General features: G+C 46.4%; 8 protein-coding genes across 27 annotated transcripts in view; 7 read left to right on the plus strand and 1 right to left on the minus strand.

Annotated features, from left to right (window-relative positions):
- The window catches only part of LOC118282680 (diacylglycerol kinase beta), a 68,381-nt gene extending 45,643 nt beyond the window's left edge, over positions 1-22,738 (plus strand). For 6 of the 7 annotated variants that reach the window (XM_035603969.2, XM_035603973.2, XM_047337492.1 and 3 more), the window contains 5 exons: positions 3,319-3,409; positions 4,843-5,044; positions 17,446-17,566; positions 19,088-19,148; positions 20,478-22,738. In XM_035603969.2, the coding sequence (XP_035459862.2) occupies positions 3,319-3,409; positions 4,843-5,044; positions 17,446-17,566; positions 19,088-19,148; positions 20,478-20,576 (574 nt within the window). In that variant the 3' untranslated portion in view covers positions 20,577-22,738. Of the gene's footprint in view, positions 1-3,318; positions 3,410-4,842; positions 5,045-17,445; positions 17,567-18,601; positions 18,898-19,087; positions 19,149-20,477 lie in introns of those variants that run through there. The other variant, XM_035603972.2, reaches the window with a different exon arrangement.
- A 7,144-nt stretch (positions 22,739-29,882) lies between these two features.
- On the plus strand, positions 29,883-40,057 carry etv5a (ETS variant transcription factor 5a). 4 transcript variants are annotated; one of them, XM_035604261.2, is made up of 13 exons: positions 29,884-30,065; positions 31,809-31,966; positions 32,068-32,161; positions 32,254-32,301; positions 32,659-32,709; positions 34,442-34,565; positions 34,651-34,905; positions 34,988-35,316; positions 36,872-36,934; positions 37,295-37,363; positions 37,482-37,654; positions 37,758-37,865; positions 38,174-40,057. In XM_035604261.2, exons 2-13 carry the CDS (start codon positions 31,919-31,921, stop codon positions 38,402-38,404), a joined length of 1,593 nt encoding a protein of 530 aa, XP_035460154.1. In that variant the 5' UTR covers positions 29,884-30,065; positions 31,809-31,918; the 3' UTR covers positions 38,405-40,057. The 4 variants fall into 4 exon arrangements, with proteins under 4 accessions (XP_035460157.1, XP_035460154.1, XP_035460158.1 ...); XM_035604263.2 differs by having other exon boundaries at positions 29,886-30,065; positions 37,758-37,859; XM_035604264.2 differs by lacking the exon at positions 36,872-36,934 and having other exon boundaries at positions 29,883-30,065.
- A 4,965-nt stretch (positions 40,058-45,022) lies between these two features.
- On the plus strand, positions 45,023-52,281 carry rbm44 (RNA binding motif protein 44). Of its 5 annotated transcripts, XM_035603593.2 has the most exons (20): positions 45,023-45,175; positions 45,243-45,263; positions 45,685-45,944; positions 46,093-46,120; positions 46,505-46,611; positions 47,042-47,116; positions 47,191-47,304; positions 47,841-47,926; positions 48,006-48,178; positions 48,327-48,618; positions 48,760-48,812; positions 48,921-49,067; positions 49,679-49,844; positions 49,928-50,041; positions 50,147-50,255; positions 50,337-50,438; positions 50,526-50,593; positions 50,750-50,823; positions 50,980-51,223; positions 51,853-52,281. In XM_035603593.2, the coding sequence occupies exons 3-20, from the start codon at positions 45,734-45,736 to the stop codon at positions 52,150-52,152; spliced, it is 2,463 nt and encodes an 820-aa protein (XP_035459486.2). In that variant the 5' UTR covers positions 45,023-45,175; positions 45,243-45,263; positions 45,685-45,733; the 3' UTR covers positions 52,153-52,281. The 5 variants fall into 5 exon arrangements, with proteins under 5 accessions (XP_035459486.2, XP_035459485.2, XP_035459487.2 ...); XM_035603592.2 differs by lacking the exon at positions 45,023-45,175 and having other exon boundaries at positions 45,237-45,317; XM_035603594.2 differs by lacking the exons at positions 45,023-45,175; positions 45,243-45,263 and having other exon boundaries at positions 45,347-45,944; positions 47,847-47,926.
- Positions 52,282-53,554: 1,273 nt separating this feature from the next.
- On the plus strand, positions 53,555-80,756 carry itgb5 (integrin, beta 5). The gene is made up of 16 exons (XM_035603597.2): positions 53,555-54,285; positions 55,939-56,024; positions 56,137-56,344; positions 56,445-56,694; positions 57,490-57,658; positions 58,750-58,911; positions 60,813-60,908; positions 61,009-61,098; positions 62,584-62,718; positions 65,292-65,466; positions 65,550-65,804; positions 75,505-75,727; positions 76,803-76,903; positions 78,373-78,492; positions 78,564-78,730; positions 78,811-80,756. The coding sequence occupies exons 1-16, from the start codon at positions 54,207-54,209 to the stop codon at positions 78,904-78,906; spliced, it is 2,412 nt and encodes an 803-aa protein (XP_035459490.2). The 5' UTR covers positions 53,555-54,206; the 3' UTR covers positions 78,907-80,756.
- Positions 80,757-86,339: 5,583 nt separating this feature from the next.
- On the plus strand, positions 86,340-91,662 carry tnfaip6 (tumor necrosis factor, alpha-induced protein 6). The gene is made up of 6 exons (XM_035604906.2): positions 86,340-86,533; positions 87,256-87,393; positions 88,328-88,489; positions 89,919-90,147; positions 90,950-90,990; positions 91,084-91,662. Exons 1-6 carry the CDS (start codon positions 86,434-86,436, stop codon positions 91,185-91,187), a joined length of 774 nt encoding a protein of 257 aa, XP_035460799.1. The 5' UTR covers positions 86,340-86,433; the 3' UTR covers positions 91,188-91,662.
- Positions 91,663-92,606: 944 nt separating this feature from the next.
- Positions 92,607-109,325, plus strand: rif1 (replication timing regulatory factor 1). Of its 4 annotated transcripts, none has more exons than XM_047337235.1 (36): positions 92,607-93,147; positions 93,590-93,638; positions 93,834-93,980; positions 94,081-94,159; positions 94,252-94,348; positions 94,467-94,597; positions 94,704-94,798; positions 95,231-95,420; positions 95,510-95,602; positions 96,252-96,390; positions 96,479-96,630; positions 96,712-96,826; positions 96,917-97,093; positions 97,178-97,288; positions 97,441-97,503; positions 97,921-98,027; positions 98,617-98,703; positions 98,808-98,881; positions 99,599-99,779; positions 99,885-99,992; positions 100,090-100,239; positions 100,705-100,804; positions 100,901-101,193; positions 101,277-101,479; positions 101,593-101,686; positions 101,789-101,920; positions 102,013-102,155; positions 102,256-102,345; positions 102,436-102,490; positions 102,584-106,057; positions 106,173-106,301; positions 106,386-106,472; positions 107,145-107,260; positions 107,344-107,494; positions 107,579-107,708; positions 108,355-109,325. In XM_047337235.1, exons 3-36 carry the CDS (start codon positions 93,856-93,858, stop codon positions 108,660-108,662), a joined length of 7,779 nt encoding a protein of 2,592 aa, XP_047193191.1. In that variant the 5' UTR covers positions 92,607-93,147; positions 93,590-93,638; positions 93,834-93,855; the 3' UTR covers positions 108,663-109,325. The 4 variants fall into 4 exon arrangements, with proteins under 4 accessions (XP_047193191.1, XP_047193190.1, XP_035459893.2 ...); XM_047337234.1 differs by having other exon boundaries at positions 92,607-93,136; XM_035604000.2 differs by having other exon boundaries at positions 92,607-92,954.
- Positions 109,326-110,868: 1,543 nt separating this feature from the next.
- Positions 110,869-115,545, plus strand: LOC118282640 (acetylcholinesterase collagenic tail peptide-like). Of its 2 annotated transcripts, XM_035603909.2 has the most exons (15): positions 110,869-110,932; positions 111,764-111,847; positions 112,002-112,102; positions 112,183-112,224; positions 112,399-112,425; positions 112,545-112,616; positions 112,719-112,784; positions 113,055-113,081; positions 113,161-113,205; positions 113,302-113,337; positions 113,427-113,507; positions 113,770-113,866; positions 114,563-114,672; positions 114,913-115,032; positions 115,213-115,545. In XM_035603909.2, the coding sequence occupies exons 2-15, from the start codon at positions 111,775-111,777 to the stop codon at positions 115,228-115,230; spliced, it is 915 nt and encodes a 304-aa protein (XP_035459802.1). In that variant the 5' UTR covers positions 110,869-110,932; positions 111,764-111,774; the 3' UTR covers positions 115,231-115,545. The 2 variants fall into 2 exon arrangements, with proteins under 2 accessions (XP_035459802.1, XP_035459803.1); XM_035603910.2 differs by lacking the exon at positions 110,869-110,932 and having other exon boundaries at positions 111,734-111,847.
- A 2,977-nt stretch (positions 115,546-118,522) lies between these two features.
- The window catches only part of raph1a (Ras association (RalGDS/AF-6) and pleckstrin homology domains 1a), a 50,980-nt gene continuing 39,502 nt past the window's right edge, over positions 118,523-130,000 (minus strand). For 2 of the 3 annotated variants that reach the window (XM_047337229.1, XM_035603929.2), the window contains 11 exons: positions 128,923-129,000; positions 126,572-126,646; positions 126,011-126,095; positions 124,796-124,917; positions 124,511-124,576; positions 124,235-124,378; positions 124,033-124,143; positions 123,596-123,694; positions 123,357-123,477; positions 122,775-122,905; positions 118,523-121,352 (listed from right to left, as the gene is read on the minus strand). In XM_047337229.1, coding sequence (XP_047193185.1) covers positions 118,974-121,352; positions 122,775-122,905; positions 123,357-123,477; positions 123,596-123,694; positions 124,033-124,143; positions 124,235-124,378; positions 124,511-124,576; positions 124,796-124,917; positions 126,011-126,095; positions 126,572-126,646; positions 128,923-129,000 — 3,411 coding nt within the window. In that variant the 3' untranslated portion in view covers positions 118,523-118,973. The other variant, XM_047337230.1, reaches the window with a different exon arrangement.

Consider the following 130,000-nt stretch of genomic DNA (forward strand, 5'->3'; position numbering starts at 1 on the left):
GCCAAAATCTATTTCCACACAAACTATTTTTCAGTTGATGTAGAAGACAAACCAATAACGGCTACATGTGTTATTCATGTTTTGATCCCTGGCGTGCGTGCGTGCGTGCGTGCGTGCGTGCGTGCGTGTGTGTGTGTGTGTGTGCGTGCGTGCGTGTGTGTGTGTGTGTGTGTGTGTGTGTGTGTGTGTGTGTGTGTGTGTGTGTGTGTGTGTGTGTGTGTGTGTGTGTGTGTGTGTGTGTGCACGTGCGTGCTCTTAGCTGCTCTGTGAATCCTGGAGAGTGGGTCACTGAAACCGATCACCTGATTGGATTAGCAGAGATAAGATGTCAGCACCTTTTCTGACCTCTGCTCCAAAAACACTGTGGCCTCTGTTGTTTTCCCCTTTTAGCCGCTCTGCTGATCGAGTCTGAGGATTCTTTGTCCGTTCACTCCTCAATACTTGAATTCACTCCCAAACACAACAGCTGCTCCTGCTCACTTCCTGTATCTCCCCCTCAGAAGGACCCGTTGTTCCCAACTGGAGGAAAACAAACGCGAAAGTTAAGACAATCTGATAGGAAATGATTTTATAATGTTTCCTGTAAATTAATCAATATTAAAAACAGAAGACAATCAATTTTTGTTAAGCCCATAACAAGAGATTTCCTATGGGCACATCTTTCCACACAGGCATGAATCAGAGGTTCTCAAAATTAAAAATGATTTGTCAGAATGACTGCGAATCAAATAATACACCACATAACTGCCTAATGCTTCTATGTATGAAAGTGAAACTCTGTTTCCTCCCAAACTGTTTCGTGAGAGTCGTCCACAGGTGGAGGAGGAGGTGGAGGAGGAGGGGGGAGGTGGAGGAGGTGGAGGTGGAGGATGAGGAGGAGGTGGAGGAGGAGGAGGAGGTGGAGGTGGAGGATGAGGAGGAGGAGGAGGAGGTGGAGGAGGAGGAGGAGGAGGGGGGGAGGAGGTGGAGGAGGTGGAGGTGGAGGATGAGGAGGAGGAGGAGGAGGAGGAGGAGGAGGGGGGGGGAGGAGTTGGAGGAGGAGGTGGAGGAGGTGGAGGTGGAGGATGAGGAGGAGGAGGAGGTGGAGGAGGAGGAGGGGGGGAGGAGGAGGAGGTGGAGGATGAGGAGGAGGAGGAGGAGGAGGAGGGGGGGAGGAGGAGGAGTTGGAGGAGGAGGAGGAGGAGGAGGAGGAAGAGGTGGGGGGTGGAGGAGGAGGGGGGGAGGAGGAGGAGGTGGAGGTGGAGGAGGAGGTGGAGGAGGAGGAGGTTGAGGTGGAGGAGGAGGTGGGGGGGACGAGGAGGAGGAGGAGGAGGTGGAGGAGGAGGGGGGAGGACGAGGAGGAGGAGGAGGAGGGGGAGGGTCGCGAGGTCGCGAGGTCACTGCTCACACTGGGGGATTAGAGGAGATGCTTATCTGTAGCGAGGGGGGAGCAAGGCACCGGGGACGGGTCGGCCACATGTACAGCTGGAGAGATTTGAACCCCCGAGCTCTGCTGAAGCATGTGAGCCGTGTTTTTATCTTCCACGTCTCAATTAGTCGCTAAAAAAACATCCAAGTTACGCAAAATAGCCGAATAGCAACTTGTGATGACGGTTGTCGCGGGCAACGTGTCCTCTTTCCTCCGTCGTTTTGATAGACGTCAGTTGACCTTTCTGGTACTTGCCTGAGACTCGTCTCTCCCCTCTGACCTGGTCTTTGACCTCTCTCTGATATATTACAGTTTGAAAGAGTTACGTTATCTTAACATGATTAATGTGGAGCATTGAGCACTAACCCCATGAGCATCTCCTGACCAGTCGAAGCCCCGGGGCTCAGCACATCCAGCCCTACGAGCTGAAGACAGAGTCCAGGTTTGGACAACGACCACCTCATCCCCCCTTTTAGATCCTCCTTGTTCTGGTCTCTAATCGTTTGTTTTGGTGCAGAAACACGGGAATAATGGAAGGAAAGGCTTATGGACGTGGTGCGTCTCCCTGTTGCACTCTGTGTTCAGAAGAGAGGGAGAAAAAAAAAAACCCGAGTTAATTGCATTTTTTACAGAGCGTCTCAAGTGGAGGCGGTTTAATGAGGTGAGGCCGCTCGCCTCGCTGAGCATCGCAACTGTTCCTAATTGTGATCTCAAATATGCTCGTAATCCCCTGATTTGACGGCAGCAGAGGCTTCGGGGAGGCATTAAGGTGAAGGGCAGCGAGCGAGGGACAGACAGACAATTAGCGCGGAGGAAAACATGTCAACAGGTACGGCGGCTTAAGGCATTTCATGCCCACGCCAAGTGAAAATGAGCGGTTATTAGAAGTCTGGAACGCCTCGTTGCAAAGGGTTTACGTTATTTCATCGAGCCCGAGTGAGGTCGAGGTCGTTTTCTGTTTCCGCGCTTGATGTCCTCTTCCTTTCCTCAGAGCCGCGGTGGCTCACAGCCTCCGTACCGCTGTTCCCTCATCACACAGAGCTGTTGAGTCAATAGCTGTGTTGTCACTATCAGCAGCGTTTATCCTCATGCCAATGAACCTGCTGTTACACTATGAAATACTGTAACGCAAGGTGATCATAGAAAAACTACAGGTTTCTAATGAAATCAAGGGGCGTGACCCAAGGAGGAACTCCTTCTATTTGAGATAAACGGGTGGATTGAATGAAAAACAAAGATGACCCTACGTCAACGTGACGAGATATGGCGTCAGCCTTGGCGGAGGCATCAGTCGTACCTGTTCCTAGTCCATTTGGAGTCCTTGTGTGCAGCTTGTGTCCGTGCAGCGTAACGGCCACGTGGACCAAAGCAAACGGGAGAGTTCATGGACGCGAACCCTCACGTACTGCCACAGTAGGTTTACAGTGACAGGGATCACACTCTTTCTGTAACTGACCTTCCACAGTTAGTTCCATTTTCTCTCCCTCTCCAGTTCTCAAACCTCAGCAAACGCCATGAGGATGTCGACAACACGGCGTCCATCAGGTCACCTCTGACAAATGCCTCTGTGGGCGTTTCCAACGCATTTGATGAAAGACCCAAAAAAGAAAAAAGCAGCCTGTGTGATAGATGATGGGCGCCAAAGTTCTGTGGTTCAGCTTCTCGGGTTTTTTTTGAAAGCTTCGGGCAGCGTTGGAGCTTTGGCCTCTGTGTTCACATGGCCGCTATCTGTCCCGAGCTGTCAGTCTCAAAATGAGAGATGACCGACGGCACCGGACAGCTTCAATATGTATCCGCTGCGCCCACGGCAACATCAGGCCTCAGGCTCACGGCGCGGTACGAGCGAGGACTGGGAATGTGTTTCTGGGATGTTTGTAAAAACAACACGAATGTCCTCTGTCTCCACGCAGAATGAAGAACAAGCTCTGGTACTTTGAGTTCGGCACCACTGAGACCATATCGGCCACCTGCAAGAAGCTGAACGAGTGCATAGAGGTCGAGGTGAGTCTCGTCGACACCGCGGACACGGGTGGACGTTGTGTTGCTGAGGAAAATATCCATAAATACTCACGATGTACAGTACAGTATCGGATGAAAGAGGAAACGTCTTGTGAACACTTCCTGTCAACAAGTTTGCTTTGCTGTCTTTTCTCTCCCGCTGACAGACGTTCAAAGTTCTGTATGTCTTCTCATGTTTTTCTAAAAGATGTGGCAGAAAATTTGTAGCGTTTGCCATATTTCTGAGGCGAGCTATTCATAGCACGTCATCAGATTAACGCTCCATAAAGTCACTGATTGCCTCGTTCTGTCGTGCGTCGCTGCGTTATCTGTCTGTTTGACACGAGTTGCTATTTGTGTCGTGACCGAGTGGAGAAGGAGAAGGATTGACAGGAAGTGAGCGAGGAAGTTGGACACTGACTTTAGACGTGAGCAGGTAGAACAACCCTATTACTCTTAGACAGAAACATGAATGACGTCATTATTCATGTGAGTAATATTCCTGGTTCACAAAGGCCTGAAAAGTGTAAATAACACATCTCGTAGTTACCGATCATTTTGTCCAATGAGTCAATGAGGAGTTCTATTAGATTATTAAAGGTTAAGCAGGATGTTCCTCTTAAAAACAACACGTTTTGGTCTTCTTGTGGAGCCGTGAAACATTTCTGTAACTACAGAAGAAGAAGTGATCCGAGCACAGCTGTGATGTCGTGCGTCTCCGCTCGTTCATCTGTGTGCTTGCGGCTGTTCCCATGTGCACGTGCGTATGTTTGCAGTATGTATCATACTCGAGGTGTCGCATAGTGTTTCACAAAAACACTCCACTCCTCCGTGGTTTATGTGCACATCGTGGTCCAGCAGCATCTCTGTGTTTGCTGTGACTCAGCTCTCCTCACACTGAGTCACAGCAGTGTGCGTGTGTGTGTGTGTGTGTGTGCGTGCGTGCGTGCGTGCGTGCGTGCGTGCGTGTCGTTGAGTTATTTCTTAGAATCCAAATGAGGCTATTGACACAATGTAATTCAGAGATAGGCCAGGAGTGGCAGATGGTGTTGCTTTATATCTGTAAATTAGTTTTATACACCAACGTGTAGATATCAGCCAACTTACTGTGTTTTTTTATGGCTGTTCATAAAGACGGAGCTGCACACTTGGCTTCCGTACAAGTAATGCATCAGGACGGAATAAATCTTGAAGTCATAAACAAACCAGCGCTGCACAAAGAAAAGGCTCCTGGTGTGGAGCACTTTTACTCTGATGCAGCAACGCTGCAACGCTGCAGCCTGTTCTCCAAACCTTTGACTACGTCATCTTACGTAAACGGTGCATGTACATCTTGCGTTAATTATACTGCTTTCAATAAAACACACAAGAGAACCCTTCATCCCAAACGTCAATAAACCCTCCCGTACTGTCTCCTCTCCTGACTTTCCGCGCAGTGCGACGGCATCATCTTGGACCTCAGCAACACCTCCCTGGAGGGCATCGCCGTGCTCAACATTCCCAGCATGCACGGCGGCTCCCACCTGTGGGGCGAGACCAAGAAGAGGCGGAACTACAACCGCATGAGCAAGAAGGCTCCTGAGCGGATGCCGGCCTGCACCGTCACGGACGCCAAAGAGCTCAAGTTTTGCGTGCAAGGTGAGTCGGTGCGGGACGAGTAGAACGCGCTGTGGAGTCATGATTTGAATCATTCAAATATATGCAGGGTTTCCGTGTACGAATCAGAGACTCACTCATCTACAGTCAAAAGTCATTATGAGTGAAAACCCTGCGGAGAAGTCGATCTACAGACACGTTAATGGAACGACCTGAATAAATGAGCGGGCAAACACAACCAATGCAGATGCTTCCACACAAGGTGCTGTGAAGCAGCTGACGTCATGGTCACAGGAAGAGGGCTCCTTGTTGGCTCGTGTGTTGCAGGAGCACCTGGTGTTTCAATGGGAATCTGCTTTTAGATCTATGGTAAAAGAAACAGGATCGGAATCAGCAACCTGGGAACGAGGGGAACCGTCATCCTGGCGAAAGCCACTTAGCGTTGGGATTCTTCCTTTGACGCTTGTCGTCAGATTCGTATGAAACTTCGCTTTGTGTTTGGTGTGAACACATTTCTCCCCGATTGGCCGCTGGATCATTTATATCTATTTGCGAAAAAACAAAGCCCAGATGACGTCCGCCCGCTCCCTGGCGGACGTCAGCGGCGTCGGAGGATCTCGACGCGTCACGCAAATATTTCGTTAGAGTTCACAAATGACGCGTTTGCGTCGCGTTTCGTGTGAAACGCACCTAAAGAGGGACGTGTCACTGCACATCAACACGAGTGATTGACAGTGATCACCTTCATCCTGATGGGACTGGTCTCTTCCAGGACCTCGTGTCCTGACCCAGCTGCGACCGACTGGCTCCATCCAGTTTATTCGGAGGTCTAATAGTGATTCTCAAGATGAATCTCATGACCCCTCAGATTTGACCTGGGACCTGTGAGCATCATATTTAACAAGTGAGCGTTCTGTCGACACCTTGAAACCACCTCCAGGTACAGAGACAGTCGGGATGGGAGTATTGAGTGATCGAGCGAGCACATGCAATGTGGCCTTTAATCTATTGAAGCAGCAGGTGGCAGAGTGGATAAAGACCTTTTTCCAGCCGAGAAGTGTTCAATGTCTCAGTCGGCTGCAAGTGTGAAAGAAAAAGCGATTATTGAGAGAGAAGGAGCTGGCGGGAGTCAGACGTTGAACAGTCTGGTGCTTTGTGCTGTTCTCTACTCGTCCCTGGGGACAGGAAGTGCTGGCAGGTCTGGTATCTTCAGGACAATGATAACCGCCGAACATCTGTTTCAGATGAGAGCCTTGAAATGACCTCCAGATGTTGGAGAGGAGACGGTGAGCAGATAAATGAAGAGGCTGTGTGTCAGATACTGAGCTTGTCCAGTGCTCAGATCCGTATGTGTGTAAATGTAGCGAGGCTCAGTGGGGCAATCACCGTACCGCCTCTTTAATAATATAATATTTGTGTAATAACATTAATAATGTTCAGTCATGTGATATTAAATCCAGATTAGATCATCTCTTTACTGTTCTCTAAAAAGCAAAATTGTCCTAAGAACTTTAAAGATAAAGAAAGTTAAGGTTCCTGATAATGAAAAGGTTGTTGTCACCAGAGGAGAGCAACCTTCCACTGGATGTAGTTTCTGAAAAGGCGTAAATACAAAAACCCAGACGACAGCAAGTTTGTATTTCCATTAAGGTTTTGTCTGTTTACATCTGTGATGTGATGAATCATTCATTTAATATACTCTACAGGGTGTGTATGTTTTTCATCTTTCAAGTCCAAAGTTACTGTGGTGAGAGTTCCAATCAGTCAAACAAACAAAAACACATTGACATGTAAAAGTTGATCCATATTTATAATGTGTTACTTTTTTAAAAACAGCTGATTCCACCTGTGCAACTTGTAGTCACACACATGGTCCACACGTCACCCGGCTCTCGCCAAGGTTTCTTCTTAATTTGACCCCCGATCCCGTCTCGTCAGCGTCGCTCCGTCTCTGCTGGACTGAACCTTGTTTCCATGGAGACCTCGGGGCTTTGCTGTGGCAGAGACGTGGAGAGGAGAAAGACGCAGGAGGCGGACGACGCGGTGGAAAAGAAATAAGACTGCAGGAATGACGGCGACGACTCATCACAACGAGAACCCGTGCGTTTGTAGCGTTAGAAGAAGATGTGAACCCGACCTCCGTCACCATGGTAACACAAAACTCAACTGATTAGGTTGAGCAAAAAAAGATCGGTGCTCGGCTTGACACGAGCACATCTTTGAGTTTCGAGGCCCTTCGTCGCCATGGCTACTATAATACACACAGGCGGAACAGTCATGGGTACATGAAACAACGTCCTTGGGTTTTGTCGACCCGTCCGTCCGTTGAGTCGACAAAACATCCGGACCACCCACCATTTCCTGATTCCAACAAACACTCAACATTCACTGTGTCTACTGTACATGCATGACAATGAATGTTCCACTAATATTTCCTGTTTACGTTCAGCCGTGCAAACTCAGATTAATGTAAAACGTCGCCGTGACGTTCGTCCAGCACGAATCCGAATACCGGTCGATATCCACGTCTTTCCACAGAGTTTAAAAATATGATTCTACTTCCATCCAGAAATGAGGCCTCTTCTTTTGGGAATAGTTTCTTTCTCAGATCTGCAAACTGTTGTCCGGTTGCTTTTGTGTATGACACACGGAGCTCCCCCTCGACAAGAAGTGGTGTTTTGCAAACTGCTGTAAAAAGCTCAAATTCAAATCCAGAAGAATGAAGCCAGATTCTGAATTTCCAAACCAAATGTGCCGTTTACATCTCCTGTGTCCCAGTCCTGATATTTACATTCTAAATAACGGTGGAATATCGATAAACTGACTGATTCTAATAGTTTAGAACGTTGCTACATGTTGGAAGGTGTGTTATGGAATGTTTTGCTCTCCAAAGATTCGTTCCCTCGGGATTTAACCCTTATTAAATTAGCTTCTCCTGCTAATGCTATTTGGAAAACAGGACTCGGAGAGACGAGTGCTCCAGTTTCAGTTGTGCCAGGTCTGCATCTGTGTGTGTGTGTGTGTGTGTGTGTGTGTGTGTGTGTGTGTGTGTGTGTGTGTGTGTGTGTGTGTGTGTGTGTGTGTGTGTGTGTGTGTGTGTGTGTGTGTGTGTCTGTGTGTGTGTGTCTGTGTGTGTGTGCATGTTTATCACACAACTAATTGTTTGTGGCAGTTTGTTTCTCTGGCACAATGAACTAAAGCTTTTAAATCCATTTGCGGCAGATAATGCAATGATCCAGGTTTACCCAGAGAGAGAGGGAGAGAGTGAAGGAGCCTCGGGCTCCTCTGACCTCAGCGCCGAAGCTTCGCTCCTCTGAGTCGCTGTGGCTCTGCTCTGCTTTTCGTTCTGCACGGACACAAATGACAACTGACACGGACGCACCGAGTCAATTTCAACTTCTAACTCTAATAGAATCACTAGTGTCAGTGCAGTTTAAACATGACATCCTCTACCTGATGTAAAACACTGAGCAGTCCATGTCTATTCACCCTGCACCACACTGTCTGTCCAAAGCAACTCACAATAACCGGTTTTCTTTTATTTCCTGTGTCGGTCATATCAGAGGAGGGCAGGTCGCAATAAGGGAATCGAACCCTCAACCTTCTAACCTTTAAAAGAGGGGGGTCCCCATGCAGTATGGAAACGTGTGTGTGTGTGTGTGTGTGTGTGCGTGTGTGTGTGCGTGCGTGGGTCACAAAAACATTAACATTTATAAAATGTTGAAATCATTGCTTCTTCAGTAATGTAGTTGTAAACAGATGTGTGTTTATTAATGTTCAGTATTTTCTATTCATCATCTGTTTTCTGATCACCCACCAGCCAGTAATAGTTGTAGACTGATGCGCTGATTAACACTAATATCTCACTACGTCATAGTGTTCTATTCGTGCAGTCGTGGAGACATTTAAAAGACGTCGCCCCGTCGTTTCAGGGGTTCCTTTGGGGGAAGCTCACCACCGACTCTGTCGGATAAATGGAATTAAACATCTCCAAAGATACAACGCGCCATGAAAATTCCGCCTCAGGTCAAGTACCACCCCCCTGCTGTAATATCAAGCGGCGGCGATAAAATACGAGCCAAGTAAAAATCTTTTAACATCAAACTCATCCGTATGGAGGGAAGCAGCCGACCCGCCGCAATGAAACGCAGCAGCGAGTCGTCAGTCAGAGGAAACCACAGCGAGGGAACGAGGCCGCCGACAGGAACAGGATTGTCAGCCCCGTCCCACCACCCTGCTCCTACTCTACTTTTATCTCTGGACCATCGCGCCCCTCCCATGTTTATTTCCTCCCTGCTCCTGGATCAGATTTCCTCCTCTTCCTCTGGTGGATGTCGCTGGAGAGGATGCACACAGGCAATTATCACTATTAAATCACCCGCAAATGGTCATAACACTGTTTTTGACCGCGTTAAAATTAAATAAAATTTGATAATTTGTATGATGCTATAAAAACAGGGTGAAACGTCCTGATTGGCAGCTGAGTCTTGACTCGCGATTGGTCGAGTGCGTGTACCAAACCATCACTACTGCGCAGACTCCAGATGACGTCACCAGAGACGTGTCGGCCATCTTTATATACAGCCATTAAGTAACAAGCCTGTTTAAATTCCAGTAATTATAATTGAAGTCAACTTTATTTATTATATTTTTAAAATAAATAGTTACTTTGCTTTTGGCGTTACAGAAACTCTCGACACACGGAAAATAAATAATCGCTTTGCTGCAGTCGTGTTCTTCATGAAGCGAACCAGTGGCTAGCAGGCCAGTTATACGAACACACAGCATGTACGCAGACGACACTGTCTTATATTCCTCTTCTAGAAATAAAACCAGCTGCTTCTCTGCATTTGTACAGTGCATGCTCCTTTGAGAACATGTCCAGACAACAATGAAATTATCTCTCCATCTAACCCCCAAAAATGTTTTTATCTGGTGGAGAGATTGAAGACCGTCCACTCCTTGTCCCTGTGTGAAGTTATAAAGTCAACAGTGGCGTGTTGAGCTACTGTAGCAGCGTAGCTCAGTAAACCCCTACAAACCGCGGATGGTCTTTATTTGCAAAGTGCTTTTGTCAGGACTCGTTACTCGTCCTGACCGGTGGTTGGTGAAGTCCATGTTTTATTGAGTTTCAAACAAGTTGCATAAGAACTGGCAGGACATTTAGAAACCTGCCACCTCAGGTTCCTTGTGTCCGCCCCTTCGTGACTCAGTTGTTTCCCTGCTTGTCCGACGCTCCGTGCACCTCCCTCCACCCGTTACACCCCCCTCCCCTCGCATCACCCCCCCCTCCTCCCAAGGCCCCACAAACCCCCTGCCCACCCTCCAATGTGACACCAATGAGGAGGTTATTTATAGTGCAATCACACACAGAGTCTTTCATATTGTTTTCGTCTCATACAACAGAAAACAGGCGCCTGTAAATATTTTGATTCACCCTCCACCACCACCTTCACCCCCCCCTTCCACCACCACCTTCACCCCCCCCACCACCACCTTCACCCCCCCTCCACCCCTCCACCCCTCCACTACCACCTTCACCCCCCCTCCACCACCACCTCCACCCCTTCCACCACCACCTTCACCCCCCCCACCACCACCTTCACCCCCCCTCCACCACCTCCACCCCTCCACTACCACCTTCACCCCCCCTCCACCACCTTCACCCCTCCACCACCACCTTCATCCCCCCTCTACCACCTTCAGCCCCCCCCCCCCCCCTCCTCCTCCACCACCCCCCTCCTCCTCCACCCCCCCCCTGCGAGGCTGTACATAGAGTCCTGGTCTGAGGCCGCTGACACATTTACTCAGTTAATGAATGGCAGCTCGTCAAGAGGCCGGTCACTTACTAACCGGATGGGAATGGAAAACGATGACAGGAGCATTATTCTTTAATCATCTTCATATGTTTCGTTCCCACGATTGTTTCCTCCCATCTGGAGAAAACACAACAAAATCATATTCCGAGTTCCGAGCTGGAGTTGGCATGTGGAGCCTGGGGCATTTCTTTTTTTTCCTTTTTTGGTACTGTATCATAGTAACACAGTGTTCTTTGTCAAAGGGCCAAGTGCTCTCCCCCGTAACTTCACCTCCGTTGTGAGCTGCAGTTCCTCTTGACCATCTGCCACGACTCTTACCACCCTGCGACAATAACAGGCCGGCTTTTTGGGGAGGGAGGAGGAAGAGTGGGCGGAGGAAGGATGCACAAATATGCCTGCTGATAATTATAGCCCCGACACCTCGAGCTGATGCACAATGAGAAGCTGCAGCTTTGTTCCTCGGGGAGATTCATAATTCATCTTTCAGTTTCTAATTGAAGCGTTTGTTATAAATAACTCAGCACTGAATTTTAAACTGAAGGATTAAAGATAACTTTTATTAGAGAGTCAACTATTGTCATCCTCCTGGAGCTCCGTCGTCAGGCTCGTCTCACTGTGTATTCAGGGTGAGCACAAACAACAATGACTGAACTAACTATTACATTTCTTGTCCATTTATCAGCCAGTTATTAGTGAAATAGTGAAAAGATATTGATCCCAGTCAATAAAGTTCTTGTTCTGTCTCGACCAACAGTCCAGAACCTCAGTGAGAAGGAAGATATCGTTGCATTCGAGAAGCTGACAACAGCATTTTTTCCTCAAACTTACAATGAATCAATTGTTAAAGTAATTGATTCTTGTTTATAATCATTAAACCAGGTATTTGTGGCAATTATATCTGAATGGGTTTGAGACTACAGTCAGAAATACAACCAACTTTAATCTTTGATTTATTTCCATCTCACTTTTGATCATTTTTGTTTCACACTTTGATATAAATGTGTATTTTCATCTTTATTTGTTATATATAGTATATTGGTGTATGTCTGTGTTATGGAAACTGAGCCTGTGTCACGTGTTTACAAGTCACCAAAAAGTACAGTTGCAGCGGTCAAACTTTCCAATAGATTTCACTTTAGTTCAGATTAAATTATTATTTTTCAAAGTCTGTCTCCAGCAAAAGAATCTTTCCGTCCTTTTCTCCCGAGCTCCGCAAATAAAATCTGCTACAAAACAAAAACCCCGTCCCTCCCTGAAGCACAACTCAAGTGTTCCATAACCACTGAGCCAGAGGAAATTAAAATGAATACAAAGATTCTTCCCTCGTGTCGTCGCAGGCAGGACGGTGGAGTTTACACAACAAACAGTCGCCCGTCCTGCTGAGCTCTCGGGCACAAGGTGCTTTCGCCTGAATGTGACCGATGAGGTCGTCTTTGTCTTCTGCTGACACGAGACCTCGGCTCAGCTTCTTCTTCATGAGACGTTTTATCAAAAGACACTTTTTCTCCACACATGAGAACCACTTGACCCCTAATCTTCTGTTGAGGGTTGTTCTGGGAAATAGATGGCATGTCATTCAATAGATCCAGGATTTCAAGGATAAGAGATGAGATGAGTTAAGGTATGAGAAAATAGATGAGATGAGATGAGATAATAGATGTGATGAGATAATAGATGTGATGAGATAATAGATGTGATGAGATAATAGATGAGATGAGATAAGAGATGAGATGAGTTAAGGTATGAGAAAATAGATGAGATGAGATGAGATAATAGATGAGATGAGATGAGATAAGATAATAGATGAGATGAGATGAGATAATAGATGAGATGAGATAATAGATGAGATGAGATGAGATAAGAGATGAGATGAGATAATAGATGAGATGAGATAATAGATGAGATGTGATGAGATAATAGATGAGATGAGATGAGATGTGATGAGATAATAGATGAGATGAGATAAGAGATGAGATGAGATGAGATAATAGATGAGATGAGATGAGATGTGATGAGATAATAGATGAGATGAGATAATAGATGAGATGAGATGAGATAATAGATGAGATGTGATGAGATAATAGATGAGATGAGATAATAGATGAGATGAGATGAGATAATAGATGAGATGAGATGAGATAATAGATGAGATGTGATGAGATAATAGATGAGATGAGATAATAGATGAGATGAGATAATAGATGAGATGAGATGAGATAATAGATGAGATGTGATGAGATAATAGATGAGATTAGATAATAGATGAGATGAGATAATAGATGAGATGAGATAATAGATGAGATGAGATAATAGATGAGATGAGCTAATAGAGGAGATGAGATAATAGATGAGATTAGATGAGATGAGATAATAGATGAGATGAGATGAGATAATAGATGAGATGTGATGAGATAATAGATGAGATGAGATAATAGATGAGATGAGATGAGATAATAGATGAGATGAGATGAGATAATAGATGAGATGAGATAATAGATGAGATGAGTTAAGGTATGAGATAATAGATGAGATGAGATGAGATAATAGATGAGAAGAGATAATAGATGAGATGAGATAATAGATGAGATGAGATAATAGATGCGATGAGATAATAGATGAGATGAGATAATAGATGAGATGAGATAATAGATGCGATGAGATAATAGATGAGATAAGAGATGAGATGTGATGAGATAATAGATGAGATGAGATAATAGATGAGATAATAGATGAGATGAGATGAGATAATAGATGAGATGAGTTAAGGTATGAGATAATAGATGAGATGAGATAATAGATGAGATGAGATAATAGATGCGATGAGATAATAGATGAGATAAGAGATGAGATGTGATGAGATAATAGATGAGATGAGATAATAGATGAGATAATAGATGAGATGAGATGAGATAATAGATGAGATGAGTTAAGGTATGAGATAATAGATGAGATGAGATAATAGATGAGATGAGTTAAGGTATGAGATAATAGATGAGATGAGATGAGATAATAGATGAGATGAGATGAGATAATAGATGAGATGAGTTAAGGTATGAGATAATAGATGAGATGAGATGAGATAATAGATGAGATGAGTTAAGGTATGAGATAATAGATGAGATGAGATAATAGATGAGATGAGTTAAGGTATGAGATAATAGATGAGATGAGATAATAGATGAGATGAGATGAGATAATAGATGAGATGAGTTAAGGTATGAGATAATAGATGAGATGAGATGAGATAATAGATGAGACTTTATTAATCCCACATCGGAAAAGTTCACTTGTTACAGCAGCAGCAAGAGTCAAAGGCGTCAAGGAACAGAAGAGAAGGAAAATCATGAATAAACGCTTATATACACAATATAATAATGTTTTACATACAGGCAGGAAATGATGAGATAGTTTGAGAACAGAGATAATGAGGATGATATAAGTAAATGAATAAAAGCACATTGTAGATATCTTGTCCTCCAATAAAAATTCTGAATATACAAATATCAGTTTAACGAGGCGAGGCAACTTTATTTGTATAGAGTACAGTAAATTATTAACAATATGCAATTAAAGTGCAAAGTACAGACAAGATGTTCACAATATTAAAACAGAAGAAAGAATCTGTATATATATATAAAATATAATAAAATGACAGTGGAAGGGAATGAGAACAGTTATAAGATATCAACAAATAAATAAACAGTAAAAAGAAATGAGTGTTAAAAAGGTATTGAGAAATATTCACTACATTCTAAGCGTGTTGTCGTTAGATAATAATAAATTCTCCAGTTTTCCTCTGCACCGCAGACAAAGTAGTGCAGCGCAGGCGGCCTAAGCGCCTCTCGCTCGGTGAAGCAATGCCATCCCGTCCCAGAATGCACCGCGGCCCGCGTTACGCAAGAGGCTGTTCTATTCTATTCTTAGCTCTACCTCGCTGAGGACGAACAGCGGCGGTTGCCTGAGAGTCAGAAAAGCGCAGGGATCTGATGAGGTGGGAAACCGGCGCAGTGGGCTCCTCGCTCTGCCATCAGGCTCCCACGCGGGGCAGGACGCCCTGCCCATATTTGGTGCAGGGAGGAAGTCGGGGTGGAGGGGGCGGGAGAGCGAAGGAGGCAGGGGGGTGATGTACTTGATATTACAAGAAGAAAAAGAAACGTACAGTGTGAATTGTGCTGCTTTAAAAGTCCTCACATAGGACCAGTGAGCACATCTTCACATCCAGCCTCTGGTTTTCCCTCCGTCATGTGTCGCGTCCGTCGTGTCGCCTCGATCACGAGTCTCTTCCTCTCTTTGACCTGATTGCTGCCCGATCCCATCTCGATTATTTCCTGGAAAGCTCTGCAGAGACAGAAACATGCAGGACACGGGAGGAAAAGCCCGCGGCTGACGCACGACAACGCTCATGTGAGCAGATCGCGGCGGCTTCCATGTAGGACACGGAGATCAAGGCCTTTAGTCTTTATTTATTTATTTAGATTCATTTCTGGAATTCTGTAAATCTACGCCGGAACACGGTGGGAATTAATTCTACATTCCACATTTGACAGATGGATTCCAGTGTTTAGTTTTATCCACGGAGGATTATCACCTGACTGCATGTTCATCGTCCGGGTTCCTTGTTCTTCTCTCATACAGATAAATGAAAGAACATATTTTTCTATGTTTTTTCCGTGGTGGAGACCAAAATCAGAGCTTCATCTGGGGAACTTTTCAAAAGAATATTCATGCTCTTTTCCCTCGATGTCATTCACTCAAACTTCAGTTCAACGTATAAAACAATAACACTGTCAAATAAAATCAAGCTTGAAACATTCTTTATGTTAACGCCCACACTTCTCCTGTAATGAAGAAGAGAGGAGGAGCTCACGGACTCTGAGCTGAGTCATTTCAAAGTGTTGGTTCTTCACTTGAAGTCTGAAATACTGAAGACAGCCGGTGACTCGCAGCCACAGAGTTGTTCTCTCGTAGTTGTTGTTGCCTCACATGCAGACACGCACAAGAAGCCTCCGATGACCTCGCTTTCATCCCCAGTCGTTTGTCCAAGTTGCATCATTAGTGTGTCAGAAACTGTGTCACGTTGGTTGAATACCTTTGTTCTTCATCACCTCCTCTGAACCTGAAGGGCCGTGAGTCATCGTGAGCCTCGAAACACAACACTGAACTGTTCAGGCTCGGAACCAGGCAGACAGACAGAGAGATGGACAGACAGGCAGAGAGACAGACAGAGAGAGAGAGAGACAGGCAGAGAGACAGACAGACAGAGAGACAGACAGAGAGACAGGCAGACAGAGAGACAGAGAGAGAGGCAGAGAGACAGGCAGACAGAGAGAGAGACAGACAGAGAGACAGGCAGGCAGAGAGACAGACAGACAGAGAGACAGGCAGGCAGAGAGACAGACAGACAGAGAGAGAGAGAGAGAGACAGGCAGACAGAGAGACAGAGAGAGAGGCAGAGAGACAGGCAGACAGAGAGAGAGACAGACAGAGAGACAGGCAGGCAGAGAGACAGACAGACAGACAGAGAGACAGGCAGACAGACAGAGAGATGGACAGACAGGCAGAGAGACAGACAGAGAGAGAGAGAGAGACAGGCAGAGAGACAGGCAGACAGAGAGACAGGCAGACAGAGAGAGAGACAGGCAGACAGACAGACAGACAGACAGACAGACAGACAGGCAGACAGACAGACAGACAGACAGAGAGACAGACAGAGAGATGGACAGACAGACTGACAGACAGACAGACAGACAGAGAGAGAGACAGACAGACAGAGAGAGAGATGGACAGACAGACAGACAGACAGAGAGGCAGAGAGACAGACAGGCAGAGAGACAGACAGGCAGACAGACAGACAGACAGACAGACAGAGAGACAGACAGGCAGACAGAGAGAGAGACAGAGAGGCATACAGAGAGACAGACAGAGAGACAGACAGAGTGGCAGGCAGACAGACAGAGAGACAGACAGACAGACAGAGAGACGGACAGACAGACTGACAGACGGACAGACAGACAGACAGACAGACAGACAGACAGGCAGGGAGACAGAGAGACGGACAGACAGAGAGACAGACAGGCAGGGAGACAGACAGACAGACAGACAGACAGACAGACAGGCAGACAGACAGGCAGACAGGCAGCGCTGCCCGTCGCAGCTTGTCTGGGGGCGTGGCGGTGGACCGGGACCCTCGGGGGACGGTTTGACCGGTTCTCTCTCAAATATTCCTTCTCTTTCTGCTGCTGATGCACAACAGGATCGTCTGCAGCCGCCAGTCAATCAAGTAGATTCTTCACATTCATCTAGATTCTCTGTGGGAACATGATATCACGAGAAACTTTCATCTTTGCGGTTCAGATCTTCACTGTTCTGTTTTTTGTTTCCACTGCCTCCAAAATCACTTATCGCACAAGAGATTCACATCCAGAAGTAGAAATTCCCTCCCTTTGAAATGCTTCCACAACAGATCACTCCCTACTTGAATATCACGGTGCGTCGTGTTTTCCGTGCTGGACACATGCTGATTATTATTAATACAAATGGGGATTTGTAACTGAACCTGCCGCGTCTCCCTGTGATTCACTGTCTCCGACTCAAGCTCTCTCCGTAACCCTTCTCCATCTCCAGACTTCAGCGACCAGCTGCTGGAGGTCGTGGGCCTGGAGGGGGCGATCGAGATGGGACAGATCTACACCGGACTGAAGAGCGCCGGACGCCGACTGGCTCAGTGCACCAGCGTCACCATCAGGTCAGGGCGTCCCGCCTCTTCATCCCTTCACCGTCGTTGTCTCTTCCCTCTGCTCAACCACCTGGAAACTGCACAATATGAATCCACCTCCATTCGACACACGCGTGATCAAAAATGTATTTCCTTCTGAGTGTTCTTGTGCAGTCGAAGGATAAAATCCCTGCAGCGTCCAAACAATAACACGCATGTACCTGTTCAATTATACATTTGGTCTTCGTGCTTTTACTAAGTGGAGCAGAGAACTGACGCACGCTCGCAGGATGAGAGACGACCTGTGAAGGACATTAGAAGAAAAACATGGATTCACGAAACAAAACAAAAAATAAAATCGTCTCATATCTCCTAGATACAAAGCTTCTGGATTTCAGCTGCTGTTGTCTGTTAGAATGACGACCAGCGGTTTGATATGAATTAATCTTAAAATGGTTTTAAGCTCACTTTGTTTTAGATCATTCATTGTTGAAAGGCAAAGCTGAATTATTCATACTCCACATTTCCAAGTAAACCTATCTATCATTTTGAAAATGTCATTTTAAAATAAAGAGAAAATTCAAAGTGCTTTACAGAGGCAAAAAGAACATTGGAACAAAATAAAAGAATTAAAAAAAACATTGTGACAGAATAAAATGAGACGTTCAATAATATGAAGAAGTAAGACTTAATATGTAAGATCAAAATAAAATGCAAGTACAGTAGAAATGTGCAGTTACGGTGCAGTAATGAGAATGCGACAAAGGAAATGATGCACAGCAGAGATTTTAGTTTAGACTTGAAGGAGCCGAGTGTTGGGACACGAGGACGAGCACAGATTCACGTCGGCAGCCAGAATCACACACACACGCAAAAATATAAATATCCTTATCTACAACAAACCTCCATCTTTCCTCAAACTTAACCAAAGTGCTTTTGTTGCCTTAATGTGTGGATGTGAACCTCGGCCTCAGAAACTGTGTCGTCTCTGAATCAACGGTTAAGAACGTCCGACTGCTCCGTGGACACATTCTACACTTTACACACTTTGTCTTTATCGTTCAGATGTTTTTATTTGCTGTTGCGAGACTCGGCCCATTGATGGAGTCGCTGCAGCCGAGAAGTGACAAGTTTACAAGTTGCTCTCTCTCCCACTTGGTCGGTGAAAAAAAGAAGAAAAAACTGAGCCTCACATTTTCCTGGAGCTGAAGTCAGAGAGCATTCATCACACTCATTCTCCCATACAGTGTTTCTGCAGCCCTAAACCAACTGTGTGTGTGTGTGTGTGTGTGTGTGTGTGTGTGTGTGTGTGTGTACAGTGGATCTGTGAGTTTAAAGAGTGGGGGCCTGTCTGGGTTTGGGTCTCGTGGGAACAAAGGGTGCCCTGTCCTGGGACAATGTGTGTGTGTGTGTGTGTGTGTGTGTGTGTGTGTGTGTGTGTGTGTGTGTGTGTGTGTGTGTGTGTGAACAGGCCTCTCGTGCCTCTGAGGTGTGTGTGATCTGACCTTCACGACCTCCGACCCCACCCTGATCCTCTCTCTCTCTCTGCAGGACGTCCCGGCGGCTGCCCATGCAGATTGATGGCGAGCCCTGGATGCAGCCCCCCTGCACGGTGAGACTGAACATACACTTCTACTGTATGTGGAGACTTTTGTTTTGCCTCCCAGGTTTCAGGACAGTTGTAGCTCGGGACGCACTGATATGAAAATTGTTCGCCGAAACTGAAAATGATGGAACACTTGGCCGAATGCCGAATGCGTTTTCCACAGTTTTTCATTTATTTCTCCAAAATATTTTTTTTTCTTAATTTAAATTTTTTTTTTTAATATTTATTTGTTAATTTAAATTTTTTATATTTATTTAAAATTTTTATATTTATTTAGTTAATATACATTTTTTATAAAATAATTTAGTTAATTTAAATTTTTATACTTATTTTCGTAATTTTTTTTATTTTTTTTATTTAGTTCATTTTTATGCGTCACTCTCTGACATTTTAAAATGCTTCCACACTGCCGACATGTTTGCAGCACGCAAATCCTTCCACCGGTCGCTATTTGATCGCGTCATGTGCTTTTTTTTGCTATTTCAGCCGAATCATTTCGGTTGCCGAACATTCGCCGCGTCCCTAGTTTTAGCGAAACACAACATCTGGTCCTTGAGGCGCCACAGTGGGTTTGGTCGTTCAGGGCAGCAGCTCCTGGCTCTCTTAAGTCGTCAGCAGGACGGGTGGTGTCAGAGACGTGACCCTGCAAACACCAGCCAGACCAGGACCTGCACCTGGACCTGGACCTGCACCTGGACCTGGACCTGCACCTGCACCTGCACCTGCACCTGGACCTGCACCTGGACCTGGACCTGGACCTGCACCTGGACCTGCACCTGGACCTGCACCTGGACCTGGACCTGGACCTGGACCTGGCAGGTTTAGGGAGTTTAGGGCTCTGCTGCGTCGCCAGTCAGGAGACAGACGTCAGCTAGTGCCACTGCTCCAGTGAGTCGGACTCGCAGGAGAACTGGTGTCCAACCACCTGTAAACACGTGTCAATCTGGATCCTAACACTGATGAACTCCACCATGTGTCCGACTCAGCTTTCATCCTGCCTTGTCCTCGTTTCCCTGCTCTTTTGTTCACCGTCCTCCGCTGCAACCCCCCCCCCCCCCAGCCTCAACCTCCTACACCATCAGCCTGCCTATGTTTTTCAAATCAAATCTGTTTTTGTTTAATTATCTGTATTTATTCATCCTTCTTGAACCATTTTTCATTTTGTCGTATCAAACCTTGGCGGGGGCAGAGGATCGGAAGCCTTCTGTTCTGTTCTGTGGTTTTTCTACACAAGGTCGCAGAGACTGGTTTCATAACAGTCAGGAAGCGATGACCTGGATTTTTTCTGTAAGAATATGTAATAACTGTCATCATCCTGATTTCTGATTCTTGCAGATCCGGATCACACACAAGAACCAGGTCCCCATCTTACTGGGGCCGCCTCAGAAGACGCCCTTCTTCTTCTTCAAGAGACGCAACCAGAGCCGCGACTAGGACCCAAAACACACACACGAACCCCCAACACACACACACACGCACACAATACAGTACACACACACACACACACACACACACACACACACACACTGACAAGTGGAACATTCCTGACGTCTGGATGCCGACAGACAATTCATTCCCAAAGGACTCTGCGGGCGACAGCCTTCGAACTGACAGGACTCTCTCGGTACGACGTACCGACCTTCGACCTGTGACCATCCTCCTCCAGGCCTCAGGGTCCCAGTCATGGATTTTAATCTCACTCGCCACAGTCCAAGCAGCCCCCAGATTAAAAGAATTAGCCATACACCAGTGCTGCACTGCCTGCTACTGTACACACGACTGTGGTGCTGGGTTTCCCTCGCGTCACGAGGAGGCGACGGACGGGGTGAAGCGACGCAGGTCGTACGACGAAACTCCAAACACAGTACAAAGAGACGGAGCTTCAGTGCAGAGCGATGTGGCTGTTCACGAGTAAACAGAGTGAAAACCCACCTGTATGAATAATGCAACAGTGGTTCCTTGTAAGGGCGCTCGCACATGGGGCGTCCCGGCACAGCGACGAGGGCGACGGGGGAGGGGCCTCATCCATTATTGACTCGTTCAGTTTGTGGGCCGACGGCAGTGGAGCGTGACAGTCGTGGTCTGGACTGGGTGGAAACACACAGGGACGGGGTTTCAGCCCCCTGGCGTCACTGGCCTACAGAGAAAGACAAAATGCTCTAAACAATATTTACAGACTGTAGATGATCCGGCTCTGGACTGCAGGCGCCTGTCAGTTATGGACATATATAAATGTATTTTACTTCTTAAACTGATTTGTCCTCTGAGGTTGCACCAACTCGCCGGGACACTTGTCGGGGGTTGAAATAAATCCCGGGTGCACACGAGCCGGGGGGGGGGGTACCAGAGCATTGACAGGCGACCTAAATTTACCCCTCTCCTCCAGTGAAACCTTACGCCTGATTACCACCGTGTCAGACATCGAGTCACAATGTCAAGTGCGCTGTCGCTGGTGCACGCCCCCCCCCCCCCCCCCCCCCCCCCCCCCCCCACAGGAGCAGAACTTGTGTTTCCATCACAGAATGTGGAGCATGTGTCATTTTATAAGGAATGGATCCATGTTACTGTCCCCGCAAAACATATTCTGCAGTATGTGTGCAGACAAGAGTATATGTATATTTCTGGAAAATAAGAGTAGCTCACATATTCTGTACTCAGAGTTGAGTTTGTTTTTTTTGTTATACTTTTAATATACCTTTGTTATTATTGTAGAGGGGTTCAGATCAGTATTCTTCAGCGTGCGGAGCCGCAGTCGCTCTCTGACGACAGTTCTCCACTTCTGTCCGACTCACATCCGTGTGGAGCCAGGAGCAGCTGGACCCGGAGGAAGTCTCTTGAATACCTGAGACTCTGAGGTCGAACTGAAGAGGCCTCTTGGTGTGACAAGAACATCTTGTCAATGCCCGTTCACGCTGGAGCGTTTAGTTTCGTCTGAGTGAAACTACTTTAAAGACCATGTGTCGTGGTTCACGTCCCGTCGGGGATTTTCACCCGTATCGGAGGAATTTACCGATACTGCAGTCGGCACATCTCGTCATTTCGTCAATCACAATAACACTAGAGCTCGGAAAATTCACTGAAAATCAGAGTCACGCGTGATGGTGTTGAAGCTCGGATGAACTGTGCGTGTGATGTGAAGTGGACGTTAGTGGACAACTGTCCTGCATCCTGCTGCTGAGCTCTGCACATTGATGCTGCCGGGCAGATTGAGACTGAGCTCCGCTGACGGGGTCGGGCTGCGACGCCTTCACACCCTGGTTCCCTTTAAAGTCCCACGAGTCCTGTCCTCTCACGGCCGGGACGACGGGACGCATCAGACGAAGATAAACACACGTCATATCCTCCGTCGTGGACACACCCGCTGGTAGAACAGAGTGCATGTTTACAGTAGCTCTACACTTCTTGAACCGAGGGTTTGAGAGTGTGTGTATTTGTTCTGACGTTCCCTCACATCGCCGCATGCCCCAACAGTGAGGACGAGACCAATCACACATATTCATGCTTAACGATTCATATCTCAGACATTTCTTTGTTGTGGATTTTACTTTTTTATTTTATTTTATTTTGCAGGGGGGGGGGGGGGGGGGGGGGGGGCAGGTCGCATGTTTAAGAAAAAGCAGAAGAGATGCTGTGTTGTTTAAAAAAAAAAGACGGAATTCCCACATGAAGTTTTTCCAACATTGCAAAATCAATCTGAAGATTTAATGTCGGATCAAAGGGCAGCAACATGAAGGACACACACACACACACACACACACACACACACGCACACACGCACACACGCACACCCGCACTCTCTCACACACACACACACACGCACACACACACATTCTCACACACACACACACACACACACACACATGCACACACGCACACTCTCACACACACACACACACACACTCTCACACACACACACACACACACACACACACACACACACGCACACACGCACACACGCACACCCGCACTCTCTCACACACACACACACACGCACACACACACACACACACGCACGCACGCACACCCGCACACTCTCACACACACACACACACGCACACACGCACACACACACACACACATGCACACACGCACACACACACACTCTCACACACACACACACACACACACACTAACTCACACACACGCACACACACGCAAGCACGCACAAACACACACACACACACACTCTCTCACACACACACACACACACACGCACACTCACACACACACACACACACACTCACACACACACACACACTCACACACACTCTCTCAAACACACACACACACACACGTCTGAGGGAATTTCCGATTTGTGTCACCGCAGCTCGTGTCTGTTCTCGCCCTTTAAACGAATCGATGCCTTAACACAGACGAGACGCTCAGCTCACACAGGACGACCGAGGAAATCAGAATGATAAATATTTGCAGCGACAGTTACAGTTGGGATCTTTAGGCACTATAATGTATTTGAACTGATTTGCTCTAAACGCAGCGTCAGTGTCAGTTGAAGAATCACTGATCAACTGAAGTTCGTTAGAGAACTGAGGTTTAGGTTTTAATCTCCGTCCGTCTTCATCTGCATATTGAAGCAAGTTGTCTTTTACGATAAGGAAACAAAAACCAAAGCCAACGATGTGTGACTCACATTGATTTGATATAATCTCCTGAAATCCTTATTTCCTTGAATCAGCTGAGCAAACAGTTTGAACTGTTCCGTGTGCAGTCACGGTGTGGAAACACTTGTCAAGTTGAATAAAGTCAGAGAGAAGAAAAGTGAAATGTCACCAGACTTTTTATTCTGTTTTCATCCTTCTCAACCATTTCACTGAACTCAGACATCCAGAGCCGAGCTCTCAATTCTGTTCTCCTCCTCCCAGCAGGTCGGACATGTCTTGTGTTTCTGAGCAGGAGCTCTCAGTGAAAGACAAATCATAGTATTATCAGAGATACAGTTGTCGCTGCCTCTTCAGCGGACGGAGAAAAGTCCTCGTCACTCAAACCTGCTGACGGTTCATAAAGTGTCACATCTCTTGTCACGTGACATGTTGAGACCAAACTGGAAACATCTCCGAGGGACATCACGTCCAACACAAGATGGAATACGTCACCGGGTGAAAGAAGTGAATCCGGAGACGGAACCGGCTGCCCCTCAGAACAAGTTCAACATATTATCATTTCCATGTGAGGGAAAGTTTGAGGGAGAATGTTGGACGAGAAGGTCGATATCTAGATGACGGGCGTCTGTCAGAGCCAATCAAACGTTTCCTCTACATGTCCCATGTTACATTCATCAATCAATCAACTCATCACATCCCCCCCCCCCCCCGTCCCACCTCTGAGGCAAAGAACCGGTGGGATCCGGTTCTCGTCCCGGGACTGAGGAGCGGTATCGAGTGACATCAGAGGCCCGACCGCGTGTCGATACGTTAAAAATCATCAAACCGTAGAAGTCGGGTCACGAATCAGATGTCGCGCCTCAAATCACTGCAGCTTCAGGGGATGAAAACAAAGATACTGTACATGACCAAGAGGATGATCTGGTTAATGAACTGTGTGATCTGGGGGGGGGGCTCTCAGCCCACTGAGGGTCAAGGGCAGAACGACCCTCGTGTTGTCCAGGACCTGATTGGAGGGAAGAGGTCGACGAATCAATGTGTCTCTTCTGTACGCCCCCCCCTACGTGGGCTGCGTGCGTGACTCTGATTGGCTCGTGGACGTGCGTCTGACGCCGGCGCGTCGCTAAATCCGTCAGGGAGTCTTTCCTTTGCGGTTCTTTCTCCGCGACAGCTCGCCGCCTCAACTTCCTGTGATTGGTCCGAAAGTCCGAAACCATCCAAGAGATGTTTTCACTCTTCACTACTGACGAACTGAACCTTTTTATCTTTCATAAAGAAAATGTCTGCTCGGTCAACTAACACAGTGACACACTGACAGCAGACACTCTACTCTCCTTGTGATAAGTCTTCATGTGACATGATCAGGATGTGTCTGTGTGTCGCCGGATAAAGACACAGACCTCATCACTGTTTATCTTCACCGATTAAGACGCGAGTCACCGACGACTTCGGCAGCTCAGATCCAGACCTGGAGGAAACGTCAGTGAACAAACGATGCGACGACGACGGCGTGAAGACGCCCGTGTGTTTGTTTGCCCACTGGACTCCAGTTCATGTCCACAACTACAGAAGTCACCAGAGTAAACTTAACAAAGATCAATGCTGGAGGGGAAAAACTGTATTTTGATCCTTTACTTAAATAGGAAATAGCAGAACTATACTTTAAGAATACTAAGTATAAGTATCAAAGTATTTTTCGCTGAATGTCCGATGGAAAGTCTCAACAGTTGAAGAGTTCCTCCTGCAGAAGAAGGACTCTGGATCCACGTGTTGTTGCAGAGGAGCTGGAGCTTCTTTCCCACTGACTCTATCCTTCTCCTGACACTGTTCAGGGAAACGTCGTCGTTCAAAGGAATTCCTGGATCTTATCAGTTCATCTGGATCCAGAGTTTCACTGGGATCTTCTCCGGATCATTCCTAACCCCTCGGCAACAACTCCTGCAAATGCGTTTGGTGGTTGCTGTTTAGTTTTTTGCAGTAATCCCTCTGACCCCTCACGTGGCCCCCAGGCCTTTGTGCCTCTGGGGAGGTTGGGCCTCGACCAGCAGGCGGACCGCGACAGAAGACGCTGGAGACATTCTCTTCATCACCATTTGGGTTTAGAAACCTTCATTCGTCCCAGAAAGACCTGCAGGACTCTGGGCCTCCGCCGATTCGTGTCGTGCCGAAGCAGCAGAGACACGCGGGGATGAAAGAGGAAAAAGTCAGAGAAAGACGGAGCGTTGAGTGAAGAGCGCGAGCGAGAGGAGAAAGAGAAAGAGCGAGAATAAAAGGAAGCGTGGTTACGCAACGCGGAGCCTCAGAAGCGTCTGCCTGTGGCGAGGCCTGTGGAGCCCGGCTGCTAAGATAACAAGGCAGGAATTATCTTCCAAAGTGCTATTAATAGCGGGCGAGTCCCATCTTGTCCCTCAGCGAGCGAGCGTCCTGCGCCCGGAGCCACGACTTTCCCTTTTTAAACCCCGTTTGAAATGTGCATTTTTGACAAAACCTGCGAGCCGAGACCGACTCGGGGGTTTTCACAGTGAAGGAGTCTCGCTCTCACCCGCTGGTGACCAGACCAAAGGTCAAAGGTCACTGACGGGACGAAGAGAAGATGAGTGGAGTTGAATGGTCCAGTCACTAACTCGTCTGGAGGACGGTCGGTTGTTTGTGCTGAGCTGAGGTTCAAAGTTCTTTTCCTTGAAAGACGCAGTCGACAAAACAAAGTCTGTCCCGGAGCTTTCAGTCATTGATGAACCTTTGAATCAAAGTCTGTTTGAAAATGAACAAAAAGAAAAAGTCCCGCTCCTCGTCTCGTCTCCGGGCCACGTTCGTCCGTTGCCACAGACGCAACATATCCAACTCGTTGTGCATAATGCAGCCGTGTGAATCTGTGGATTATTCTCCTAAAAACCAATACATGCAAAAAATATTCCTCCATGTTATCATAATTAGTTTTCAGTTTTAGTTTTTTTACGTTTTGGACCTTTAAGTTTAAATTGATGCAAAAAAAATTGTTGTTGTAGTTTTTCTCACTCTATGGGACTATACAAATAAAATATGATTGATTGATTGATTGATTGGTGCTAATACCTGTTTTTTCAAAATAAGTATTTGAATATAATTTGTGACTTTTATACAATAAAAGTGAGTATTTTTATTACTTAAAAGGGCAGTAGGCGATTTTAATATTTAATATATTAAATATATATAATATATATATATAACAACAGTGAGTATTTACACACTGTTTTATTACTTAAAGGGGCAGCAGGCGATTTTAATATATATAAAATCTATATGTAAAATATATGTATATATTTATATATAATATTTAATTTAATATTTCCTCACGGCCCTGCGTGCTACGACCGATGCTACGACTCCGAGGTTTGTCCTCGTGGTTAGCGCGCCAATCTCCCGTACAGGAGGCTGCGGGTTTGATCCCCAAACGAAGAAAAAAAGAAATCGACAACAAACAATCTGTCCCATTAAATCACTCACTGCCCCTTTAAGTCGTTCTGGCCGAGTGAAGGCGTCCTGGTGTCGGGATTAGCCCACATGGCGCTCAGACCTGAGCCTTACATCAGTGTCACACTAACCTACTGTGGAATCCTTCAGGGGAACAGGACATTGGCGTCTTAAACCTCACGTCACACTCCCCCACAGAGAGAGAGGGAGGGAGGGAGAGTCGGCGCGTCGCCCTTTTACATATGGCACATTTATTTAAGGAAAGCAATGAGAACAGCAATGTGCTCGCTCGCTCTCCACACGCCTCCGATGACCACCCACCACATCCGCACAGACCAGGAGGTGCACCGCGCAGGCTCTGGTCTCACTGAGATTTGTTCCTAGGCTTTTTAATGCTTCACACACGTTGTACAATCAAATGTGACAGCGGCTATTTTCTGCTGCCGTCTCCCCTCCACACTTCTCCGTGACAGATCCTGAAAGACGAGCAGTTTGCCTTTGGCCTCTGACCTCTGGTGGGACGAGCAGCAGAGATAGCAGCGCCGTGTATCCTCTGTGTGTTTGTCTGTTCTTACTATTATTGCCCCGGCAGCAGGCTCATAATCTCTGCATCACGGCTGCGGGGGATTTGCCGCCGGATTATAGTTTTCATACCAGCTGCTGCTGCTGGAGTTTGTTGAAAAACGCCTGAGTGACGTTCGTGCCGACGTCGAGTTTTGATACGAGAGATTTTCCCAATTTAGTAACTGAGGTGGTAATGACAGAGGTTATTTATTCATGACCTCTGACCTTCGGGCTTCAACAGCCGCTCCGTCTCGTACATATCTGTCACGCACACATGTTGTGATATCTTACAGTCAGTATTTTAGTCAGGATCTGTTTCTGACTCAGCCAAAAGATGCTCCAACTTTCTGAATGAGATTCTTTCAAAAAATCTTGACACTTTGCCACAAAAGTGTTTTATGAGATGAACAGCGTACCAACTGTGTTGCCTTTATTTAGAGCGAGCGCCGTAAAATGTGGCGGCACTAAAATGAAAAAGGTCGCAGCCTCGATGAAATCACAACAGTTCATTCTCAGGGAAGTACAGTACGACTGCGCTCAGCAGATTCAACTGGCACAAGTTTATGACTTTATGTCTTCGGAAGCGGCGGGAGGAGGAGGATGTTTGCAGATCCTTCACTTAAATAAAAGTGCTAATACCACATTGTAAAAAAATACTGTGTTATGATTAAAAAACCTGCAATGTAGGAAAACATATTCACGTAGGTATTTTTTAATGAATACTTTGTGTAGAACTTTTCCTGATGATTATATTCTTGATTAGTCATTTTTATTGTTGGATTTCTTGCAATTCTTCAAAAAAAATTCACCCAAAGTGACATATTCAAAATTCATCCAAACCTCCAAATTATTGAAATACAGTAGAAACGATTACAATAATTTTAAATCAAAAGCAGCAAATCCTCACATTTGAGAGGCTCGAACCGTTCAACGTCCGGTTCTGGTCACTGACAAATGACTTGATAACAATTATTAAAGTTGTAGTCAGTTTTTAGTTGTTTCTTAATTTGTCATGTAACTAAATCTGTCACATGACTGTAATGGAGTAAAAAGTACAATACGACCTCTGAAAAGTTTTGCCATCAAAAGGAAATAAGTGATAAAATGTGGTACATTAATGTACATCGGTACATTCCACCAGTTCATCGTTTGATACTGGGATTGCTATAAAACTGTTTATCCTCTGGAGAAAATATTAAATAAAGATTTTTATATTTTTCGGTAGGAAAGTCAATCTTTTGCCTGATGGTGGCAAAATAAGCGTCAGGATTTACGAATACATTATTAGGAATTGAGGCTTGAAGCCATGTTCGCACAGAGTTTCAGGATTCACTCAGAAATATCACACGACTATATGAAATACATACAGTGAAACAAATTGATAAGTAAAACAAATGTTGTTGGCTTGATTTGGAGAGACTCAGTATTGAATTTGATTCATGTACAAATTTTCTAAAAAACCTTGTAAATCACTCCTCCTGTGTTACATTGATATAGTATAAACATAAAAGCATACAGTATGGATGGGCAATATATACAGTATGATATATAAATACATGTATTTACATGGTGAAAGAGGTCATGTGTGTTACATATGAACTGTATGGAAACAGTAGTAATAGAAGTTATGTAAAGATTGCAGCATTCCCTCAGAAATGTGTTGGATAATTCACATGAAATATGAGTGAATAAAAACTGTACTTGATGACAGTCTGTCTGTGTGTGTGTGTGTGTGTGTGTGTGTGTGTGTGTGTGTGTTGATGTAATCAGTTACTGGTTACTGTCAGGTGTGTGTGTGTGTGTGTGTGGACAGTGAACTGAGTTAATCCCATCTGCTCCTGCAGCGTCAGGTCGTTGGTACATTTCCACTGCTGCTGGCCCTTTAAGAGAACCCGCGTCCTGAGGAGACGACAGAAAAAAAAGTGTGAATGAAATCCAGCCATTCATAAATAAAGGTCCACTGTCGCGCTGCCATTGGCCAGCGACAGCCTCCTGAATATTCACGAGCTGCGCAGACGCCCATTGGCTGCGCTCGCTCCACGGACACGCCCGCCCGGCCAATCCGCGCGCGCCTCTCGCCTGCCGCCTGCAGTCCAGAGCGGAAGAAGAGACGAGCAGGCGACGGAACCATTGAGGAAAAGGATCAGTCGAGTTTCAGGAGTCGACGGAGCAACACCGGAGCGAGTCCGCGCGCAGAACCGACGAGCCACCGACACGTTGTGTGTGTGTGTCCGTGGATACTTCTCCCTCGTCTCTTCCACACCGAGGACGTGAACACACACTGAACCAGGTGAGCTGCCGCGATTCACTCCGCCGATAACTAGTTTTCATGACGACGTGATTTTTTTTGTTGTGCCTTATTTTTTTCCCGTTTTTTTTCCGCTGGCCGCGAACGCAACGCCATTTTCTTTAAAGATATTTACTTTGTCAACCATTTTAAGTGTGTGTGTATGTGTGTGTGTGTGTGTGTGTGTGTGTGTGTGTGTGTGTGTGTGTGTGTGTGTGTGTGTGTGATTTATCTGCGTGGATATTGACCAGGACACTGTTTGTGATTTCTTTTTTTTCTTTTTTATGAATGGACGAGGAGTCGTTTCTTTTTTCTCTCCTCCCTCTGTTTCCACACGGATCGAGTTTCACTTCATTGAGAAAAACAAGGGGAGGGAGGGGGGAAGGGGGAGGAGGGAGGGAGGGGGGCACCGCCAGGGGAGGAAAATCATCCGACCCCCCCCCCCCCCCCTCCCTCAGACTTTTGGCTGAGACACAAAAAGTTTTGCGTGAATCTGCAAATCTTGCGCCAAAAGTCGATGTTAATTATGTACAAGTAAAAAAAAAAATCCAACTACTTGTAAATCAAATCTTTTTAAAAAAGCGTTTGCACATCATCATCATCATCATCTTACCTTTAAACTTACTATTATATATACTATTATATATATATATAATATAATAACAAACTCATAAACATCATCTTCCATCTCGGATGATTAACCCCCTCGTCCCGATTTTGTGTGTGTGTGTGTGTGTGTGTGTGTGTGTGTGTGTGTGTGTGTGTGTGTGTGTGTGTGTGTGTGTGTGTGTGTGTGTGTGTGTGTGTGTGTGTGTGTGTGTGTGTGTGTGTGTGTGTGTGTCGGGGTCGATTAAAAGTGTCCACGTTAACTTTCCTCACTCCCAGATTACCGATGTATATTAAAAGACGTGCACGCTCCTGTAATAGTTCTCGTTCGTCCTCCGTCATCCATCCTTCTCCTCCTCTAGACACCAGTCAGCTCCATGACCCACCTCCATCTGCTCTGAGAGGCTCTGAGACACAAGAGAGCAGATTGTTGTACAGTAGAGTCGTAGTCCAGACGAGCAGTGAGTGAGTGTAGATTATATAAGTGAATTACGTGCTGTAATGACTGTTGTGTGTTAATGAATGTTGCCTCGTCTATCGGCTTCTTCTTCGGTGTCGGTATCAGCAATTATGTTTATATGAAATCTTTTTATTGTGCAGAAAAAAATTTACCTTTTTTTACGTCGAATAAATTCTATTGCTTTTCTTAATTTTTCACTACTAGATTAATCACCAACTATTTTGATAATCGATTAATCGGTTCAAGTAGTTTTTATGGGGAAAAAATTCAAAATTCTCTGATTTCAGCTTCTTAAATGTGAAAATATTTTCTGGTTTCATGGCTCCTCTGTGACAGTGAACTGAATATCTGACAACTAATTGACAGCCCTTTATATTTGGTCGTATTTGTGTTTTCTTTTTATTTAAAGTTATTTATGATCAAGTTTATGGTTAAACTAAAATATCAAGCCTCAATTACATTTTTTTGTCATAAAGGTTTAATAACGACATCCTAGGAATCATTCACAGATCAAAATATATACATATTTAAATATGGGTCGATGTTTCAGAAATCTCGTACTCCCTAATGTCGATATATGCATCAACCCCCAAAAACCTGGATCGGCCGGGCTTTTTTTGTGTATGAATATGATTCTCCTGACACTTGCTGAACGTTTCCTCCCGTCTCGTGTTTTCCAGTGACCCACAAAGTGACGCAGGCGCCGTCGCTTTAAAAGCGAACACCTCCCCCCTCCCCTACTACATCGACGCCCCCTCCCCCTCCCCTCCCGTCACTCAACTAGATAAACATGGACGGATTCTACGACCAGCAGGTCCCATTTATGGTCCCACCCAGCGTAAGTGGACACGTCATTCGCAACACACATCACACGACATGGATGATCCGCGTCCTCTGTCCATGTTCTGACACGCGTCTCCTCGTCTCTTCCCCCAACAGCACAAGTCTCGCGTGGACGACCAGCCGCACCACAGGCCTCTGGGCGACAGGAAGAGGAAGTTCGTGGACACGGAACTCGCCCAGGACACGGAAGGTAACGCCGCCCGCCCCAATGTGAACGAACCAGGTGTATGAATCTGTTTGTGGGGAATCATCGCTCAACGTCTCCTTGACTTTTCCCCCCAGATCTCTTCCAAGACCTCAGTCAGCTGCAGGAGATCTGGATCGCAGAAGGTGAGACCAGATGGAATTATTATTTAGACTTATTAATAACCTTCCACTACAACCAGCGGCCGGTGAACATGTTTGACTCCTAAGACCTTTTGTGATCAGTCAAGTTTTAAAGATGAACGATTAACTCGACGGGAATGTTGAAATATCGCTTATTTTTCTGTCGGCAACTGGAGCAAGAAGAGCAAAGTCCCTTCGCTGGAGACTAACTGCTGACTGAGCTCGGCCGTTGGGTTTTTTTTACCCTGAAAGTAGCTTATTTTAGTTTCTTCCTGTTTCTGTGCGATGACGCGTTAGAAAGTCCGAAACAAAAGTTGTGGTCTGATTTCTGATTTGTGCCGTTGTCCCGTCTCTTCACAGCCCAGGTGCCTGATGACGAGCAGTTTGTCCCAGATTTCCAGTCCGACAGCTGTGAGTACCCGACTTTATGTTCTTCATCTCTTGATTATTGTGAGTTTGTACATGGAAATTCAAATATCTGTCGTAAATTCAAGCGGCACCATCAGATTATTTTCACCGCCAGAAGACTTTTTAATACGCCTCTTTTCGTTTTGTGTTTACTGCCCCCGACGAGACGTTCGGGTCACCCCTGGTTTTTTCGAGGACAAACACACAAACACAACGTCCTTCGTCTTCGAAACACAGCTCTGGGAGAAGGCTGCTCTCCTTCTCCCTCCCTCTCCTCCATTTTGAGTTTAATCAGCCGATTGGCATGGGGCATCACATGAGCCAAGCTCCTTAATCTGATTTCACACTTTCTCGCACTCGGGCCCTGCTGCTGCTGCTGAAGTGGGCTGGATTCCAGCGGCTTCAGTCCCGCTTCCCCCCCAGAACTAACTAACCATCGCCCCCCAAAAAAATCTGTCTGCACCGCGTCGTCTCCCAACATGCACCACACCGCCCCCCCGCTCGCTCTGCACACACACACACACACACACATACACTCCGCCTCCAGGCTGCAGCTGCGGGGATATAGTTGAATTATGCCCAATGGAGCATTTTATGTGCTTCCTCCCCCTCCTCCTCCTCCTCCTCCTCCACTCCGTCTCTCTGAGTTTATGTTTTAGTCTGATGCGTAGGAGATGGAGACAGGGTGTGGTCGCTGCCTCTCGTCTTTTTAAATCCTGGTTTAATGTGGCTCGGCGAGCTGTTAGACTGAACGCTGGCCTGCGGCGCTCTGACATGTTGTTGAGGTTGATGCATTGACTTGAGTATGTTGTATTGGCCCCGTCCAAGGTTCTGAGCACAATGTGCTGAGCGCAGTCGGGTCACGGCGAAGTGATGTTGTGGTGAAGTGCGTGACCTTGAGTGATGAGCGGTGAGTTCGGCGGACGCCTCTCTGTCTCTTTCTCACAAAACACTTATCCACCAAAAAAACAGATCTTTCACCATGAGCCACAGCGAGTCAGAGACCACACGGCGACCCCCGGCCGACTGCAGAGTTTACATTTGGAACAGAGAGACCAAGTTGGTGTTTGTCCGTTAATCCGCCTCCTCGCATTGTGTCAGACAGAGAAAAGACGCTTGTCTTCCACCGTTATTTACTTTTCTCTGTGTTCACACCAGCTCACGTGCCCGTTGTTGTTAAGCTCTGCTCTGGTCCATCAGCACCCGCCGCGCCCGGGGTGATTTATTTATTTGTCTCTCCCCGCTCCTCGTGCGCCCAGAGGATCTGGTTTCTGCCCGGCTATTATGTGGCGCCCCGGAAACGGCCACTGATACGCAGAGAGAGAGCTGCAGCTGTAAGTGTCTAATGGTTACAGCCCCCGGGAGGAGGAGGAGGAGGAGGAGGAGGAGAAGGGAAATCATTCACCGCCATTAGATTACAGCCACACTGATTCATGGCTATTGGTATTGCCTCGGCCCCTAATGGGAATCAGACGATGAGGGTTGATGGCTTCTGTGTGTATAGTGCAGTTGGTATCATGCTTCAGAGCCTCGGCTGTTCTCCGGGCGTCATTAGGGGGCGGATGATAAATAGCTGCTAAGTGGCTCAGACACAGACGCCGTCCATGCCTCCATTTATCCATCAGTTTCAAATGTTGTTCAGATAAAACTGCTGCACTTCTGTTTACAGCTGCAATGAGGTGATATCTGCAGCTGATCTGACGCTCTCTCTGTTGTCCTGTCTCCTCCCGTCCAGTGATGTTTCATGGCCCGCCACCGGCCAAGATCAAACGCGAGCTGACTCGCTCCAACGAGCTCTCTCCCTGTCGCCAGGACAGGAGTCCCATGCCCTACGGGGAGAAGTGCCTTTACAGCTACAGGTTGGTACGAGTGCACCGGTTACCACGACGGCAACTGTCGTGTGTTGATTATGACCCTGACGCCGTCTCTTCCTCGTCCCGTCAGTGCCTGCGACAGGAAGCCCACCCCAGGGTTCAAGCCATTAACCCCGCCCTTGACGCCGGTCTCCCCCTGCGGCCCCAGCGGCACGCCGGGAGCGCCTCCGCTGAGCGCGCAGACGCCCCCTCCTCACCCCTCCCATGTAGCCAGCCCGACCGCGTCCAGCCAGCAGGCGATCCCGGGCCACAGCCACAGCCCGCCCTTCGCCGTGCCCTGCGCGCCGCTCGGCCAGGATGCCAACAGCTTTACACCTGAGCACAGGTGAGCACACGCCGCCTCCTCCTCATCACTTCAATCCGTTATCAGTGATAACGTTAATCACGTCCTCCTCCTCCGTCTCCAGGTTCCAGAGGCAGATGTCAGAGCCATGTCTACCCTTCCCCCCCTCAGAGAGTCAAGGACGCCCCCAGTACCTGCCCCAGCCTCCCAGTGGCAACAACAACCACAACAACAGCAGCAACCTGCCACGCGACGGACGGCCACCGTACCACCGCCAGATGTCCGAGCCGCTGGTGGCGGTGCCTCCGCAGGGCTTCAAGCAGGAGCTCATCGACCCGCGGTACGCCGAGCAGGGCGTCCCCGCCATGGGCCCCCCGCCGGGCCCTCAGTGCCAGGCGTCGTTCCACCCCATGGCCATCAAGCAGGAGCCGCGGGACTTCTGCTTCGACTCTGGTGAGTAGCAGCAGCAGCGCAGAGTTTGTTCGTCAAAAAAAGAAACCGTGTGAAAGTCGCCGTCCAGGGCCGAGAGCAGGAATGTGCCCGGCCATGTTTGTTCTGGGCTCTGACACTCGCCTGTGAGTTTTCGCACGCAGCAGAAAGCCTGGTCACACAGATCCTCAGTTCACACACTCGCAGGTCTTATCTGCGTTGCTCCTCCAGAGTCTCACGGCAGCAGAGTAAAAGTGGGTCCTTTAGCTCGTCGTAAGCCTCCAAGGGCAAAAAGTAAATGGGTCATCCAGCCAGGTGGAGTCAACCTCTGCGCTCAGCCGCCTATTACCTGGAACAATAGATTCAGGCCGGTGCCCTCGGGGGGGTGAGGTGACCTGGAGCCTCTCTGCTCGGTTTTTTACAGAACACACAAGAGGCCGAATGGCGGCGGCCCCTCGTCAAACAGAGACGCTGTTTACTCACATGGTGTAAACCAAACAACCCAGAGCGACGAGGCTGTGTTGTCGGAGCCCGACGCCCACACACTCGTCCAGCTGTTGTCCCGCGCTCGGGTGCATTAGCACCGTCGTATTTCCTGAAACTCCACATGTTTTTCTAGAAAATATTTTTCACTCAGCCATCCTCATTTACTCTGATTCTCTTCCTGCCTGTTGTGCGACCGACCGGCCGGCCGGCAGGGCAGTGATGTAATGACCAAATCCTCTTAGCCTTCTTATGGCCCTTTTTAAATACCTACGTCACCACGAGGCCTCGTATCTCTAGATGGAGGAAGATGAGCGCGGTTCTGTTTGCTGCAACTTGGACAGCGGAGGAGAACACGGACGACTCTTCAGCGCTGTACATTTCATACATTCGCTGCACCTCAGTAACGTTACCTACTGAGCCCGTGCGGACGTTAACCCGAGCTGACCGCCGGTGAAGTTGTATATGTGCACGATAACCCCGGTTACTGAAGGAGTTATCTAGGTCTGTTAACCGGGGTGATGTGTTCACATGGCGCTTGAGAATTGTATCGAATATAATCAGGTCATTAAACTGCATGTAGACGCACTGTATCAGTGGAAGGGGGTTTGTTGCCTCTGCAGAGACACTGCGACCGGAAGACGGGCCTCAGCCTCAACCCCCCCGGGGAGGACTGGCATAACTTGATTGTCATTGAGATTTAATACAGCCACCATGGTGCTAATCCCATTTAAGGGGCCGGGCAGGACACGCGATCTGGGCTCTGGTCCTTCTCGTTCTTGTTGTTTTCAAGCTGCTCAAGATGAACTTGGCCCCTGGTTGGACCGGAGGAAGCAGCAGCCACTGTTTCTTTTTGACCTCTTTTATTTCCGTACCATATATTTTAGTCGGTGTGACCAACGCACTAATAATAATGATGCAGCCTGAGCACAGGCTGCGAGATACAGTATCAAAGCTCTGCGCGTCCAGTGGCAGGCGTCCAAATATATCTCGCCAGCTGCCAGGTGGATCTGGACGCGTCCCGCGTTGTTTGGAATGACGGTTGAGGAACGACTGGTCTGAATTCACGCCGCCCTTCTTCTTCTTTTGTTTACAGAAGTGCCTAACTGTCAGTCATCGTTCGGCAGAGCGGGGAGCTTCTACCAAAATAACCATGAAAGTGAGTTGGAGATAATTGACTTCTAGCCCTTTGAATCAGATTCACCCGTCTAAAAAGAATACTTGAACCCTGCGCCTTAGCGAGTGTCGGGGAAAAATCTGTACCGACTTTTGGAATGTTGAGTCTAGTTGTAAGATCGGCACTTTGTCCCACATGTACGGAGACAGAGCGTTTCTATGGAGACAGACGTTTCTGTCTGTGGGCGTGTCTGTCTCTCCCAGGATAGTGTTGTCATTGAACAGAGACACCATGCACTGACCACTAGTTGATCCGTGTCTTCCTGAATCGACTGCATCAATTTTTTCTTTCTCTCTCTATCTGCTGTCATCTGATTCATTTCGGTCTCTTTTTCAATTTCAGGCTTCTCCTTCGACAGAGATCCTCAGCTCTACTTTGACGACACCTGTGTCGTCCCCGAAAGACTAGAAGGTAATATCAGAGAAAGGAGTTCCAGATTGAAGCGTCGCTTTATTCGCGCGATTAACTTCCACAATGTCTCACCACACTGGGCTGACCGACACTCTTCTTCTTCCTCTTCCCTCCTCAGGTAAAGTAAAGCAGGAGCCCTCCACCGTGTACCGCGACGGGCCTCCGTACCAGCGCCGCGGCTCCCTGCAGCTGTGGCAGTTCCTGGTCACGTTACTGGACGACCCGGCCAACGGCCACTTCATCGCCTGGACGGGTCGCGGCATGGAGTTCAAACTCATCGAGCCCGAGGAGGTTGGTGGACCGTCCTTTTATATTGTTTCCATTTGTTTTCGTACGCGACCGTTTGAAATGTTCCTGGCAGATTGGTGATCTCCTCGTTCCTCTCTCTCCTCAGGTGGCTCGTCGGTGGGGCGTCCAGAAGAACCGGCCTGCGATGAACTACGACAAGCTGAGCCGCTCGCTGCGCTACTACTACGAGAAGGGCATCATGCAGAAGGTAAAGGCACGTTCCGCCATTTCTTCTCTCCCTCCCTCCGCCCTCGTCCCACAGCAGCTGTGGGCTGTTTGTGGCGGTGGCCATGATGTAGAGTCTTGACCTCAGCTAGAAGCTAAATAGCCCGCGGGCCGACCGATCTCTTCTTCTACTATATATATTAGTCTATTTCTGTTTGCTGCCTAGTATTTCCTTCAGGGTGTTTCCTCTGTGCAAACATGACGAGGATTATTCCGTGTGAGTGATGTACTGCATGTCTTACGACGAGGATTATTCTGTGTGAGTCATATATGTCTTGTCGTCTTTCTTGTCCTCAGGTGGCCGGAGAGCGGTATGTGTACAAGTTTGTGTGCGACCCCGAGGCCCTGTTCTCCATGGCCTTCCCCGACAACCAGCGGCCCAACCTGAAGGCCGACCCCGACAGCCTGCCGGGTCCGGACGACGACACCGTGCCCCTCACGCACTACGAAGAGGCCACCCCCTACCTGCTGGACGCCGCCGAGCAGTGTGTGGCCGGCCTCTCCTTCCCCGACGGCTACGGCTACTAAGAAGAGCGGTGGCGTCCGGACGCACGGCACGCACACACGCGTTACACGCAAAACACTCCCCCAAAGTCTCTCGACGACCCGTCGAGCTGTTTGGAACGACGGACCTCGCACTCCGCTCCTTCCTGGTTCCCTCTCCTGCTCCCTGGAAAACCTTCATGTGACTCTGATCGCTCCCCAGAACGGACGAATGATTTCCTGCACCATCACACGACAGAGAGAGGATGAATTGGAACTCGGTGGCTCCGCCCACCTTACGAGCTAAAGTAAGGCAGGATGGGAGGGGGGCTGCTGTTGTTATGGAGACCAAACGAGGCGAGGCCAACAGCCCGCCGACTTCAAACTGAGCTGGCAGACCCGCGTCTCCTCCGCGCCGCTCCTTCGTACGAGACTGCAAACGTGATTTTCTGACAATCTGCTTTTCTTAAAAAAAAAAATCTAACAAGAAACAGAGTAAAAATCTAATGAGATATTTAAAAGTGCAGCATTATTCTAAAGTTGCCTTTTTGGGAACTCCTCCCCCCATTTCCATGTCATACATCTGAGGTACACAATCCGTGAAAGGGCTTTAATTTGCAAAAAAAAAAAGAAAAAAGAAACGGATTAACAAACCAAGTAAAAACGCCACAACATATTCAGAACCCACTTCTGTTCCCTAGATATTTTTATCCACTTTTGTTTTGGAGACCCAGACCTCAGGTTTCTGGGGCGCTGCTGTACTTCAGACTCGATGGTCCGGGCGGCGGCGGCGTCTCTTTCCCGTGAACTTGTTCTTGTTTCTCTTAACGGTTCTGCCCCTTGTGAACAGATTGTATCTGCAGGAGCCCACGTCAATACAGAACACTCCTCTCAGCTCTGCTCATCCCCTGCTGGGTCCTTCTTCTTCTTCTTCTTCTTGTTTTTAGAGAGGATTACCTCCTCATCGCCTCCGTTTGCAGAGGGACACATGTTCATGTACGATAAACAGTCACATCGCTGCAGGTTTCTTTTTTAGTTTGTTTGGTTGTAACTCGATGTTTCCTCGGCAGTGGACGAGTTCCTCTGATGCACCAGTATGGCCGGAGCGTCACGAGGCTGCATGCAAAAAAAAACGCAGAAAAAGAAAAGAGGGGGTGAAACTTTGCCCCCCCCCCTCCTGTTGGACGAGCTGTCGACCCTCTGCTTCTCTTTGCATGGTGTAATAATCAGTCCACTAACATATCTCGCTTTAACTGTCTCTGGACAAAGAAGATATTTGTGATAATCTCTCTGCATTTTTCTTTATTTTTTGGGGGGGTTGTGTTCATTATCTCTGTTCTCTGAACCGGGGGGCAAAGACAAACTTATATAAAGTATATATTTTTGCTATAAGGCTGCATTTTGTCTTGATTTTAATGTATAAGCTGTATAGTTCTGGCTTTTAATAATAGACATGTACCTTTTTAAAAACTCAAATCTCGGCCCCCCCTCCCTCCCCCCGTGTTGGAGAGTGGCTGAGAGGAGGTTGTTATCTCTGTACGGCCGGAGATCATGGGATCGAACCTCCGGCTCGGTGTGGGGATCGTCTGCACTTGTACCAGGGCTTCGGTCCCGCTCCCCCTCCTCACCATGTGTTTCTTACACTGCAGAGTTTCTAATAATCTGTACTGGGTACAATAAACGGTCCTCTATGCTTCACTGCCTGCAGTCCGGGTGTGTTTCTTCCCTCCCGCTCCTGTTGACAGGCGGCCGCTCGGTCGGTCAGCTGACCGGCTGCTGTGCTTCTTCTTGACCTGGCTCCTTTCGGAGTCACATGCTTCTTCTCCACTGGGTGAATGATTGTTCAACTCTTTTTAAACTTGTGTTAGAGCCGCGTCGGAGTCGAGCGAAGGAAAGAAACGCTCGTTTGTTTTTCACGTGAAATGTGTTCTTGGCACCGACACTGGTGTTGAAGATGATTTCATCAAGAGAAATAACATTTTTAAAGATAATTGTTTCTTGGTCGGTCAAGTTTTGGTTGTTTTTTTCCAAATGAATCCAGATAATGATTTAATTTACACCATGATACAAACTCTAACTGTATTTTTGGAAACCACATTAAAACCAGTTCCATTTTTTTAAATATTAATGCGGCTAAATGTGGGTATAGTAATACTTTATATATATAAATATATATATATAAATAAATCATACACCTCTATTTACTCTGGTGTTGTCAGATTGTAGATCACTGTCACTGTACAGGGGAGTGCACATATTGGATATTTCAATATTTATGACTCACTCCGAGCTCTCGGTCGAATCTAATGCTTGAGTCCATGAATAATTCTGCAAACTCAAAAAAACAAACAAAACAAGCCCCAAAGCATCGGGTGTCAGAAACGTCCTCCATGTGCTTCCTGGACCTTTTGTAAATAAATTGTGCAAACACTAAAAGTGTAATTATGCTGATCTGCAACGACGTAACAACCAGTTGCCTGTTTTCAATGCTGTGACTCATCTGTGTACATTACAAATGATTACACGTGTGTGTATATGAACCAGAGGGAGGAAGAACCGGGTTCATCTTGGGCCCAGCGGCTTGTTTTCCCCCTGCGGCTCTTTGGTGCACATGTACGTGCGAGTATGAATGAGGACGGAGAAAGAAAAGGAAGAATTCAGATCATTTACTTGAGTAAACGAAGCAAGATCAGACAAGAACAAGTCTGCAAAGAGTGAAAATACAGAATTATGAGCTGCAAAATTAAAGTTATCCTGGTGCCGAAAAACAAGTAACTATAATCAGACCAGGTTACATCTGAAAAATGTGTGTAATTGGATTATAGTTACGTTATCAAGGATTACTTGATTACATTTTGATTATGTCTTTAAAAATTATATTGATTTAATAATCAATGCTATTGACTGGTGAAGAGGCACAACAGACGTGGAGGGAATCCTATTCCCTGCTTTTTATCTACATGCTTTGTTGGTTTGTTTTGTAAATGATGAAGATGCTCAACGTTGAACTCACTCGGTTTTGTGGTTTGCCATTTCTGTCAGTATGAGGTGCGATATTTTCCATGGTTGATTTTGAAGTGATGCAGAAGTATTCCGATTAGATTACATTATTCTTGTAATCCAATGGATTACGTTACTGATTACAAAAATCGGACCCAACCCTGATTAACTGTTAAAAACAAACACACATTCCAAAATATCTTGATCTGAACAGAAACATGGGGTTGAGCCGGAGAGACACCGGGTGACTTGTTGTTGGTGTTGTTGTTGTTTGTCTGCATGTGAACTCCGAGGACGTGTGAGCCCTTTCACAACCGTCTTGTGATGTTTGGTTGCAGATTCATCTGAAGCGTCTCCCCGAGGCGTCTCAGAGGAATCTGGATGAATGAATGAACGAATGAATGACTGAATCCCAGAGGCTCGTCTCTCCTTCTTGGACTCTTATGAAACCACGGAGAGTAAACGTCTCTGGCCTCCAGTAACTCCCTCTTCCCATCGACGGAGAGGGCAGAGTGCCCGTGAAAGGCCCTTTCAGTTTGCTCATGGGAAAGTGCCCTGCCCTCATATCGTGAGTGCTGCATTCATAACAGCATCATGACAGAATGTGACGCTGCTCTTTGTGTCTTCCTCCTTCATGAAAGGCCCAGCGTTGGTTCACATCGTGCGGCGGACATTCAAGCCTTTCAGGCCACTTATCATCCACATGCCTTCAAAACCCTTCTCTTCTCCTCTGCTGATTCTTTATTGGACAATGTGAAAGTGCATATTGGAAGTTAAAATTTGAATATTCACACATTGGCTGACTGACGCCCACGCTCGTCCTGTCAGATTGAGATGGAACAAGAGATCCCAGCTGTCACAAACCCACCGTGACACTGTTCATCGTCAACCAGAGCTGCAACAGTCAACCGATTAATCCACTACTAAATTAATCGCCAACTATTTAGATGATCGATTAATCGGCTCAAATAGTTTTTATGAGAAAAAAAAGGTCAAAATTCTGTGATTTCAGCTTCTTAAATATGAATATGTTCTGTTTTTTTTGCTCCTCTGTGACAGTGAACTGAACATCTTTGGTGTGTGGACGCAACAAAACTTCGTGGTGGAGTTTTGGGAAACACGATCAACATTTTTAACCATTTCACGACATTTCCTGGACCAAAGAACTAATCGATTTATCGAGAAAACAATCGACAGATTGATCGATGATGAATATACTGACACACACACACAAGGCGAAGACGAGGCCGACTCAAGATATGGTGTCATCTTTAAATCTTCAGACCATAGCATGCTCTCACACACACACACACACACACACACACACACACACACACACACACACACACACACACACACACACACACAGCCCTCTATTCTCTTCTGGCTACGACTACTGAGAAATGTGGGTCCTGTGCCTTGAAGGAACCAGCACAAATCTTTCACATTATTTGGCCGACATGTTGTGTTTGCACGGTGCTCATCACCATGGTGACGCTTTGCTCCTAAAACTCGTTACATAACTGAATTCTCATGAACATGCACACACACACACACACACACACACACACACACTAACACACACACATAATCACACACCCACAAGCCATGGCTTACTGTATGTCAAATTTTAATGGAAGCTCTTGTTTCTTTTTCAACCTAACCATTGCTGCCCTCTAGTGCACGGACACGTGAACTACCAGGACACGAGCAGCAGCGTGTCGTGGGCTCACTGCAGAACTCTCCTTTCAAAATGCAATTCAATCTTCATTTATTGATTGATTGATTTACTTATTTTAGTAATTATTGTATATTCTCATTAAAGTTTTCATTATTTTCTTATATAAAAACGATAAAGGTGGATCTCGTGGATTGTGTCAGGGTAGTTAAGTGACTACCAGCATCTGGGTTTTGTGATTGTATTCATATGATAGAATTGATATTATTATTTTAGATTATTTCCCACTATATGTAACAGATACATAAAGGGACAAGTCTATGAACATGGCATCATTTACATTAACCAAACATGAGAACACTTAATGGTTCAAATCTTCTGGATCAGTTTAAATAGCTCTCACAATCAGAGACCATAGCTAATAAAGTAGGACACGTGATGATGGTTTAACGAAAACAGAATTGATTTACCAAAAGTGATTCTCATTGAACTAAGATGAGAAAAACAGCAAGTTCAACTGACACAACTGGATGAATAAAGAACCGAACCATCAAAAAAAGGAAGTGCTCAATTAACAATAGGAAAATCAAAAGCTGAAACAGAACTCAGTGTGTTACAGGAGAGGCAGCTGAGAAGCAGCGGCCTCCTCTTCCCTGACGGCTTCCAGCTCCGAACCTTTTTTGCAGGAGATGGACAAAGTGCTCCAGATTCTCCGGCTGCAGCTTTTCTTTTTTCGTCTGTGACTGGTGGGTGTAGTAGCGTGGGAGCTGAGATGCTGAGAAGCTTTTTGTAATATGTGTTTGGTCCTAACCGCTGCACATTCAGTTCCTCCCAACAGCACAATAAAAAAGGTGCAGCCCCAAATTAAAAACCTGCACAAAGCAAAGATTAGTATACGTATGCGTCTGGGACATGAATTATGTCCTGGTGGCACAACTGCAACACAACGTCTCTTTATTGAGTTCTCTGACTTGCTACACATGCTGACGTCAGGATTATATAATTATCTTCCTGAATGAGAGACAGAACAACAACGACAGCAGGATCCCTGAATGGTGGACATGTGTAATGGAGGCTGAAAGTGTACAACTCGCTTACTTTCCTCTGGACAGAGCTCAATATATTGACATGCTCAGTCTCAGACTACGACCAGCTCACGTTTGACACTGACTTCAAATGTTTATTGCTCCACGTACTATTCATTAAATCCATTCAATATATATCTCAATATACATTATTGTCCTTTAATAACATTATCAAGGTGAGTGGCACCACAGGTTTTCATTACTTCCCTTCTAATTACTCACTTTGGTGTATTCTAAAAACAAAAAAACTTTCTGTGTTGTGTTTGCCGGCACTAATGTTTCATAAACTTAATGCGAAATAGGAAAAAATAAGTAGTTAATGATAAACAATACATAATAGTGTAGTGAGAGGAAGACATTTGACTGAATCACAAATGTTTTATTGTTTGCAGACCGATCAGGTCGAGGACGGGGGAATTTCCCTGTAGTTGAAAACAAGGTCAGCGTTGTTGACCCGCTGTCATTTAATGTTCTGTCCAATGGCGAGTTGGTGAAGTTGGGTTTCCCCTTTTAAGTGGATAATGAGGCGGGAACCAAACAGGAAAAGAGCTCTTAGCTAAGTGGGGAGGATGAACAGGGCCGCTTCACAATAGATTGAAATATTAATGTCACAGTATTAAAATATAAAATACATTATTTTTGCTTATTTAATGACATGAATATTTAGTTAAATTTAAAATGTAACCAGTAGGAACAACATGTGATGACCGATTGACAACAGAGAAGAAATTAAATGAGAATTATCAAATGTGCCATTTCTTCTTTTTTTTAATGGCGCAGCGTTTTTACTCATTTCAAAGCCCGGGGAAAACTCACCGACCAATAGATGCACTGAAAATCATCTCGCGTGACACTACTCAGCCAATCACGACCAATGGGAGCGCAACGGTTCCCGGAAGAGAGCAGAAGAGAGCAGCAGCGAGCAGCAGCAGAATGGATCGATGGACCGTCGTGTTACACCTATGAAGATTAAGACGTTTATATAAATCAGATTGTATATTATCAGCACATCTGAATCAAATCAACATGCGCATTAAAGCATTTCAGTGGATTATTATCAGCTAATTACCAAAAAAAATCGCAGTTCTGACGCTCTAGAGTGGATTTGAATTGCGCGCCAAGAACTTCCGGGAAAATCTACGTGAGTCAAGTGACTCGACTCTCACGACGCGTCATCTGACGCTGTTCAAACGAGGTTGTTCAATATAATTTAATTTTAAAATGTGAAACCGTTAACAGGCTAAACCTTTAATCCATTTTTATAAAGTTAAAAAACGTTATTATTATTTCTTTAAAACTTTATTAGAGTACTTCCTGCATTGTTGTGTCTCTGGGATGTTAATAAAGTTGATTTAAATTCATGTTAACGCTGTAGCTAGCTACCAATTAAGCTAATTAGCAGAGTGACGTGTGCACAGTCACCGTCGTCAAACAACTATTGAATTTAATATTCATACATTATCATTTCTGTATTTTGTGAAGAAGCTCAAAATGGCAACACAACCTGTAAAACACGTTTAACAGTCAGTTCAAATGTTTGGTTGTGTTTTTCTCATGTGAAGTTGTAGTAGCATCATTCGTGCTTAGCATTAGCTAGCTAACTAGCATGCCATGGAGTCGCACCACGTTGCTAACGCCGCCGCGCAGTTTGCTGTCGGGAGGACGACGTCGTCGAAGACGGCGACTCAACCCATGGTTGTGCCCTACAACACGGTGTGGCCGTGTTTTCCACTGACGCTGCCCTACTACGAGGTGATGGTTCCCGGGCCTCCGTCCGGGGCGACACCGTGTTACTACAACGCGGTGGAGAAGCCAAGTCCAAGTGAGACCCCGGCGGGGGGGGGGACGACCATTGTTTCTGTTCCCAGTTTCTAAAATGTGTCCATGGTCTCTTGTTCTTGTTCTTCTTGTTGTTGTTGTCATTATTTCATCCATATCTCTCTGTCTGTGTGTCACTTCTCCATCAACAGCCAAGAGCAGGATGTTCTACCTGGACAGGTATACGACTGATGACCTACAGGTTGTAGAGCTGCTTCTCTGAGGGGGAAAAAGTCAACAGTCAATCGATTAATCGATTAGTAAAAATAATCACCAACTGTTTTAATAGTAGTAGTAAAAGTAGTTTTTATGAATAAAAAGTCAAGATTCTCTGATTTCAGCTTCTTAAATGTGAAGATGTTATGGTTTCTTTGCTCCTCTGTGACAGTGAACTGAAGATCTTTGGTGTGTGAACAAAACAAAACATCATCTTGGGGATTTTGGGAAACACGATCGACATTTTTCAACTAATCGATAATAGAAAATAATCCTTAGTTACAGCTGTAGACTTATGACACTGATTTGTCGACCAAGAGCTATTATCTTTGTCGCCCCACTCTGCAGGTCTGTGTTCGACTTGGTGGCTCCTCATCAGTATCTGTCGCTCACTGACCCGAAGCTGCTCAGCTGGTACCTGGGTTTGTCTGCGGAGGACAGACACATCATACAAGGTACGTTCCATAGAGCACGACTCGATATGTAAAACATGATAAAAGATATATAATACTTTATTAATCCAGAAGGAAATGTAGGTGTCTGATTTGGTTTCTTCTTCCAGTGCAAACAATAGAAGTAAGAACAACATGTCAGGTCATAAAAAGGCAAATAAAGATTTATAACAAACAGACAAAGGAGAAATGATATCAATTTTATTTTTCTTCTGTTTTTCAATGATTCCAGAGGTGTCGTTATCAAAACATTTTATGACAGAAATGTAATTGAGTCTTGATATTTTAGTTTTAACCATAAACTATCTCATAGATAACTATGAATAAAAAGAAAACACAAATATAACCAAATATGTAGAACTTGAATTAAAATGTATTTTACGTCAAATGATAGGTTTGATGTGAATTTGATGTTTTAATTTTTCTCTCCTAGATGAAGGAGGGTTTCCCCAATTCCTGCGGAGACACCCCGCCCTTGATCTGTCGGCGCATCACGTTTATGTGAAGCGTAAGTCTATCTGAGAGGCTGTAACGTTGTAATAACTGTCGCACACCTGAAGATAATCAGTTTTTAAACAACAGATGCAGATAACACAAGCTGGAGCCGTCCTGTCCTGCCCACCATCATATGCAACAAACATAAGTACGTAGCCCACAGTACGTACTGTGAAATGATGACACGCCACATCTCACAAAGTGAGTATTTAAGTGTTAATCCAGACATTTGTGCTCGTTGGATATTAACAAACATGTAAGAACAAGTGAAGTTGGTTCAACGCGTGTCGGAGACTCTGCTCCTTCATCCAATGGGCGAAACTTTGAAAGCTACAGTGTGTAATATTCAGAAGAACTTATTCACAGATATTGAATACATTGTACATAACTATGCGTTCATATATGTATAATGAGTTAAATATAGTAACATGAGGTGGACCGACCTCCGTGTGAGTCTCCATGTTTCTAAGTCGTGTTGAATACGCTTGTTGAACTAAACGCTCCAGAATACGTCGCGTTCACGTTGAATTTTCCGACGCTGTTGGAAACAGAATCAGCGGTGCGCCACCTTAAAGTGTCCCTCTGTCGGTCGCTCAGTTGGTTGCGGTTTTCAACGTTTACCACCAGATGCCGCCAGAAAATTACAAAAAATTATACACTGGGGCTCTAAGTGACCAGCTGCTACTTTCATTCTAGAAAAACTTCAACGTAATAGTCGTGTCTGTTTGTACCTTTTGTTCAAGAAATGCCCCCTGAGCATCTGGCTGCCTACAACAGCCCCGTCGCACATGAACCAGGCCACCAGGCGGCTCACCGAGAGACGGTACAAAGGTTTTGTCTGCACATTGTAGCGTTGGTGTAAGTCTCTGTAATAATACATGATTTTGTTTTTCTTTCCGAAGAGTGCACCACCAGTGTCCCGGCTGAATGTGGAGGCAGATCCAGCCGTCGTGATGAGCATCTCTCTGGACATGGAGCTGGAGCGATGCAGGAAGAGAGGGAGTCCTGAGCTCAGGGGCCACTTGTCGACGACGCCCGGCCACAGTGATCGCGTCACTGACGTCGCTCTGTTACAGTGAGTACGCATTATTTGTAAAACTCAACCATCTCCATCTCATTTTAGAGTTTTCACTGACATCTGTCCTGATGTAAAATGTCCATTTTAGTTTTTATGTTTCCTCTCACTTTCATTTTCATGTGAGCGATATCGTTTCATGTGACAGGTCTGACTGGTCAAAGGATGAAGAGACTCCGTCCAAGTTCTGCAGCTTCAACAGTGACTCAGTCGACGGTGGAGACGGTGAGCGGAGATTCATCCAGTCGGTGGAGCCCGAGTGGGTCCGCTGTCCTCTGGGCCCCGTCGAGGACATGCCCTGCGTCCCCACCTGCGACGTCATGGTCAGCACGGAGCTTCCGCCGAGCGTCTCGGCTTCCACCCAGTCGGAGAGGCCGCAAACTGCCGACAAGGATGTCATCACTGAAGTGCACATGGCAGATCTGGATTATCTCGCCGGGGTACGGTTGGATGTGTAATCCAGAATAAAAACTAAGAAACACTCGTCTGGACAGAAATCGTTTAGTTTTTTTTTAAATGAAAACCTAGCTGTGTGGATGTAGCCCAGAAAAAGTTAAAACTGCCTCTTGTCAACATTTCAGGTGTTTATAAAACTCAAGGCGGCTCAAGAGGAACGAAGAGATAAAATGAAAAGGTGAAGTATCAGATGCAGACAGTTTTTAATGTTTTCCCCTGAAGAAATGTCTTCTTCTGATTCTATCACTGATATCTTTAATTCATATTATTATTATTATTATTCCAGTGAAACGAGAAAGGAATGTGACTGTGTGCAGCGAGCTCAGCGGGCCGAGCTCCGCCTCCTGGCTCTGCAGCACGTCATGTGCAGGCAGCACTGCTGGAGACTCCACCGTGTCTCTGCTGAGGGAGACCAGGGTCCGTCAGAGTCCAGGTCAGTGTGATGGAGGCTCCAGTGTAACATCTTCTCCAGGTAGACGTTTGTGATGCAGATCATCAGTGAAACGAAGGAAAGAACAATCGACTTCATTTAAGAACATTTTCATATTCTTATCCTAAATTTCTCTTCTAAATTTTTTTTATTTATTTACATCTGTTCGCACCGTGAGATCGTACCAACAGGCCACGTAGGATTCGCAGATCGCAAATGAGCATAATCAACGCCCCCAAAAATACCATATAAGTTTTTTGCTTCTTGTCAGAAAGAGTTCATTCATGTAAAAGGCATTATAGAGAGAAAGGAAGAATTTTTACGTGATCGGAGATTGAAGTTCTGCTTTCAGAGATCAAGAAATGAAAGTTTATATTTTAGCAGCTTCAGCAGGAGTTAAGTGACGGACTAAAGCAGATCTGTTAATACGGCGTCACCTGTGACTCGCACTGTCACTGAAATAAAGTTGAAATGCATCGATATGAAAATGGCTTTAAAAAAAAAAAAACTCGCCACAGCAAGGACGATCGATGACTGTGGGGAGGTCAAGGTGACTGTGTTCTTAAAGATACTACATACAAAGTTTTCTATAATTATTATTGTGTTCTCTGTAGTCCGAAGGATCCTCCTGCAAACGTTTCAAGCGTTCTGCAGAAACTGGACTCTGACTATAAGCGGATGAGGGAGAGGATGCAGAAGGGAGTTCCTCTGGAGCAGCTGACGCCTCTGGGTGTCAACTCCGAGGAGACGAACACGGGAGCGAGTTTCATTCCTGCAAACGTAAGACTCAGAACCCAGTGATGTCGGAAAACTGTGTTTTTAACCACAGATGTGATTCCATCGCTCTTCTGTCTCTTGTTTAGATCGTCGGTGACGTGCAGGGAAATCTTCCTTCTCGGTCCATTGAATCGCAGGAGTGTAAAACGTCAGGTGAAGAAAATGGACGTCCCAGTGATCGAAGCAGCGATGGCTGCCAGGTACGATCTTTCACTGAGACGTCAAAGGAGAGAGTAGGAGGAGAGTACTACTAACGACAAATCTGTGAAACGTTGGCTTTAGTGTTCGTTCCATCTGTTTGACAGGAAAGTCAGAAACAGGGGAAAAGGGAGGAGAAGAGTAGTCCGAGGAGAGTGGTCGCTCTCGTCCCCCAGGATCGAGGTGAAGCCCACGAGCCGGAAGAGAAGCAGACAAGTGAGCAAAAAACATCTCTCACAGTTCTATATTTTTTTAAACTTAGAAGTAGCTGATTGAATCAAGTCTTTGTTTGGGCAGGAGCCGAATCGTGCAAAGAGCTCAACACCAGCGAGTCGTGGTACGACGCCAAAGAAGACCTGGAGACCACGGAGACCGGACCAGACCCAACGACCACAGAAGGTTGATGAACTCTACAGCTGTGAAATGTGGAGGATTATTAATCAAATTTTTCCTTCATCCTCTGCTGTGAATTTGTTGCAATCACAGAATCTGCCAGCGACCAGGCCGAGAGCTCGGTTCTCTGCGTCACCAACCTTCCCAGTCACGTGACGGAGGTGAGCTCACATACAAGTTTCAAAACGAATATATATATATATATATATATGTGTGTGTGTGTGTGTGTGTGTTGGAATGTCTATTAATCTGTATTGTGTGGCGCCACTGCTGCCAGCAGGGGGCGGTATAAGCTTTAAACATTTTTTTTTTGCCAGAGTGATGTGATGCTGCAGCTGGAGAAGTACGGAGCCTCTGAAGTTTGTATCTCTGTGTTAAAGAGTGATTTGAGGTGAGCTACTGTACATGAGAGCGTCTATTGTTCCTCACGACATTATCCACACGTGTTTTCAACAAGTGCTAATGTCAAAACAGAACTTTCCTTCCCAAACGTACTCATTACTGTGAGTGAAACAACCGACTGTCTCTCACTGGCTGCGTTCTCTAGAGTTGCCATAGTGATGGTAAGTGGCCTCCGATCTGCAGAGGAGGCGGCGAGAGAGCTGAATGGCTTCCGCATGGACGGTCGTACTTTGTATGTGGAGCACGTCAACAAGCCTGTCGGTGGGAACCGGAGTCGGAGCCAGAACCAGAACCAGGCATCAGGCTCCATCACTGAGCGTCAGTCCTCACAGGAAGCCTCGAAACTACAACCACCCACGACCACGACTGACATCAGTACCTACGGAAAGGTGAGAGGTCGTCTCCCATGTGGCCGATGTAAATGTTTCCAGAGAATCAGGACGGTATTCACAAGGTTCACAACACATATTAATATATAGATAACTTTATTGTCTTGTCTCCTTCGACGAGGCTCCACAATACGTACGACATTAAAACACATTTAAAAAATAATTTTTTTTGTATAGATACATATTTATATGTTTATATAAATATTTTTTTAAATATTTTTTAATTTTATATATTTATTTTATAAAATATATATATATATAATATATATTTATTTTAATATATATTTGTAATAAATATTTTTTTTTATATATATATATATATTTTGATATATATTTTTTAAGTATATATATATATATATATATATATATATATATATATACAGTATATATATTTTAATGTGTTTATGTAAAACAATGAATCAATATATCAAGAAAACAATGAGCTGATTAATCATTAACAAAGACAATAATTAATTGTGATGCGTAACTAAAATATAAAGACTTATATAAAGAGAGAGATTATTTTATTAATTTTGCATAATAATCCTTTAATAATTGCTCTGTTTTTTTATGATTTTGAATCGATTATTAAAGAAACTCCTCTGTCGTCTCTTGTGTCGCCGCCTCAGCCTCCTCTCAGCTGCAGCCTCAGGAGCAGGAAGGTCGTCTGCATCTCGCCCACGGCGAAGGCGACCTGCGTGCCACAGCACTACGGCACCATGGGAAGCTTCGACGCCCTGATGACGGAGCTGACGCGGCTCCACCCGGACGTCGACAGGCAGAGCATCATCGACGCCCTGGTGGAGCTGAGGGCCGAGCACCAGGGCGCCCTGAGCGTTCTGCCCCTCGGAAAGATCCAGGAGATGACATCCGAGCTCCTGACCAGGCCGGAGACCGAGCTCCCGACCAGGCCGGAGAGAGCCACGTAGTTGACGAGGAGGCGGGACTCTGATGCTTTTTAAAATTTTATTTTTATTAAAAGTAGCATCACAACCCTTCAAGTTTTTCTTTACAACTGAAAAAAAAGATCTAAAATACGTCAAAAGGTTGTGATTGGCTAAGTTGTTCTAAAACATTGTTACAGTTTATTTCCAGGAAGCATCAGATTGTTTTGTTGTAGCTTCAAGTTGAAGTTTTTCAGCCTAAAAAACTGTTTTCTTCATTAAAAAAAAAAAATAGTTTTGAAGAAAATAGCTTACAGTTGTTCATACAGCAGGTTTGTTTTTGTTTTACATTTCATATCAATAAAAAACAAAACAAGACGCACATTGAAATATTGTCTGCACGTCATCACTGACTGGGTGTTTCCGTAGGAATGTCGCCCCTCATGGTGCGTTTATAACGGACGCAACATGGATTATTCGGGCGATGACGCAACTAGACGGGAATTTCGCATCACTGACGTCAGGCGACTAATCTAATTAATTGAGAAAAATAATCTGAAGTTTAATCGATATTGAATATATCAGTTACTTACAGAAAACGATGGATCAACTTGAATAAGACTTCCTTCACTTTATTCGTTAAAAGGAACTTTAGTGATAAGGACAAGTCAATATTACTACAACAGTGTTTTAGGGTAATCTTAATATTTTGACTTTATCCTCATAATATAACGACTTAATTCTCCTAAATTTTACAACTTTATTCTCAATGTTCCAATTTTTTTTCTCTCAATGTGGCCCAAATACTCCGTCACATATTACTGACAAAGTTTATGGCAGAAAAAACTTTATTTTAGCAACAAACGGATCGATAAAATAATCGGCAGTTTAATCAACAATGAAAATAATCTGTTGCAGCCAGGCTAGTTAACATCGATGGATCAACTTGAATAAGATTTCTTTTACTTTATTCGTTAGAAGGAACTTTAGTATCATCATAATATTATGACTTCTCTTGCAATCTTATGACTTTATTTTCTTGTAATAGAACGACTTTATTCTCGTAATATTATGACTTTATTCTCGTAAATTCATGACTTCATTCTCATAATATTATTACTTTTTTCTTGCAATCTTATGACTTTTTTTTCTTGCAATAGTACGACTTTATACTCGTAATATTATGACTTAATTCTCATAATATTATGACTTTTCTCTTGCAATGTTATAACTGTATTGTCTTGTAATAGTACAACTTTATTCTCGTAATATTATGACTTTATTCTGATACATTTACGACTTTATTCTCAAAGTCTCCAATTTATTTTCTCTCTCGTTGTGGCCCTAATACTCCGTCGTATATTACTGACAAAGTTTCCTTTAGGAAAAACTAATTTTTCCTAAAGGAAACTTGAGTTGATGTGGACCAAAGCAAAACAAACATCATGGTCAAACTCGGCCCGCTCCCGGTGCAGTCCCTGTGTTTGACCGCTAGGTGTCCGCCCCCCGGGGAGTCACCCGCGCGGCGAACGGGTTAAAAGTTGATCCGTGTTCTGGGGCTTTGTGGGCGGAGCCTGCAGCTGGGACTCTAACCGGACCGACGGGGCGGACGACACTCGACCTGGGGAAGAAGAGTCGCGGTGCGCGGGCAGAGTTGTGCTCTACACTCACGTGTGCTTCCTTCTCCTCTCGCAGATCGACCGCACTGTGAGCCGCACCGCACCGGGCGGAGACGCGCCATGACGCGGGCGCAGGAGACGCTGCGGGGCGGCTGTCCGCGGGGCTGGAGGAAGTAGTGGAGACCACGGAGGTTGTGGGTCTAGAGGAAAAGTCCGGACGCGGATCAACAGGAGGACGCTTCGTGCACAGCCGAGGAAGGGAAGGGAAGAAAACAATGGGGGAGCGCTCGTCTGTTCGCCCGGAGTCCTCCCGGTGAGCGGAGCTTAACCGGAGCTGGAGATGATCTGGATCTGAACGCGCCCCATCACCGACGGGACTCGAACCGAGAGGTTCCGATGGGACAGTAACTCGGATCAAGTGATTCAAAAGAGAGAGAGAGAGAGAGAGAGATTGTGGATTGTGTTCCTCTCCCCGACACCATGTGCGGCGCGGGGACGTGGATGTGGCGAGCGGCGCTGTGCTGCGTGCTGCTGGGGAACCTGCTGCCCCCGGCCCGAGGTACGAGGACCGGGCTGCACGGTCCTGAGGATGTCCACACGTGTTCTCCTCCTTTATCATTTGTGTGTGTATATATACGCATATACATATATATGTATATGTGTGTGTGTGTGTGTGTGTGTGTATATATATATATATATATATATATATATATATATATATATATATATATATATATATATATATATATATATATATATATATACATGTATATGTACGGGTATATGTTAATGTATATGGTATATGCATATATATATGTATATGTACGGGTATATGTATATATATATATATATATGTGTGTGTGTTTTTGTATATATATACATACACACATACACAAGTTTGGACACGCTTTCCCATTCAAGTGAATAAGAAAGCGTTTCCAAACTTTTGACTGGTACTGTATATATATATATGTATCGTCATCTAATCTGTATCAGAAACAGCAGCAGTGACAGACCTGACAGTTTATTTGTTGTTGCCATGGAGACAGAAGACGTGGACAGACACGCTCATATTCTAATCTTCCCTCCTCACAAACTTATGTTAACATCAATATGAGTTATCACATGACACTCTTGTTTACCTCAGACACCTGATGACCACTGACCAGGAAGCTGCATCATCACCTCCCACGTGTTTTCCCTTGGGAATCTATAAAGTTTAGTTATTGTTCCGCACTAACGATTATTTCATTATCGATTAATCTCCCGATTAATCCGATTAGTTGTTTGGTCCGGTCAAATTGTAAAAAATGTAGATCGATTAGTAATCGACGACTAAATGAATTGGCAACTATTTTGATAATCGATTAATCTGTGAAAAAAAGTCAAAAATTGTTTTATTACATGTGAATATCTTCTGGTTTCTTTGCTCCTCTGTGACAGTGAACTGAAGATCTTTGGTGTGTGGACAAAACAAAACATCATCTTGGTTTGGTGAAACATGATGGACATTTTTCAGTATTTTATGAACCAAAACACTGATCGATTTATCGAGAAAATATTCAACAGATCAATCAGTTATGAAAAGAATCGTTAGTTGCAGCCCTAGAAAAATGTTGATCGTGTTTCCCCCAAAACCACAAGATGATGTTTTGTTTTGTCCACACACTGATATTCACTTCACTGTCACAGAGGAGCAAAGAAACCAGAACATATTCACATGTAAGAAGCTGAAATCAGAGAATGATGTTTTTTGTTATGTTTTCATAAAAACTATTTGAACAGATTAATCGATTATCAAATTATTGGTGATCAATATAGTTGTCGCTCACTAATCGATTAACTGCTGCAGCTCTCGTTGCCACTGTGTCACAACATTGGTGTTTCAAAAAAATATTGTGATGTGTATTAAAAACACTAGTGTCAGTCTGTAGAGTTCACGCCTCCTTCAAGGAAACACATGATTCCTGTGGTGGAAATGTTTAATGAAAAGTGGTTTGATGTATTTGAGCTCAAACATATTTAAAGAAAGTGGATTGTACAAACCCTCAAACATCTCAAACACTAAAATGATAATACAGTATTGGTTTGCGTTGCTGTTCTTTTCCTGGTCCCTAAATCTAAGTCCTGTTTTCAAATGACACTAGAGATTAATTGTTCTTGTCAGTCTCAGTATTTTAACCGTCCCTCACTGTGATTTCTTTTTCCTCAGGTCTGAACATGTGTATGAGTGGCAGCGCGACGTCCTGTGAAGAATGTCTCCTGATTCACCCCAGTTGCGCCTGGTGCGCACAAGAGGTACGACCTCACCTGCTGAGTGACCGAAGCTCTCTTGTGTGGTTACGTCTAAAGAAAAACAATCAGTTATTAAAATGAGCTTTCTTGTGCGTGTGTCTTCTCCCTCATTCAGGACTTTGGGAGGGGGCGGACTCTGACGTCGCGCTGCGACTTCAGTCAGAACCTGCAGAAGAGGGGCTGCGAGGCTCCGTTCATCGAGTACCTGGCCAGCAGCACCTCGGTTCTGGAGAACCGGCCCCTGAGCTCTAAAGGCTCCGGGTCGACCCAGTACGACGTGGTCCAGATTATGCCTCAGAAGATCTCCCTCAGTTTGAGACCAGGTAATGTCTTATGAGCACTTCACAAACATGAGAGGAGAAGGTTTTCACTTTGAAACCATTCCCTCTGCTAACTGCTCACGGTCCACCTGCCCCCGTCCAGGAGACCAGACGTGGTTCGGCGTGCAGGTGCGGCAGGTGGAGGACTACCCGGTGGACCTCTACTACCTGATGGACCTCTCGCTCTCCATGAAGGACGACCTGGACACCATCCGCAACCTGGGCACCAAGCTGGCACTGGAGATGGGGAAGCTCACCAGCAACTTCCGGCTGGGCTTCGGCTCCTTCGTGGACAAGAACATGTCGCCCTTCTCCTACACGGCGCCCAAGTACCAGGAGAACCCCTGCAGCGGGTGGGTGGTGAAGACCACAGGGATAATCCTGAAATAATAATTTCCTCTATAACTGTCTTCATGAATCATGTGCAGTTTGATAAAGCAGAGTGAAGCACTAAGTGAACAGGAGCAGAATAGATGGAGGGTAAAAAAAGCTGTGGCTCACACACAACGTTTGCCCCGGAGGTGAGACGCTAACTCGCCGCCTGCCATCGCGCATCACCTCCCATCTAGGTCATGGCCCCGGTTGTGTGTGTGTGTGTGTGTGTGTGTGTGTGTGTGTGTGTGTGTGTGTGTGTGTGTGTGTGTGTGTGTGTGTGTGTGTGTGTGTGTGTGTGTGTGTGTGTGTGTGTGTGTGTGTGTGTGTGTGTGTGTGTGTGTGTGTGTGTGTGTCAAGTGCACCAGGGGAAACGTTAAAGGGATAGATGACGATGTTTTGACCCCAAACAACTCGTCTGACTTCTGTCGTTGCTCATCCTGTTTTATAACGAAGAAGGAAACATCCTACATTTAAATCCACTGGATCAAGAATCAATAATTCCGCTGTGATTACGATAACATTAATGTACAAATCGAGTCACCACCATGTTTATTTAAAACAAATGGCACAAATAACCGTAGATGATAAAACGAGGCGCAACTTTGTTTTTTTGCTCGTTTCGTCCTGATGTGACGTCCAGAGGAAACACGCCTCATCTCATCTCATCTCATCTCTCTCTCTCTCTCTCTCTCTCTCTCTCTCTCTCTCTCTCTCTCTCTCTCTCTCTCTCTCTCTCTCTCTCTCTCTCTCTCTCTCTCTCTCTCTCTCCTCAGATACAAACTCTTCCCCAAATGCGTCCCCACCTTCGGGTTCCGCCACATCCTGTCGCTGACGGACAAAGTGGACCGCTTCAACGAGGAGGTGCAGAAGCAGATGGTGTCGCGCAACCGGGACGCGCCGGAGGGCGGATTCGACGCCATCCTGCAGGCGGCTGTTTGTAAGGTGACGAACTCAACTCAATCTAATTTCTTAACCTCGTGTTACGTGAGGAAAAAGTCCCAAGAATATTTTAATCCACTGGAAATTATCCCAGATTTTCCCCCTGCAGCAACCTGAGCAACCTGGAGGCTGTAATTCACTAATACAGCGTTGGATTAAAATAGTTTACTGCCCCTTTAATAAGATGCATTTCGCGCCCCTTTTGAGATTCAACGTATGGACCATGACTTGGCAGCACATTGTAGATGCGGGGGGGGGGTTGTCCCCGTGACAAGCGTCTGGCCTATTTACTTGTTAATTAAAAGCACCGTGGGGGTTTGACAGGAAGTTCAGTCTGGTGCAGCTGGTTAAACACGAGGACGAGTCACTCGCTCGCTCGCTCACAGGCCCGGTCGCGTCCCGTCGTCGTTTAGTTGTTTTTTTCCTTCTCCTCAGTTTAATTGTTTTGTACAGGAAGAGAATTGACTCCCGCCCCTGCGACTCGCTGCTGCCTTGTAATTTGCTCGGGTTGCTCTGTTTCAAATGCTCTGGGCGTCTCCCACAGGCCCCATGGATCATCAGACGTGGTCAGGTCCGACGTTAGATCGTTTTATCCTGAATATACGACTAAAAATAGTTTTAGTTTTCAGGGAAACGTTAGAATTTCTTTCATGGACATGATTCCATCTTCAGTTTTCTTTTGGCTGTGATTGTTTTAAACCATTTAAATCCCTTAGTGGAACTGTGGGAAAGCAGAGTTTGGACTGAACGTTAGTTTTTAAAGCTCAGTCTGGTCCCACGGTTCCTCTGACGGCAGCTCAGGACAAATGCTGGACGAAGGAATCACGAAGGCCTTCGTCATGTCGTGTGCATTAGTCACCACGTCTGTCCAACGCCTGTTGTTTCCTGGTGATAACAGACAGACTTTGTCCTCCTGTTGACGTGTGGTTGATGGATCTGAAGTTTTCAGTGAAACATCCAGGCCAATGGATTTACAGTAAATCTATTTACTAATACACACAGTAGCTGTAGTGACTGTGTCTGTAATCCCAGTGATAAAACCAGAGGAAGAGATTTTAACAAACTTCTCCGACGTGCTTCACCTCCGTCCGCAGGAGAAGATCGGCTGGAGGAAGGAGGCCTACCACCTGCTGGTGTTCGCCACGGACGACGTGCCTCACCTGGCTCTGGACGGGCGGCTGGGAGGTCTCGTGCAGCCGCATGACGGACAATGTCACCTCAACGACCTGAACGAGTACAGCGCCTCCACCAAGATGGTAAGACGAGCGGCTCACTGGTGATCGTGGACAGACAACGACGTCTCCGTTATCGTTTTCATTTTCTTTCAGTCAGGTTGTGAAACGATACTATATTTAACAACTTGACAGCAAAAGTAAAGAGTAAAGTAATGAAAATAAATAGCATATCATGAATTGCAAAATAATCAAAAATAGAAAATGTGACGTCTGGTTTCCCTCGTCGTTCACCGGCCTTAAAGGGCCAGTGAGAGATTTGGAGAGCGATTGTTTTTTGTTGTTGATTTGTTTGACTGCCGTGGTCGGGGATCGAACTCCCAGCCTCAGGTACGTGAGACGCACGCGCTGACCACGAGGCCTCTAACGACAGCTAGCGTATTAGCTGAATTTGACAAAAAGTGTATTGGATTAAAATCGCATACGGCCCCTTTAACATGAAGCTAAGAATCGTAACTGTACCTGCGAAACCTCAGGTTGCCATGGAGATCAGATCCAGCGAGTAAAGAGACATTCCAGAAAAAGTGTACAGACTTTTTATGAAATAAAACAGAGTAAAACAGGAGCAGTGTTGCGTGAGAAAAAGTCCCAAGAATATTTGGATATTTTAAATTATCCCCGATTTTGTTGCAGCCACTTCACCCTGCAGCTTTACAGTTTGTTCCCCTTCGGAAACCTGAAGCTGTAATTTACTGTAATACAGCACATTGTTCAATAAACCTCAGACTCCAGCTGAGAACGGACGTTGGAACTTCCAGTGTTTACTCAGAGAACGACTGCAAGATAAAATTCCTGACACGCTGTAGAGACGTGTGTTTTTTTTTTATAAACTTTATTGAATGCAGCTGAAGTCAAACGGCCAGTTACTGAAATTCCAACGTCATTAACGGTAAACGGCCCGTGGTGGTAATTGCGGAGGTGGGAGGGGCCAACGCACGTGTTCACACCTGGAGGCCGCCAGTAAAAACCTGAGTGGAGTCGAGTGGATCCGCAGCTCGAGAGCGTGAAGCGTGGAGGAATGTAGAAATATGTCTGGCCCGACTTTCTCCTCGGAACTCAAATAACCGACCGCTGAGTTTTCATTCCAGTTGAAAATGGGAATTTTATTTTTTCCCTTTTTTAAAAATTTAATTTGGGGGGAAAAAAATCACACACTGGAAATTTTTCTCTCATGATTCGTTCACAGACTGTCAGAAAAACAACGGACGCGTTTCAAAAGTAGATCAGTGTCATGTGGACGGTGATGTGCTTCTATTTACCAGGGAATGTTTTTCATTCCTCTAAATACAGATATTTCAAAAAACAAATGGACACGTGAGCTACAGTGTAGAAACACTTGTGGTGTCAGAAAATATGATGTTCTGTGATGCTAATCAAAACAATATTGATTTTAGATTAGTAGTCAAAGATTTGTGACAGTGTAGATTGTGTATTTAGCAGTGTTGTAATCAGATATAGATTTATCGCTTGATCGATAAAAAAATCGTTCGATATGAACTTGAATTTTACAGATTTAAGAAATGATGTGTTTATTTTTTAACATTTTAACTTAAAAAAGGGTTTATTTTCTTAATTCAAGTTATATTTTAGTTTTATTTATATTTAATTATATTAAAGTTTCATCTTCCGAAATTTGACTCTCGAACTCCTTCTTAACATGTTTTATGCAGATGATGGTGTGTTATTTATTATGTGACAGATTTCCTAATATTAATTTTTTTTAAATGCATACATTGTCTCGCTTACGTTATTGCAATATTTGGTAATATGTCGTATTTGTTAAGACCAAAGTATTGTTTAGTTGACACTGTAGCAGAAAGTTGCTCCGTGGAAACTCACAGAGTTTAGAAAACGTCAGCAGGGACGAATATCTGAAGGCTTTCCCCTAAAAAAAAGAAAACATTCCCATCTCTCTGCCTCTACAGGATTATCCTTCTCTGGCTCTTCTGGGAGAGAAACTGGCTGAAAACAACATCTTTCTCATCTTCGCTGTCACAAAGCGGCTGTACGTTATTTATAAGGTACTCTCCAGTTCTTCTTCTAAGACCACTTTCCTTTCCTGGTCCCCGTTTCCACGCTGGCGACAACTAAGGCTGTCGTCTCTATTATTTGTTTTGGAAGAATTTCACTGCACTCATCCCTGGAACGACGGTGGAGATCCTGGATCAGGACTCAAAGAACGTCATCCAGCTGATCATCGCAGCGTACAACGTGAGTGAGCGGCAGGATTTCCTGTTTGTGTTCTGTCAGAGGGATTTGGGATGAAGAAGGGGAGGACGAGGGGGGGAGGAGGAGTGAAGCTCCAGCTGACACACGGGCACAGGCTGCAGTTCTCAATGGGGCCGTAACGCTGAAGTGGCTTTAACAGCTGACTTTACTGTAGTAGTATCATCCATCTAGCTGCTTCCAGACAGTTACTGAAGTCCGGACGTTTTCCCATCCGGAAAAAGTTCAGGAAAATGCTTCTCACTTAGGAAATACACATGAAAAAATATCTAAACATCAGAGAGACTTGTTTTCAACTGTGTGTCAGAAGTGGACACACGCGCTCTTATTGGTTGAATACGTTTTTATTACATAAAAGCTTCACGATCACGGCAGAGGAAAAACACGGACAGGGAAGATGAGATGAATAAAATATCGACTAAATGACATCAACAGAATCATACGAGCAAGATTATAGAAAAGTTTTTACTTTAAATTAGATTTAAAATTATCAACGCTAATGTGGGACGGGAGGAGACGGAGAAAGCTCCGCCCCCTAAGACGATGACGACGAAGACGAACAGGGGGTTAATGTGGGGAAGAACCCACGTGACCTGTAGGCTGAATATTTGACACACACACACACACACACACACACACACACACACACACACACACACACACACACACACACTGAGGCCTGACATTCATCTGCCTGTTTAAAAAAAAAGTTTAATCAATTTGTTTTCCGGAGCTCTGCTCTTCCCGCAGTCGGGCTTTTTCCCACTAAATGTTTCCCTGTGTGGGAGGAGCCGAATGACGACGGTGTGTTTTCTCTGCGACTGAAGCTGGTGTCAGACTCGACGTGCTCGCCGTGCGTGCGGGGGAGGGAGGGAGGGAGGGAGGGAGGGCGCCTGAATGAAGAGCTTTGACTTCACGGCCCCTTTATTAACATTCCAGCTGCCACATCACATCCACCACTCTCGGGCCTGTGAGCTCCACGGGCCTTTGCCAAAACACAGCGAGGTTATGTTGTGTAACCGTTATGTTGTTTTTTTGATTCGCTGCGACTCACGTTCAGGGTCAGAAAAGTCTTGATGATGTGCGAGAGCGAGGGGAATGATCCCGTGTTTTTTATCCCTGGCACAGTGACATCGCTGTTAAATGCTCACGGAGCCAGACGCAGCTGGCAACACACACACACACACACACACACACACACACACACGACCTGCAGCCAGGCGTCGCACACATTGTGGTTGTGGTGAGATAAAACTATTAAAAAAAAAAAACAGGGCAACACATTCCCCATGTTTCTCTCTTTCACGCCGAGTTACAGGCACGAAAAAGATCCACTGAGGTGGTTTTAATATAAACGTCTTGACATGTCGCTGCGGCTTCACGTTCAGTTTGTGCCCCTTCGTCACCGCGGGGGAAACCCCTGTGAGATAAGTTCTCTCAAACCTTCTGCTGTGTTTCCCTCCTCCTCAGAACATCCGCTCCAAAGTGGAGCTGACGGTGTGGGACCACCCGGAGGACATCAGCCTGTCGTTCACCGCCACCTGCCAGGACGGGAAGCCGCTGCCGGGCCTCAGGAAGTGTGCCGACCTGAAGATAGGAGACACGGTGAGTTCCATCGTCGTACGGCTGCATGTTTTATTCATCCCGCTGCTGAGTGTTCCAGCAGCCGCCTCACCCACTGGACAGCGTTTTACTTTTTTGGGGTTATGAAAAATGCATCTGAAGCTTGAACACGGGGGATATAAAAAAAAAAAGAGTCTGTGGCTCGTTCTGCCAGACGTTTGGCAGAGTTCCTCTGTGATGAAGCCAAACTGAGGGGGAGTTGGGAGGAGGATTTATTTTCCTTCTCCCTGAAACCAAACACCTTCACCAGGCACCTGTGGAGGAAAGTCACAGCGACTCGCCGAGTTTCTGACACAGTGATATATATAAAGATTTAAGCTGCGTTCAGGAACAACAGCAGCAACTGCAACAATATTTAGTCTAATAATCATCGAGGCGCTGGAGTATAAAGTCTTCTAACTCATAGATCTGTTCCTCAGAAACTGGACTTTCTGCATATTCCCATCAGCTCCTGTAGAAACACGCAGCGGCACAGTCACACTGACTCCTCCCCCTTTTTTCTTTTGAAGCCGTTTGATTTTAAGCCCGAACACGTCCTCGGAGGAGTCGCAGCGTTTCGCATGTTCTGGCTCCGGAAGCTGAGCAGAGACTCGTCTCACGAGCCGGTTCGTTTTTAAACGAGGAGAATCTGGATCAAAACGTGTGAACAACCCCACTGTCGAACAAAAAATCTCTTGGCAGAAGTTTATCTATTTTTTTCTTTTCCACCACACGCAGTCCACATCAGAGCCCGACGGATTTTATCTGTCGGCTTTTATCGTCCCATGTGATCGTCTCGCAGACGCGTCTGTATCTGCCCACACGCAGCGATACGAAAAACTCATTTTACAAGATAAATGATGCAATAAAAATGTGCATATGTGTTTTAAAAGATTGTTTATTTTCTGCACGTGGAGTTTTGCTCATCACACCGAGTTGCCCACCAACTTGACCTTTTTTTTTGGTAAAGAAGACATAATGATTTACGACCGGTCTTAGCGAGGACGAGACCAGTTGGTGCCACAGACGTAAATCTGCATCAAGATACGACCGACCTCCCTGTCGACCAGACGTTAAGACCAGTTGGTGCAACCGCTCCCAGAAAAGGAGGTTTAACGGGTTTGTGATGCATGTGCCCTGCTCTTGGGGATAATGTAGTAAATGTCTGTTGGCATCGGTCTGAAGGTTTTTCTTTGTCACTGAACAACAGCCGAGATCAGGTACATCTTCATCCCTCCCTCTCTCTCTGGATGTTAATATTCTGCACAGGCCTCGGCTCAGAATCCTTTGGAAATGTGAGCGAGGGGCGGCTTAACACACGGGGAACCTCACCTCCCCCCTGCTCCTCTCTCAGCTGGGCGTCGGAGGAGCTGAGGGGTGAATGAAAAGGGTTTACTGGGCCTCGCTCGCGTCTTTTCATCCTGAGCGCTGAAAGGAAATGGAGGGGTCCAAAGCTTCCCAGCCTTTTGCTGAGGAGGATGTGGCCCTCGGCCCCCAGGGTGTCAGTCACCTCGTCCTGTGCGAGAGCTCGCCGCCGCATGTCAATGAAATCACACAAAGGGGGCGGGGGGGGGGGGGGGGGGGGGGGGGGGGGGGTCTGTGGGCCGTGAAAGGAGTGTGTAGATAAACCCGGGACCCTTTTCACTGTAACACTCGGAAGACGTGAATGCGACCACTGCAACATTCCACAGGTTCTTTGAATCAGTTGAATCTGATTGTGTTGTTTTTGTTCGAGCTTCTCAAGGGGTTTAGTTTTTCTGTGCCACTTAATTGAATTTTCAGTCGGTCATAAAAATTCCATCATCCCAACATGATTTGTCCGCGGAATAAAAGTTTTGTCTGTCGAGACCAACATGTCAGTGAACGCCTCGCACGCAGTTCCTCAGTGAGTCTTTAATGTGTTACTGTCTGCAGGTGAACCATTAACCCTCGTACAGTACGTGACCACGGTTCCACCCAATCTTGTTTCTGAATGATGTGACTCACCCGTCATGTGTGTTCAGGCATTTTCTCAATGGGTTTGACCTCCTCACCGTCAACCCCCCCCCTCCTCAGATAGTTGTCCTAACCAGCCACGTGATTGGACGGAAACTGGCCTCCTCCTCGCGACTCACATTTACAGTAAATTAATATAATTGTGTCTCTTCCCTCCGTTAACTATTTGTTTCCCGCGCTGAAGTGGAAAGGGGGAAGTCCGGGGGCAACATGGGACGTCGGCCTTTTTCCTGTATCCTGAGTCGACTTGTCTTGTATGTGCCACTTATGCCACGTCGGCTCCTCTCGGGGGTTAATTCAGTCCAGTGATGTTGATGAAGCGACGCGGGGTCATGTGTAGTGCAACGGCCCGCAGACCGGCCGGCTGCTGCCAAGCCCTTTGTGGGGCGGGTTGTGTTTGTTCAAATGAAAGGACGCAGGCTGGGATCAGGCCACTGAGGGATATGGAAGATAAAACTCCTTATCTGTCCGATCGTCTGAACCCCGCGTGAACCCTGCCGACGGAACAAACAGGAAGTCATTCACAGCCGCTTTGTACATTTCCTTTTTGAAAAAAAACAACTTGTGCATTCCGTCTTCAGGTTTCCTTCAACGTGAGCGTGGAGGCGAGGAGCTGCCCTGCCCGCGGCGCCGACCAGAGCTTCACCATCAAGCCGGTGGGCTTCAAAGACCGCCTGCAGTTGGCGGTGGACTATCAGTGCGACTGCGGCTGCAGTCGGACGGCGCAGACCAACAGCAGCATCTGCAGCTCCATCGGTGCGTCTGCTCCGCGAGACGAACCTTTTGAAAGAGTCATGAAGCATCGTAGATGTTAGACCAACAATTTCTGGTCCCCTCAGGTACGTATAACTGCGGGACGTGTCGCTGCGAGCCGGGCTACCTGGGCGCCCGCTGCGAATGCCAGGAGGGCGAGGCCAGCAGCACGTACCTTAGCGGCTGCCGCGAGGCCGAGGGCAAGCAGGTGTGCAGCGGCCGCGGGGAGTGCAGCTGCAACCAGTGTCTGTGCTACGAGTCGGAGTTCGGCAAGATCTACGGCGGCTTCTGCGAGTGCGACGACTTCTCCTGCGCCCGACACAAAGGCGTCCTCTGCTCTGGTAGGAACATCACCTCCTCATCCTCCTCCTCCTCCTCCCCCCTCATCCTCCTCCTCCTCCTCATCCTCCTCCTCCTCATCCTCCTCCTCATCCTCATCCTCCTCCTCCTCATCCTCCTCCTCCTCATCCTCATCCTCCCGTACACACACACACACACACACACACACTGTCAACTCCTCAGACCTGCTGCTTGTTGTGAGTTATAATTACACATGGTTCACATTCACGATGTGGAGTCGTGTCTCGTACTGAACCTGCTCCGAGTTTGTCTTTGTACTTTGGCCAATTCTTTTCGGCACAAGTACAAGTACTTACATTTAAGTACTTGTACTTGCCCCTGCTCGAAAAGAAAAAAAAACACCTTCGCATTTTGTTGGATCGCAGCTTTCATGTGTTGTTGGCATTAAATGTGACAGCTCCCGTGTTTTTGTACACCGTGCGTGTCTTTTGGCGACATGCTGATTCAGTTGTCTGGTGTTGGAGTCGTGTTTGGTTCAGGAGAAATGCTGCTCTCGGTTTATTATAACTTTATGTGATTTGTTTTGTTTCGCGCGATGGGCTGTTGTTGCTCCCGGTTACCGAGGTCACTGGGGTTTGATACCAGAGCCCGACCGACATCGGTATCAGCATTTTTTTTTGTGTGGACGATACATGGCTGTAAAGAGGGATCTGGTGCCGTCGTGTTGGAGTCATTTTCTGATTGCGAGGACCTGATGAAATAGAAGTAGAGAGGAATAACTTTCTCCGTTCATCAGTGATTCGTGCGCCGGTGCCAACACAGAGTCCTCGTCCTCTGAGCTGAAAGGTTTTGGCCTCGTTTGACCAAAGTGTTTTCCCAGAACATTCAGTCCAACATTCTGCTGCGGGACGTCCTGGCTGCAGAGGGGTCGTGGTGGGGGGAGGTTCACTGGCTCGTCCCCAGGCCAACAACTGTTCCTTCAGCCCACAGAAGGCGCTTTGTGACCGTGGGGCTCCCACAACAACAAAGCCTGCCTGTATTTATCTTCCCCCTCCAGTAGAAACAAGTCTGTGGTTGGTTCAGGACGGACTCACTGTTTGTTTGTTTGTGCCGATCATTAAATGTGAACAGTCCACTATCTTCTGCCTCTTCTCTCCTCTTCTCTCCTCCGTTGTCAGGGAGGTTGGAGCCATAATGAGTTTCCTCTAATGACACCAAACACCATGAAGCCTCCTCCTCCTCTTCCTCCTCCTCCTCCTCCTCCTCCTCATCAGCACCGTCCTCAGATTAATGAACTCAAGAAAATTATTGTCAGAAATAAAAGGTTATTAAGGTTTTTTTATTATGATAGCCAAGAGTTTTGTTTGATACAATATATTTTCTTGATTTTGTTTAAAATTGCCTTAAATCCAAATAGTTTTTTTGATACTGATATATTGATTTCAGCTTTAATTCAAGATTCTAATGAGCAGAAGTGAACGTCTCTGAGCTGATGCTCCACAGACGTTCAGCATCAACACAATACTGTCAGCTCTGTTTAGCTGAAAGCAGGAAGCTGTGAGGAGGAGGACGCATCGTATCTGGGGTCAGTCAGGCGACCTGACCTCTGCATCTGCTCTGCTGTCGCTCTCCGTGTTTATCTCTGCATCCTCACGGTGAACGACAGACAGACAGACAGACAGACACACACACACACAGACACACACACACAGACAGACAGTCCTCCTCCTCCTCCTCCTCTTCCTCCTCCTCTTCCTCCTCTTCCTCCTCCTCCTCCTTCCTCCTCTTCCTCCTCCTCTTCCTCCTCCTCCTCCTCCTCCTCTTCCTCCTCCTCCTCCTCCTCTTCCTCCCTCCCGCTCGTTGGAACTTGACTGAACTTGACGGCTGCAGACAAAAGACCCGAGGTCTGCCAGCTACGAGGCCACACCCTGATCCCATCACTTATAATCTTCCCTCGGAGACGTCGAGGTGCTTTGAGCTCTCCCGTCTTTTCCCCCTGACCTCGTACGCGGGCGAACTTGAACCCAGACTTTGGCACAGAGAGTGTTTGGGTTTCATTTTGTGGGCTCAGCGCTGGAGTCCAGGAAGCCCATGGCTCAGCTCAGAGACGATCCCCTGGCAGTCACTGTGTCAGCCTCAGTGTTTACCCACAGACAAAAGAGAGAGGAGAGGGGAGAGAATCACAGCTGCATGGAGACACACTGTGTCGTCCGCAGCGTGCCGGACCAGACTGCTGATGGGAAAATAAATCAAGGAGAGCTCCTGAATTATACTGATTACGTCACGCTGACACCCACCAGACACACAAGTGGTTTGAATCCATTTACACGACATTAAAACTTTGTAAAACCTTGAGGGGGAGAAGAAAACGGAGATAATTATCTTTCCTCTTTTTTTATCAGCGGCGCTCTCGGTGGCGTCAACAGACGAAAACGCCGACGCAGCAAAATGTGTGTGTTTAACAAGCAGCTGGAGTTCACAGAGGCGGTCGTCATTGTGTCGCCACGTCGTTGTTACGGGCTTTTGTGTTCTGCTCGCGGTGACGCCGCAGATCGCCGAGAGCAGAATCCAGAAGGTAAACACTGTTTTCACGGCCGCTGATGACTGTTGTCTGTCGAGCGCGTGATGTTGTTCACGCGGGTCCGAGAGGCCGACGCCTGTAATGTGTTCCTTTTTAGTTTTTAGTGAACTGAGAGCAGGTGGGTCATTTGAAAGTTGTTGTTTCTCTTCCGTCCGTGTCACAGAGCAGATATCGGCTGATGACGAGCGCTGGTTCAGCGTTCGAGAGCGAGCCTGTCTCGGCCTGCGGAGGTTTAACAGCCCACATATTTCAGCTGTTTTTGCCCTGAAAGGAACGAACACACACACACACACGAACACAAAGATGAGGTTGTATTATTGTTTTTACAGCCTGTTAACAGAGCCACATCAGCGAAAAAAAATGTTGTTTTGAAGTCTGTGGTGTAGCACATGGGACTGATTTCAAAAGAGAAACAGATAGTTTGGTAACAAAGTGAAGTCGGAACTCGAAGAAATAGTTTAACCATCCAAAGGAACGGGGCTGATTCGCTGTGTGACGTGACGATGGATGGATTTGACATCAACGTGTTGGTACAAACGTGGGAGATGATCACGATGGACGCTGGAGGGACGCGGCCGTCTTCACCGACCCGCTCGCCAATCGGCCCGAAAGGTCACATGTCGTGAGTAGACGCCAACTTCGTGACGAGAAGACTTGAAATTCGTGCCACTGGCCTCACTCGCTCAAGCTGAAATATTCAGCCAGTCAGCGGGACCACGAAGGATCCTTCCCGAACGCAGCATCACTCCGCTGCTCATCAACCTCCGCTGGTCGACACACGGTCCAGATCACCAACGCCTGCCTGCAGAGCGATCTCCGGGTCTGCAGGCGTCCGCTCTGCCCCGCGCTCTCTCGGTTCCTCCGAGGAACGTCGTGTGGCCACCGCCGTCCCTGAACAGGAGCCTGAGTGGCATCTGAATCCGGCCTTCTTGAATCTCACATGACCTGACTCGAGTCCTCCTAACTCACCGGCGTCGTCTTGATTCTTGAGGCGCCGTTAATCTGAGGAAGTGTCGAGTGAACAGCTTTTAACTTTCTGAGTTCGTAGAGACGGACCTCTTGTGTTTGTGTCTCCTTCTTATCAGAACACAGTGCGTCTTCCCCTTCACCCCTGAAGGAGCTTCAGGAGCCGTTCGTCATGGGCAACAGAAAGTGTTTCCACTGAACTTTTGTCATCTCAGATTTTTTTTGTTTGTTGTGGAAACAAAACGTCTCCTTTTCTCGCCTCCTCAGCAGTCTGATGCTCGCTGACTTCCCTCTTCCACAGAAGCTGCAGATATTTACTGACTCGCACGTTTTCACTTCTGTCTCCGTCTGTACTTCGGCGGCGTCCAGCTTTGCGGAGGTGTATATTTAGGGAGACTGAAATAAGAGTTGACCACAAATGGGCAGGAATCTCTCCACCAGCTGCCTGAACTCACAAAATAAGTACCTTTTTTTTATTGGACACTTTAAAAACTTAGAGTCTAAACAAAGCAGCCCCTCACGTGGTCGTGGCCTTGGAGCGAGTTTGGATCCAGAACACGACGACGGGAGCAGCTACTGTTTAAAAAAAACCAAAACTGTTTCTCTGTACGTGACACTGAATCAAAGGAAGACACTCCCAGACCCGTCTGAGCCTGTGGCCCGACTGAGTAATCCTACCCCTCAGCCTCCTGTGTAATTAAGTGTGTGTGTGTGTGTGTGTGTGTGTGTGTGTGTGTGTGTGTGTGTGTGTGTGTGTGTGTGTGTGTGTGTGTGTGTGTGTGTGTGTGTGTGTGTGTGTGTGTGTGTGTGTGTGTGTGTGTGTGTGTGTGTGTGTGTGTGTGTGTGTGTGTGTGTGTGTGTGTGTGTGTGAGTGAGTGATATTGTTCAGCCGTCAGAGCTTGTCATTTAAAGTCGTACGATCATATTCTGCATTTCTTCCCAGACGGGCCAGTCTGTGATTAGATGTGTTTAACTTTTCTTTTTTTTTTAATCCAGTCAGACAAAAGAGGGCAACGTGTGGAAAAATTAAGTGAGGAGCCGGAAGTGGCAGGTTTCAAGTTCTTCTTTTATTGTTTTATTTCGCTGTTGTGGGATTAATAAAGAATTACCTCGGCCTAGGAGTTTATTTTTTTTTCATCTGCGTTTCTTAGTTGGTTGGCAGGAATGGATCTTTTCCCTTTCTTTAAAGCCCCAGTGTGTAATATTTAGTCATTTTCTGGCACCATCCGCTGGTGAAGTTGCAAAAAACGCAACCAACTGAGCGACCGACAGGGGACACTTTATGGTGTTGCACCTCTGATTCCATGTCCTGTTTCCGTCAGCGTCTGAAAGTTCAACGGAACGCGACGTATTCTGGAGCGTTTAGTTCAACAACCGTATTCAACACGACGTAGAAACATGGAGACTCACACGGAAGTCGGTCCACCTCATGTGACTATATCTAACTCATATATGAACAGAGTTATGGACAATATATTCAACTTCTGTGAATAAGTTCTTATTAGTTCATAAGTTAAATATTAGACATTGCAGCTTGTAGCGTTAGCCTTGGCGGAGGTTATGCGCCACGGCACTTTTGTATATACACTATATATAGATTCATAATCTGAATGATGTCGAGCTTTCACTTTATATGTAAACAGGAAGTCGTCGTCTCTAGTTTCCTGCTGTTTCTGTGGAATTTTCCCCATCATGTATCATGTTTTTTTTGCTGCAACCAAATTATTTTGAAAATGATATACAGGTATTCCGATTATGTTACGGCGGGATTTCCCACAGGAAATTGTCAAGGCGCTGGAAATAAACCCTGTAATGTTTCTTCCCTCCTCCTCTCCAGGGGGCGGAGCGGCAGCAGCAGTTACCTCTTTTCCCCTAAAATGTACAAATTCCTGGTGTGACGCAGACGCACCGGGGGGAACCACAGGCATCTCAAATATTCAGTGGAGCTTCGAGTCGAGCTCAGCTGAGAGCAGAAAGTAGGGCAACGCTGCAAATGTGGGAGGTCAGAGGGCGAGTTTTCTTTTCACACACACACACACACACCCCTCTGCGTGCTACCACATCGCATCAGAGCGTTCTTCATGAAGCGACTGAGTTCAGTTCAGTGTCGGAGATGATTCCTTCAGACCAGAACTTCAAAGACTCTGATATGAAACACGATCACAGGCTCCTTCGTCGCCGTTTCAAAAGGCTTTTACATTTCTACATCTGAAAAAACTACTTCAGACGTATGGTAGATGCCCAGTGCCTTTTCTTCTTCTTTGTGTAAGCTTCTGTCACAGTAACAGATAGTGAGATTTTGACGGTGGCCCTGAAGTGCAAATCACAACGACAAATCAAAAAACATAACGACAAATCAAAAAACATGACGGCAAATCACAAAAAACATAACGGCAAATCACAAAATACATCGGCAAAACATAAAACACGTTTAGTCTTTCCTTATACCTCAGTGAAAACAGAGAGTCACATGTCTCCGACGCCCGAGGCCTGACGCGCTGCGCAGCCTCTTCCCAAACAACGAGACGAGGTCTGTAGATACTCTGACGGCTTCACATCTGCATCGCAGCAAAAGAATAAAAACCACACTCGACAGAGAACGATGTGTGGATCGCGTCTTTGTTGACGCAGGAAACGTTTGGTTCCAGATGTCACAGATCATCATCATCATCATCATCCTCTCTGTGATTTTCACAAGAGCAACAGATTCCGTCGAGCTCCCGTTTGATTTTGCTGCAACGTTATCGTACACATCTGTACGATAACGTTGCAGCAAAATATGCTTCTAAAAATAACCTGACGGCTCATTTCCTCTTCGTATAATCTCCCAACTGTTTACTTAAGCCTGTTTAAATATGATGTTGAAATCCAGTACAAAGAAAACACGGGGCTGCACTTACAGTCTGTCTCCGAGCTGTAATATACTGCTGCATATGGTTAAATGTGAAAAATATATATTCTTTGAGACCATAATTGTGTCATAACAGTCAGAAGAGCCAGTGATTCAGCTGACTACACAGTTTTCACCAACCAGAGCTGCTGTGGCGCCCCTGTGTTTGAGTCTTCACCTCTTCTACATTGAATGTTATACAACGGCAAATTGTGCCTAACTTTTACTGTACATGTGAAGAGATGGTTGTCGAAAATCAGACTACAGTAAAAGTGAGAGTACAGGTGTAAAAATGAGAAAAACGTAACTGCGTTCACTCACATTTATTTTTGGTATATTATGAAAACACAACTTTTAGCTGCGCATCGTTTCATAAAGCATCGTTCCTTTACAGAAGAGGGTCATATTTTTCTTTTAAAATGCACAAAGAATGAGTTTGTCCAGACTTTTCTCTCCACTGTTCTTCCTTGTTTTTCTCAGACTGCTCAGCAGCAGGAGTGAATGAACTCAGTGATCCGTGAGGAAGTGAGCAGGGGCTGGGAGACCCTGTTGCACCAGGCGGATTACTCTGGTTCCCTGCTCCGGTTCCCTTGTGCACTTGTCCTTCACTGATCCGATCACCGACAGCTCTGAAAGCGTCACCTGCGCCTGAAAGAGCAGGAACGGTTTGCGGGAGATGCATTAGCTCAGGACAGCGAGGCGTTTCCGTCCGAGCGCCTCGGCCTCATCTTTGGCTGCTTGTCCGGGCTGACAGAACGTCTACGGGAACGTCATGGCAGCTCTGAAGGATCTGAACTCGTTCCACGTCTCCGCCTCCTCCTCCTCTTCGGCCACAGCTGTGTTTATCGTGAGCAGCGTTTTAATCTCCCCGTTTAGCAGTGAGTCAAAAAAGTCCCGACGGTGCAGCCAGGAGAAGGAACGCCGGGAGGACGAGGAGGAGACCGCGCACTTGCTTCCAAACATCTGTTTTGAGGTCTGGACGTGGAATTTGTGGTGTGTTGACTGCTGGTGATCTCATCTGACGCGGTGCCAGTTCATCTGAAGGGGGGGTCGCGACCAAAACATAGAGAGGGACGTACCTGGCCAGAGTGTCACTGGGTGGAGACGACTCCACCGTCGAGCGCGGAGCCAATTTGGCGCGCTGCCGAAAAAGCTTGACGACACTTACTTGAAGGAATAACATGAATAAACCCAACCTGTGAATATTCACCCCCCGTTCTACCTCCCACATACTCCGGCAAACCTCCCCTGAACAAAAGTTAGACAGGAATGCCGATGGGAAAGCAACAACTCCCTCGCTCACACCCAAACTTTATGAAAAGTTGTTTCCATCGCGCATTTTGCACGTTAAAGGGAAGTGGGCAATTTTGGAGAAAGCTTGTTTCTCTTATTGTTGTTGTTGTGATTTCACTGCTCTGGCCGGCTGCTCACCCGCGACCTCAGGAGACGGATGCTCTCACCAGGAGGCCAAGACCGCAGAGATGCAGCGCCACCTGCTGGCACCGAGCCGTTTGGTTGGTTGTCGATTTACAGAGCCGGCGCACACAGAACCGACAGCTAGCGGGCCTCGAGGAAATATCTGCAGATTTTTACAAAATTGTATTGATTTAGAATCTCTTACTGCAGCTTTAACTCTTTTTTCGCAAAAAGGCAAAAGCCCACCTCAGACGAGCGTATTAATTTTTTTTGGGCGCAATTAAAGTTATTTCCTTTCTTGTGCCCGATGTTCAGCGCCCACGTCTGAGGTCATATTTCATATTTCCAGTGTCGGTACCGTGACTCAGCCACATGCCACTCGTGGTGGCGGCCGAGCTTTTGGGTGTGGCGCTCCAGACTCTGGCCCTCAAGCGAAAACCTTAAGAATACAAAGTTCTGCAACACGCTCAGGAATAATAATTTGGTGTTTACACCAAGAACAGAAGGAATGTGTTCCGTGCGTGTTCGTCCGGACAGGAAGTTGCACAACCGAGATAATGAGGCCGAATGTTTCTGTGACCTCGTTCAGGATCGTCCAATATCAGTCATTCTGCTATGAGATTCTTTGTATTAATTCACTTTATTGTCAGTTCTGCCAAACTGTATGAGCCGGATGTGGAGAGGCTCGGAAGTCAGTTTCTCCCAGACCGAGGATTTAAAAAATACTAAGAATAAAAACAAAAATACTGGGAATTTAAATATTTATAAGTCAAGCCGGGAGTCGAGGGGAACAAAAGTGACTCCCGGCTTGACTTATAAATATTTAAATTCCCAGTATTTTTGTGTGAATTGAGCTGCATTCTGTCAGAGCAGTTTTCCCGCGTCAGGATCATCACCACCTCTCGTCTTCTGGACCGTCGTCTGTCGCTCAGTGCTGCCGATGGTTTCTCCTGATCCGGAACCTGGAATCTTTGGAATCTGACCCACTGGTTCCCGCCTCCCATTCTCCTTTTCTGTCAAAACTCCTCATCACCTTCCTTGGATGTGGTCTTCGTGGTGGAACATCTGGTGTGAAATGAGCGCGTCCAGTGATGTCCCGTCCCCCCCGGTCACAGCTGCCGTCCTCCCTCCGTCAACGACGCCTCTCGTGTCGGCGTTCCCAGAAGATCAGCGTGTCGACAGAGTCCAGAGGGGAAGAGGGCCGAGTCCCTGGAGGCCGACTTCCTGTTGGATTGGTTCCAGAGCAGATAACCACTTAATGTGTGTGTGTGGTACAGAAGACGCAGTTTGCTCAGATGTGGCTGCTGGAAAATTCCAGCTGCTCCAGTTCTTTCTGTTTTTTCTTCGCTCTTGCAGCAGAAGGTCAAACAGAGGCTTGTTCAGATGATGGTGCGCACAGATACTGGAGAGATTGACATTGATTATAAATATCTAGATATTGGCAGCGGTGGTTCATGTCACTTGTTGCTCGTTAGAAGTTTCTTATCTGCCGCGTGGCCAAAAGAAAGAAATCTTGACCGTGACGCTTTACAGGACAGTGTGCTGCTGCTTGACGAGTCTGTGTCCGCTGCAGCCCCGACCTCTGACCTCAACCACCTGGAAATATTCACATTTAAGAAGCTGAAATCACAGAATTGTGACTTGAAACGATTTATCGATTATCAAAATAGTTGGCGGTTTCATTTAGTAGTGGATTACTAATCGATAAATCGATTAAGTGTTGCAGCTCCAGAGACATCTGAAGAAATCTGTTTGTTTAAGTTTATACTGCTACTTCTTTATGAATATTCACTTTAGTACTTTTGGATGTATGATATCGTACGTGATCAGATGATGATGAGCCGTGTTAACTTGCTCCTCTCTCTCTCTCTCTCTCTCTCTCGTCCAGGTCACGGCGAGTGTCACTGCGGCGAGTGCAAGTGTCACGCCGGCTACGTCGGCGACAACTGCAACTGCTCGACGGAGACGGCGTCCTGCGTCGCCGACGACGGGCAGATGTGCAGCGGCCGGGGCCACTGCGCCTGCGGCCGCTGCCAGTGCACCGAGCCGGGCGCCTTCGGGGTCACGTGCGAGAAGTGTCCCACCTGCCCCGACGCCTGCGGCACCAAGAGGTGAGCGTATTCAACGTGCGTGCGTGCGTGCGTGCGTGTGAGTAATGGACGACGACGGACAATCTCAACAACAGTTTGACCTTCGACATCTGCTGCGGTGACGAGACGCAGACGAGTTAGAGAACAGTCAAAACACAAACATAACTCACTCATTTACAGACGTAATCTGAGCGTTTATGACTCCGTCGTGAGATAAGTCTCGTCCACATCAGGCTCCGGCTCTTTGAGGTTTCAGGTTTGCGATGTCAGTCGGACGTCCAGTCAAAGAGAAAGTTCCTCGTCTGCGTCCTGTCAAACACGTGACTCTGGGTTTTCCGAGGCAAACGCGTTTTTTTTAATGGAACAACCTGTGACCTTTGACCTGACTTGAGTCAAGAGACGAGTCATCGGCGTAATTCCACAGATTTAATCGAATCTGAGAAGCAACAAATGCAAGAGAGGAAGAAAACTTCCCCATTTTTAGTTTACAAGGACAGCAGGATATGAAAAATTATAGATTTAACTGATGTTTGATGTCCTTTTTTCTTAGAGAAATATAGCAAATCTTCCATTTTTCTAGCTTCTTAAATGTCCTGATCGGATGACTGATGCTCGGACACATTAAACATTTTTTTGTACGTTCACTAAGGAGATTTTGTTTCAACCTCTGTCTTCTTGTTAGTTGCAGCAGAATTACACAGAAGCTACTGAACAGATTTCCACAAAATCATTATTTGGCATCATTTTGGCCAATAAGGAATCCATATTTTCTTCTCCCAGGGGCTGATTCATGGGTCTTGCTGATACTGATGTCTATGAGTGTGTAACTTGATTGAGTTGAAGGACGGTTGGTCGTCGGCGGAGGTTCCAGCTCTACTCACTCAGTTTGTTTGCTGAGCTGCGTCGTCTTCCGCCTCCAGATTTGTCGAGGCGAAAACGCAGCAGGACGTGTTTTTCAGCATCTGACGCTTCCACAGCAAAGATAACAAACAGAATTAAACTAATAAAACGAGTCTCCTGTACTGTAGCTCCTGAGGACTGATGATAAAAGAAGCTCAGTAATAGAAGAGAATAAACTCTGAACCCTCGTCCTCAGGGAGTGTATCGAGTGTCGGCTCTTCAACTCGGGACGACTCGCAGACAACCAGACCTGCCAGCGCCTCTGCAAGGATGAAATCATTACTGTGGAGTCCTTCAGTGAGTACACACACACACACACACACACACACACACACACACACGATCAGACCAGCTGACTGGCAGAGAAAGGAGTTCACATCTGTTCATTACAAACCTCCTCGACTGTCACTGTTCATCAGACCTGAGGCTCCAGTGACGTCAGTCACATGTTAAATATGTCACGTGATCAAGTACAAACAAACAAACTCTCACACTGCGGGGCCAAATGCCATTAATAATAAAAATAATAATATTAGGTTCATCACACGTCTGTGATGAACTCATTCGCCTCCTGGTGTTTACACCATGTTGTCAAGTGGCAGGTGTCACGACCTTCGACCCCCCACGCAGCAGAAGCCGGAGCCACGCCCCCTCGTCTGGCTCCCGTGTCCTCGCTGCTCTTCCTCCTCCTCTCTCCTCCTCTCTCCTCCTCTCTCCTCCTTCCTCTCTCCTCCTTCCTCTCTCCTCCTCCTCTCTCCTCCTTCCTCTCTCCTCCTTCCTCTCTCCTCCTCCTCCTCTCTCCTCTCCTCCTCCTCCTCCTCTCTCCTCCTCTCCTCCTTCCTCTCTCCTCCTCCTCCTCCTCCTCTCTCCTCCTCTCTCCTCCTTCCTCTCTCCTCCTCCTCCTCCTCCTCCTCCTCTCTCCTCCTTTCTCCTCCTCCTCTCTCCTCCTCCTCCTCCTCACTCCTCTCTCCTCCTTCCTCTCTCCTCCTCTCTTCCTCCTCCTCTCTTCCTCCTCCTCCTCCTCCTCCTCCTCCTCTCTCCTCCTCCTCCTCCTCGCCCGCTGAGCAAACAGGTTCCTCAGCTTCTCCTCACGTGAACGTACTGATCAGAATAACAAAGTGACCTCTGACCTCTCATGACACGGACGAGGCAGAGGAGAATGTCTGGTGTTTGTTTTGGTTCCAGAGGTTATTATAAGACTGCTCCGTGTTGGATCCCGTCCCACTGGTTTCAGAGCATCTGACTGTGGCCTTAATCGACTCCACATGTACATTCCACATACTTTGTGCATGAAACAGACGAGGAGGAGGAGGAGGATGAGGGGGGACCAGGACCAGTGACCTCACCTCCCTCCTGAGCTTTTTCAGACATTTAGGCTGATGAAGATTCCCAAAAAAAAACAAGGGCACGGGGACGTCAGTGTCTCAATCAGGGAAAGATTGTTTTGTGATTTCACAGCAAAGAAAGTGTTTGTTTTCTGAGCAGGGAGAGATTGTTCCCTGTTTTCTCTCTTTCTGAATCTAAAGCTGACGATGGATAATAACAATATTGATGATGATAATTATACTATAAAGAAAGTGAGGTTCAACACAAACGTAGATTGTTCTTTGTCCAACTCGAAGAAGTTGATAGAAGTGGATTCAAATCAGCTGAACATCGCTTGAGTTCGTTCGACTTGTTCTTTCGTTTCCTTTGTTTCATTTCGTCCGTTGCAAATGATTCATCTTCTTCTTCTTCTTCTTCTTCTTCTTCTTTCCGTCCCTCAGACGCCGACGACCCCGGCGCCGTGCTGTGTCTGTATAAAACCGACGACGACTGCGTCATGAAGTTCACGTACTCCGAACACGCCAGCGGACAATCCATCCTCACCGCGCTCCAAGAGCCAGGTCGGTGCATTTCAAACTCTTTTATACCTTTGATTGTCGTTTCCTCTGTGTAAGACTCCTCCTTCCCTCAGAGTGCGGCGGCGGACCGGACGCCATGACGGTGCTGCTGGCCGTGGTCGGCAGCATCCTGCTGGTGGGAATGGTGCTGCTCGCCGTGTGGAAGTTGGTCATCACCGTTCACGACCGGCGGGAGTTTGCGCGCTTCCAGAGCGCACGCTCACGCGCCCGCTACGAGATGGTGAGCAGGATCTTTACGGCACGTCGGGTCATAGAAACGTACGAGGGTCTAGTTAAACCTGACGTCCTCTGTTTCCTCAGGCCTCCAACCCTCTGTACAAGCAGCCGGTGTCCACGCACTTCGTGGAGACGGATTTCAACATGTACGGGAAGTCGTACAACGGAGGGGTCCACTGATGGAGGGGCGCGGCAGGACCGGTCCGGCCGACCGATCCCTGGAGGAAACGTGGGCCGGCGCTCGTCACCACCGCTCACGGGACGGAGATGAACTTGAACGTGTCCGAAGGTTTGGGAATTCGTGGCCTTTTTTTCCTTTTTTTTTTGTTTATCTTTGCACCCGCAGAGAAACGGTTTGACTTTGTTTTCTTCCTCCGTGCGCTCGGCTCGCGGCGGCGGAGCCGCGACACATGAACTCCTTCTTTTTGTTTAGCGAGCCAGAGATAAAAGAAACTCTCTCTCTCATGAAGTCCATAACTCCAACTTCACACCACCGTTCACTGTTTGTACAGATCAGACCAGACTTCCACTCATATTTGTATATTTTTATAAACACAAAATTCTCCAGATAATTTCAAATTAAAGGAAAACAAAGCACATATTTCTGACGGTGGCTCTGACGACGTCGTGGTACTACTAATATTTACTAAGCAATAGATGTCTCACCAGGAAGTGTTTGCACAGCGAAAAGATTTACATTTTCTTTAATATTTTCTGTTGGTTGTTGTTGTTGTTGTCTTTGCTCCGGTTGCACTTCGCTTCTCTTCATCTGACGCCGAGGAGACGACAGATCGCGTCCTCCAGCTCCTGAACCCTGAAGGATCCCGTCGGTGTTTCACTCTTATTTTGTCTTTTAGTCACCGAATCACAAGAAAAGACCAAAACCAGCGACGTGACTTAAAATCTCAGACTCAGGTTTAAGTGAATTTGTTCCGATATGACGACGTAAATCTCCGAAAACATGAGGAAAGTATAGATATTACAGGAGGAAACGTTGAGTTTGTTTTCAGCAGCGAATTCATACACATATGGAGCTTTGCGTGATTATTACCGCCAACAAAAAAAGCTTCAACAATTATGAATTTCGACCAACAGATAATTGATAAATAAAGTAAATTAACTTTTTTTCTTCCTCTTCCATTATTTCAAATTCCGGCATCTGGATGTAAATAGAAGTTTTTTTTTGCTCTGTTTCTTGCGACAAAACAAAAGATGAGACAGTTTTTCCATATTGTTAATATTTCACAGGCACAAACCGGTGGAACCCTGAAAGGATCCGTGAAAGGAACCGGAGCTAATTTGGTGTAAAAAGAACCGGAGTTGAGGTTTGTCTCTCCGATGTGTTTTTAAAGGTTCCTCTGTGGCTGAGAAACACAATAAACCACACACACACACACACACACGTTAACAGATGAGTTCGTCGCTGGTTTGGATGTTTTCTTCTCTTTTCTGACTGTGACTGTAAGAAAGAAAAATATATGAAATATGACCGACCCCTGAACTTCACAATCAGAAACACATGTGAACGACTCGCACGGCCTTAAAGCGTCGTCATGACATCGGGTAAAACATGTTACACCCATGATCACATCACCTCGACTGGAGCGTCGGCGGTTCGGCCCCCGGACTGGACGGGCCGGGGGTTTGAGTCTGGCTGGTGAGTCGCCCTCAGACTGTGGTGACGCTGTGTGAATGTCGTAAAGGAATCAAAGGTTGATTTGGGACTTGGGCTGCTACGTTATGAATTCTGTGTGAAGGCGAGTCCACCTTGTGTCACTGATCCCACAGGAGGAGGTGGAGTGTGAGGTGTCGCGTCAGGAGGGGGAGGGGCCTGGGTGAGGGAGGGGGCGGGGACTCGGAGTTTATGTAAATAATTTGACTCGGTGCCAAATGAAATGAAAATGTTTTGAGGTTTTGACTCAAACTCACCGGTCGCCTGCCTCCACACACACACACACACACACACACGTGTTTCTGTAACACACACACACACACACGGAGCAAGAACAATAAATCTGCTTATGTCTAAAGTCAGTGAGTTGTTGTTATTGTTGTTGTGTCTGACTCCGATTTTTTTTGGTTCTTTTTCTTGGTTCTTACATAGAAACAAAAATCTTTTTACATATGTTGACATCTTCCTTTACAGTTGTCTTACAGGTGATAATTATAATTTAAAGACAGATTCTGAACCTCACTTGTTGTGTCACTGTCTCATCTGATGTGTCGCCTGCTGCTGTGATTGACACCTTCTCTGTTCCAGACACGATGATGCAGAAGCTGCTCCACGGGACATTATCGCATCACTTTGGGGGAAATTGTATGCGAGTCTGTGCCTCGGGTTTGTGAATCCGCATCCACATCTCATGTACCAAAGGGAAACTAACTTCTCACACGTGTCTTTGTGGTGTCGACTCACTTCCAGCAGGAGGAAAGCTGCGGCTGTGAAGGGGAACAAGCCGACGTCTGTTCTGTTTTTCCTGATGGAGGTGACGTCACAGAGGTCAGGTTCAAGTCTGACAGGAAGTGGAGGCGGAAACAAACCCCCGAAACATCGACATCGACGACATCGGATCGAGATCTCACGCTCATCAACACAAATTAATGTTCTCGTTAACTGCTGCTGACGCGTCTGACTCTCGTCTGACTCTCGTCTGACTCTCGTCTGACTCTCGTCTGACTCTCGTCTGACTCTCGTCTGACTCTCGTCTGACTCTCGTCTGACTGTCTTCAGCTCCAGGCAGTGATGGGAAATTGATTTCAGAGAGTAATTGGTAACCATTGCTCAGTGCACATTTATGTGTTTAGGAAACCAGGATGTGTCAAGGTGACGGTCTGGATCGTGGAGTCTCTCTTCTATGCAGCTGGTTGAGGAAATTCTCTTATAGAAAGATTTTTGGAAATAATTGGGAAGACAAACTGTTTTGAAACCATATTTGAGTAAACAATAATTGATTTTGGCGGCAAATCCTGACAGTTACTGTACTGTTTACTGATATTTAAAGATGTTGTAAACTAGTGTGTGGTTCTATTCGCTCCTTACATTTTTCACGAGGAAGGAAAATACCCTGTAATATATTCTGGGAGCTTCGTGTTCGCAACACTTTTGAGCTAAAGTAAAATTAGTCTCAACGACTCCGAACGCTTTGAGCCGAATCCGTTCAAACTGAGTTGAGACCAAAAAATAAAATCATCTCACCATTTTGTCATTTGTTTCACCGTATGAATATTATCATAGGGACGTGTACAGTTAGTGATGAAGATAACTTCAAAGTTAGAAGGAGAGCTAACGTCACAGATCATAATTCTGGGAGGGTGAAGATGAATATGCAGTAAATTAATCTACAGTACGTGAAAGTCCAAGTGGGTTTTTTTCCCCTGTGCATGTTGACATGTGACAGACAAACTGCTGAGACTCACACTTTGCTGCTGGAGATCCTGTTTCTGACTTTAATATTTTTCGTGTGTGTGTGTGTGTGTGTGTGTACAGTACAGTACAGTACAGTACAGGCACATCAGGACAGGACTGTTGCTGCCACCTAGTGGACGAAGAGGCGTCAGTGAAGATACTAACTCCACTCACATGGAAACAAAGTGGTGAGAATGTGATTTTAAACCTCACTTTTTGTGTCACCGTCTCATCTGATGAGTCGTCTGCTGCTCGTGATCGACACCTTCTCTGTTCCAGACACGATGATGCAGAAGCTTCTGCAAAAATGTCCCTGTGATAATCCTCAGTCGCTCTCTTCGAATTCTCTACAGGGACATTATTATTGCATCACTCTGGGAAAAGCCTGTACCTAGATTTGTGAATCCATATCTCATGTAGGAAAGGGAAACTAACTGGGGAAACAAAGTTGTGAGAATCTTGTGGACGAGGAAACGTTAACTGTGACGTGTGCATCGTTCAGGTACAGTAGAGCTCCAGTACAAACCCGTCATCACTGATCCTGAATCAGTGTTTTCAGTACCAGTCAGATTATTAATTTAACCCTGACGTGTTCATCAGACACTGACACTGAGCTGCAGATCTCTGAAACAATCTGTGAATGGATCCAAGACTAAACCAGACTCTGGATTGTCAGATGGAGCCTGTGGCCACCAGGTGGCGCCAGTTGTTCTGGAAGTGGTGATGTGTCTACACACACATGAACTTGGAAGAAGTACAAGTCACTGAGTAAAGTTACTGCAGTTTTTATCTAATTTAGGTTCAAATACATGACCCCATTAATACTTCTACTACACAGCGTTTATTTGACAGCTGTAGTCACTAGTTACTTTGCAAATTCACAGTACTAATTCAAGAACAACACAAATCCTGATTTGATTTCCACAGATTTTCCTGTTATCAAACCCCATTTGTGTGAACAAACCTTTCACACAAATGCACAAGTTGTCAAAGGAACCGTTTTCAACCGTTTTTCGCATTTTGACCAGCGCCATCTTGGTTTGTTTTTATAACCACACGTAGTTATTGGACGGTACCAGCTGTCAATCACACTGTGTCCACGCTCCAACGCATCCGGTGCTTTATGGTTTGGTTGTAAAAGAACCATAATGTACAAAATGAACATCGTGTGTTGGAGAAGACTTCACGTTCTCATAGAGTCGCCCTCTGCTGGTCAGGACACAGAACGCAGGCTTCAGGCACTTCAGCGTTGGCTTCACTTTCCGGACCCGGTGGCTGTACGTCCATTTTTATCCACAGTTTGTGATAAAGAGTAAAACATTTTTCATTAAATTCCAAAAAAGGGAGATGATAGTATAAAATTATTGATATGCCTACAGTATATAGGACAGAGTATGAATTTCCCCTTTCATTTGCAGGAGGGATCGTCAACAAAAAACAGAAGATTTGTGTGTGTGTGTGTGTGTGTGTGTGTGTGTGTGTGTGTGTGTGTGTGTGTGTGTGTGTGTGTGTGTGTGTGTGTGTGTGTGTGTGTGTGTGTGTGTGTGTGTGTGTGTCATGGACCACCAGAGCGAAGTCAGTTAGTAGAACGGCCCACAAGAAACAGTTATAAAGAAACAAAGACTCTATTCTCCCTCCGTCCCTCCGTCCTCTCTCCATCTGCGTCGGCTGTACTCGACGTCCATGTGGGTCCGGTCCGACTGACCAATAAAAACCAGCTCTGCTCCAGAAACGTGTTTGACATGTGCGAGGAGGAGGAAGCGGCGTCATGTCAGGGCAGTGATTACCCTCCGGCCCCTTCGCCCCAGGACATTCTCCACAAATCTGCTGCTTCTTGCTTCAGATTTCTTCACAGCTCAAACCCACTGGGGACGATCACAAGCAGAGTCGAATAAACTACAGCCACATGTGAGCCGGCGTGGAACAGAAGAACTTAAGAGCCGCACTGACATCAACACGGCCACTTGTTGGCAACGGGAACCAGCTGGAATATCATCATCGTCATCATCATCATCATCATCATAGTGTTGACGTTCCAAAGTCGCCCCATGAACAGCAGACTGATGTGAAGAAAGATGGATGACGTCTCTCCACTTCTTCCCACGACGGTCTGCTCCGTCGCCAGCATCCTCCGCCCTCGATGCCGTTGCCCACGGTTGGAGGGTTTGTCACCGGCGCGCAATGAATCCTGGGAAAGGGGTCGGCCCGGTGAGGCTCCGCCCACCGAGGCTCCGCCCATCGGATTCATTCCTCGACCATGTTTGAAGGATCCTCTGAAACAAATCTAGCCTCTTTTCTCCAATTCTCTCTTCCTGCAGTTACGTACTTTAGGCTTTTGTAAGACTCCAGTTCCCGAAGACGAGCGAGGCGAAGAAAGGCTTTTTGGTTTTAAACCTTTTCGGGAGCGTTTCACCTATTTTGTGATCTGTCAAACACGGGTTCACCTAAAACCTTCACTCTCACAGTGAACAAGAGATGGAAACAACTCATTATGAGTCATAGGCAAATCCATTGAAATACACAAACGCTGACCTCTAGTGGCCGTGTACATGACGACCGCATACGTCGTAATGAGCTGCGTGAACAGACGACCGATGTGGTCGTTTTTTGGTGGAAGTCAGTCTCGTGAGACTGTGACTGTCTTATTCTCTGTCACTCGAACAGGCAAAGTTTCCCATTTTTGCTTTAAACATGAATAATTCAGCTATTTTATTAATAGCAGGCGTTCAGCTACACATCAATCCCAAAGCATAAATTCAGCTTTCAATGGCAGAGTTGAGTCTAAAAGTTAGTTTTGAAATGTAATTGACTCTGTGAAGTGTAATTAAATGAAACACATTCACAGGATCACATCACGTACTGTGTTTGTGTTCACTACAGACGTGATGTCAGTCGTATGGATAATTCACAAACACTTTTATAGACGTTTAATCACGACGCCGTCGACTCACTCGGAGCAGCGTTCGACCGCTGTTCCCTCCCGTCGAATCCTACGACACATGGAAACGATGACGACGATGATGAATCCTCTCGTTACGATGCCGTTGTAATTTACAGTATATGTCTGAGAAGAACTTTCCATGTGTGGGTCTGAATCAGGATCAGATCATTTCCTCCCGAGTCTGGAACCAATTCAGGACAATTTCACCCAGAAGCCCCTGGTGTGTGTGTGTGTGTGTGTGTGTGTGTGTGTGTGTGTGTGTGTGTGTGTGTGTGTGTGTGTGTGTGTGTGTGTGTGTGTGTGTGTGTGTGTGTGTGTGTGTGTGTGTGTGTGTGTGTGTGTGTGTGTGTGTGTGTCCTCTCACATTAACCTGGGAGGTATCACATTCAGATGGTTTCTCTTGATTTGAGAATAATTTGTCGTATTCATTCCCCGGACAGCCTCCGATCACGGATCCCCAGTTCTGTTTCATTTAAAGTGCAAGTGTTTCCTGAAGTGCAAAGATTCACTCGGTTGGTTGATTTTATTCGAGCTTTTGGACAAAGGACGTTGAAGGAATGTTGAGACCAAGTGTCGTGATTTTTTACATACGTCACTGAACCAGAGCACGAAGCTGAGAGATGCTAAATCGAGCAACTGCTGAAAACCCGAAGCGACTCATTTCATACGTGGACATTTCTTCCACCGCTAAGATGAATAATATAACTTATGTATTAGTATCTATTCACTATCGTCCCGCGTTTCATTCTCCAAAAGGAAAAGAGCAAACACTTTGTAAGAGGATGAAATCAGCTGTAGCTGTGCACATTTGTACAGTAGTTATATTGCTGATGTTGTAATGCTGAGAACAAAAGGTCCAGTGACTCGACAGATTCGCTGTGGGGGGCCGGTGGGGGTCTGGGGGGCAGTAACCTTGGAGATGCTGCTGAGCAACTCACCTCATCTGTTGATGAGGCTGTGGGAGACGCCAAGCATCTGGTAGAGGCCCCCCCCCCCCCCTACCACCCCCCCACGCGTAGATGATAAAGGGTTCATCAAGTATGTATTTTTTTTTTTGTAATACTTTTGATATTTTACTTTAATAGTATTCCAATACTTTTTTACTTCTCAGTGAAAGATCCACATACAAAGCAGAAAGTGGAACTAAAAGAACGTGTTGGTGGTAGTTAGTTAACATGCAGCAGCTCGGGGGGGGGGGCGTCAGAGAGAGAGAGGGGGGGGGGGAGAGAGAGGGAGAGAGGGAGAGAGAGAGAGAGAGAGAGGCTGGTATAAAGAGGCAGACGCAGCAGAGAGAGGGAGTCGGAGGGAGGGCGAGCTCCTGGAGAACATCTGCAGAGAACATCTGTCGAGCGGCTGCAGGATGCACGTCTTGGCTCTGCTCTGGACACTCGGGCTCCTGCTGAAGGAGGCGCAGGCCTGGGGCTTCAGGAACGGGATATTCCATAATTCCATATGGCTGGGTGAGAATGAAATACACAAACTTCTCTTTCTTCTTCTTCTTCTTCTTCTACTGGTTGACCAAGCATCAGGTCAGACTGTGTTTGCTTCTGATTTCCAAGTTCTTCTTTCACCAGTAGATGAATGTTTTTGGGGAAATCGTGAGGGAAACAAACAGAAGCTCATGCAGTCGTGTTGAATACGGTTGATGAACCAAACGGTTCTGAACACGTCGCGTTCACGTTGAATTTTCAGACGCTGCCGGAAAAACAGGAAATGGGAATAGGCGGTGCGCCGCCATAAAGTGTCCCCTGTCGGTCGCTCGGTTGGTTTAGCGGTTTGCAGCTTTCACCACCAGATGGCGCCAGAAAATTACAAAGATTACACACTGGGGCTTTAATGTAAAGCCAAAGCAGAAATCGGTGATCAATCAGAACAGAAATTATATGATTATGGACATTATCTGACAACTCGTTATAGGGAAAAGACTTAATGTAAGATAACGTCCATCATAATAGGATTTCGGTTCAGATTTTTTGACAGGTGTAAGAGTTTATGTCAAGAAATGTCAGAGAAATTTGCTGATCGTTGATCGCTGCTTTGACACATTAAGTCAATTAAGTGTTTTTTTCCCGTTTAGTGTTTTAAAACGTCCCGTTGCAGAAGTTCAAGCAGATTTTCCTTCAGATGTTCTTTTGTTTGAAGACCTTTTTTTCCCCCCTCTCTGTGTTTCTCTCTGCGACAGAACGAGCAGCCGGAGTTTACCACCGGGAGTCGCGCAAAGGCCGATACCAGCTGACGTTTAAAGAGGCCAAGGCCGTCTGCGAGTACGAGGGAGGGGCGCTGGCCACTTACCAACAGCTGGAGGCGGCGAGACAAATAGGTCTGTGGGAGCAGTTAAACATCACGCAGCCGTTCCACAGACCCGTTCTCCCGTTGAAGGAAATGAAACGTGACATTCTGCTGTATCAGTAGAGAGCGGAATGCTTTGGACACGCGGGGAACAGAGGTTCCTGCGTGCACGGGGGTAAAGGTCGCACTTCTTTCCGCGAGTGTCTGGCTGCTGTTGCATGACTCCACTTTTACGCGCGAACTCCCACGAGTCCTGTCGAAGCCTGTAAACACCTCGCTGGGTGGTGAACATCGCCAGAGTCCAGCCGCTCGTCTCTGACGTCACGTCCACGAGCGCAGCTGAGGTTGGTCCGCCCGGGAGGTCCCCCCCTTCAGTCTGGGCTCTTCTGGCCTGGTCTGCAGATGGTAGCTCCGCACTGAGCCCTGGAGCAACATGACATTAAAACAGCAACTACAACAACATCGTCGAGCCAGGTTCTCTTGGGAGTTGAAAGGAAGACTTTCTGAGGTTTAACCACAAAGACCCTGTGCTGTGCTTTCTTGTCTTTGACTGATGTTCAAGTCTGGAGCTCAATTAGGAGAAATTAAGATGTGTTACCCGACAAAGACAAAGTATTCTGTGTACCTCTCTGCCCCGAGCCTACTGTCTGTACTGGAGCGTGTCTTTGTTCCTTCACTTCTATGAAATTCCCCCCAACAGAATTAGACCGTATGTCCCTGACCCACCGCATACAAGGTCACAAATCCACAACATGAAATACGACAGGGGAAAGACCCCGTCTGCAGGTGCTTGACACTCCTTGGGTTTCGTGCAGCCCCCAAGGAGTCGGAGTCGCCTGAATTCAGACTCACACTCGCCGCTAACCGCTCGGCTCGCGTCTTCTCACGTCCGGACGTTTTGCGGGAAATCGACTGACCTTGTGCACTGTTGCATCAATCGGACCTTCTTTTTTCCCCCGGCTCAGGTTTCCACGTGTGCGCGGCCGGATGGTTCGACAGAGGACGCGTGGGCTACCCCATCGTCAAGGCCGGCGCCCTCTGCGGCTTCGGGAAGGTGGGCATCATCGACTACGGATACCGGCTGAACAAGAGCGAGAGATGGGACGCGTACTGCTACAACCCGGACTGTGAGTACGGGGGTTATACGTAGAGGTTTAACACTTTGACTTGAGTGCTTCAGACATTTGCCAGGGAGCATTTGTCCGTCAATGCGTCGAGCTAGCCTGGGGCCCGGAGGATGTCAGATTACCTGATAATGGGCGGGGCTTTAAACCGCGATGCAGAGAGAGGCGACTTGTGTGAACAACCAAGATGGCCGCCTGTTGGTACCTGATATCTTCACATTTCACACGTCTCCTCTCTGCTCTGGTCTGTTGTCACATGATTCGCTGCTCTCACTGGTTGTAGGTTCATCCAATTGAGGTCTGCTTCATTTGGTAACGCCTCTGGGAAATCTACAAATGAACCCAGAGATCACAGACTAATACGCAGTTGAGTAATAGTCTAGCTACGCCAGTATAACGTCTGACAGACGCAAACAGAAGTTTATTAGCTGAAATTTGGGTTGATTAGGCAATAAAACAAAATAATTTAATCCCCAAAAGAGCAAAGAAACATCCATAAAGATGTGGAGTTGGATTATTACTCTCACGAGCAACACTTTTCACGTCGTACTGACCTGTTTGATTGTGTGTTCATATTTCTGGAGCACATCTTAATAACACTATATCTGAATGTCTCCCAGCATGTTTGGTCAAATTCCAAATGCAGCACTCGTGTTCGTGGGTCTGACGACGTCCACACTTAGAGGGTTGACAGGTCTCACGTGAGGCGACCACAGTGCCAGAGACTTTCTGTGTTCACTCAGGCGTCTGTCACCCTGCGAGTTATCAGCACGTCCCCACCAGGAATAAACCCGGAGCAGGAAGCTCCGACATCAGTGTGGATAAGAGGAGCAGCAGCTGAGTGAGAGATAACTCCGAGTGAGGGGTTGCAACAAGCCCACAGCGCCCGGGTGACTCAGCACAGTCGGAGCAAATGGACAATGAATCAGGAATAATTTATAACTCATCTTAACAACAACATACCTGTGCAGAGGTAATCGTCTCGGATGTACTGTACTGTAGACGTTCTGGTCGCACGATCCACAAAATGAGAAATGATCTTCAGACCACATTAAAATGTTCATGTAGCCTCCAGGAGCGTCGGGGGGGAAAAGCTTTTGATGCCATTGTCACCGGGCCTCAACATGTGCGTTTGATTTCCTCTGCTGAGGACTTTATCCTTTGGGTTGTTCTGAATTCGGTCGGAGGCTCACACGCAAGAGACCAAACGCCCCCGAACCAAAATGCTTCCCCGGATCCGATTAAAGAGAAACATCGCGGGGAATTATTCGAGGACAAGTTGTTGCTTTTTACTGTAGTGATTCATGAAATGTGTGGGGAGGAGGTATATGGCGTACTGTGTGTATGTTGTTGCGGGCCTCCAATCGATCTTATACATCTTATCAACATGTATTCAAGAGTAAAGACACGTCTCTTGTCACGCGTCCCACAGCCAAGGAGTGCGGCGGCGTGCAGACGGACCTGCAGAAGACCATCCAGTCGCCCGGGTTCCCCGACGAGTACGAGGACGAGCAGATCTGCTCGTGGCACATCCGCGTGCCCCGGGACCAGAGGATCCACCTGCACTTCCTGGAGTTCGACGTGGAGGACGACACGTCGTGTCTGGCCGACTACCTGGAGGTGTACGACAGCTACGACGACGTCTCGGGCTTCGTGGGGAGGTGAGAGGACGTCTGACGGAAACAAACAAACCTCCCAGTGTTGTTGTCAGGCAGATGTCCCTGATTCAACTGACTAACAATGTTCCGACAATTTTTGTAATCAGTAACTTAATCCATTGGATTACAATAATAATTTCTAGTCTAATCTGATGCTTTTGGAGTACTTCAAAATCAATATTGCACCTTATACCAGAAACAAAATGGCCGCAACCACAACAACCTTTAAATCTCTTTAAACATCAAGAACATTTTCAATGTTAATAAAATGCATAAAGCTTATTCAGCATTTACAAAAACAAACAAAAAAGTCATATCATTATCTATAATCATAGAAAAAAAATTAAAAAATTGACATATTTATAAGACATCGTCAATATCTTGAGACCTTGACAATGTAATATATATATATATATATATATATATATATATATATATATATATATATATATATATTATAATATAATCTGGTTTGATTATGTCTGATAATCTGATTACATGTTTTTATATTCATCAAGTAACAATTTTGAAAATAGTGAAAATAGTCCACGGTGACATATCATTCAGATATCAAGAAATATAATTTGCAATAACATGAAATAGAAAAAAAGTAGCTAATCCTCACATTTGAGAAACTTTAAAAACATACGTGTTTGCATCTTTGTTGACATTTTTTTCCTAAAAAGGTAGAACAAATAAGATGAAGAGGAGGAGATTTTTATGAACATAGATATTAATTTTCCTGCCCTTTGTGTCTGTTTTAGCTTCATGTGAATAATGATTTTTTTAATCTGTGTCTTCTCAGGTTCTGTGGTGATTATTTACCTGATGACATCATCAGCACAGGTGAGACGCCAACGTAAAATATTACAAGGAGGAAAGATATTTTTTGTTTATGACACGCTGATGATTTATAATTTATTTTCCTCTGTTCCACAGGAAACGTGATGACGTTAAAGTTCCTCTCGGATGCTTCGGTCACGGCCGGAGGTTTCCAGTTACAGTACACGGCCTTCAACACGTCGGTGTTCTCACACAACTGACGGATGGTTTTAATACACTGATGGATCCTGTTGCTGTATTTGTGAAGTTATTGGTTACCCCGTGTTCTGTAATAAATGAGCCCTTAAGCCTCATTAAATGAATATTTCTGTCTAATAAACTGTCATTAAATTGAGCTGCAGTGAAATAACTAAATACATTTTTACAGACATTTTGTGCTGTTTAGTCTTTTAACAGCTACAAAAGCAATGAGTTTGGTATTTTGTGGAGAGAGTTTGGTTTTTCACTTTCACTTCTCTGTTTTGTTTGCTGTATTTATACAGATTTTTTATAATTCTTGCATTTTGCAGGGTTTGAATTATGTTGTTATTCACTGTTATCATAAAAAAAAACTTTATTTATGTATTTAATACAGATGACATTTAGATCCAGGGGGTAAAATAACAGGACACGTAAGAAAGAAGGCAAACCTCCCAAATAGTTACACTAAACCGTTATATTTAACATAAATCAAAATAAAAAGTTAGGGAATATTCGAAACAGACATAGAAGAGGTATTAGTACATTCTATGAAGTTGCATCAATTCATGTCATAATATGTTAAGCAAAGGTTTTGTTTTTGTGAATTTATGGATGTGGTGTTTAGCAAGTATAAAAACGACTTATATTATGTTTATTATATTTAACAAAATCATTATTATAACCAAAATGATACTTTACTTTTTTAATAATATATAATACTTATAACTTTGTATACATGATACTCTGTAAAATTTCATATTTTATGTTTGTTATCCCAAAAAATAAATCATTGTTATAACAAAACTAAAACTTTAACTTGAGGTGTTTATTGAAACTTCTGATTCAATTTAAATAATATATAATCCATTTAACTTTGTATGTATGATATTCTGTTTCCATATCATATAAGATAAGAAAATACATAGACAGATCTGAAATATATGTATTTAAATATGAGTATTTAAATATGACATTCTTACTTTCGTAAAACAGTTAGAAAAGTTAGGAAATATCTTTTATTCTTATTATCTGACTTTTACTTTACATATTCAAGACATTACTTACATGTATATATAGAACACACATGCGTATTATACATTGATATCTTGTACTATTACAATCTTGCACGTAGAAAACATTAATATACTCTTTTTTATATCTACAACACAACACATCATAATAGAATAAATTTGTAATTTTTATTTTATCATATAAATGTAGTCGATTAATCATATCAAAGAAGTACAAAGTAAAAGTACTTGAGTGAAGTACAATTTCCTCAACATTGTCACTGCAGGTGGAGTCACATGGTCAGTGGAGGATTTCGTCTTGTCATGATTATTGATTATTGCAACTTTTGCTGCTGCTGCTCCTCTCCTTATAAGGAGAAATGGGCGGAGCCGGGTGTGACGTTCGAGGGGTCAAAGGTAATTTCGTACGTCTGCGTGGTGGTTTGGCGCCAGAGGTTTCGCGGGGGAAACGGAACAGAACAGAACAAGGAGCCGCGAGACAGAAGAAGAGACAGAGAAGGAGGAGAAGAAGAAGGAGGAGAAGGAGGAGAAGAAGAAGAAGAAGAAGAAGAAGAAGAAGAAGAAAGCTCCGGATCGAAGAGTGTCGGTACCGGGACAGAGAGAAGCGCACGGCCGCTGCTACACCGCTGCTCCCGGGCTCGTCTTCCTGGAGCCTCGGTGAGAGAGAGAGAGGAAGAGAGAGGGAGGAAGAGAAGAAGAGAAGAAGAAGAGAGAGGAAGAGAGAGGAAGAAGGGGCTGCTGCTCGAGTCCCCACGAGTAAATATAACACATGAGTGTGTGTGTGTGCAAACTTTACATGCTAGATGATGCTAACTCACTGAAGCTAGTGGCCGTTAGCCGGTCCTGCTAAAGACCCGACAAGGTGCGTTCAAAGACCCGGTCCCCCTCCTCCTGCTCGAGGTGCGTTCAAAGACCCGGTCCCCCTCCTCCTGCTCAAGGTGCGTTCAAGGTGCGTTCAAAGACCCGGTCCCCCTCCTCCTGCTCGAGGTGCGTTCAAAGACCCGGTCCCCAAGGAGCTGCATCTCTTCTGTGTGTGTGTGTGTGTGTGTGTGTGTGTGTGTGTCCAACCCTCACAACTGAAAGCCTAACATTAACCCCTAACCTAGGTTATGCAGCAACCTGAGTTAGGTGTAACTTATGTTTAACTATTTATTTATTATTATGTATGGATTATTTATACACATCAAGCAGGGGGGGGTCACTTTCCTTCCTGGGATGGAGATCGTGGGAGACCCTTGATAATCAAACTCCCGCCGCTACGTCCACATGTCCTCACGACGTTACCAGAACTTGTTCTCACAACTATATGAAGACAAGTACACACACACACACGTATTGAAATGCTCACAGTTGTATTCACGCAGCTCTTCTTCTTGTCCCGTGTCTCACAGCTCCGGACTCAGTGGATGTTGAACGCAGCTCGACACAAATCTCCCTGAGGTGAGAATCCTCCGTCTGTTTTCTGCCCCTGCTCCGGTCGAGGGCAAATAGATTTTCTTAATACGATAATATGCCAAGTTATTCAAGAAGACACACTGGGCAACAGACAAAAGCATATTTTAATGAGATGTGATCAACTTTCAATAAAGCTCAAATTGAAAACTAAACATTTCCCCTTTTGTTTTATCTGTCAAGGCTTCGTGGTTGGTGAGCAGCGATGATGGCGGCGGCGGAGCCTCCGAGCGGCGGCGGCAGCTCCAGCCTCGTCCCTCTGCTGGAGTCCCTGGAGGACGGCGCTGCTGGACTGTCGGAGCACACGGACGCCTACCTCACCATCGCCAAGTGAGTCACCACCACCAGTTCGATGTAACTAGACTCATGTTAACGACGGGAACACGAGAGCGAGCAGACGACCTTGTCTCGTCTTCTTTATCTGTTGCAGTCGCCTCAGCGGAGAGGAAGGACGCCAGTTCCTCCCTGCAGTGGAAAAGCACTTTTCCCGTCTGGGCAAATCCATCTTGGTGAGTCTTTCACCACTAAAAGAAGAAGAACCTCCCATTTTGATGCTGTGGTGTTTAATATCTTCATGTTTTTATCTGTTTTTTGTTTCCAGGCTCATATAACCAGTTCCAACGCGGAGCTGAGTCAAGCTGCCCTGCAGGCCTTAGGGTTCTGTGTGTACCACTCTCACGTCGTGTCCGGAGTGCCTGGTACATATTCACATCTATATTTCATGCCTCCTCATTATTATTATTATTATTATTATTATAGACCTGCCGGGAAGTCGCCTTCTCACGATGACGCTCTCCTCCTCCTTTTATTTTCCAGAAGCCTTCGGGGCTGAAATCCTGTCAGCACTTTGCTCCCTGGTGGCGAAGTCGACGGACAAGAACACGTGCACCAGAGCATTGTGGGTCGTCTCCAAACAGAGCTTTCCTCCGGACGTGGTCGGCAAGAAGGTGAAACGTCAGCAGGGGAATTACTTCCAGGAAGAAACGAAGGGTTGTTGTTGTTCTTCTTGTTCTTGTTGTTGTGCTGATCCACGCGTCTTCTTCGTCCGCTCAGGTGTCGTCCATACTGGGAACGCTGGAGAGCGTGTGGAGCAGAGACGACGTCCAGTCCGTCGTGATGGAGCACGAAGCCGTGAACGTTATCATCAGGTAAAAAATCACATGGATGCATTTTACAGATCATAGCAAAATCTATTCCCAAAAACAAGCGAATGTGAAAATGAGTGTTGGGTTACTCGTGCGAGTTTGGCCACAGGATCATATTTGACTTATTTGTGTTTATTTTCGTGTCATTCGCACGAATAAACTCAACCAAGCGAATATTCGCCCGTTCTTCCTTCCGCCTTCTTCGACAAACCTCCTCACATGATGCCAACTGAGGCTAAAGCTAGTGTCCAACTTCCTCCTCCTCCTTTGCTCGGTCACGATACAAATGGCAACTTAGCATACACCTTTGGCGGTGCAGCAGTGAAAAGGGTCCCCCCTGCCTTCGCCACCCTTCGCCACGTTCCAACCATTAGCACCGGCATAAACACCCGTATTGTCCGTTGATATTGATCGATCAGTGTTCTGTTTCTCCAGGATGCTGGAGCAGGTGCCGGTCCAGATGGGCGACGGAGCGGTGCGGTGGGCGAAGCTGATCGTTCCTCTGGTCGTCCACTCCGCCTCCAAGGTGCGCCTGCGGGCCGCGGCTGCCATGGAGATGGGAATGCCGCTGCTGCTGGAGAAGCAGACGGAGGTCGCCGCCATCATCGAACCCATGATGTCGTCGGTGAGAAACTGAGAAGGGTTCCTGCAGGATGCAGAGATTCACTTTCTGAGATCAGGGGAGTCGAGCGAACTCGTGTCTTGTCTTCACAGAAACTGATCCCAGAGCTGCAGAAACTCTTCATGTCCAAGAACGAAGCAAACGTCCTGAAGCTCTGGCCTCTGTTCGTGAAACTGCTCGGGAAGGTAACGTGTGTTTACACATTCATTCATTCATTCATAGACTGAAGTATGATTTATTTGTTTATTCCTTTTTTAAGAACGTCTATAGAGAAAAAGCACGTTAGATTAATTAAAAACTTGAAGAGTCTCAAACTTTGTTGATGTCGATTTAATCTGTTTATATTTGAACCACGTTTTGAGCTTTCAAGAGTCAGACAAATGGAAACTTCTTTAAATTTTAACTTAGACCTCCTATGATGAAATATGTGCTGGAAATATTTAGGGCTGCAACAAGCAATTATTTTCATTATCGATTAATCTGTTGATTCCAACATGATGGGTTTTTTGTCCACACACCAAAGATATTCAGTTTAATGTCACAGAGGAGCAAAGAAACCAGAAAATATTCACATTTAAGAAGCTGAAATTAGAGAATTATGTTTTTTTTCTTCTTAAAAACTACTCAAACTGATTCATCGACTATCAAAATACTGTTGAACTGTTGCAGCTCTAGTACGAATGTAAAATCTTACTCTCAAGGCAGCAGTGTTCTTAAAGGGACATTACACGCAAATGTTGCGTCCAGTCTTTGTTGGTTAAAGGACGACCAGGACCTGAGTCTTGTAGAAGGACTAAGATCCTGAAAGTTCTTCTTCTTCTTCTTCCTCCTCAGCTGCTGCACAGAGGAGGCCCCTTCATCAACTCCCTGCTGCACCTGGAGGAGCTCGGCTTCCGCAGCTCGTCGCCCACCGTCAAGAAGATCGCCTTCATCGCCTGGAAGAGCCTCATCGACAACTTCGCCCTCAACCCCGGTGAGACTCGTCCGTCGACGGGATGAATTTCGTAGATGTTTAACTTGCCGTCGTCATGAAGTTTTTCTTTAACTTCTCACCCTGGCAGACATCCTGTCCAGCGCCAAACGGATGAAGCTCTTGATGCAGCCGCTCGCGTCCATCCACGTCCGGACGGAGGCTCTGCTGCTCACCAAGGTGGAGGTCTGGTGGTACCTGGTGGTGCAGCTGGGACCCAACCTGGCGCCCAACTTTGACCTGGTTAGACTTTCCCTCCTCTGTAACTTCTAACTCTACGTTGTCGTGCAGCAGACCGAGTGACCGGTGGTCGTCTCCCCCCAGGTTTCTGTGCCTCTGCTCCAGTGCACCATCGGATGCGACTCCCCTCCGGTCTCCGGCACTCCGTCCAGAGCCGTCGCTCAGAACGGTGCCGCTGCACCCGGCACGCCCAAAACTGGTACGTTTATGAATCCGCCTCCCTCCAACCAACCCAGACTCCCTCCCTCCCTCCATGTGACTTGTGATGCTTTCACCTCACCGATCGCAGGCAACGCGAGCTTCAACACCTCGACCAACATGCCCCGGATGAGCCTGAACTCCAGCGTCCAGGTCTCCTCCACCTTCGCCTCCATCCAGCTGCTCGGCCTGGAAATGCTGCTCCACTACATTCTGGGTCCAGAGGCCGTCGCCGCAGCGGCCAAGAGAAAACTCGCCCTGAGTCTCGGTGAGGGTCGGAGGCGCGACGTGTGCCACTCGCCCGAGAGAAACAACGGCTACAAATTGATTCAATATTGTTTTTTCCCTCCAGAGCCCCTGAACCACCCGCTGCTCTCCGGCGCCTCCTCGTTCACCAAACATGCCGCCGTCCTCATCGCCAACATCAGAGACGGATTCATCAACGTCGGCAAAGACGCTCCAGGTAAACTGAGCCCGACGCCTCCTGCTGTAATGTGCATCACTGTTCACCCCAGTTCACAAATATGGAAATTGCGCGCGACCGATTTATCGGTTTTCCGAAAAAATGAGGTCAAATGGAGACGTGCTTTTAAGTTTCTTCTTCTTCTCCTGCAGATTCTCTCCTTGGCGTTATATGGACGAGTCTCGTGCGTTTGGTCAACATGACCATAGAGTCTGGTGAGTACGTGATAGATTAACGTTATTAGCTCGGCGGTTCTGAATGAAAGAAATCAGCTTCATGTATTAAATCCCAGTTGTGGCGTCTGCTCCACACGGTGGGGCTCTTGGAGTCGTGGGTCCCACCTCTCCAGCGCCACATAAAGTATTCTGATTGGGTCCGGGCTCTTGTCGTCCGGAGCGGGACCGGCGAGCCCTCGTCCTCGTCTCCCTGCCCGACCCACTCCCATCATCATCATCTTTGTCAGTTTAAGTCTGAGCGTTCAGGTCCTGGACGTGTTGTGAAGAGAAGACTCCACTGAGGGGTTCTGTCTGTCCCCGATGATGACGATCTGCTTCTTCTTCAATCAGGCTCTTTAAGTTTTAAAGAACTTGTTCTGTGTTTGTATTGAAGTGGATGTGATCCCTGTCTGTTAGGAGGCAGCAGTAAGAAGGACCGTCAGGGCTGCGAGGTTCTCACGCTGATGCTTCAGGCTCTGCAGAGCATCGTCGCCTCGGAGGCTCTGCCTGCCGACAGAGTCCTGGTAAGACGGAGAGCAAACGGCGACTTTCTCCAGTGGCTTTCAGACACGACCTCCGGGAAAATGTCCCCAAAGTTCCGTCCGGACGTTTCACATGTGACGAACGCAGCAGGAGATTGTCTTTGTGTCAGACGCGTCCACAACAGCAGAAATATTGCCGGAACATTCAACAGATCTATTAATTCGTTAATCGAACTCAGTTCATATTTTGTTGAATGATTCATTGTGACTTTGGCGGGGGGGAACAAGTGGAATGTTCTTCTATATTACTTCTGTGTCTCTGACCTGTGACCTCAGTAAAACTTCATGTATTTTTTTTTATGATTCTTTGTGAAAAAAGTAGAATAAAACTAAACAAAATCACGGTTTTGTTCAAAAAAATACATATGTTCAGTTTAAATGATAAAACTTCAGATTCTGAGCATCAATGCATTTAATCAGTTTAACAACATGAACCTGAAATGCAGCATTTTAAAAAGGTAGAAATAATTTGTCACCGTCTCTATATGTGACTTTTTTCAAACTGATATGAATGTTTGAATCTTATTTTCCTGTTGAGTTGATGAAACGTCTGTGTGACCTGTGACCTCAGGTCCTGCTGGAGGCCACGGTGAAGGGCGTCCCCCAGAGAGTTCTCGGCTCCGCCTCCTACCAGGTCGGCAAGATGGACGTGCTGAACGTGAGTCGAGTGTGTTCGTCACAAGGAAAAACTTGTGCGGCCTTTCGTGAAGGTCTCCTCTCAGATGATCAGTCAAGCGTTGATGTTTTCCTTCTTCCCTTCAGGGAACTCCAGCTCTGTTCCTCATCCTCCTCCTCTTCGACAGCAGCCTGCTCGCCGCCTACATCGAGGACGAGAGGTGGGCCGCGAATTTATTATTCACTTGGCTAAAATGATATTTGCTTCATCTGGAGTTTGGTTCTTTAAGTCTTCAAGAGTGTTGGTCGCGGTTTCACACACTTTACATTGCTTTAAAGAAAGTCATTACAACGTTTCACCTTCACCGCTGGTGGTTGAGTCGAGACTGATAATGAACCAATCGGGAAGCGAATGCGATGGACTGCGTCATCGTTTCTAAACGTCTTTGTTTTGCCCCGTCCGCACTACAACTCGACCCCGGAGTTTTCAAACAGCGGGGCGAGCAGCGATTAAAAAAAAAAAACAACAAAAAAACTTCTCCTTCTTAGTTGCTCTGAAGCTCCGGAGTGGTGTGGACGGCAGGCGTAACCGTGGCAACATTAACATGTTTTTAAAATGAAAGTCTCGTTATGTGGATGTTGCCTGTAGGAGTTTTACTACCAGTGGTGGAAGTAGAACTCAGAACCTTGAAGTACTAATCTCATTTTGTCAAAGTCCTAAAATAATTTGTATTTTTGTATAATGAGCAAAATGTTAAAAGAAAAATACTCGATATCAAAGAATAAAAGCCTCTGTTTGTATATTATTGTATAGCATTACCTCATAATTTTATTTTATACTGAAACTAATCATTTTCCTAAAAGTGAATCTCCTGATTAAACTTCTATTCGATCCATTTTTGTGCTTTCTTATAAATCCATTGATTTTGCGTCGGCAGGTTCTTCCTGTGCCTTCAGATGCTGGTGGGCTGCGGCCTGTCGGGCCACACCTCCCCGCTGGCGTTTGCGGAGGCGGTGCTCGCCGCCATCGGAGGCAGCGCCGCGTCGCTGCAGAGCAAAGAGCAGCTGTGGAGGATGTGGAGCGCGATGGTTGGCCCACTCACCGACACCGTCACTCAGGTGGGAGGAGACGCAGGAAGGAATTTTTTGATCTCAGGACGTGGTTATGTTGTTTGTTGTTTTTATATTCCCCTCAGTAAAGTTTTTATTCCCTTTCTACTTCAGTCTAACGAAGTGAACCAAGGCGACGCTCTGGAGCACAACTTCAGTGCCATGCACTCGGCCATGATGTTCCCCGTCACTCACCTGCTGCGAGGCTCCGCGCTGCAGCAGGTCCGTTAACCGACAAACCAGCACGATCATACGTTCAATCACCGTTTGTCACCGAAGGGAGCAGCCTGATCGCGATCTCCGCATTTCTTTGACTCAGGCGTCCCAGAAGTCGATGTTGTCCACGTGGTCCAAGCTGTACAAGGTGTTCGCACGCTGCTCGGCGCTCGTGGTCACGGCCGAGGAGAACATCTGCTGCGAGGAGCTGTGTGCCAAGATGGCGGCTTCGCTGGACAGAGACGCCCTAACGGTGAGTTAGAGGAGAGGAATGTCACATGATTCATAACTTTTTTTAAAATCTATTTATTGTTCTAGAATTAGATTTTGTAAATTTTTTTTTTTTTAATTTTGAATTTCCCCCCAAAATGTTTCAAAAAATATATATATATATAAAAAAAAACTTAAAATTATTATTTCAACGTCTGGAATTTTTTTTCAAACATTTATAATTAATCAAAGATAATGATAAAATATGAAAAAATGTTTATTGAATTCATAATTGTTAACTCTATTTATACAAAGTGCTTTGCAATAAGCAAGAAAACAAAAAAATGAACTGGTAAATTTAAACAAACAAAATTCCTCAAGCAAGTCGCTCCGGATTCGGACGGTTTCCCTCCCGGTCCCTGGATCTCAAGCAACACAAAGGTTCATACAGGATTAAGAATATACTGGTTTGAAACTGGTCTGACGTTGATGTGGTCTGATCCTGCAGGTTCCTTCCACCCTGAACGCGGTCGCCGTCGTCCTCCAGGTCATGGTGGAGTGTGTGGACTTCTCGCCGTACTCGCCTAATTTTCAACAAAGGCTCAAATGTAAGAAGTTTCACTCAATCTCACTGGAAGTTTTCCAGAGATGATCTTCAATGAAAGGGAGGATTCACCGTCTCGCTCTTCTTCCTCCTCCCCCAGCTCCCCACACTCCTGTGAACTGGACGAGGAAGAGGAACAAGGCCCTGGGGAACCTGTCGGCGTTCCAGTCCCTGCTGGTCCGGTGTCTGGAGGTCTACCTGGAGGCTTCAGAGGCTTCGTCCCCCGAGGCCTCGGGAGTCGCCCTGGTCTCCGTCCTGTCGGCGCTCTTCAGCAACCTTGTACTCGCCAACGCCGTCCAGGAGGCGCTCGCGTCTCTGCTCCCACATCTCACGCTCTTCTACAAACACGCCGCCGCCGAGCCGCCCAAGTTCACCTCGCAGCTGCTGGCAAAGGTGCGTTCAGCTCTCAAACAGCATTTGACAATCACTGACGTTTACTAATCCTGTTAACAAGCAGTATGTGTTTTGTCCTGCAGCTGGAGAAGCTTCTCGCCGACGTCCTGGGCTGCGTTCAGAGCCGCTCTGCTGTGGCCTTCAACGACGAGCTGCTGGCGCTGCTCTCTCCTCTGCTGTGTGTGTTGTTTCCACACAAGAACAAGCAGCTTCGCACCTCGGTCAGCCAGTTCTGGAACGCAACCTTCGCCAACTCGGTCAGCCTCGCGTACCCCGAAGAGATCAGGTGAGAGAAGTCCTCACGTTGTTGTTCAAACTGCTGCGTTCAAGTCTTTTACCTCGAGGAAGAGGCCAAGTCGTACGAGTGTGTTTGTCAATATTGCCATTTTCCTCACACAGACCAATCCTGAGCCAAGTGAAGCAGAAGATCCCGATCATTCTTCCCGGATTTGAGGTCGTCACCGTCTCCGATGAGCTCAGTGGACAATATTCAGTGAGTTGCCACAAATAGCCGCGTCACAAGTTACAAAGTCTCTCTCCGAGTTTCTCACTGTTCTAATGTTTTTTTTTGCTGATTGTTGCTTCTCCTCTTCAGAGTGAGAGTTCCAGGCTGGAGACCAAGCTCAGCGGGATGCCGATGTCCTCTGTGGGAAAACGGGACTCGCTGCTGGGAAAGGCTGCGGAGCTGAAGGACCGGAGCGCCGCCAAGACCTCGAAGCCAGTTTCCGTAAGTCTTGACTCTTACTAGGGCCACATCCTCACTACTACGTTTTTCGTTTCATAATGCATCGTACAATGACTAACCTCCCGCCTCCGCAGATGAAGCTGGACTTCGGGTCTCCCAAGCCTCCCCGCAGAGAGGTTCTGGAGGAAGAGGCCTCCATCGACTTTGTCTTCATTCCACCCGAGACGAAGGAGAGAGTGTTGACGGAGCACCAGAAGGAAGTGAAAAGGACTAAAAGGTCAGACTTGTGCTTTTTGTCCCATCTTGATGAAAATTAATTTGAAGTTCCCGGATGTTTGTCAAGTTGTGTGAAACTAATGTTTTCCTCGATATCCCAGGATTGATATTCCGGTCATGTACAACAACCTTGATGCTTCTCTGGACACCACAGTTTTCACTCAATACACTCAGAGCCAAGAGGACAATGTGTAAGTTTTGAGCTCTAACAGAATCAAGATAAATCCCTGCTGTCTGATTAAAAAAAACTGTAATCTAATAGTGAACCATTTTTCCCACAGGGACAAACTGCCAACAGAACAAGCTGACGAGGTCACCAAAGAGTCTCCTGGCAAGGTAATGGACAAATCTCTTTTATTTTCCTTGATCTGACATCTCTCAATGTATATTTGTTGACAGATTTAGTTACTTTAATCCGGTTTCTTCCAGGTCCCTCAGGAAGATATGGAGAGTGAGGAAGACCCCGAAGTTCTAACAAAAGAAACACAAGACTATGCCAGCCCAAAGGAAGCAGATATGGAAACACGCCAGCAGGTAGAGATGATCCCAGAGTCGACAGACGTCTCCATGGAGGAAGACGCCAAGAGTGACGACAAAGCAGAAGATATGGACGTACAGGTTAATGAAGGCTCAAGTCCTAACGTCTCTGGCTCTTCAGATTTGGTCTCCGGGACTCCTCAGAAACCAAACAGTCGACGTCAGTCCTTCATCACCCTGGAGAAGTACGCTGAGGGAAAACCCGCCAGCCCCAGCAGTGCGTCCACGTTCACAGGTCCTCTCAATAAGTCCTCCAATTCCCAAGAACACTCCAACAAGACGCCCTCTTCTCAGTCTTCCCAGACTTCAGTCGGTCCAAACTCTCAGGATTCCCAATCCACTCGGACTGGAAAAGTGGACTCCCTGCATCCGGTGAACAACGCCATGGACTCCCCCCGAAGACCTAAAGACTCTGGGATTAAAAGTGAGCCTGTCAGGCTGACGGAGAGACTGCCCAGTGACACGACTGAGGACGAAGATGTTATCCCGGACACCCAAACTGAAGCGGAGGGCAAGGAGAAGGAAAAACTGGAGGAAATAGAGCCATCTAGTCAGGAAGAGGAATTGGATGATTCTCAATCACAGACTTCTCCGACTGAACCCAGACGGTCTGGGCGCCAAAAAGACCGACCCGCACTGCCTGCAGAGGACCCTGAAGAACGAGGAGATAAATACTTGCTGGTAAAACGGAAACGTTCTAGCGAGGAGGCTAAAAGTGTTTCTCCCAAGTCAATCGCAACAGAAAGCAGAGTAACCAGGAGAAGTAAGCAGATTGCAGAGGAAGACGCCAGCAGAGAAAAATTACGGACAAGGGCCCAGAAGGCTCAGATTGAGACGAGCCAAACCAACTCTCAGGGTCGAGGACACAAGAAGACCAAACTGTTCAGCAGCTCAGATGACTTCCTTGACAAACCTGAATCCAGAAGAAGCGGCAGCACCAGAGAGCAAGAGTCAAGCCAAAACAACCTACAGTCCAATTGTGAAAGCCAGTCACAAGGCGGAAGGCGTGGTCGGCGCAGTAAAGCGTCATTAGAGATTAACGAGGAGTCTGGTGTGAAGAAAACGAAAAAGGATTTGCACGAGAAAGAACAGTCGAGCCAAACTGCCGCACATGAAGTTGAGCTTGTAGAACAGACTGACAAGGACGATTCTCAGATGATCACTCCTTCCCCTCAATCTGGTGATCGGTCCAAAGAGTTTGAACATGTAGAACCAACCAAAAAGGACAATCATGAGCTTAAGAACGACTCTCCGACGATCACTCCTTACCTTCAAACTGGTGGCAGATCCCAAGAGTTGGAGCTTGTGGAACAGACCAAAAAAGATGGCGAAACGCCAAAAGACTCTCAAATCCCAACCTCTTCTCAAGCTGATGGCCAATCCGAAGAGTTTGAGCTTGTAGAAAAAGCCAAAAAAGAACAGTCTGATTCTTTGATAGGCGGTTCTTCTCCAACTAACGAGTCCCAAGACGAAGCAGACACAACAAACCAGTTGGTCAATGAATCCCAGGACAACCTCAGTCAAGGGGACTCTAACTTGATCACACCTTCATCTTCTGATAGCCAGTCTCGGCGTAGGTCCCGAAGAAGCAAGGCCTCGTCTGAGGCGGCAGCAGAGTCCGAAGACAAAAATGACAGTAAGGCGGTAGGAAGGCTGAGTCGGTCCAATTCCAAGACAACTGTATCAGCTGTCGGTCAGGCGGAGGCCGGCATCGGAGGTCGAACCAGAAGGAGTAAAGTGCAAGAGCTGTCAAAACCAAGTCCCATCTCAACACCAGAGAGCTCTCAGTCGTTAGATGTTCCCGGATCAACAGAGTCCTCCCAAGGCAGGGGCAGATACTCGAGACGGAGGTCTTCTCAAGTGTTGGTCGGCAGTTTGGAGTCGTCAGAGTCTGAATCCTCAGAGGGCAGAGAAAATCCCCCTATGCCCAAAAAGAGAGGGAGGAAACCTCGAGCGTCTCTTCCAAGTCCTCTCGCCCTCGAATCTAAAGTAGACGGAATCAAAAACGATAGTGCGAATGACATCGCTGGTAATTCTCAAGAAGCAGATACACAAAGCATAGAAGTCAAAACAGATTTAGAGAAATCCCAGGAAAGTCAAGATTTACAGGATTCAGAATCACTCCAGGTTACAGCTGATACGGCGGAAGAACGTAGCCAAGCATCACCAATGAAGGTGGAGGTTGATGCCGTCGTGACGTCGGGGTCTGAGTTTGACGTCACAAAGAGGAGCAGCGAATCGCCTCGCAAGACGGAAAATACTGCGCAAGAGAGCGACACTGACGACTTTGAAATTCTAGAACCGGTCGGGATCAGTGATGAACAGATACAGGAGGCTACGCCCATTGACCCATCTCCAGTGGACGAACTGGCACCTGAGGAAACAAGAGAGCAACCCCAGGTGTCGGAGTCTTCAGAGGACAAAGCTGAAGAAGTTTCTGAAACTGGGGACGGCGATAAAGAAAACCTAAACGCTGATTCAGACCAAGAACATCCAGTTGTTCCAGTGGAAGAGACGACTCTGGATGGAAACCAGGTCGAGTGTCCGAATGTCAAAGATGAGCTTTTGAAGGAGGACGAACCATCGGCCTCGAGCGACCATACAAACGCTGGCACCGAGGAAGAGATCACACCTGCACAGGAGAACGACAAAGACGGCAGCACCCAAACAATGGAGTGTCAGGATGAAGAAACGCAGACGTCCAACACCCAAACGATGGAGTGTCAGGATGAAGTACAAACTCTGACGTCCAACACCCAAACGATGGAGTGTCAGGATGAAGAACAAACGCTGACGTCCAACACCCAAACGACGGAGTGTCAGGATGAAGAACAAACTCTGACGTCCAACACCCAAACGACGGAGTGTCAGGATGAAGAACAAACTCTGACGTCCAACACCCAAACGACGGAGTGTCAGGATGAAGTACAAACTCTGACGTCCAACACCCAAACGACTGAGTGTCAGGATGAAGAACAAACATTGACGTCCGACACCCAAACAATGGAGTGTCAGGATGAAGAACAAACATTGACGTCCAACACCCAAACGATGGAGTGTCAGGATGAAGAACAAACGTTGACGTCAAACACGGAAAACGATGTTGTCGCAAATCTGGATGCGGCTCTGCAGGATCTTTGCGACGCTGCAGTGTCTGCGGACTCTACTGGCAAATATGTTGGTTTTCTGGATTCTCCGGCCAAGCAGAAGGATCTGGAGGCTCTCATGAACTTGGAAGTTGGCCAGAGCCCGTCCAGCGGCAGGACGAGAGGGACCTGGTCTCCTTCAGCCTCCCCGTCCACCAGTATTCTGAAGAAGGGCCAGAAGAGACCACTGGAGGACGAGACCCCCTCACCTCTCGTCAAAGTAAGATACAAAGCTTGACCCCGTCAACTTATCCACTCTGAAAACCTGAGCTTTATTTGTGGGTAATGTCGACGCAAAAGTAACTTAATTTTGTTGTCCTCCTTTAACTTTGCAGTCCAGGCGCGTGTCTTTTGCTAATCCGATCCAACGGCAGGAGACGGCAGACGACATCGATCGTCGCAGTCCGGCCGTCAGAACCAGTTCCCCCAGAAGATCCAAAGTTACTGGCATCCCACAGCCCAAAGTATGAACGAGTTCAACATTGACGCTTTCTCTGACTAATAACCTTCTTTGACTGATCATAACTATTGTCTGCTCTTTATTTCAGTACGTCACTACTCCAACTAAAGGCTTGTTGATCCTGAGCCCCAGAAATATGCGCAGTCCAGGTTCCAAGAGCTCCAAGAAAAGCCTGGTACGTACACAAACGACAAATCAACGTTCACTAATGTCATTTTTGGGGATATGGGGGGATGGCAGAATTCCAATATTTGCTCTTCTTGTGGCTCTGGTTTGGAACGTCTGGCTCTTTACCTACCGGATGTTTGACTTTCCTAAGCTATCAAAGACATAACGGATAGAAAATTGATGGAACGCATGTTTCTTCCTTCAACCGTACCGCAGCCCATCTCCGACCATACTAACGCACCTGAAAACCCCTTTCCCGTCACATTTATGTTCAGCGGTGTTGCTGGTGAAAACAGGAAGCTGGTTGTCTACTTTGACGTTGGTTGCTCAGTTTGACAAAATACTACGGAAAGTAGAACCGCAATGGCGGCAAAGTAAGAGCAGCTATGTCTTTACTCGAGGTGGAACTGATACCGAAAGTGGAGTTGTGACCGACAAGACCCAATCAGGAAGTGAACATTATCGACTAAATCATCGTTTCCACACGTCTCTGTTTGTGTCAATCCAGACTGAAACGCAACCTTGGAATTTTCAAACTAAATCGGGTCCAGCAGCGTTTCCGGATCTTAATTTCACAAAGTATCCGATCTACGTAGCCTCCAAAGCTCCATAGATGTAGAGAGTTGTTAGTTGTTGGTTCTTAGTCATAACGGTCGATTCATCCTTCGATTTTTTCTAGATTTCCGAAATGAGCCAAGAGCCCGGACCCGTCTCCAGAGACTGTATCTATCCGGCGCTGGTCGGCTGCTCCGCACCCGTCGAGGCAGTGCTGCCTCAGATCTCCTCCAACATGTGGTGAGTGAAGGATAAAACATCATTTTGTTCAGTCTGCACGAAGCCCGGATGAAAGCAAAGGTCTGTTGAATCGTCTGGTCCAGGTCTCGTGGGTTCGGGCAGCTCGTTCGAGCCAGAAACATCAAGACGGTCGGGGACCTCAGTGCGCTGACGCCCGGCGAGATCAAGACGCTGCCGATTCGCTCCCCGAAGATCTCCAACGTCAAGAAGGCACTTAAGATTTATGAACAGCAGGTACGTCGGGGATCAGACACAAGAATGTAAATCTTACTAGAAGGAGAAAAATTCTTGTATTTGAAATCGGAACTTGTCTCGTAGCGTAAAGGTCGAGTAGGCGACGAGTTGAAGAGTTTTGATGAAATGGAGATGATGACGTCGGAGCTGGAGGAGACCGGCGCTCCTCAGAACCAGGAGGAGGACGACGACAAGACCTCAGGCGAGACTCTGGGTGTGTAAACGGTTTTATTATAAATTTTATATTATATCATATTTAAAATATCGTAGAGCTTCATAAAGTCTAAATCCAAAGTCAATGTCACTGGGTTTTATTTACGAAGGTCTTCTCAAGTGTTTTATTTTCTGTGAGTCCACATTGGAAATCAATTTCTGAGATTGAAGGAATTATTTGTTAATAATTATTGTAATTGAAGCTACCGCTAGTCGTCAGTTAGCTTAGCATAAAGACTTGAAACAAGTGGTAATTAAAATCTGCCTAGTAACACCTTTAAAACTTGGTAATTAACACAAAATATCTTAATAACTATAAAAACCTGAAGCACATTGACATGTTTCTGGGTTTTGGTTCATAATCTCATGCTTAGTGGAAAAATAATATTTTTAGTTTACCAGTTTTTGGAAAGATTGGCAGGCCGTCTTAAAAACACAAACAAAAAAAATCTGGTCACGCCCATTTGTAGAAACGCTATGTTTTAGTTTATACTTGTGTCATACATCGTTGGAAAGCTACGATTCTCATGAATAAAACGATATCAACCACTTCGAGATACAACAAACAACCCAGAAAAAACCTTGCGTTGTACAGGAACATCGAGTGTTCTTTTTAAAATACATTAACAGAATATTTCTCTCTGCAGCGACGGAGCTGGTGGACGAGCTCGTCCCCGCGGACGTGACGTCGCAGCAGGACGCCTCCGGGGATCAGACGCCCGACACCCCTGCAGGAGGAGAACCGGGACCAGGACCGCTTCACCCTGACGGGCTGCTGTCCGAGGTCGACGCCCTCGCCTGCAGGATGACGCCGCCGGAGCTCGGCCTCCTCTCGCCGCAGCAGCTCGTCCGTGTACACGATCGTCTGGGCGGCCTGATGAGGCGCGTGGTCGTCGAGCTGCAGACGCGTCTCTGCCCGACTCCGTCCGGATCAGACTCGATCAGCGGAACATGAGAAACGGATGGATGGTGTTTTATCCAGCTCTACTCTGCAGACTTTACAGTTTGAACTCGGCCTTTTTGATAAAGATGTTTTTAATAAACTCCAGCAGCACATTTTTTTATCTGTAGCTCGAGCTGTCGGGTTTAGTTTATAAAAGATTTTAATAAACACTCAAGAGTAAAGTGCCAAAAGGTTTTTAATCCTTGTAGAATAGTGTTTTCCTTCTGTTGCCAGAAGACTTTGTAATAAGAAGCTGCTCCGCTGCTCCTCCTGCTGGTGACTCTGTACATAACCTCTCCCACATCACAGCCTGTTTTTTAGTTGTTTTTTTTGTCTGATCACAACCTCGACTCTTCAGCTCTTTGCATCTGCTTCTGTTTCTAAATCTCACTTTAACGTCTTATTGCATTTTTAATGTACAGAAACGAGTAGCGACACTTCGGCACTTGGCTCATTTTTAAAAACTTTAAAAGGCAAAAAACTGATAAAAGGTTTTTTTTTAAGTGTAACTTGTTTTTTGTTTTTTTTTACATTTTTTGTTTGATTTGCATTGCTGAAGGTATTTCTGTACATAAGGTGACGGCTCATTCTGACAGTTGTGCGGACGGACACTTGAATGGACATTGATGTTTGTTTGTTTTTTAAATTTTGAATAAAATGAAACTACGTAGACGATGTGCTGGACAAGTGGTGTGTTCATGGAAACGGGCTCAAAAAGTCAAATTATTATTATTTAATTTTTTTTCCTCTTAACTCAAACAAGTAAATCATTTATAATTAAACCATTTTTCCATCCTGCTTCAGGACCAGAATTTCCGAGTCTGTCTCAAAACAATCACCTGTAACTTCAGAAGATCACGAGAAATCTGGTCTAATCACAATCGGTGAGATACTGGAGATGTGATAGTTTAGATTTGTCCTGTGCTGCTTCGTTTGTGAGAACACAAATGTCTGCAAATGTGGCTTCGTAGTTTTTTCCATAATGTTTCTTTTCTGGAAAAGGAGTGAGGTGAGCCCATGTGAGAACACAACGGGACAACCTCCGGGAGATTCACAGCGAGCGAGTGGCAGCGTGTCGACGTCTGCCACAGAGCGTGAAGACGTCGACTGACTCGGGACAATTTTTCGCCAGAGATGTTTTCAGACATAAACTCCGGAAAATGTCCGGGTCTGAAAACATCTGATAGCTCGGTTAGTAACTGACTGATGACGACACACACACACACACACACACACACACACACACACACACACACACCACCCTTGGGATTCTGCCGTGGCAAAACTCCAGCAGCTATCCAATGTCCTTGTGTTAATAACTCAAGTCCTGTCACATGATGAGCACGACCTTTGACCCTCCTCTATGTGGTCTGCTCTTGGAAAATTAGTTTTTTCCTTTCTGCACCAAATGATCTGAATTATCTAAAGTTCCACGTCTTCTCCCAACGACGCTAGTTGAGTTTCCTGACTCCTACTTTGGGAACAACTGTGTGCCTAACGTTGACCTTTGACCTTTACCCATGGTGGCCCGTCAGGGGCCTCTCGTACCGCTGACCTGCTGACCTCTGTACGGTCTCTCAATCAGCAACTCTTGGATTTATGGAAGTGGAATATGCTTGTTTAGTGATTATCCCTGCGAGGAACTTGGCCCGAAGCCGGAGATGTGAGTGGAGACGCAGTGATGGTGATATAATACAAAATGACAGAACGACTCCTTCTCACCGCTGCCTCCTCCTCCTCCTCCTCCTCGTCTCATTGGCTCGGCAGCGCGTCGAGTAATTACTTGATTATTTCTGCCGACCGCTGCCAGAGGCTGCGTTGCATTTCCACCACAAGTTGGACTTTGTGTTGCAAGCGAAGCAGAATGTTCTGCAGCTCCGCTGGACGACGACCAGGAGGAGACGCTGCTGCTGCTGCTCCACTGCAGGACCACACACACACACACACACACACACACACACACACACACTCACACACACTCCGAGCTGGGCTGAGGTAAGAAGACGCACAACACTGCATTCGTCGCTTTTAACCCTGATCCGAACTACGAGAAGCGTCGGAGTCACAGATCGATAATTCAAAAATTAAAAGCTGAATTTTTAATGGATCAGGATAATTATCATCAGAGGCACCTTCATTTTTTAGTAATTCAGAAAATGGATTGTACTGATTGAATTTACAGTGTGTGTGTGTGTGTGTGTGTGTGTGTGTGTGTCAGTTTTTTTTCGTGAGTTTTTGAAAATCAATCTTGATACGTGGAGACATTCGTCCAGTTCCTTCAGGTAAGACTCCGACTTCTGACTGAAATAAATCAAAACAAAACTGTAAACATGTGAAATTGCATCTGGAGGTGATGACATCATCTCTCACTTCTCACTACAGCAGTTTGGTTCTGACTCTAAAAAGGAGAATGTTAAATTTTTTCAGTGGAGGCACGTTTCAGAACTTTATTCCTGAAAAATTTGATTTCGGGGGGGGGGCATCTGTGTTCATCTTGGGGGTGAATCCTCGACATCCTGACTTTCTTCTTGACTTCCTTTCAAAACCAAAGACGTCTTGTTCATCCACAAGTTTAGCATATTCTAGTTTTTCCTTATGTTGCCTTTTTACCCACATTTTCAAATTAAAATTTCAAAAATGTAAAATTAAAAAAGAAAAAGAAATGTTGATTAAAAATGTTAATTATTATTATTTATTTATTTAAATTTCTAAATATTAAAATTAAAATTAAAAAAGTTAAATTACTTTTTTTTTTTTTTACAATTTAAAACATTTTTTGTAGTAAATAATACTCCAAATGTTTCTTTTCTGGATTGCCTGTATAGTGTAATAAATATTTAAAGGTCCAGTCTCAGGATTTAATTATGTTTTTATTAGTGTCTAATCACTTGAAACTAAGAGTCCTCATTTTTTCTTTCCCTCTTCGAAAGCCCAGAACAGACTCTTGGGTTGTCTCATGTTTCCTTACGGCCACTAGGTTCTCCTACATGTAAAGACCGGTGTGAGGGGAGGGGCCTTCAGATGACTGCAACCTGCACCTGCACCACTAGAGGTCTCTCTCTCCTCCACACTGGTCCTGTAACATGTTGCTGATGTTGTTGCTGCCGCTGCAGGGAGAGAAGAGATGCTGACTCTGGTTCTGGGATGGACTGCCTTGCTCAGCGGCTTCCGTCCGGCTGCTCCGTTCGTTAGCGCCAGTAAGTGGGAACACAAGATTAATTGTGTTGGAACCTGAAAGGCTGGTTCCCAGCCAGAACCCCCAAAAATCGCAGGTCTTCAAGAGCGAATTGTGACAAAAGCATATAGCATATATGGGATCGTCCGTCGTGGTCATGTTCTGTCTGTCCGTAGAGTTTCCATCCAGCAGAGACGACAGGAAGTGTCAAGTCTTCATCCCTCCTCCTCTTCCTCCTCCGATGTTTCCTCCGTTAACATGGAAACCAGTGCTGATGGTGATGAGCACTCATATAAATATTTCAAGTCATTTGCACGACTTCAACTCAAACTAATCTGATGGTTTTTAACTCCGCAGGTTGATATTACACATCACATCACAGGAGCGAGAGGGGAAAAGGTACGACGGACCTGCGTCATGAAACCCAGATGTTTCTGGTCTAAAATGAAAAATGTTTAATCTTTAAAGTCGTAAAATGAAGGACTCAGTCATCTCTCATGTAATGAAATAAGGTTTTTTAATGTTTTGCGATCGAAACATTCACCTCAGTTTGACCATGTTTGTGTGTTAAAGGGCTGCAGAGGAACCAGGGGACCCAAGGTACACACACACACACACACACACACACACACACACACACACACACACACACACACACATACACACAGAGTTCATGAAAAGTAAAACTCATGTTGTGTTGTGTGTTATATATATTTCAGGGCGAACCCGGAGCGACGGGTCCAGAGGGAGAACTGGGATCACAAGGAGTCCTGGGACATCCTGGAGAAAAGGTCACAGAAAGAGAGTCCCCGTCTGCCGACCCGTTAACAAATGTATTTTCTTTTGTGTGACTAAAGTTGCGCCACGACTGATGTGAGCTGATGTCTCCACAGGGACAGAAGGGCGGCAGAGGCTGGAGGGGTCTGTACGGAGACATCGGCACTCCAGGGATGATCAAGGTATAAAGACGTGAACCGGCGTGAAAGTGACCGTTAGTGGCGCCTGGACACGTTGGTCACCGACTGAGACGTTAAAGTCCTGTGGTTATAACCAGTTCAGTGTCGGAGATCCTGGACGTCTTCAGCAGAAGAATTTATTATCAATACATTGGGTGTTTATCTCTCTCAGAATGATGTCGTCATCAAACAGGCAGATGTTCATTTGGTACATCATGGCGTGGATACAGTGTGATAAAAAGGATTGACACTTGTGTACTTGTGTGTCCTCAGGGCAGTAAGGGCTACAGAGGATCCAGGGTAGGTGACGATCATGCTGCGTGTACACACACGCTTACCATTTCTACTTATGTATGATTCTTTAAAATCTATCTCTTAGGGTGATAAAGGGGTGAAAGGAAAGCGAGGACGCGGCGGAGAGACGGTGAGGACAGAGTCCCTCCTCGTTCATTTCCTGTGCCTGCAACTGTGACACGATCATAGAAATGAATAACTAATCGATGTGTGTGTGTCTCTGTAGGGCGAGTGTGGCGTCGCCGGAGCGCCAGGAGAGAAGGTAGACGGCCGCTCGGTGACATTCACACGTTTAGTTCACAGTAAAAAACACAGTCTGTGAAGAAGACGTGGTGTTCTGTTCTGTTCCAGGGCGACCTGGGCCTGAGGGGGGATCCGGGCCTGAGGGGCGAGCAGGGACCCCGAGCAGATCCTGGAGGCAGAGGCCCCATGGTAGGTTGATGGCTACATAGATCCATACACGACTGCATTCTGAGTTTGGATAATAACATCCTGTCTGCAAACTAAACTAAAGAACATTTCTCCGAGAGAAGAGGATAAACTTTATCTCTAAACCAAAAGTTGAGGCTGCAGTCTTCCACTAATCGGATCAGCACCCGCGGTCGACACAGTTCCTCTGGGTTTGGTGTCAGGTGGTTCTGAGGCACTTGTCTGATCGAGCGGTGACGCAGTGACAGTGTTGATCTGTCGTCAGGGGCTGAAGGGAACTCGTGGTCCCCCGGGGAACCTGGGTCGTCCCGGTCCAGCGGGACCACTGGGTCGGACCGGAGACACTGGACGACCGGGACAAGGTTCGTATCGTTCCATCGTTTAAAATATATCTGACTCAGTAGAAAAATATATCTGACAGAACAGATTCTGCTTCTGGGTAAGTTCTGTGTGATTGATGGATAGATTGATTGATGGATGGATTGATGGATTAATTGATTGATGGATGGATTGATTGATGGATGGATTGATGGATGGATGGATGGATGGATGGATGGATGGATGGATTGATGGATGGATGGATGGATGGATGGATGGATGGATTGATGGATGGATTGATGGATTGATGGATGGATTGATGGATGGATGGATGGATGGATGGATGGATGGATTGATGGATGGATGGATGGATGGATGGATGGATGGATTGATGGATGGATGGATGGATTGATGGATGGATTGATGGATTGATGGATGGATTGATGGATTGATGGATGGATGGATGGATGGATGGATGGATGGATTGATGGATGGATTGATGGATGGATTGATGGATGGATGGATGGATGGATGGATGGATGGATTGATGGATGGATGGATGGATGGATGGATGGATGGATTGATGGATTGATGGATTGATTGATTGATGGAAGGATTTATTGATTGACCGGCCACTCCCCAGGTTTAAATTTAGAAGAATAAAAAATATTGGAACAGAAAACTTGTTGTCGTCACAGCTCATCTTTGATTATTGACTACCACTGACCCCTTGTGTCCAGTGTACGTCCTGTCAGGTCAGCAGGGAGACACAGGCAGCCGCGGTCCGTCCGCCAAGTGTGACTGTTCACAGGTTCGAACCCCACAGAGAGGGTTGGACAGAGTCCAGACGGTCAGTGTCTCTCACACACACACACACTTTATGGTCAAGTATCTTGCTCAAGTCATCATGCGGACTGGGGGAAGCGGGGGACCCCCTCTACCTCCTGAGCCACAGCACTGAAGCATTAAAGATTATGATAATATATATAAGTCACATGGGCCAAGTACGTTGACTCTAAGAATGTTTTCTCAATATAATTGTATATGTATATATTTATATATATGTACTTTAAGTATGTTTTCTGTGCAGGTCTTTGTTGCCGACGGGGAGCGACAGATGCGGAGGCTGCGGGGGGAGAACGTGATGGTGCTGCGAACAGACCGACGAGCTCTGTACATCTACTCTGAGTCGCAGTGGATCAACGTCCTGGTAACTAACGGCAACATAAATATATATATTTATATATATATATATATATATATATATCGTCATCCGCTCTTTAGGAAAAACATCCAACGCAAACTACATCACATGAAACACTCCCGTCCAATAGGAAATATTAACTCCATCGTTCCTCTTTTTGTTTCCATGCTTTCTCTGTGGGACCAGGACGACCCCCGGCACTGACCCCCGACCCCTGGCACTGACCCCTGACCTCAGTCTGGACACCTGTCTCACAACCTGTCTCACATCACCACCACTGAAGTGCCCTTGAGCAGCGACGCTTCATCTGACCTGATGCATATTGCTCAGATTGTGTTTGTACTGGGCATATTACTGATATCATATTTCAATGATTCTGAACCAATGTGATTCACGCATGCATGGACCCGTCACTCTTTTATGTTATGACTGTAAAAGACAGTATTTATTGAAGGTATGTGCCGCCGCAGTGATGCAGCTCCGACGTGGATCAATAAAAAAACTGATCACTGTCTCCTGCCATAGTGTCAGAATCTTTTTTTTTTTTATCTTAAGTGCTTTTTGTTTAACCTACTAAGAAATGTGCATGTTGTTTCCTTGCAAGAAGTTGGATTCCTCAGTTCCATCTGTGTGAGTGCAGAAGGAATCAGGTTTATAATCAAAGTATAAAAAACTTTCGATGATTTTTGACGCTGACGTGATTTTTCTTTTCCGTCATATGATGACATTGTTCTGCTACTTGGAGATGATTTGAACATTTTATCAAAAACATTTGGTCAAGAAAACAAGTTTTCTGAAATATAATCTTCACTTCATACGGAGCCTTGAGTCGTGGGTTAGGGGAGAGCGGACGGGAGCTCGACAGTCCGACAGTTTAGAGACTCGGACTTACCTGAAAATCCAGCCCAAAAATTCAGATCAGCAACTTTTTCAAGGCCTCGAGGTCTTGTGTGAAAACTCTTGAATAATCACATGGTTCCAATCATTTTTCTCTTTTATTTGAAATGTAACAGCAGCTACTGGAGTGTGTGTCATTGAAATACACCATGATGTCCAGTCGGCCTGATGACTGCAGACGGCAGAGGAAGCACTTCTGTCAGAGGACATCTCCCCTCCAATACTTAATGTAGAATACAAAGGGAAATCTTTTTTCTATTTACCAGAATTGCACATTAAAATTAAATAAGAAAACCTTCAAAAACGGATACGATTGCACATTAAGAATAAAAAACAAACGTGGGCAGTAATCTTGCATTAAAGCAACTATGACCGGGAAATGAAACATCCTTTATCAGCTGATCCAGAAAGTGATTTAAGATGATGGACAATGTTTGTGTAACTAAGAGTGTGGTAGGATGCTTGGATAGAGCAGCAGACGACTTCATCCAGCTGACTGTCAGATCCAACATGGCCGCCCGACCAACAGGATAACTAACTTTGTCACCTGAGTGACTAAGACGATTCGAGAGAATTCCACATCATCACAGTCTGAATGTAAAGACGGACGATACGTCCTCACTTGTCCTGTTGCACAAAAATCAAGCCAAAATATCTCTGCTCCGGTGGCCACCATCTTGTCCTTTTGACGTAATTTGTAAAATATTTCACCCCGTTATGGTTTTTTGGGGCATCAAATAACAAAAATGAACAGTTGACAAACATCAGTGTGATAAGAACTGTTGCTGAAATGACAGAAAACATCTTTGAGAAAAATGTATTTAACGTCTACTTTTGAGTTTGGTCCATGTCACATCTGCTAACATGGAGGAGGCGGGAGCTAACCACCAGGGGGCGATCCAGAAGATTTGACTTCACTTTTGGGGATTCTGCCATGTTGTCCATCTTCATTTACAGTCTACGATACTGATGTACTCGCTAACTTGATAGCTGAGTCCCACTGTTGTCATCCTTTTTGACACCACCTCTGAGGAGTGCTAGAGTTGGCTGCAATGGCTTTAGGTGTAAGTTAAGATTGTACCTCGATGATTAATAAGATATCAAGGCCTAAAGAGGAGCATGTTGTCTTTGGCTCTAGACCTTGCTAACTGCTGCTTGTTGTCTGACATCAGCATCTCTCAGGTTTCGCTCTGAATCCGAAATTTCTTGGCGACAGTATCTGACCCAGACGGCCGTTGTGCGAATGTTAAACCTTAAGTTCCAATAATGCACAAACCTTGATGGGCGCCACCACGGAAGGTAAAGGTTCTGCAGGATATGATGTTAAGTTTGAGCGTTTTGTTTTTCAGGCACTTGTGGGGCTCCTCTGATCACTCCAAGACGCCAAGCGGACTCACACCTTCACAGACTAACATGCACAGTGATGGACCAGCCGGTAAGATGACAAACAATTGACTGATTTATTCACTCGCAACGTGACGATCACCTTCTCTCAGACAAGAGTTCATTGTAGCGTACTAGCTGCTTGGTCTACAAGCCAACAAACACTGAGGGCAAAGCTGACTGGCGTACTGGTGAATTAACCCAACGGAGTCTGGTAAAGCAGGACTCATGGACTGTTGTGTGAAGTCTGTACTCAGACTACTGGAGGCCTTTGGTTGAGTCCCTGTGGGACTGTACAGATCATTCAGATCCGATTGAGTAACAAATTTTAATCCGGATAATGGCAGAACTAAATGTGTAACTTTACAGAGGCAAGGGAAGACATGAAAATAGGTATAGATCCCTGTGGTTTGGATTATAAAACCACTTGTAATCTGAGTACAACTTTACAAGAAGTATTTATAAAATCTTGGTGGTTTCAAGGATTAAGGGTCCGTCCCATTTCCCCTCACTTGGCCCTACCTCTACATTTTGCGCCATCCCACGTAGGGTAGGGTGTCCCATTTCTTTTGAAGATCCTTAGGGTCCTTTTCATTTCCCCTCACTTGGCCCTACCCCTGCATTCTCCCACTCCACCTGAAGTCAGCATCTGACCACCCTACGGCTTTTTGAAGTGGTTTGAAGGGGGTAGATAACTCTTACCCCTTGATCTTCAAAAGAAATGGGACACCATACCCGACACGGCAATGGGCAAAAAAGATGGGGAAGGGCCAAGTGAGGTGAAATGGGACGGACCCTAAGTCATATCCCTAAGGCGTCACCAACCAATCAGCCACGAAGCCCTAAGTTTAAAGAAACATTTTTAGATCAAATGATCTCAATACAAACTATAAGTGGAATTAGTGGTATGCCAGTTTGGTAACCTGGTCGAAACTTCATCGCATTTTTGAGAATACAGACCCACGTCCAGTCATCAACTCATTCTCTTCTGACACTTCTTAAAAACTTAAAATAATTATAATAATAACAATATCTTTTCCAGTATTAAATAATCTTATATAAAAACACACAAAAGTTTGAAATAAATGGCAATGCTCCCTCTACTGAGTGCCCTGCCCCCCCCCCCCCCCCCCCCCCCCCCCCCCAACCCCCCAGACATTTCTATACACATCATCTCACTTTTGGATCCTTCCATTAGTCCCTCCTTCCCTTCGTCGGTAACGTTCCTCCTGTTGCAGCGGCTCCATGCAGTACCAGTCGTTTTGCAGCAAATTGTCTCTGTTGCCGTCATCGTTCAAGTCTCGTCTTTTTGAATATTTCAATGCAAAGCTGCACAGACATTGTGAAAAAAGCTTGATAGATGATTTTCCAACTTGCTTGTATACAGATATATATACATATATATAGAGATTTTTTTTTTACTCATGTCATTGGATTAAACATGTATTGGTAATGATAGTAATAATGAGGATAATAGGAACAATCATTATCTGAGATTAAGAGTAGGAAACATGGCTTGCTACTTGCTCAGAAATTCAAGGGTTGATGGTTTAGGATGAGGGGAGACGGACAAGTCAAGACAGACATTGATTATTTCTTCTCTGCAGAAACGATGAGACCTAAATAGTCAATTTAGTTGTTTAGGCTCCACCCAGTGTCCTTGCTCACTACCACTCGCCGGTCAGTTTGGTGCTTTGGTCCCTTTTCGGAGGAGCGGGAGGTGGGCCCCGCCGCAACGTTGCATAGCCTGAGATGTTGGCATGTTTGGTGGAGTGGGAGTGTGTGTGGTGGCGAGACAAAGTTTGGGAGTGTCCTCGGACGCCCTGCTGCTGCATGAGCTCCGGAGGAGGTGGCGGGAGGAGCGCCATGTCGTCCATAGTGCCCACGGGCTCCATCTTTGAGGAGGGGATGAGGCTGGAGGAGGTGAGAGAGCCGTGGCGAGACACCGACTTCCTCTTCAAGGTGCGGTTGAGGTCTTCCAAGAAGTGAGGCCTTAGCGTCAGGGAGCCCGGCCCTGCTGACTTTGGGGAGGTGGGGGGGACAGGAGAGGAGGAGGAGGAAGAGTAAAAGGACAGGGAAGGAGGTGGTGTCTGAGACAGGGGCGGCGGCGAGAGAGGCAATGACATCGTATTGTCATACTGGGTTGTGTTGCTGCTCCGCCGGTTCAGGGTTGGAGGAGGGACTGCCCCCTTTTTCAGCGAGCCTTGTTTCCATGACGACGACGACAAGGTGGACGACGCAGGCTGTTGATGCTGCTGCATCTGAGGCTGGGGATTAACCACGGCTACCTTAGGGGGTTGATGGAACTCTGACGGGTGGGGAGGAGGAGGGAAGAGCTCGTAGTCACTGGGGGGCGGCGGGAAGTAGTCGGGAGATGAGTCAAGGTGAGGTGGCTGGCAAGGAGGAGGTGGGGGAGGAGGGGATGGGAAGTCTGTAGGCTGATGGTGCTGGCCTGTTTGCAGCCCCTGGAGCACCAATGGGAGGTTCGCCAAGTTCAGCTTTCCTGGCTTAGGCAGTGGGGCAGGAAGTGCAGAGGAATCTTTTGAAGGAGACCCAGTTGCTGACGAGGAACTGGACGAGGTACCTGTCGGAGGAGCTTGGCCAAATTTGTTGACCAGGCTCTCAACTTTCTTTGGCCTCTCATCTTGGGTCTCGCCTGAACCGGCCCGGATGGAGGAGGCTCTCTGTGGAGCTGGTGGGGGCCCTCGCTTGTTGGATCCTGTGGACGAGTTGGAAGGCGACTTCTTCATGGGGGAGCCCGTCTTGGAGGGGGATGAAGATGGAGGAGGAGGAAAATCTTCTAAGGAGCTGTCACAAGGAGGTGGGGGGAACTCTGGTGACTGTGGAGCTACAACTCCTCCTGGCTGCCACTTTGGTTTGGCCTTGACCGCTGGAGGAGACTGAGGAGTAATGAACTTCGATCCTTCCATGGAGTTGGAGCCAGAAAGAGAAGAGGCAGCATTTCCTGGGAACTGATTGACAATCTGTTTTACCAAAGAAGAGGTAGCGGCCGCGATGGATACAGAAGACGAGGAGGAAGAAGGAGAGAGGGACAGGTTTTTGGAGGACAGGCTGTGCTGCTTTGGAAGAGTCGGAGGCGGCTGATTTGGGGAATGTCCCGTTGAGAAACTCTGCTGCTTTTTAAAGGAGCCGCTGCAAACGTGGGGCGGTGTTGGTGACACAGGTGAGAGGGCGATAGGAAGGGAAGAGGGGCCTGAAGGTTTGCGAGCAGTTTGAGGGGGAAAACCACCAGTAAATGTTTTGGGAGGTGCTCGAGGGGGTCCACTGGGGGACAGAGGCCGAAGAGCTTGCAGGGAGGTGGGAGGAGAAAGCTCAGCTGGAGGTGGAGGAGGAGCATTTTCGTCGGATTCGGATGCAGTGAAATCGTACACCATGTTGGGGAACTTCTGTGCCAGGAACTCCTGGAGGCCACTGTTGCAGAGTTGAGGACAGGTATTGGGCTCTGGAGGGGGAGGAGGCGGCAACCCATTGGCGTCCATGTGTTCCGGTGGAGGAGGTGGGAGGTAGAAGGCCTCGTGAACTTCCTCCTCCAGTGGGGGTGGTGGTGGGAGACCAGAGCAGGGGCTTGGTGGACCAAATTTCAATGCGGCCATGGCTGAGCCAGGAACTGGTGCTGTGGGTGGAGGAGGAGGGGGAGGGGATGGTGGCAATGTAGGGGAGGTGCTATAAGTGGGTGGGAGGGTATTGTAGTTTGGTTTGGTTGACTGGATGGGAAGGGCAGGTGGTGTCGCTCCTGGCAGCTGTGTCCTGGACTGGTTCTGGCTCTGCAGGCGGGCCAGCGTGCTGTACTTGACATATGAGGAGGTAGGTGCCGGCTGATGGGCCACGCTTGACCCAAGGGGAGGTGGTGGTGGCGGAGGAGGCGAGGGCGGTGACGGGGATTCGGAATCCTCAGATGGGATAAGGCCATCAGTGTAGCTGGTCCTGGAGGGCGGAGTCTGAGGCTGAGAGAGAGGGAGCTGCTGGGGGGAAAGGCTGGGTATCTGAAGAGGAATTGGCCTACTGATAGGGTCGATCCTCATCATCTGTAGAGGGAAGGAGAGAAGTATGGAGAGAAGACGGAGAGGGTGGCAAAGAAATGGATGATCAGAGAGAAAGAGAGATGGAATTACAACCAACAAGTATTAAACCATTCCACTGTTGTCATGTTTCCATAAACCAAACCATCCAAGACAAGATTGGGAGTGGGTTCCAATGGTCTTTTTTCATTTTGAATCTGGCTCCAAGTCGTTTGATGCTAACAAATGTACGATAACTCAGTGACGCTAAGCTATGAACGAAAACCACTGCGAAATGGTGGGTAGTACACTTGTCCAATGTGTTACGAAAGAAATGTTTGGAAGGGGTTATCGAACCGGGGTCTACATTCCCCACTAAAAAAAGATTTGTTAAGGGATTTGATCAGAGCTGGATTCAGTAAAAAGCCATTGAAACCCAAATCCCTAAACAGGATGCGAGAACTCAAAACAACAAACCACTGCAGTCCAAGAAAACATCTCTGTTGAAATTCCAAACTCACTGCAACTTTTAAATAACCTCAATCACAATCAGAGGGAAAACTTTTCCACCCATCGACCACCACACTCTGGTCACCTCCTACCATCAACACCTCGAGGCCCCGGACTTTATCATTTAGTAGAGCTCTGTCCTTTTCTCATTGGCATCCGCAAAGCAACTGAAGGAGACACCACGAATCAACTATCAGACCATCGGACCAAACCAACAACTGACAAGTTTTAAAATGCTGTAAATCATATTCTGAACTGATTCAAAGAGTTTGTTAGGTTCAGGATGAGTTTAAACTGCATGTTGTTTGTGGTGGTTCCTCTAAAAACCCCTGAGATCTGTAGGTCACTTCTTCACACAATGTTTTGACGGAACCGTCAGGTCCAGTGTAACAAGTAGCTGCATTTTAAACGCTTGCATCATCACATTAAATATGTTATGAACTTATCTGGCAAACTAAGAACCGTCCAAAAGACATTAAACTGATTATGATGTGGTTGAAACTGTGCTCAAGATGTCATGAATTAAAAATGTGTTCAACTAGCTGTAGGCAAATGTGTTGGTTAGGACATTCCATCACATCACGGGGTTAGAACCAATCAACGGTTCAGCTGCAGCCATTTAAAAAAGGGGCGATCCAGTCGGGACCGAATCGACCGTCACTGCCAAGAACCAACGCGGACATCAGGTCAGTGTCAGTTTTAAAAGGCCGCAGCCGAACCGTTAACATGCCTGTGACATCACTTCCTGTCTAACCTCCGCTCCCTCCTCCTCCTCCTGCACAAAGAGGAACTGGCACACGTCCCTTCACCTTTGACCGCTGGCAGAGGGGAAACATGGGAAAAGTCGTCCACAGGTAAACAGGACAAACGACAGGGAAAGGATAGGACAGTGTGTGTTTGTGTGTGTGTGTGTGTGTGTGTGTGCGAGGGTTCACACACCTCTCCTTGTGTTCCTCTCCTCCAGGCGTCAGAGAAGATGGAGCTGACCACACTCTGGGAGCGGGTGTGGCCCGTTGAAGTCATCTCCGACACGCCGCTGTCCGATTGGCTGGAGTGGTTGGACTGGGACTCTGAGGGGTGGACGGACATGATAAAGATGCTTATTGATATTAAATAGACAGTGAAATTGTGGCCGTCTTCTCGTCGTATTGTGTTTGTCGATGCTGCGTCTCATATTTTTTCCAACTGCTTCCTGAGGTGTTTTGGTCTAAGACCGTTGAAGACGCCTCTCGGAAATCGAAAATGAATTGGTCTGCAATTGCCAGGCTGCAACTAATGTGACTAATTATTATCTTCACTATCAATCATTTGATCTATAAAACATCGGATAAAAGTCAAGTGTCCATCATAAATTCCTAAATCGGTTGTAACAGTCGTAAACTCCAAGATATTCCGTTTTCTATGATGTTAGAAAATTCCAACATTTGCTTGAAAATCAGCTGGAACAATAAAAATACTTGGCAGTTAATTTTAAACTATATGGCTGCAGCATTAAACCCTGGAGAGGATGGACGGACCGACCTGGGAGGCTGGAGGAGCTGGACCCGGACTTGATGGAGGAAGACGAGAGGGACGACCAGTCGTAGGCCGCCTCCGTCCTCCGCATCGCCTCCTGGAAATTGACGTACAGCTGCTTCCCGTACTGACGGACGACAAGAAGAGTAATCACATATATTTTAACCCTACATTGATTTCTGCAATAATATTGCAACATGGCTGTTTCTACTGGATGCAACGTTTGACCGTTGACAGGTTGTTACCTTGGCGATGCGAATACTGTTGATCCATTGTTGGAGGGTTCTGACGTCATCACAGCAGAGGTACTTGATGTACTGCGACTTCTTCTGGATCTGAGGGTGCTACACACACACACACACACACACTATGTATTACTTCACAGGATACTGTGCTGTAGTAGTTTTACGACTGCGATTACCTGAAGTACTACGAGTACTACGACTAGAACTCTTAAAATAATATCAATGAACTCCAGTATTAATACATTGAACAAAAATATTATTATTCTGTTACTACTGTCTCTGTATTTGCTGTGAAATAGGTGTAATTCCCCCTTTGCACCACCAGGGGACACTGAGACAGCAATGCCTCAAACAACACAATGGTAAGTGGTGATCTATCCCAAACCTCATGATGCTTGTGTGTGTGTGAGTGTGTGTGCATGTGTGTGTGTACGTACCTTCAGCACCATGCAGTAGTCTGTAGGAGCCTTGAACTTGCCCTTGTAGTCCTGACCGTGGTAAACGTTCACATGGTCCAACTGGAGGAAACACACCAGGTCCCTGGAAGCCTGCAAAAAAACAACACACACACACACATTGATTTGACAGTTTTACAATGAAATATAATAATATCACACACACACAGACACACACACACACCTTGGCCTTGCCCTTGGGAACGTAGTAGATGCCAGAGGCTCGGAGCAGGAAGTAGCGTTTCTTCCACGACTTCTTCCCGTCCTCCTTCAGCCACAACACTCCCTCCATCTCGGGGACGGACACCGAGCTGCCGCCGAAACACTCCTGAGGAGCACGAACACACACACACACACACACACACACACACACACACAAAAACAAATATTTTGAGCGTTCTACAATCATTTCTGGATGAAGATGACATTCGAGGCACGAGAGGAGAAAAGACAAACTGACCTCCAACAGAGCCTCTTTGTTGCGTTCAGCCATCTCACACGTCTCCTTCCGCCCCAACAAGTAGTTCTGCAGGAACGAGAAAAAAACAAAGAGAAGCGGGAAGAAAGAGGCAGGTGAGATACGACATGAAAACACACCTCTGTAGTGTGTGTGTGTGTGTGTGCGTGTGCGTGTGCGTGTGTGTGTGTGTGTGTGTGTGTCTATGTGTGTGTGCGTGTGTGTGTGTGTGTGTGTGTGTGTGTGTGTGTGTGTGTCTGTGTGTGTGTGTGTGCGCGATCACCTCACCTGGGGGTTCTTGAACAGCGCGTACTTCTCGATGCGTTCCGTGAACATCAGGCGGTTCTGACTGTCTCTGGTCCAGTTCAGCAGGTTCTCCACCAGGTTCTCGTGATCCTCGAAGATCCGCTCTGCAACGGGATGTGGGGGGATTTTTTAGATTAGTATATTTGGTAAATTTATTTGTGTTGTTTCATATTCAAAGTGGTTTAAAGCGTCAAACTGAGGAGAGACCTGATCAACTTTTGGCACCAAAACACAAATGGTTATAAAATAATAATAAAATGAAGAAATATATGTTTTTTCCTCTTTTATATAATTTTATAATAATAATAATAATAATAATAATAATAAAAAGAATGTTCTTCCTGTCATCATTATTATTTTCATGTGCCACAGTTTCTGTTTCCTGGAGGGTAAACGGTGGCAGGTCAGAGGTCACAATCTGACAGGAAGTCACAGTGTCCTGCCAAAGGGCACTCAGCAGGGAGCGGGTGCTGCTGGTGTGTTTGTACGGGTAGGGGGGGGGGCTGTCAGAGGGGTAAACCTCCCCCTCCCTCCCTCCCCTCGTCCTCTCCCAGCGACTCCCCTCATCAACACAGAGGCAGATTTTAAATCTCCCCGACCTCAGGTTCACGTTTCACAAACTCACGTGGAGCAGATTTGTGCAAAGGAGGAAAAAATGTGTATGTTTGAAAAGGCAGATCGAGCTTCACTTCCCTCTCTCTCCCTCTCTCTCTCTCTCTGTCTCTCTCTGAGCCCTGAAGATGTAGGTTAGATCACACGCATCGCTGCACCAGAGACACACAAACACTGTGTGTGTGTGTGTGTGTGTGTGCGCACGTCATAGTGTTAAATGGAGCTGAAGCTCCGTAGCACAGTGTGTGTGTGCTGGCAAACACACATCTCAGCCCCTCCAGGGATGTGTGTGTGTGTGTGAGTGTGTGTGTGTGTGTGAGTGTGTGTGTGTGTGTATGTTATGAGAAGCAATTTTGGTTCAAAACCATTGTTGTGAGTTCATCAGTCATTTTAAGGCTTTTTGAGGAGTTAAGATTTAGTTTCCGGGTGAGAATTAAGTTTAGGTTTGGGTAAGGTGCTCCATGTGTGTGTGTGTGCGTGTGTGTGTGTTAGTGTGTGTGTGTGTGTGTTAGTGTGTGTGTGTTAGTGTGTGTGTGTGCGTGTGTGTGTGTTAGTGTGTGTGTGTGTGTGTGTGCGTCTGCTCACCCATCTGCAGCTCACTGAGTGTCTCCACCAGGGACCAGTCTGGACTGTATCCACAGTGAGATTTCTCCAGCAAACTGTCCAGAACCTGAAGAACACCAGAGTCTGCACTTACTACACGTCTACTACTAATATTAATATTACTAATACTACTTCTGTACTACTACTACTACTACTACTACTACTACTGCTAATAATAATAATACTTCTACTATGGTACTACTACTACTGCTATTGCTACTTCTACTGATACTTCCACTTCTTCTACTTCTTTTACTAATAATACTGTTACTTCTACTACTACTAATCATACTTCTATTACTACTACTTCTACTGCTACTTCTACTAACTACTACAGTTCTACTGACAGAAATACTGCCAACACAATAACTTCCATCCCAGCTCACGACACTACTGCTACTTCAACTAATGTTATTACTACTGCTGCTACTGCTTCTCATGACACACGACTCCTCTCACACACGTCACAAACACTAATGACATGATGATTATAATGATATTAATAAAACCCGTGAACTGCTGTTGGTGAAGTCGAGCTCGTACCTGTCGCACCGTCTGCCTCTCGTCCACCATCATGGTCTTTGAGCTCTCGTCCGACAGGTGAACACGAATCACCAGCTGCGACGGGGAGAGGAAGAGGAAGAGTGAGGAGGAAGAGGAAGAGTGAGGAGGAAGAGGAAAAGTGAGGAGGAAGAGTGAGGAGGAAGAGTGAGGAGGATGAGGAAGAGTGAGGAGGAAGAGGAAGAGGAAGAGGAAGAGTGAGGAGGAAGAGGAAAAGTGAGGAGGAAGAGTGAGGAGGAAGAGTGAGGAGGATGAGGAAGAGTGAGGAGGAAGAGGAAGAGGAAGAGGAAGAGTGAGGAGGAAGAGGAATAGGAAGAGTGAGGAGGAAGAGGAAGAGGAAGAGTGAGGAAGAGGGAGAGGAAGAGGAAGAGTGAGGAGGAAGAGGAAGAGTGAGGAGGAAGAGTGAGGAGGATGAGGAAGAGTGAGGAGGAAGAGTGAGGAGGAAGAGGAAGAGTGAGGAGGAAGAGGAAGAGTGAGGAGGAAGAGGAATAGGAAGAGTGAGGAGGAAGAGGAAGAGGAAGAGTGAGGAGGAAGAGGAAGAGTGAGGAGGAAGAGGAAAAGTGAGGAGGAAGAGTGAGGAGGAAGAGTGAGGAGGATGAGGAAGAGTGAGGAGGAAGAGGAAGAGGAAGAGGAAGAGTGAGGAGGAAGAGGAATAGGAAGAGTGAGGAGGAAGAGGAAGAGGAAGAGTGAGGAAGAGGGAGAGGAAGAGGAAGAGTGAGGAGGAAGAGGAAGAGTGAGGAGGAAGAGTGAGGAGGATGAGGAAGAGTGAGGAGGAAGAGTGAGGAGGAAGAGGAAGAGTGAGGAGGAAGAGGAAGAGTGAGGAGGAAGAGGAATAGGAAGAGTGAGGAGGAAGAGGAAGAGGAAGAGTGAGGAGGAAGAGGAAGAGGAAGAGTGAGGAGGAAGAGGAATAGGAAGAGTGAGGAGGAAGAGAAAGAGTGAGGAGGAAGAGGAAGAGTGAGGAGGAAGAGGGAGAGGAAGAGGAAGAGTGAGGAGGAAGAGGAAGAGGAAAAGGAAGAGGAAGAGTGAGGAGGAAGAGGGAGAGGAAGAGGAAGAGTGAGGAGGAAGAGGAAGAGGAAAAGGAAGAGGAAGAGTGAGGAGGAAGAGAAAGAGTGAGGAGGAAGAGGAAGAGTGAGGAGGAAGAGAAAGAGTGAGGAGGAAGAGGAAGAGTGAGGAGGAAGAGGAAGAGTGAGGAGGAAGAGGAAGAGGAAGAGGAAGAGTGAGGAGGAAGAGGAAGAGGAAAAGGAAGAGGAAGAGTGAGGAGGAAGAGGAAGAGGAAAAGGAAGAGGAAGAGTGAGGAGGATACTGTACATTGACTCATCTGTGTCACATTCTTGATTCTGATTGGTTTTCTTATTTTACAGCGACAATAATCGAGATGTCAGGCGACAGGACGGTTTCATCCTCTGTAGAAAAACACTAGATGGAATTTTCAGACTGTATCATGATCATGATCGTTCATCAGAGGATCATTTTTACAGTGACGTGTCCCACTGAAGGTAAATGGCTTTTAGTTTCAGTCACGGCACATACATGACCCCCCCCCCCTTCCCCCAGACACACTGTATAACAGTTATATAACACTGTACATTACCATAATGTGGTCACATGGCACGACAGCGATCACACCATCTAAATCACAGATTGTTCTTTAAATACAATGTACAGTTGAGGTTACGTTCATAGATAATTGCCCAAGTTTTCAATGAGCTTTTTTAAAAAGTGTTTTTAATTCTATACTTCTTTCACTCTATAAATATGGGGTTTTGTTGTGTATGAATCATTTGGCTCCTGATCATATTTAACAGCCTCAGTGTGTCAGGAAGTGACGACATGTCTTTATCTTTTATTATCTTATCATTCACTCGGAGGTTAGAGAAGGATCCACATACGGATGATTATACTCTACACACACACACACACACACACACACACACACACACACACACACACACACACACACACACACACAGGTAGCTGGAGTTCAGTCTGTGTGTGTGTGTGTGTGTGTGTATGTAGTAAATCCAGATTGTCAATCCCGTCTCTCTCTGTGGGATTGGGATTTAACTTGCTATGGTCATTATGTTGAGTGCTCTCTCTCTCTCTGTGTGAGAGAGTATGTGTGTGTGTGTGTGTGTGTGTGTGTGTGTGTGTGCTGACCCCAGCTGTTTATTGACCAGAGCTTTTCAATGTGGAGTAACACTGACCTGACCCAGAAAAAAACGAGTCCGTTGGACACGTGCCAGAGACACACACACACACACACACACACACTACGCATTCAGTCTTCAGTGTGTGTGTGTGTGTGTGTGTGTGTGTGTTTGCACCAGACTCACCTTCTTCACCTGGGCCTCCTTGATCTTCTCCAGGGCCACTCGGATGTTGTCTGCCTTCAGCTTGGCAGCCTGCTCCTCCTGCACACACACACACACGCACACACACACACACACACACACACACACACACACACACACACACACACACACCCGTCAGTCGATGCCGACCCACAGCGCTGACATACACAGATTAACATCCACCCGTCTTCTCACCTGACTCCTCCAACAGGAGTTCATATTTGCTCTTAGTCGACGCTTCTGTGTCCGACTGGCATCAAATGAAAACCACAAAGTTGGGAATAAAAAAAATAAAATAAGGAACTCAAAATCCTTAAAAGTCCTTGTGATTTAATCTGCAGAGTCTCAGACTCAGTTGCTCCAAACACATCGCTCCTGCTTAATTAGGCCTCTTCCTCCCGCGGGAGTTTTCCTTTTTTAAATTTGAATCACGTATTTTCCCCGACAGCGTGAAGACGAAGACGAGCTGATGTGAAGTACGAGACGTGAGTGAGTTATTAGTCCCAACGAGACACAGAAGCTCTGCCCGAGGATCCCGGAGTGTGAGCGACCATCACACCCGTCTGCCTCTCCTCCTCCTCCTCCTCTTCATCACCATCAACATCATCATCCTCTCTGTATTATCGCCGGCCGCAGGAGAAAAGAGACTGGATTAACGCCGAGACGCTACATGTTGGTAGATTGTTGTCGCTCTGAAGGAGGATTATCCAAAGTTCCACAACACACACACACACACGCACACACACACACACACACACACACACACACACACACACTAACTTAGAAGGAAGTGGAGACACTGACTGGCAGCGCCCGACTCACGGACCGACAGACTCGGATTTACTCGCCGATTAAAAAGAAAAGAAAAGTAAATCTCCTCGTCGACCTGCGGACCAACTGATCGCCAGCGAAGCAGCTGCTGCCTCCGGACTCATTCACCGGAATGAATCAGAATGAAAAAAAAGGAGACGCTTCCTCGTCCCCGACCGGAGCGAGACGGAGGGAGTGAGGAGGAGGAGGAGGAGGAGAGAGGGGAAGCAGGGATGGATTGTGGAGGGGG

The sequence above is a fragment of the Scophthalmus maximus genome, chromosome 14 (assembly GCF_022379125.1).
Source record: "Scophthalmus maximus strain ysfricsl-2021 chromosome 14, ASM2237912v1, whole genome shotgun sequence".
NCBI classification, from domain to species: Eukaryota; Metazoa; Chordata; class Actinopteri; order Pleuronectiformes; family Scophthalmidae; genus Scophthalmus; species Scophthalmus maximus.

Bases quoted from the DNA above. Each gene is read 5' to 3' on its own strand.
- etv5a (XM_035604261.2), top strand. From the start codon at position 31,919: ATGGACGGATTCTACGACCAGCAGGTCCCATTTATGGTCCCACCCAGC. The intron at 31,967-32,067 runs GTAAGTGGACAC...TTCCCCCAACAG, and splicing joins CATTTATGGTCCCACCCAGC to CACAAGTCTCGCGTGGACGA. The intron at 34,906-34,987 runs GTGAGCACACGC...CTCCGTCTCCAG, and splicing joins AGCTTTACACCTGAGCACAG to GTTCCAGAGGCAGATGTCAG.
- rbm44 (XM_035603593.2), top strand. From the start codon at position 45,734: ATGGAGTCGCACCACGTTGCTAACGCCGCCGCGCAGTTTGCTGTCGGG. The intron at 47,305-47,840 runs GTGAGTATTTAA...TTGTACCTTTTG, and splicing joins GACACGCCACATCTCACAAA to TTCAAGAAATGCCCCCTGAG. The intron at 50,439-50,525 runs GTTGATGAACTC...TTGCAATCACAG, and splicing joins AGACCCAACGACCACAGAAG to AATCTGCCAGCGACCAGGCC.
- itgb5 (XM_035603597.2), top strand. From the start codon at position 54,207: ATGTGCGGCGCGGGGACGTGGATGTGGCGAGCGGCGCTGTGCTGCGTG. The intron at 57,659-58,749 runs GTGACGAACTCA...CTCCGTCCGCAG, and splicing joins TGCAGGCGGCTGTTTGTAAG to GAGAAGATCGGCTGGAGGAA. The intron at 60,909-61,008 runs GTACTCTCCAGT...TTGTTTTGGAAG, and splicing joins GGCTGTACGTTATTTATAAG to AATTTCACTGCACTCATCCC.
- tnfaip6 (XM_035604906.2), top strand. From the start codon at position 86,434: ATGCACGTCTTGGCTCTGCTCTGGACACTCGGGCTCCTGCTGAAGGAG. The intron at 86,534-87,255 runs GTGAGAATGAAA...TCTCTGCGACAG, and splicing joins CCATAATTCCATATGGCTGG to AACGAGCAGCCGGAGTTTAC. The intron at 87,394-88,327 runs GTCTGTGGGAGC...CCCCCGGCTCAG, and splicing joins GGAGGCGGCGAGACAAATAG to GTTTCCACGTGTGCGCGGCC.
- rif1 (XM_047337235.1), top strand. From the start codon at position 93,856: ATGATGGCGGCGGCGGAGCCTCCGAGCGGCGGCGGCAGCTCCAGCCTC. The intron at 93,981-94,080 runs GTGAGTCACCAC...TATCTGTTGCAG, and splicing joins GCCTACCTCACCATCGCCAA to TCGCCTCAGCGGAGAGGAAG. The intron at 95,603-96,251 runs GTAACGTGTGTT...CTTCCTCCTCAG, and splicing joins TCGTGAAACTGCTCGGGAAG to CTGCTGCACAGAGGAGGCCC.
- LOC118282640 (XM_035603909.2), top strand. From the start codon at position 111,775: ATGCTGACTCTGGTTCTGGGATGGACTGCCTTGCTCAGCGGCTTCCGT. The intron at 111,848-112,001 runs GTAAGTGGGAAC...GTCTGTCCGTAG, and splicing joins TGCTCCGTTCGTTAGCGCCA to AGTTTCCATCCAGCAGAGAC. The intron at 112,426-112,544 runs GTACACACACAC...TATATATTTCAG, and splicing joins GAGGAACCAGGGGACCCAAG to GGCGAACCCGGAGCGACGGG.